Source organism: Ascidiella aspersa, chromosome 2, assembly GCF_963924565.1.
Source record: "Ascidiella aspersa chromosome 2, kaAscAspe10.2, whole genome shotgun sequence".
Classification (NCBI taxonomy): domain Eukaryota; kingdom Metazoa; phylum Chordata; class Ascidiacea; order Phlebobranchia; family Ascidiidae; genus Ascidiella; species Ascidiella aspersa.
Window position 1 is genome coordinate 34,460,561 of NC_139448.1, and position 144,179 is coordinate 34,604,739.

Genomic DNA, 144,179 nt, shown 5'->3' on the forward strand with positions numbered 1-144,179 from the left:
GATAACTTTAGCTTAACTAGCAGAGATTTTTAATCGATAGAGATGTGCAACTTTTAGCGAAAAACTACCTGATAAGATTTTACGTTGTTTCTTGAAAGGTAAAACTTTGATGAAAGGCCCCAAACAGTTACGGTTAATTTTGTTAAATTAGCAGAGTTATGTAACCCGGAGAGTTGTGAGTGAAGTTAAAAGAGGGACTGAAGTTAAAATTGACTAATTAAGTTTTCTATTCTGTTTGGTAAAGTTATCGACCTAATAAAATGACCGATAACTTCTTTGATTCGTTTTGGAAAATTAGCAGGGGTTTTCAACCGCCCGAGATGCACAATTTTTACACTTATGACGCGTGTATTGAATGGAATTAAAACTAAAAGCTGATGAAGTTTTGCAGGTCTCTTGGGGAAATTTAAGGCTTAGGGATAACAGTCGAAAAGTTTTTAATGAAAAATTCTAAATCAGCTTAAATGTGGAATCGGAGTTATTTTCAAACCACATTTAACAGCGAGGTTTTAGGTCGGTCGCGATTTGTAGCAGAACTTAAAACAGCGAAGTTTTCCGACAAACAAGCGATTTCAGAGAAAAAGCAAACGCTGTTTCTTCGGATTTTTTTGTTAACGTCTGAATAGGTTCTAGTCAACCCTACCTTAAGCTTTTTTTAAGATGTATGGAACATAAACAAGTTTTACAAAATCATGGCTTGTTATGCAGTTCAACTGGTTGTGACTGGTTAAGTCTTTTTAGCAAAGTTATATGAAGAAGTTAAGGTAACGAATCGCTGTCTGCAAATAACTACATTTTTGTAGGAAAAAATCGATATCCAAAGTTTGCTGTTTAGTCCTGGAGTCATTTATGGGCTAAAGACTTATACAATGAGAAATGGAAAAATATAAGTGTTGGCTTTGACTTGACTGTGAGTCTTCGAGTGTCAACGAAAAAAAGCTTTTGTACCCTAAAGTAAGCATAATAAATACAGAAGCACTTGTGATCTTTTCTAATGTAGACTAACTGAATTATTTGCTTCTGGTGTACATGTTACGTGAACCGTTATCGTTTGTCTAAAAGCAACTTTAAGGGCCAGACACAGTTGAACACGTGCGTGCGTGTGTGCATCTTTAATTATTTTTCTTTCATATTTATTACTTTTTCTACCTTATAATTTTCGTAAACCTATACTTTAAGTGATCTTGTAACCGCAAATCAAAGGCTAGAATATTTGCCTGGCGCAATTTGACCAAACGTCTACAGAAAAATAAAGCCCTTATGCAATTGCAACGTAAAGTGGCAGTTTTGCATTAGGTAGGAGTAATCATTTCCAAACGTGCAAGCCTTATCATCAACATTTTCACAATTCGGAGCATTCCACCAGTTTAAAGAAAACCGTTGCCCCTGACCGCACCTACCAGTCGAATTGCATTTTCCAAGTACAACGAAATCCGATTCCAATTAAACCGCAGCAAAACGCAATTTTAATCCGCTTACAAGAAGAAGTTGAAGTGAACTTCGATACGTCGGTGAGAAAGTTGGGCGCGAATCTAAACTTGGCGAAACATCGGGTCACGAAAATCGGATTAGAAGAGTTAAACGCTCTTTGGTGAAAATAAACAGCGATCATTTTGCAGTGGACGACTGGACTTGTCGGTCTAACTGCTCGGCGTTCATAGAAATGTGCAAACCTTTTGTTTTTCGGTAGCTCAGCGTTTTAATGTTTTAGGTTAGGTCATAAAAACCGCGGCATTATCGTATTTCCCAAAAAGCATATTTATATTTTTTTATATTTTTATTTTTTATCAGTTTTTTTAACCAATAAAATGTAATATTGAAACGCCATTGGAAATTACATTTCGGTTTACCGGACAATTATTCAAAACACCTTTCAAAGAAAAGTTCATGCGATTTATTAGAATACATAGAATCCAAATATGTGGACTAAACTATAGGACACAATTTAACAGAATAAGAAGTAGCAAGTCGCATTTCATTTACGAAACGTTAACGTTAAAAGTATATGTAAACTAGATTTCGAAATGACAAATGTCTTATTTTTAAATATTTGATTAACATATATTTTTATTAAATGTGTTTTCGTCAAATTAAAAAATTGACAAATTATATTTTTAAATCCAGTTTGTTAAGCCGTTATTACATAAAATTTAAAAATATGTCTTTTAATAATATACATGTTTGTTCATCTATATTAGGCATTAAAATAATTGATTGACCCTTTACAACTGAAAAAAATTTAAGTATATGGGCTATAATCCTATTTTTAGGGTTATAAAAACACAATTTTGTACACACTGGATTTTGTGTTACGTAACGCAGTAGAAAATGGCGAATTTCATATACAAGCACAAAATGCAATTACAAAACAATTACAAATACCAGAGGAGAATCTGTTTTTGTTTAATATTCAAGCACGCTTAAGAAAATTTTCCGAAAGCAATGTTCTCCTTGACAGCAAACCAGACTTGGCGCAATTGTAACGAGCCGATCACGGCACTGGAATATACCGTAATTACAGCAAGCAGCAGTTAGAGACGTTTCAGCGCTCGTTAAACAATCTAATCGCCTTGTCGCACTTAGCGGGAAATTTCAAAGTATCTAAGCTTGTCAGGCAAGATTTAATCCCTCTGACAAAAACAAGTTACCGTGCTTTTCGCTATAATCGGACATGGACGCCATTTTTCCTTCTTCTTACTTAATTTAGAACTTCTATTTAGTCTTTTTGAATCGTATAGTACAATTAATGCCAAGGCTTACATATAAGTAGAGTGCACTGCAGAAACATTTTTTTATTTTTTTATTTTCGAAGCAATTTGTTTAGCTTTTCAAAAACATAGTCTTTTGTGGCTTTTAAATCCAAGTTTAAACACCCAAAGTAGAGTGTCATTTGTTTTTTTCTGAATGACTCATTCGAATTAATATATATGCCTACTGTGGATGCCTTTGCCGGCGAAATGCATTTATTTATTTTTTTCAAAATCTTTATAAAGTGTCTGACTTTATAACTAGCAAAACCAGACCATTCTGATGTGATCTATCAGTAGTTTAGGTCACCATATGTTTTGCAAGGGTCAAGGTGATTTTTAGATATCACACATTTTCCAAAATAATATTGGAATTTTTTAAACGTCATGTTCAAAAAATCACCTGTAGGTTATTTGGACATTTATGCTTAATCCCGAGGCCACCCCAGCGTTTATTTCGAATGTCTTAAAAGCACAGAAGAGATTTAAGTAACAGGGCTCACGTTTTGCCAACCGCATCCTGACTGGAGCAATAAACGTTTCTCCCGGGATATGTCGAGTTAGAGACATCGTTGCCGACCGCTTTTTGCGACCATAAACCGGTTTTGAAGCTTAAGAGTCGACATTCTCTCGCCGCCTATTGTGATGCATGGGATTGTTTATGGCTTCGCGCTGCAAACTTAACGAGCAGCGAAAGTTCCGGAATTTTGTGGTCGTTTATACTTTGGCGAAAATTGCAGGTCATTAGTGGGAAATTGGCCAAATGTGGGTTGTGCCGAAATCGCATTGCGGTCAGCTATCGGGAAGTTTAGGAAATTGGCAGGTTCAAAATTCGCAAACGGACAGGTGCTATAAAGCCACGTTTCAACATAAACACTTCTTTTTACTTTTATTTTATAGAACTTCTTGATGGTTTTAGTTAGACGGAATAGGAATATTAAAGCTCTTATGGAAGTTGGTAACATTTTGAACGTTTCGAATATCTCTTTACTCATTTTCAACAATCATAAAACTTTTCGTTATTTAAAAGTTGTTTGCATGTCTTTGTTTAAAACTGATACTGTATCAAGTGTATATGTCGGATATCGGAATTGGCTAATTATTAGCAATTTTATTAGGCTAACGGTAGCATCAGTTACCTTGTTACGTAAGCCAATGTATAGGCCTATACGGCGAAAATAAACGCCGTTCGCATCGTTGACAAAACGTTTTGGAAAACTATTTAATGGTATTCAGTTTATTATTTTTTTATAATTTCTTATCGGTTTTCTAGCACTTTTAATTTTTTTTATCTTTTTTTGTTTTATTTTTCAGGGTAGATTCCCACTATTCAGCATTTTAATGTTTTAAAACCAACATGAACAACCCAATAGTAAACCTGTTGTGCCTTCTGTGTCTCTTAAGTTTCACGTCAATTTCTTCAAGCACAAGATCCTTACTATCTCCTCCATGTGAGTGTCCTTCTAGTCTAGTTATTCAACTAAACGTATTTGTCGATTGTATTTCTTTCCTTATATTTTAAACTGGAGTTGAAATCTAAACCCACCTTAGGAAAGGTTAAAAGCTTGCCAAATGCCCTTTTATTTTTATTTGTTTTTCATTTTTAAGTAATCGGCAATGCTAAAATTGGCGTAATTTGTTTTAGTAACTTATTATTTACCTGATTTTGATAAATGAATTTACGGAGGTAATAATGTGTGTATTACGATAAAAAAGACTGTTAAAGCATCTAGCGCTAAACTGCGTAGAAATTGAACAGATGTAGTGCGATTATCTCATATCAAATCAAATTGAAACAATAATTACAGGTGTATCTGTAATATGCACTAAATTTATCGTCAAATTACATGCGTATGAAACGTAGCCTATATTTTTGTCGCTTTACCTTTACTCAATTATCGCTTCAGTTTTCTTGCTTACACTTAATGATCTTTTAGCCAGCAAGCTTCGTATAAGCAACTCAGTTTCACTTTAACATAGTAAAAGATTCGGCGCTCTTTCACTATTGTACGTAAAAATTAATAAAATTTTTTTTTTTCAAATGCCGCATACCACAACACATATTGTTTGGGTTAGGGTGCAGGTTAGCGTATTGTTGAGGGTGGGTCAAGTTATTATTAATAATAAACATAATATTACTTGACCCACCCCCACCCAAACGCTTAACCCGCACCCTAACCCAAACAATATGCGTTGTGGTATGCGGTATTATTATTTTTTTTTTTTGCATAACTTTTCACGTACAATAGTGAAAGAGCGCCAAAGATTCATTGATTTCAAAAAGGATCTATAACAAATAGACATGTTTTTCAGGGAAGCACTGCGTCCAACGGATTTTCGCTCTACCGACTCGGTGGTTTGAAATTGAAAGTGACAACTACCCGAACGGCATTACAAAGCAGACTCAATGCAGCTGGATGTAAGCGATTACACCATTTTGTTTTCTTACAACATTCGTGTAAAAACGCAAATAACCTTGGCTTTTGTTCACATTTTTTCCAGAGCTGTAGAATAGCGAGAGATTCTTTTCAGTTAGAGACTTCTGCGAGCTTTATACGTCCGTCTTACGCACATTAAGTCATCATTAGCTTTAGAAGTTTAAATGATTTGCAATAATGGTTAATATTGACTATGTCAATATATTTAAATGTTCAAATATTTTAACATCCCACGTAAAGGCTGCCATACGGCATCTTGCATCTAAACGATTCTGAAAATACATTCTTTAAATTGCAGTACCCAAGTAACAGAACATACTTAAAATTGTCCTTCAAGACAAACTAAAATCGTCTTTAAATACTCTTTGGAAACAAAAAATGTTTTCACGCCTCTTCTATAAACATTGTTAGCATTTTTTTAATTTGAATTTCCAATTAAATTACCGAGCTTTATTTTTAACTTTCGGCAGAATCCAGGTAAATCCATCACAGAAGGTTCTTCTCTCCTTTATCAACTTGAACTTGACTGGGTCGATGGGAGGTTGCTTCACACAGTATCTCGAAATTTACGAGGTCGACACAGGCCAAAAACTGGTTAGTATTACAATACCGTTTTGTTCTATAGTGTACAGAATATTCTATTAAAATAAGCTTTTTACAAGGGTATTGTATTAGTTTTTTTATAAAATGGTTGCGTATTTTGCACAAATTAGACATTGTTTAACGTCGGCCTTCAATGATTTATGCCAGTAAATTTTTATTTCTTTTTTTAGAAATTTTATTAAAATTAAAAACTCTAGCCTCTTTTTTATTTGTTGTGAAAATCTAAGCGCAACTTTGTTTACTGTGCTAATAACCTTACGCAATTAGAACAGCTAAATGCTTTTTGACAATCCAGAAAAAAGACACATCTAACTAATGATGATGGAAGTGCGTATCGAAACGTCTATGTCGATTTAGTCGAACTTTTGGGTTTGACATTCATTATAAAGAAAACAACGAGTTTTCCTAACCCTGTTATGTAAAAAAAAATATGTAAAAATCACTCCTTAAAATGCAATTTATATAGTGTTAAACAGGACTCTATTTTTATATATAAATAAACTATCCACGTATATTTTTACCCAAATCCAGTCATAGCGATAAATATTTGTCCAAATTGGATTCAAGTACGTTGCAGTAAAGCTTTAGTCATTACGTATTGAAGGCGTCTTGCATTGATTGATGGCGCCCGGCCCTTGAATGTTTACGACTGTTTGTTTTTGCTTTCAGCAAAGATTTTGCGGCAACAGGAGACCAGGAGACTACGTTTCGCACGGTGAGTGTTAAAGTGTCATGTCGGAAATTTAAATGACCACTGAATAACAATAAAATAGGACCTATCTTTATGGAATTTGAACATATTGGCGCAGCAGGAGGTAATGGTCTACAGACGCGTTTATGAAAAAATGAACTCAAAGTTGCTGAATTCTACATGAGTTTTAACTAGAGTATCAGTTGGTGACTAGATATCAATACCGTAGGGGGTAGGGCTGCGGACTGGGTTAAAAACCGGGTGGTTTTACATGATCTTACTCGAGTCCGAGTTCGGCTCCAGCAAAACAAACCGACTCCATTGAGTCCCGGGTCATTTCAAATAGATATAAGTCTAAGTCAAGTCATTTATCCAAAAAAATAAGCCATCTGAAGCAATTTTACCAAAACGACTTAAGTCAAGTCAAGTAATTTCAAAACGGTAACTATAAGTGCCCTTAAATCAAGTCAAGGTTACGGCCTGTAATCAAAATCAGGTTTTAAACTGGACAGGGGACACTGTCGATTTCCTTAAGCGACGCGTAGCAGCGGTGGAAGCCAATTAGCGCGCATATTAGTCGGGCTATCGGACGTCGTTATTCGCTCATAAACTAAACGTTACGTTCGCACGTTGTTTGAACAACGTCGCGACTGCCCTCCGGCTATCAGCACACGTGCACGACACGCCACTGGTAATATTTCTGCTGCTGCTGCTGATAATGCTGCTGCCCTTTGCATGTGACATCTGTGCGCAAATGTCTCTCTGTTTTCAATTGGTTTACATGTGGTGGTAACTACAAAGGTTAACCCCGCCCTGAGTCGAGGCTTGGTCTCAGCCAAACAATAACTAGTAAAGGCCAAAACCGCCGAGTCAAAACTTTACAGCTGCTGTTACCATTTTGATGATTTACGTGGCGTGATTCACAAAGCTTTACACTGTTCTTAAACTGTGGTTCTTCAATTTTTAACCTGGTCGGAGCCCATTTTGTTCCCTTAAGTAATTACAAGGAAAATACAAAATAACGGTGCAATCATTTCTTCAGACGTAACATGAATATCATAGCCAATGCTGAAGTATAATTAGCATATTTGAAAGTTTCGTAACTATATTTGCAATTCATTTTAAGCATGCTCACTACGGTGCAAACTAAATCTTGGCGGACTATAACACGTTTTATAATTGTGTGGTGTTAATTCACAAATTTGCACGATTCAATTCAAGGCAAAAGCGCAGTGTTCCTAAAATCAGATAATTAAAAAAAATAGTTAAAATATTTCCAACTGAAAACACGCCATCGGCTATTCGCCCTATAAGTTGGATTCTCAAATATCTCGAAAAGTTTATTTGCTAAACCTCGAAGTTTATTTAAGGGATTCAAAATTCTTCACAACTTACTTGTCAGAGATTTAACTTTGTTTCAGCAAACAGCTTTGCGGTAATTTCTTCGTATTGTAGAGGCGCAGCGAAGTAAAATATAGCAGCCCTTGGGCAACACTTCTAAATTCACAGCAAAGCGATTTTTTTTCTACTTACGTCAACAATTTTAATTAGTTGAAAAAACATCTGTTGACCATTAATGGCATTATCAGATGTTTGGCAAGGACACTTGGTTTTTCACTATAACCTTTTAGTTTGGGTCTAACCCTTTGCTTTTTCTTAAAAGTTTATTATAATTATTACCACAATAATAGACTGTAGCATAATTTTCTGCAAGTAATACATAAAAATGGCAGTAAAATAGCAAAATTAGATAGAAAATATAACCAAAATTATGTAATCGGTAAAGCAATTATTGCCATATACGCGTTACGTAAGTTTAGCGTCAGTAATGTAAAAACATTATGACTAAAAATGGTTTCGCATTTTTTTTAAATAAACCAAAACTTTGATATTAGTAAAGTAAGCCATACAGACGCTGCGTACGTTGTGCTTTTTGGATCAGAACTGTGTTTACTAAACATTCGAAAACTCGGAAACCTCCTAAATTCATAAGATTAACTCGAACATGACAAATTGGTATAAGCAATGAAGATGAACATGGGCCCCCGGGGTAACATTTCGTTAAACGTAGCATTTTCTTTGCTTAGCTGTGCATTTTTGGTTGATGAATGTCTTAGCTATAATTAATCTGGCTCAAGTAGCATTTTCAGTCGTGCTTATACAAAATAAATATAAAAACAGGCGACGCATTTTCGAAGCATGAAACTCGAATCGGCGAATAGACCAGCTTTGCCAAAATACTTTATTTTTAAAATTACAACGTAATTAAACTAAGATAAAAAAAAACTTACCTAATGGACTCATCCGAATTAAATTTGTTTACCAAAACTGGAATTCAGTTTTCTGTTTTTTAAACAAAGTTGTTTTCAATCTTTTAAAAAGCTTTGGGTTACTTTCGGGTCATAAAAAAAGAGAAAAAACAACATTTGCCGTAGCGTTAGTTGCAGTAAAATAAATGAGCATTGAAATAAAGCTGTAGCCGTTTATAGAACATTAGCGATGTGTGTACAGGCGGAAAAGAGTTGACATGGTTTACCGTAAGTGAGTCATCTCAAGGTGTAAAAATACACCCTTACAATCGAGTCTGCATTTTTTACAAGATCTCCGGTGTGCAGCGTAAACTTTTGAGTTGTTGCAGTTCCATGGAAATACAACATTGCTAACCACCTAATACAGCTAATATTTACTTTCAGGTAAGACTGTGCGAGTTGATCTTTTGGCCGACACAGTTGCCGAACCCCACGAAGGATTTAAGATGATGGTGCGAGCCACCAAAAGGTCTTCTGGATTTAAAAGTAACTATTATATGTTATTACATAAACTTTTATATGTTTTTCTATTTATATAAACTAATATGTGTGTTTTCCTCTATTTAGAATTAGACAAATACGGCATTTACAAAAATTAATATATGTTCGACAAATTTTTTTATATATATATATTTTTTTTTTCTTAAATTTTTTTTAATATTTGTTTGCAATAAAATTTGGTCCAACCATTTAATAAACTTGTATATCGTTTATATATGTTGTTATCAGGGGCAGATCCAGGATTTTTGTTAAGTAAGGTCAAATTTTTTTATGGGGCATTAAAAAAATTGTTTCGAGATGACGTCACAAACTGATGTCATAACGTGACGTCATTAAGAATTTAATCTGAAAAACATTTGCAGTTCTCGAACTAACTGGTGACCGAATATGAAATTAAAATGCAGTATAATTTTGCACAGCGCGACAAAATGCGTTTTGGGATTATATTTTTAAAACTGTCGCTTTATGAGGGTTGGTGATCCAATAAATACATAAATAAGATTCACACATAACTCGATATAATAAAATTTATAGTTAATTTGATTTGGATCTTGTAGAGGTTTTAAGTTTACGCAACGGCTGGATAGAATTCCTTAAAACAAGCGATCCGGTACTCGGGACGGTTATGTATATTTTGCATAAAGTGCCAAAAATTTAAAAATATTGTACAACCTTTAAATTGTTTTGTCTTATATAGTTTTACGATTTAAATGTAAGATAACGTAGTCGTTCGTATAAACAATGCGTTTCATTAAGCGTCGCAGTTTACAAATAGTTTTGCTTTCAAACTTTTTTCGCTATTTTAAATCTTTTAAAAAAACATTATATTAAAATCCAAGGTATAACAGTGTGGTTGGGCTTTTTAGTTCATAACATTAGCGTTACTTAAAATACAAAACGCAACAATTTCTCTAAAATTTAAAACCAAAACAAATGTTGCTTCTCTCTCATCTTCGACAACCAAACAACAAAATTATTGATAAGAAATTGGATAAAGCTAAATAATCTGATAAAAGTGTTTGATACTGCAAACGAAGACAGGGCAGCGTTACTCAGGCTAAATGAGCTATAGGATATAAAAAATTGTAATAAAACATTGACCTTGTTTTGTATTGAACAGTGTTTTAACTTTAAGAATGAAACAACCTCAACAAATCATAAAGACAAATTGTATTGGATCGACAAGCTTTCGCAAAATTTTTTACTTTTTTTATGTATGAAATTTTATACTTTGACCTGATGAAGCACGGTTGTGAAAAAAAAAACAAAAAAAAAACGAAAGCTTGTCGAGAATCCAATACGATTTGTCGTTATATAGTGCCACCTGATTCCTCTATTTAGAGTTAGACGAAAATGACCATATACAAAGATTAACAAATTATGTGCGCTTTCCTAGAAACCTTTTCGTTCCCGGCCGCCAAACCGAAGAAGAAGCCAGGTCGGAAAAGGCCCGCGAAGAAGGGAACCGGGAAGAGTAAACTTGGAGGAGGAGCAAAGGGAGTAAGAGGAGGACCTGCTCCTTCCAAGGCTCCCGGGAGCGAAGAGAGTCCTCTTCCACCTCTTAAGAACGGAGGAAAAGTGGATTTGAAGCTGAGACAGAAGCTTCGCAATGAAGCGGCAAGGTTGGATTTGTTGATTAAGGTCCAATTTGAACGTTTTAAATATTTATTTAAGAATAAATTAAGAAATATTTGAACTTTCAAAATATTACCTACACTTCTGAGCTATGGTCTTTCTATTATTGGTGGTTTTGTCACGTAGAATAAATATCAAAGCTCATACAAATAAAGGTAGGAATTTTTTTGTTGATTCCATATAGAAGAAGGTGCAATTTTAAACGTTTTGAAAATTTCTTTAAATGAATTAGGAAATATTCGAACGTTCAAAATGTTATCTATACTTCTATATGGGCTTTGATCTTTCTAATATTGGTAGTTATGTTTCGTAGAATAAATCTGTTCATAAGTTTAATGGTGAAAATAACGGCCCAAATAGACGTAAAAAGCGACATGCTTTATTGTTGAAACGTTTCGGCAAATGCTCATGCCATCATCAGTGATATCAATTTATTTTTAACATTTTGTGAACTTGTCGAATATGTTTGTATTAATTGTTAACCTTTTTTGAAAATCTTATATATGTTTTTGTTGTTGATTATATTCGTGTTTTGGAGCAGAATGGTTGGAGGTTTAGTTTATGAAGTTTAGATTAGAATATCTTAGCCTAGCCTACTATTTTTTAAACTTTTTTACGAAATCGCATATAAAGCGAATGGTGAATCATTTTTTGGGGGTTCAAGGTTCTTCATTTACCTAGTCTGCTGATTTATTTACATTTACTGCTAGACGTATATTGTTATAACTCTCTAATGTAAATACCTGCGATAAGTTCTATTAATCTGAACCGCCGGCAAAAGGTAGGGACTTTCAAAGTGAAAGACTACATAGCGCCATGAGAACTTATGGTAAAATCATTGTTAACTGTTATAAAAGTTTTCTATTTTTTTTTTATTTTAAACAAAGCTTTTCAAATCAGCCCTTTTTACTTTTCAGAAACGCTTCCAAGAGATTAGCAACCGGAAAACCTTTGCGCCCTCAGTACAACCCTTACCCGCTGAGACCAGTCGTGCCTTCCAAGTCCAACAATAACAAAATAGGTGAGTTTTTTGGAGTAATGATAAAAAAAAATGTTCCAGTTTATTTTAAAAAATCCTTAAGGCGAGGGGCAGGTAGTTGCCGAAAATATCGTATCATAACCGATGCCCAATGTTCAAAAAATAAATTAAATCAATCAATTTAAATTAAATATTTTTTTAAAACGCTTTTTAACCCAAGTCATTTTGGTCAAATGATCTAGGTCAAGTTAAGTTATTTAAAAACAGTGAAGTTCACTTTAGTTAAGTCATGAACTTAAGCCATGCTAATATAGGCTACTTGCAGTCGTGCAATATGCCGCTAATTAAGTCTTGTGTTTTTTACCTATGCTAAGCAAGACTTTCCGGCAACGGTTTTTCAACCTTTCAAATGTCTTATTTGATTTTCATGTTTAAAATCAAGATCGAAAAATTGCGTAGTTTGGGAAAGGGAAATGCTTCGGGCAATTTAAAGACAGCCACAAAAGCGGTAAACGCGTACAGCGGAGCTCCAATACGCAACTTAACGGGTTATTACTTTTTTGAAGTGATAAAGCTGGCAGACGACGAAAACGACGACCCTGAGTTGAATCTCTACCTGATCATTGGGGTGCCAGCCGGCGGTTTGCTGCTACTTGCGATTATCTGCATCATGATCAAAAAGTAAGCTCAACTCTTGCTTGAATAAATAAACGTGATTTTGTCTTAACTGATCGTGAATCATATTTAAGTACGACCTTTGTAGTAAGCACACCTGCAGGCTAAATAAATAAACATACAACTAATAATGTATAGGCCTAGACCAAGGCTGGTGAGTCGGAGTCGGACTCGGGACTCGACGGAGTCGGTTTATTTAGCTGGAGTCGGAGTTCGGACTCGAGTAAGACCACGTAAGACTACCCGAGTCCCAAGTCCGACGTGGGCAGTACGAAATTTCGAAACTGATAATGCCGCGATCTGTAAATTGTAAAGGTGGAATAGAATATATGGTTGAATATATTTAACCATATATTGTGGGTGGATATATCATATGGCTAGCCTACCTTATAAGTAGATTGCTGTATATCTATATTAACTAACTTACGTAAATGGGAAAAATCAGACTGTAGAGTCGGACTCGATAAAATAGCACATTTGGCCTCGGATTATTTTTAACCGACTCCGCAGCCCTGGCCTACACTTGCAGTGGCGATACAATGGCCATTAAAAATGGAAAATAATATAAAAGTTTTGTGTAGATTTGAAAACAGCCACCTTCACTTTAGGAAATCCTTTCTTCTAATGTTTGTTTTGCGTTTTTGGAGCTTGTAGGTGGGATCTTTTATAGTTCGACGTAGAATAAATATTTAAAACTGTATACAAAATAGGTGGCATTTTGTGGACTCTTAAAACACATGTTAAGGTAATGGCTGGGGGTTATAGTTAGACGTGAAACGAATACAAAGCCCATACAGAACTATAAGCAGCGTTTTGTAAAGATTTCGAATAAATCGTAATATAATGGCTGGAGGTTGTAGTTAGACGTAAACGAATTTTAAATCCCAAAGATTTGTGTTGATTGTTTCAAATAACTTTTTATTTGTTTTTAATATCATTTCCCTTTTTTCAATGTTAAGCAAGCTGGGTTGTTTACTGCGCAGTTTGGGTGCCTTAAACACGAATCATGTCGATCTTTATCGAAAAATCTCAACATTTACTGAGCGGATGTAGCTCAAATGCCAAATTGCGATCACGGTTCGCGATAAAGAATTCAGGAACGCACCGAATACACATAAGGCACTGTTCAGTGACGTACAAAGTAACCACGCTAAACCTACCCTGGCAGGTGCAATAAGTTTATGACAAGGTAGCACATACATTAGCCGAACACGAACGATTTTTAAACATTAAATTACCTTGCACCAAGGCGGATTATGAAACCGCTAAGTACTCTATAGCAGTGATTCCCGCACTGTTTTGCCCCTATATAGCATTTTCCAAACATAATTTGTCGTGTGTTGAGGGCGATTATAAAATTACTCTATTGTTTTGGAGCATAATGGTTGGAGGTTGTAGTAAGACGTAATAAGAATGTCAAAGCCCATACAGAAGTAGGTATCATTTTGGACGTTTCGAATAACTCTGTTGAAAATGAATAAAGAGTTATTCGAAACGTACAGAATGATACCTACTCTATTGTTGTTCTGTTAAAAGTTTGCCGTGAAATAGATAAGATTTTGTTTTGTGGACCGCGAGCCAAAAAGTTCGGGAACGACTGCTCTATAGAGACGAGTTCGTATCGAAAGGTCTTGGTCAAGATGATGTCGAGTTACTCGAACTTTTGGCTTTGCAATTGATTATATCAAACCTGCTAATTTCACAATGATTCTTTTTGTTAAGGTTTGTATGCGACGCAAGGAAAAAACACAAGTTTGTGGACGCTAATCAAAACGCGACAACCCAATCTCCCCTACAGACATACGTAAGTGATTAAATGAGCCTGCATTGCTCAGTTGGTAGAGCGACGGTCCCCGGCTTGACCGGAGGTCGTGAGTTCGAACCTCAGTGCAGGCCAGTTGTTTTTCTGGCTTGCTCTGCTTGCATCATAGATCGACAGATTCGGCGAGTCTGCGATGGCTTTTCGGTGTACTATTGATACGGAAGCCGTAATCGTTGGTCATAAAGCAACTTCCGAGGGGCTAGATCACAGATGTTATTAAACACATATGTTTGTGCGTGTCTTTCATTGATTGATACGGACTGATCCCCCAGTGTGAAGTTGCTTGTACTAACAAAATGTGCAAGTATTGGCGCATGGTTGTTTCTCGACTCGCTCCTCTCTGAGCCTGCATAGCTCAGTTGGTAGAGCGACAGTCCCGGCTTGACCGGAGGTCGTGAGTTCGAACCTCACTGCAGGCCAGTTGTTTTTCTAGCCTGCTCTGCTTGCATGATTGATTGACAGATTCGGCGAGTCTGCAATGGCTTTTCGGTGTACTATTGATACGGAAGCCGTAATCGTTGGTCATAAAGCAACTTCCGAGGGGCTAGATCACAGATGTTATTAAACACATATGTTTGTGTGTGTCTTTCATTAAGTGATTAAACTACTTCTTTTTTGGATATATTGATTAATTAGGGTTTTAGTTAGGCGTAGTAAGAAGGTCGAATCCCGCATGGAAGTATAGGGTTTACTTTTTTGGACGTTTCGAATTTATATTCATTCATTTTCAACATGCTAAGAAAGCACTGATTGACTATATATTTTGTTGGGAGATGGCGGACTACAAATTGATTCAAGTTAGAAGATAGCTCTTTTTGCTAGTTAGGTTACGGAGTGGGAAAGTAGAATATTCTGTGATTCTTAAATCGCTGGATTACAAATTCATAACAGTTTAAGAATCACTGCTATATCTTGCCATGGATTTGTTAAATGATTGCAAGTCATAATTTATTACTATTTCATATGGAGTTAGAAATAAAATTATTTTCTAGAATCACCCGATCCAGCGCTTGCACGACCTTAGAACAATAGCTCTCTTTTTGACGATTATGGCACGAAGTGGGAACGTAAAATATTCTGTGATTATTTGAATCACTGTAGAGCTTATCCTTAAAGGCACAACTTTATGCACAGTATCAGTGCGTATTCGTGGCTACTTTGCCTTGCCTTGTTTTTTTTAGTCAATGATTGCAAGTCGTTGATTACTATTTCATATGTAGTAAAAAATAATAATATTTTCAGAATCACCCGATCCAGCGCTTGCACGACCTCCCAGGCATGATGACGTCACAACCAGTTGCCCCCCAACTCATGCACCCCCAACAACGCCAACAGCAACACCCCCAACAGCAGCAACACCAACACCCCCAACAGCAGCAGCAGATGCACTACGCAGGGGGAAACCTCCCTCACCCTCACCCGTCATCTCACAGCAGCGGTGACGCGCCCCCTCGACGCGCCAACAACGTCACTAAGAGCACGCTTGACGTCATCAACGATGACGTCATCACCAGCACGAACTGCGGGATGCAGGGCACTATGATGCCGGTCAACGGCGGCTACATGTTCTACTCTCCCGGAGGGGGCGAATTGACGTCACAGGGTAAATTGATGACGTTGGGCAGGCAGGGCGAAGTGACGTCACCGTTTGATGACGAAGGCTACGGTACGTCACGGACTCTGGGCAAGAGGACGAGGTCCGGGAAGAGCGCGAAGAGTAAGAAGAAGGTTCCGACCTTAAAGAGGAAGTTGAGCGAATGGGAGAAACAGCAGATCAGGAGAAATAGCAGGAAGATGTGATCCTAATCGTCTTCCTTTTTCTCCTCATTTTAAAGTATTCCTGCTCCTGCTATTTTTATTTTTGTGGCTGGACGTTGAGGCGATGATATCTTGCCGGAAAACGATGATATCTTTGCCAGAATTTGCTCCTGCCGTGCGATTCGTGAAGACGAACGATCTTGGTTTGAATTGCAATTGAAACAAATCAGAGAAATCTGTTTTCTATTTTCGTTTTTCATAATCATCATGCCTTACTCAGCTTTTTGTTTTATTTTTATGCTAAGAAGATTATAGGCTGTCCATAGTTGTTTTTTCATTCATTGTTTGCCATTCGACAGTGCGTTTTTACATGGAAAGGGTAAGATCATTGTATTTAATAATAATAATCGAATGTTGAATAACTTTCTAAATACTTTGCTGAAAAAAACAATCTGATGATTTTAGGACAAAACAAACTTGGCTAACTTGTAACAGGCCAAAAGAATCAGTTGGAAAACAAATTTATTTTTTCCTCCACCACGTCATTTTCTCTTCCTGGTTTTGAATTTTTTGTTTTGGGGGTGGGGGTATATCTTACCAGAATACGAATCTGCAGCGCTTATTTGCTGATTAAATGGCTTATTGTGATCAGTTGGTGTTCCGATTATTTCAATTTACTTACTAAAATATTGCCACCTAATTTTGTTTTAACGAAAGTTATAGATTTTTCTCCGTTTGATAACTGAAAATTGTTCTTCGGCTTTTTTGCTCATAAATGTCCATATTTACAAAGTTGTAAATCACTCAAGAGCCGGTAAAATGACGTTATCCGAAGGTTTTATTTCATATTAAAATGTTCCTTTTAATGAAACAGGGTAAGTTTCCTTAAACACATGCCGCTTTTAAGAGTTAAATTTAATCTTTTTAAAAATAAAAAAAATGTTGCCAATTTTAAAAACATACGTGTTTTTTAGTAAGAATAAGTGCAATTGTTTGTTTGAACCGAATCTAAACCAGGGGGTAGATGATGTAATGAACTTTACGGTCTTTCGCAGCACCCTGCTAGCGTCAAATATTGCAAAACGTTTCCATTTAGTCGGTTTGGTTTTAATGTTCAGAATAAAGTCATATCTACATATGACGAAATGTTTTTTTTCAATGAATTCAAGGAAATTTTTAGCTGAACAGCTGAATAGTAGCCTGAAACAAAATAGAACTTTAGTTCTGTTGGTGCAAGATAAGCTTTGATCTGCTGATATGAGTAAACTGCTGACTTTCCGTGCCGCTTTTCCTATATTTGTTATGTAAATTTGCACAATAAAAAAGAGCACTTTTCCGAGCCTCGACAAAGTCGTTTTGTTTCATTTTTTGGCCTGTAACGGATACATTATAAATTTAGCTAGTTCAAAAGGCAGTTTAGTATAGCAGACTTCAACCAGTCAGCCTACTAATTTGAATGCAAGCAAGGTAAAACTATATAACTTGCTCGGAGATTCAAACTCACGACCTAGTAAATGACGTTTGACAGGTTTTAGCCAGTACGACTTCATACGAGGTAAGACCACACACATTTTAACTAACAATAAGAGCAGGGCGTATACAAGGGGGCCGCCTGGCCTCGACTTTATGGGATTTTTTTTAAATTATTTTTTTTAGTCTACCTTATTTCAAGCGGTAGAACGATAACCCTTTTTACAAGTATAAATACAAATTTTTCATAATTCCCAACTGTTTTATCTAGCACACAACAGAATGGTCTTGCAACGCTCGTATTAATGTCAGCACTTTAGTAGACATGTTTTACCGCTAAGACTTAATTTTTACCGCTAAAGAATTTTTTACCGCTAAGACTTCGTCAGATGGTCTGATGTTAAATATCACACGTTTACAGCAACACTTATGTTGAAAATTAAAACATTTGAGTCATTCGAAACGTTCAAAATGCTACCCACTTCTGTGTGGGTTTAATGTTCTTACTACAACCTTCAACCATTATGCTCCAAAAAACAGCAACGCTGTTTTATCCAGATTCTAAAATACAATTCTCTGGATTTCTTTGGAAACTGAAATCAAAACCGCCGCGAGTTCGTTCACCAAGTCTCTCGGCTGTAAGTTTTAATCGGAAACTCGGAACCACGAAGATAAGGAAAAAGTGGGGGAGGGAATAACACAGGCCTTTGTGTGTTACGTCACAAAGGTAGCGAAGGAGCAGAAAGAAAAAAAAAGGCGACGATAGAAAAAAAAGAACGAAACAAAAAGATGGCGGCCGGCGACTAGAACACCCGCGTCGAGTCGTTTTTTAGCCTAGTTTTCAAATCTTCACACTTATTTTGAGGCATTTGTCAAATAGGTACAACAACAACAACATTGACATAATAGCAACCCCGCACTCACGCTCGCACGCAAACACGCACGTCGTTCTTACGTTGGGACGCAAAAATATGACGTTTGACGCCGTTTCAATGATCGCGGTGTCGCAAATCGTGACGTCATTTCATGACGTATAGATTGAGGAAAGCGATATTTCATTGTTGGCGTGGTAGCGGGTCGACGCTAGTGGGCGTCGTTGTGGTTGGTTGAAAATCAATGATTTGTCGACTTTTCCGCTCTTGGGTTGTTTTATTTAAAAATAAACTTGATTTTTATAAGTTTCTCACCAACTTAATTTTCTATTGAGCCCAGAAATTAAATAAAATTATTAAAATTTGGATGCAGCTATTTGCTGAGATTATAGTTACAATTTAGGAAAATCTAAAACTAGTATAATAATCGCGAAAAAATGTTTTCGCTTAGCATATTAAACATAATTTTTTTTTCAAATTAAAATATTTCCAAATTCCAATCCGATTAGTGAGAAGTTACGTATGATTCAGGCACATTTATCGCAATTACGTCATCAATCTGTTCCAAACGACGTCATCTTTTCCTAAAAAATCAACTTTCGCGAAACACAATTCCCAACATTTAAAGCCGTAGACGGGGAATCACCATTATTTACGCCGTTAGCGTTTATTGCGTTCGGGATGACGTCATCGTATTGTTCCCGGTTTGGTGGTGACGTCATCGTCCAACAACATGCGAGGAGTTGCGTCATTTTTTCACGATGACAGCATCAGCTTCGACGCTCGTGCGACGACTTGTTAATGACGTCACTCCCGACTTGCTCGACGACGATCTATTGCGCTCAATGACGTCATCATTTTCTTTCGTGTTAAGATGGTAGACGTGACGTCATCACTTTCGCAAATCAAGAACGCAAACCTGGCGAAGGTTACAAAGTGAAAATGTTAATGATCATGGCAGAAAGATTTTGGGACTCGATCCTTTGGTGAGGACTTGTTACGTCACAGAGACACCAGTGTTACGTTCCAGATGCAAAAAAAAAATCGGACAAAAACAGCACAATTTTTTTAGGGAGGGGGCACATAATAATGGTACGCTCCAAATAATTGCATGAATCGGTTTAAACTTAGAACCACAGGCGATGGATTTTTTTAGGAAATACTTGATCAAACTGCAGCAAAAATTATATTTTAGTTCAGCTTATAATTGAAACGATGTTAATTTAAACCGTAACACTAAGCTAGCTACTATAAACTTTCGAAACTTGTTTTAGAAAAAGAACAGATAGCCTATTTTCTTTCCCGTTTTGGCCATCGCTTCCAAACTTTTTTCCTAATTTTTTTTCTCACCGTGCCATCGGACGCACTTGCACCAACTTTGTTTCCGGCAGAATTCCAGCAAACCTCGAATATTCCGCCCGTTCCCTCGTAACTGTGAACCAACTGACCCGTCTGCAACATTTACAAAAGCGGGGTTATACTGACGTCTAGCGGTGGAGACGGGTTACGGTTTCACGCCACTAGTAGGACGGACAACAGTGTTTTTTTAAAGCAACTAAAACATTGGATTGGACTTCCAGTTAAAAGAATAAAAATAACGGAAAGGTTCAATTAAAACAAAATCCTTGAGATCGTTAAAACGCCAAAAAAAAACTGTGTAGAAATATTTAGATTAAAATTACATAATAATTAATATGTAGCAAAAAAAATTTAACACTAATTTTACTTTTTTGTCTGCTTCTGAATTAAAAAGCGATTTTTCTGCTTCTGAATTAAAATATGAAAAATCCTAAAAATGTTACTTCTGAAAACTATTTTTTAAACGTTTTCAGTTGGTCCAAACAATTCCACTCACATCTGTACAATAAGCTCTTAATCAAAAAAAGTTTTTATCCCCAAAAATAGGACTCATTTTTCATAAGTGAATAAGAACTAAAGAATAACATGTATATAAAAATACAATACTTTGAATCTAAATCAAATATCTGCAATTATTTTTCTTGCAATTGAAAAAATCCTGTAGATATACAATTCTGAAAACTACTTTTAAAAAATTTCAGTTCCTCCAAACAATACCAGTCCCACGTATGCAACGTTGCCACGCTTTTAATAAAAAAAACTTCCAAAATCATACATCCACAAAGTTTCAGTAAATGATCGAGTCAAAACGTTTCAAAACTTAAATAATTTACCTGCGTGCTCCAAATGTGAACGCATTTGTCGAAGGACCCACTTGCCAGTAGTCTACCATCTGGACTGAAGGCGACAGAGTAAACTGGCTCGTGGTGCTTTGTTAGAGTGTGAAGGCAAGCTCCCTTCTCCAACTCCCAAAGTCGAACCGTCGAATCGAACGAAGCGCTGAATGCGACAGAAAGGATTATTATACGTTCGTTTGAGACTAGTTTTTTTTAAATACGTGTTTAGTGATTTTAAACTTTAAATTCGTGTATTTACTGTTTTTCGGCTTTCGTGATGCTTCCTACATTTTTGGCTTCAATCTCAGTAAACAGTTCAACAAAAAAGCTCTTTGGTTAGTATTTGAAATTATTTTTTAGAGAAATGTGTGGTAACCCTATAGAAATACTCGGGATTCTTTACCAAGACAGTCAACATAGTTGTTAAGTTGAAACACTAGGTTGTCAAAAGTTTGCGAAAACGAACAAGTTCTTAAAAATGCACTGACAAATATATGTGGCGACGATGTAAAAAGCATGAGCAAACATAACATCGGGTATTTATAGATAGAAAAAAACGCTCTTCTGGTGTACAACAAGAAACGTCGGTCTATAACTTGGTTTACACCAGAGAGCGACTTTCCATCTATTGGTATAGTGTACCTTATGGAACTAATTCTATCGGGTATTCATGTTGAAATAAACTAGAAAAAAACGAGATATGTCCCGAAAATAAATTTTCGGCCCATATAATTAGTAGCCAGTATATGGTTGCTAAAAATGTTCTAAGTGATTGAAAGTGACCATTTTAGCATAATGTTACCTTGCCAGCATGAGGTTGCTGTTTGGGTTGTTTGAGCCAGGACCGGCCGGACTCCACTTTATCGTGTATATCTCCTTGTTATGAGCTCGCAAATCGTGGACGAAAGTGTCGTGTTTCATCGACCAAACCTGGAACAATATAGCAGGTTCTTTTTACTTTGAATTCAATTTGAAAACAAAAATGTGCCGAATTAAAAAAGTGTTTTCTGCCAGGTCTGAAGGATTAGCGTTTGTTGAGTGTAAGAATATTGCTTTATGTGAATTTGCATTTTCTTACTGGTCTTAGTTTGAAAATGTTGCTATAAGTTACAGACCTAAAACGAAAAAGTAGTAAAAGATTTGTCACATTTTCAACACTTTATAGTCGTATTACAACGAAAAAAATTGTTATTCCCAATTTTTGTGTTTATTCATTATAATATCGCTTCGTCGCTTCATTGCATTCTAGTCTTTCAAACGAGAAAAGAAATGTCGAACAAAGGTAAGGGGGGAATCACCTACCTTTAGCGTCATGTCGTCTGAGCAGGAAGCCAGTAAAGAACCCGAAGGATCCCACTTAATTGCGTTCACCTCGTTCTGGTAATATGAAAAGTTAAGGGTTCAAGGTAAAATTTGTTACAGTTTAATGTTGAGAAAATATGGAAACATTTTAGAAATATATCCATAAAAAAATATGGAGGTTTATGTAAAACCATTCTTAAATTTGTAAAAAATATACCAAAACAAAAAAAAAAGTTTACAATTGTATAAAATCCAACTTAAACTTTTAATTTCCTATAGCCAGCCAACAGTGTAAAATTATATTTAGAAATAGATGCAAAACAAAAAACTACAAATGTTCCCTTCCAATTAAAACTATTTAATTTACTCCTAAAATCGTTATCTCACCTGAAAATGCCCGTTATTCTTATTTCGCAATTCTTTAATGAAGAAAAATTTTAATAAAAACTGAAACTGTTATTTTAACTGCATTTTGCTAAAAAAATACAATTTTTTTAAGAAAAAAAGGAAGTCACATTGCATTATGCTTACCGAGTGTCCGTCAAATGTCTTTACAGGTCGGTCATGCCCTAACTGACAGACGTGGATGCTCATATCGGTCGAACAAGAAGCAAAGCACGTGTTGTTCTGCCAGTCGACATCTAGCGCCGGGGCTGAGAGAAAAAAAGCAATCGCTAGATGGTGCGCACGAGCAAAACTGTGTTTCGCGAATAAAGTTATACAGGGAAAGCCATATGTATTGAAAGGCTGGGTCGTCTGTAGGATGGTTAATTCAAATTGCATATGCTAGAAGTAGAACTGAGATTACCTATTGAACTGGTAAAGGTTTGAACAGTTTTTAACTGTTGTGAACAAGGCAATTAGAAGTCATTTGCAAAAATAACAAGTCAAGTCCCAGACCAATGCCTCAATTGCCCAAGGCAAGTTATTATTAGAGCAAGTCAACTAGAAGTCAAGTCAATGACATAAAAAAACAAATATTAAACTATTAAAATTGGTGAACATGTTCAGTTAAGAGTAATATCTCAACAAAAAACTAACAAAAACGCAGCATACAGCAAGCAAGTGGTTTTATGTGCAAAACAACAAAATACCAATTGTCCATAAACCTTGGTCAAGTCATTAAATAAACTATTAGTCAAAATAGTGACTTGAATAAGGTTATTGACTAAAGTCATTAACAATAATGGTTTGTTGTTGCACATACTTTACTTGCTTTAACGCAAAGCGTTTCAAACGAATCTTGCCCAGTCATAGCGTGCGCTTTTTTTCCAATGTACAATATCGCATGTCTAGGGTAAACCCATTTTATTTGAGCTTCTAACAATGGATAGGCCTCAAACAGCGCACACAAATACTGGACTTGAAAGTTACGTCATCCAGCATTAACTCAAATACACAAAGGGCCAGTTTACAATAAATAGAGAGGAGCCGGGATATTTTTATTGCCTTTACAGCGTCAGAAAGAACAGTTTGTAAAAAGGGACACTTTAGGTAACCTTTTAAACCGGCTAATGGATGTAAAGAAACCTCAAAAAGGGTGATAAATTTTTAAGATATCCTTAAAACAGCGGAAAACAGGAACTACAAAGTACTTCACTTGGGGCAAAACTAATTTAACTCAAACCTTTGTGGCGCAAAAAGAATACAATAAAACAAAAACAGGCCTAATTATAAAGCGGCTTGAATCCCTTTTTTACTAGTTCAGCATTGTTTTACAGTGCACAAAAGGACACTGCAGAAAAAGTATTGGCTGTTTGACAGACAGTTTTTTAATCCGCCTAATGTGCGTAAAAACATGAAGTAAGAATGGTAAAAAGCCTTTAAAATGGCCACAAAAACAGCTGGATATCTTGCTGTAATTTAAAACCAATAAAACACACAAAGTTCATTCAGTTCATTTCCGCATTCTGCCAGATCAGCAAAACAGCCCGCCCGCATTTACGATGAACGGAAACTCATTATCAAGTCGAGACGAGACCCATTTTGGCCGTTGGGTGGCGCGCCAGAGCGCAAAAACGACTTTTACTTTTGACTCGGGGGATTTCGCCTACGTGTTTCGCCTTCAGTTTAAGTTCCGGACGAGTTGACACAACTATGCGGCTGCTATTGATTTTTCTGGCCTGAACGCTTCGCTAGTTGGTGTATCGTCACGGCGGCGTTTCGAAAGGTCAAAAAATATGCCTGTGGTGACTCACCAACGTGTTTAATTCCTCCTTCAAAATATTGTTTTTTGCACGTCAGACGTTTCATAACAAGTCGTAAGTTATTAGTCTTAAAATGCCACTCTTTGCAAAGGCTTCCATATTTGGACTGAAAGTTCGTTTGCTTTAAATAGAAAGAAAATGACATTTGCCAGTTGATCAGGAAATAAATTGATCCACTTTACCATTTAACGACCGACGTTTCAAACGTTTAAACCTGGTTAACAGAACAACAAGGAATTTACTTTACCCCCCTTTGAATATTTCAAGACGTAAATCCATAAAGGAGGTTATATTTTTGGAGCATAATGGTTGGGGGTTTCAGTTTGACGAACTAAGAATAGCAAAGCCCATAGAGAAGTAGGCAAGATTTTTTATTGTTGAAAATAAATAGAGAGATAACCGAAGCCTAAAAATTTACCTACTTCTATATGGGCTTTGTTATTTCTATTAGATCAAGGTTGTAACCAGTTTAACACTAAAGCAGTAGAATTTTTTTCAAAACGCAGTCAAATTTATACACCACGAAAATAGACCAAGCCACAAAGCAAACAGCATTTGAAAAACTGATTGTAGAAAATCCGTGGCTAAAAAGCCTTAGGTATCCAAAGCATATGAGCAATAGAGACAAATCGCTGTACAACAAGCAACAGGCCAAGTAAGTGGGTGACAGGCTTAAGCATCCGGGCTACCTCCGACAACAGAAACAGTTTCCCAGAACCAGGTCGACCGACAGAATCGCTCAAGCGTGAACAGAGTGGCTGCTCGTCGCCTGATTGGTCGGCTTGACTTTGGTTGCGCCAGTCAGACAAGTTAATAGGGCTGGTTTAAAAGGTCTCGTTTTTCATGTTTTTTGTCTTTCAATCGGTTGCAATTTTCTACCTTGTTTTGTGTTTTAATCCTGTCCATTTGAAAGCTTGCAAGTATATTGGTACTTACAGTAGGTACACTTAACCAATTTTACCAGTTTAACGTTTTATTTTTATGACAAAGACTTGATGACTTGACTGAGGCTTGACTTGGGCAAGTGATGACTTGTTATTCACCCAAAACTGACTTGGACTTCATTCATTTATTTTTTTTCGAAAACGCTTTTGCATCTTTTTCTCTTTTAGCCATTTTAAGCATTTTGTATTTTTTCTTTGGCACAAAAATGGCAGAAGACCAGACTGTTGCACGTTGGGCAAAATGCTTTTCAAACAACCATGAAAAATAAAAAAAAGTCCAAAACAAAAAGCAGACTGCATTTAAAATTAATTAAGGGCCGAACCTAACGCATAAGTTTGTAGAAAAAAACAGGCCAAGTGACGTTAAACCGGCTATGAACAATAAGATGAAGGCACCAAACAGGCGATTTCCGAAGCGGAAATGTAACTGACGTGTTTTTAAGTATTTTTCCGCTTTGTCAGTCAATCAAGCGTTTTTCATAAGCTTTGAAGTTTCATATTGTCGTGTGTTTTATTTTTGCCTCATATTTTGAGCGGATCCAATTTGTCCAACTTACGTTGACTGATTTGTCTCGATAGCACGGTGTCTGATCATACCGACGCGAGCAGAAAAGCACGATTGGAAGACTTTTCTGGTAAATTAGTCGAAAAAATCTCAGTAAAAAAACACAAAAATAAGTCAAAAACGATTGAACAAGACCCCAAATAAGAATAGACCAAAGCATAATAAAGCCTATTAAATCTTTGTAGCATAATGGTTACAGGTTGTACTAAGACGTAATAAGAATATCAAAGCCCATACAGAAGTAGGTATCATTTTGAACGTTTCGAATATCTCTTGTTTAAAATGATGTTGAAAGTTATTCGAAAAGTACAAAATAACACCTACTTCTGTATAGGCTTTGATATTCTTACTACATCCTATTAAATCCTTAAGAAAAAAAGGGCAATTTGAAAGGCCAAAGCGTGAAGTGAAATTTGAGCTTACTCGAATACCCACTTAGTGACGTATACAAGTACACACGTCATACATAGACACCCGCTGCAATTTTCAAAGCCAGGGCCAAGAGCTACAGTGAAACGTAAGCTTATCAGCCGCATACAATTTCTTTGTTTAGCAGGTGCCAAAGCTGATTGGAGCGTGCGGGTTTAGTTGCTGGTAAATAGACGAACGTCATTTGAGACGTGCTTGAAATTTTTTGTGCGAGTATTACTGTTCAAGGCCAACTATGAAAACGCTAACCGTTTACTAACTGTATACAAGCGCAACGCTTAAATACTTTCTCAATTTTAAAGCTGTTTTTTACGACTGTCACTGAAGGTGTTTAAAAAATGAAATCGTAAATAAATATATTTCAAAGCACGGTGAACTTAATTTAAACTAGTATATTTTAACTGTGGTGCTTTACAAAAAAAATAATAGGGATGTCACTCCGAATGAGAAAGCACAAAAACAACACACAAGGTAAAAATTTAAAAATTGTTGCTTTCATACAATGATTTCCAATACATCGTATTCTATTCCTACACCGATACGCGATATTTTTAGGAAAAGTATCGCGATACGATCCAAATAACGGAGCCCAATATAAACCCTTCTACTGCTTTGAAAATATTTCCATTCCAACCGTTTTCTTAATCGTGCGTCATATGTTCATGACCTCTTTAAAATCAATCGTCCTTAACGGCCATGTTACAAACCCGGCCGAGTTTATCAGAGTTCTTTGAGCGTCGCAAATCAAATCGTAAAACGAAGCGACGTCGCTTAATGGTTTGTTTACCAGTGCAGGGCGCTTTACTGGGCAACGCAAACAGCAAAGGGCGAACACCATGGCGTTATAGGCAAGGGGAAGTAGTGGCTAATGTGGTGTTGTATCGTGCGTAATGCAGCTGCTAAATAAGGCACAGCGTTGGCCGCCTAACGCCAGTTATAAGCTTCTGTCTACCCGCGCTTTCCGACCACGGTTATGTAACGCGTTCTAAGTGTTAGGTTGGATTCATTTTTGTTCGGTAAGATGAAAATAGCTTGTAGGGTTGCCACCAAATGTTTTGGAAAACAAATTCAAAAATTTTTGAATAAAATTTGACGGCTTACTAAACATCTAAAATTCGATTGCTTGAAGTTTTTTGACAATATCTCCTAAACGAAACAGTATATTGCTATGGTCAACACAAAAAAAGTCTTTTTTTAATGTTAGTGACAGCACTTTCTAAGAACATAACCACGAGCTAGAATAAAATAAATTTAAAGACTCTTAAAAAAGTCATAGTCTTCTCAATATGTAAATCATAACCAGTAGGGCACAACTTGAGATTACGTGACAACAAAGGCAGATGGTTTGAACTTTTTAAAGGTTGTTTTAAAGGGTTTATGCAAAGGACGTCGCAATACAAACAACAGCATTCGCCACTTAGTATGATACCACTCATGGGTAATTCGTTTTTCATGCCTAGTTTAAAGTTTGTGGAAAAATTAACACCAGAAGCAGAAACGCATTGAGATACAGTTGGAAAGGATATCTTCCTATCAGACTGTATGTTTATTAAAATTGCAAAACCGCAACTAGCTTTAGATTACGTCACAACATAAGCGGTATATTTGAATGCTGATAAAAATGTTGAACGATCCGGAAAAATAAAAAACTAGTCCATCGCAAAGAAATCATTGTATTAGAAGCTCTTATCAAAAAATAAAAAAATAAACTGGCAACAAATCTAACAACTATAGGTAAAGTCTCAAGAAAGAATAGTTGTTGAACACACAACACTTTTAAGACAACATAGACAACCTTGTTATTAGTGGCCTGTTAGATGATAGGGGTCAGTTTTCACTAGGCTGTTTGAATCAACTATACAAGGCAATACAAAGAAGCTATAGAGGGTTTATTGTCGGAACAAGCTACACTATCGGCTGAGAACCCTAAGGTTAATTTGCATCACAATGGGGTCTTCGGGATAATGGAACAACAAACCCATTTGGGAAAAGCCATTTTTGTGGAATCAGTTAAGAAATGGCGGAAAAACAACAATTCAACCTTGCTTTGAAAAGTGTTGAATCTGTCTTAACCGAAAAAGTTGCGGAGCCGCTGACAGATGGAAAAGGAAATGTGTAGAGTTTAAAATGCCCATTCAACACAAGCGCCCATAAATGGAGAACGTGGCCTGCGTGGGTTAAAGCAATTGTTCTCAAAACTTTTTTTTTTTTGCGACGCCTTTGGAAACGTTTGTTGTATTTGCGACGCACCAAGCGATATGAAAGTTTACTAGCGTTTTATTGTATATGTTGATAAAGAATATTTCAAAGCCTATACAGAAGTAGGTATCATTTTGAACGTTTCGAATAACTCTTCATTTACAACACGATTTTGATACCTACTTCTGTATGTGCTTTGATATTGTTACCACGTCCTACTACAACCTCCAACCATTGTGCTGCAAAGTTGATCGACGCCCTTAGTAAATTAAAGCGATGCACCAGAGCGTCGCAACGCACATTTTAAAAACCACTGGGTTAAACGATGCTTCAACGCTAACGCACAAAATGACAGTCTGTCTGTGCTGTGTGGTTAAGGCATTTGTCTCGGTTTTTGACAGTTTGGCTTTGGACAACGCTAAACAATTTTAAAATACCTAAACACAAAAAACTGCCAATTGTCTACTGTAGTTATAGATGTAGGGTACACTTTTAAACGACGGTTACTAGTTATTAAAACACATTAACAAACCAGTGTTTAAGTTTAAAAGTAGTGAGAATATCAACGCCCATATAGAAGTTGGTACCATTTTGAACGTTTCAAATATATTTTGATTCATTTTCAACATGGTGAGAAGGCACTGATTCTATGTGTTTAGTGTATAGTACTGAGGCAGAGTGCAGAAAAGAAGGACACAGGGGGAAATCTAACAAGAGATGTTTCAAACGTTTAAAATGCTACCTACCTCTGTATGGGCTTTGATATTTCTCCTACGCCTAACTATAACATACAAACATTATGCTCCAATGTGTAGTTTTAGTTTGAGCAAGTTTATAGATACGCTGCGTGTTTCGAAACCGAAAAACAACATAATGCATTCAACAACAAATCGCAGTTTGTTTCCTCCCAGACAACAACTGTGGGATCTAAAACGCGCTCCCAGAGTTAAACACGAGCACACACGCGCACACACGCGCACACACTCACACACACACACGCGCGAGGCAAATTCCACAGCACTATGCAAACAGCATTTTGGCAAGTAAAAGACCAAAGGCCCGACTAGAAGCGTGTTGGTATTTACCCTGATGGAAAGGAAATTGTTGCTTAGCGTCTCCTGTGTTGGCGTCCCATATTATGGTAGTCTTGTCAACGCCAGCGCTCAGGATGTAGTTGCCCTTTTTGTTCCATTTCAAGGCGAAAATAGGCCCTTTGTGCTGGCCGAGGACGTTTTCGAGACGGCCTGAAAAAATGACATAAAAATATTTTTTTCTTAGACGGATTTTTTTATAACATCACAAAGGTTTAGATTAAAAACTTAAAAAAAAAACTTTTTTGGTTTAAAATTATTTGAAATTGTAATTGCATTGGATGAGTAATTTTGGAAAAGTCCATTAAAATTGCAAGTTATACACTTGAATTCCAGCTTTTAGCAGATTTCAATAGTGGGTTTACTTTAATTAGGGTGTTTTAAATAAAGCAATGAGTATTTTTAATAAATTTCACCATAGGTGACAAAAATTAATTGAGACTTACAATTATAACAAAACATCATGCCACAAAACCTCCAAGTTAGTTTTAAAAAACAACCATAAAATCATGCAGTTGTATAACCACAACATAGATTTTTTCAGAATGGTTGATCAATTAAAAAATGGTTGTAAAGCTAACAGGCCAACACACAAAATAATGCTGATTGCTTGTAATGTGTAAGTGTGATTTGCAATTTTGTTGGGTACTTGATGACATTATTCTACTTGCTTATATTCTGATGTATAGCATCCTAATTTAATATTCAAAATCTTCTGGCTATGAATCATAGTATTAATCAATAAATAATAATCTATATTTAAAATTCAGTCTAACGTTCATTATTTTTTTCAGAAATATAGCACAAACATATTTATTATTTTGTTCTATAAACCTATATTATAAATGTACAATTAACAGGAGAATTCCACAAACAAATAACTTACCATTGGTGCCCCAAAGTCTTGCATAACCATCGTAAGAGCCGGTAGCAAGAAGGGTTCCATTGCACTAAATACAAATATGAATAGAATCAATCATGTATGAAGGGCTTTCATGGGTAAATTTGGTTTGGGAATTGACGATACCAATACAAGATGCTGATGATGAAATGCCCTTTATTCAATATTTAACCCTTATAATCAAAAACTAATATATTCCAGGCAAAAAGTGACAGTCTGATATAAATTCTGGCATATAAAAATAATAATTGATAGATTAAGCATGGGGTATGTTGCATAAAACAATCACAATTAATCATATTTTTTTTATGGATTTCAGTGAGTTTATGGCCTAAAATGTCTACAAATAAATTGCTTTAAATCAAAATTAAAACCAAGCAATTTTAAACAAGTCATATGTCGGAAAATATATGTCTTTTTTTTCTTACTTATTCGCAAATTAATTTCTATAGCAGTTAATTGTCGGTGGTAGTACTGCGTAAGTGGCACGTGCCACTTTTGCCAAGGCCTTGTAAATTAAACCATCAAACGATGAACAAAGGACTTGTATTTATCAAGTGCTAATCTAGCTCGAGAGTTTAAGAGCAAGTACATAGGTTGCCAGTCCAGATCATCGGCCGGAGCCGGAAAACAGCCCCAGGCAAAGACAGCTGACTCTTTCAAGTCTCTGAGCATCATTTCAGGTTAATCTTTAACTGGCCAAGTAAGGTTCTAGTCAGAATTCCAAACTTGGGCGTCTACATGGCACGACTAAGATCTCAATACTTACCTAAACCAGTACGTAAAATAAACAAAGCTTCATCTATTTTTTGGCTTAAAAAAATTACAATTTCCATACCTAAAGAAAGCTGCTTTGGCTAACAATAACAACAAAGTTTTATTAGCACAACAAAATTTTGCTCAAATGCACATGGGTAAAAATGGACTAAATTTGATTATTTATTTGAATGATGGGGTGTATAACAGTGTTGTAAATGTTTTTATAGAAATTGACTTGCCTCAATGGATAAAATAGCTTGACTATACTAAATTGTTTTGACTCACTTTTTAGAAAAATTCAAGTAATTTTAAAATAACTTGTTACAACAGTGACACACACTAAGTTAATGGAAAAAACTTCTCAAAATCTTGCTAAAAAAGTCCTTTGAGAAGGTTTGACAAACACAGACTAACTTGTTACAACAGTGACACACACTAAGTTAATGGAAAAAACTTCTCAAAATCTTGCTAAAAAAGTCCTTTGAGAAGGTTTGACAAACACAGACAGTCAACAAACTCACGTTCCAGTCGAGTGAGGTTACGTCTTTGTTGCTGGGCACTTCTTGATTCCCGTCCTTGATGCAATGCCTTAGCACAAGTTGCTGGGGGGTCGAGGAGGGGGTTGAGGTCGACGTTACCGTGTCCTCTTTGAGGTTCCAAATGCGGGCCGTTGAATCACCCGACCTGATTTAATAAAAAAAATTGAAAATCGTTTTTTTTTATAAATTATGCATTTTTAAGTGGAATACACTTATAAAAATTGGATAATTTATTTTTTTTAAATGCAAGCCGTCAAATCATCCGACCTTATTTTAAAAAAATATTTAAATAAGTTTTTACAATGATAAATATGCAGCATTTATCAGTGACACATTGCATGTAAAATTTTGATGTGATTTTAAGAGATTTTTGCCCCCAACCCTGATGATATTTAACAAACACATTATTAATGTTAAAGTTAGAACAATGTAACTGGATTTTATGTTAGGATAACCACTTCTAACCTCAACGAAAAAAATTGTGTGAGTATTTTTCAATTCGTTTTTTTCTTATTCAGTACTAACAAAAAAAACTAAAAATAAGAATAAAAACCTTCTTTGGCATCTTGCTGGTGTATTGCACATTTTTTTTTAGCTTTTTCAAACATATTAGGATTAAAATTAACAATTTACTGAATATATATAGAAATAAACTAAAATCTCAACCAGAATTCCTTTCAAAAAATGTCACAAAAATGTGTAAACTACATATCTGCTACCAATCTAGGGCATTTTTACCCAGAAGCCAGAAGGTCTTGCGTTGGGTTCCAGGCACAAATAAACACCTCGGAATCATGTCCTCGGAGAACGGTTGCGTTGTTAAAAGACACTTTAACATCACTGTTCGTTGTGTCCACTTCCATTGGCTCGTTAACGTCGACCCGTGAATTGGGGACACCGCCTACACCTAAATGTAACAGTGAGAATTACTTTACAAGATAGAAATTAATTGCAGGCTGGCAGAATCTTGCCAGCCTTCTGGTGACAAGCATTTTTGGCGAAAATTCTTCGGTTTTTGGTCGCCCCCTAAACTTAAATGATGTGTTCACCTGAGGATCTATGAACCTTGCCATGTTTTGGCGATAAACAAAGTTATTAACAAGTAAATTAGACAACAAAACGTAGCGCCGAAGGCGCAAACATTTTTGTGACATTAAGTCATTAACAAGTACATAAAAAAAAATAAGGGACATGTAAAGGTACAACCATGGGCCTGGGTATGTACGTACATGTCTAGCCTGGTAGATCCTTAATATGCTGATGCGAAGGTTATACCTGTACATTTAACAGGGATGGGGAATTCAACTGAATAAACAGGAAATCAACTCAATATAGAAGTACTTGCCAATTTAAAGTAAAACTGCCAACACGTCACAATTGTATGATAAAAAGCGTGTACTTTTCAAATAACAAACAGTCTATATGCCTTACACTGGCTTTTTCTCACCAAACAATGTGCTTCACACTACCGTAACTTTTTTCAAAATGACACAACAAAATTAATTTCTGCCAATTGTAGTGTGTAATGTTATTACATATTTCCAGTGTTAAAAAATGGATGTAATTAAATTTTTGTGGAAACAACCACAGTGTATTTTGTAAATTGGATGTTGGAAAAAAAATTTAAAACATTTTTTTTTATTTTTTTTTTTACTTGAATTTTTTTTTTGCACCAATTTCTTCGGTTTTCTGGCTGATTCTTCGGCCGACATAGTCGCCAAGTCGCCAGCATTCTGCCATACTGATTAATTGATATCATTTTTTATGGTTTCTGTCGCAAACTAGGTCGGGACACAATCCCCAAAATAGCAGCTAAGGATAAGGATTGACTTTACGTTCTCGAGCTTAACAGTTGTTGGACATTATAAGGTCTACCATCATTAAATATGTGACAATTTCCTAAGTTTTTTGTTTTGTGTTTGTACAGCTGAGGTAATTTTTTTAAGTTCTTATGTTTAAAATATAACAAAGTGTAGGTTTTAGTGGACGATAAAAGCCATAGTTTTCAAAATTAGAAGGGCGATCATCTGATTTCATCCACAGACATTGATAACAACAATTTTTCTTTTAGCCACACTAAAGATAAAGCATAAAGGCACTACCGTGCAACGTATGATCACCGCCGTTGGTCTGGGGTTCCTGTTTAAGGTTGGTTGTGGATGTGGCAGCGGTAACAACTGTGGTTATCGCCGCGCTGATGCCAGTGTTTGGCGCCGTACAAACGACAGTGGGTGCCACCGACACCATCGGCACTGGCGTGTTATTGGTGGCGGGAACGTTTGTGGCGGCACTGTCACCATTGTTTTGCGTCGCGTTATCTTCGTTGATTTGTTGCTGCTTCTCAGCTTGCTCTTTTTTGATGGTCGCCATTTTTTCACGAAGTTGTTGCTGCTTGGCAAGGACAACGTCCGGCATGACAGCGTCGACCAGAGACAGGCTTTCACTGAATCTACCCTCGAACATCATTCCGTCCTAGTAAAATTTGAAAAAATAAAATAAACTGTGGAGCACAACGGTTGGATGTTGTAGTAAGACGTAATAAGAATAACAAAGCCCATAAAGAAGTAGGTAGCATTTTAAAATTTCAAATATCTCTTTATTTATTTACAACATCTAAAGAGTTATTTGAAACGTTCAAAATGATACCTACTTTTGTATGGGCTTTAATATTCCTATTCTAAAATAAATTGTATTAAAAAAATATTAAAATTATTTTAAATAATCAGATGTGCCACTAAAATCAAAATTGTAGTATAACTCAATATGAAAACTGTTTTCAAGCAAACCAAACATCAAAAAAATAACAATATCCAAAAATATTTTTCAGTACATCGTGAACCTTCAGAGGGGCTAACCGAAATCAGTTTATCAATCAATTAATGTGTTCAGTTTAGAAAAAGTTTGAGAGTAATATGTTACAGCATACCTAATTTCCATAGCAAGGTGTACTACTTTTCCAAAAAATATTGTGTCACTTCACTTAAGAGCACTGTACATAAGCACGCCATAAATGATAATAAAAACATGTTTTATGAAAAGTGAAACTCCAGTTTAATATATTCGGGTTATCTATATTTCCATTTTTACAAAGAGCTCTACAACTGGCAGCAAAAAGTACAGTGTCATGTTCATTTAAGACCGCTGTATAAGGCTAGCCATAAATGTAGCAACAAAATTTAAGTGCAGAGAACAATGTGATGTTGATTGCATTTTCTAATGTCAGGTAAGCCCCTAGCAATACTACATCCATGCATTATGTCCTATCGATTAAAATTTGCATGCAAGAAATATTATCCATCTAAATGTCATAGTGGTCTCCCTAGTGTCTGGTATGGGGAGTCTGTGGTCTACATTAAGCTTGAGGCAGCAGTTTTTCACTGAATTAACAGCAAAACAAATTTAACATCTGGCATTACTTGAATCATATATAAAGAGATACAGAAAGGCAGATTAATAGTTGAATTTCAGGTTTTTTTAACAAAGCTGGGAAACGGTGCACTTTTAAACCTGTTTACCTCGTTTATGCTAATTTCAGCCTCCACGTATTGCAGGCCTTTTTGAATGATGGAAATGAGGGCAGCTGGTGGCACCAGGGCTCCATTGATGTTCGATTGGCTGATGTGGGATTCCAAACCAAACACAAAGGCACTATGCTGAAAACCTGAAGAAAAAATGGTTCTTAAAACGAAACCAACTTTAAATGGCAAACAATTCATACTTTTTTTTAGTACACTATTCATCAATCTTTAATGTAGCTTGATAATGAATCAAAAAGCCAAAAAGGTCGAGTAGATCGACATCATCTAAATGAATAAAACGCTTCATTCAAATTTGTATCATCTTTAGAAATTACTTCTCAGTCGCATTAACTAAAGATGACACAAGTTCGTATCGAAACGTCTTTATCAAGTAGATGTCAATCTACTCAACCTTTTTGGCTTTGCAATTCATTATCTTATTGTTTTTTTTTAAATATGATATTTCAGATATTAAATTGATATGTTGTCTGGTGAGAATAACTTAGTTTTAAAGCATATGAGCCCAACAAGTGAAAGTCATGTAAGGTCAATTTGGCAACTCAATGGGTAGGATGTGGAATATTTGACTTTGAAATGATGTAGCCTGTTCAAGTGTATTAATTGAAATGGCAAGATTGGGTTCCCATTTAGAACATGTGTTTTCTAATCCAGACATAAGAGGATCTTTGTTAACTTTAAAGTTATAAGCTGTGAAGTTCCAAATATAGTTTAACTTTACCCATCCTGCGCTAGATTGAAAGGCACACACAAATCTTTCACACTGGTGCCATGCAAACAGAGTGCCTAAGAGGTATTGGAAAATCAATGTACGTTCAATATTTTATTTGTCATTTAGGTTTGCATTTGCCCACATCGTATTTCACAGAATTTTACAAAATATAATATGTCTCGATTTCAAATCACAAATAAAATCAGATTTCTTTGAAGATGGTTTCTGTTATGGTGTTGCTTAAATAGTTCTATAAAATGTGGTGTAAAACGGTTAATTTAGGCTAGAGTTAAAAAAACAACAAAGAAAGAAAAAATATAACTTACCAGATTCCTGAAGGTAGCGGTACACCAGAAAGTTGACTTCATCTGATGTTATACTCATTGTTTTGTGGAAATACAAACAGCATTTATTGAGTCCTTTACAGTAGGTTAAAAGTTACATCCACTAATATGTCCACTTCATCCGACTTTTCTGACTGTATGTAACATATCCTGTGAAGCTTATGAAAAAATTTTCGGGATAAATCCAAGAAAACAGATTGTTGAAAACCAGCCTATTCACAAATTTACCAGCTAAACATGTGAAAAAGCTTTGAACTATAAAAGAATGATTATTTTAAACATAAGATCAAACAGTAAACAGATGTCTGAAGTCTAGACATCTCTGGGAATTAGTTTTTGAAAAGTATCATAGAATAAATCAGCATGACCAGCCAAAATGCAGTGCAAAGCTTACGTGAAATAGTTGCCATGAGAGTTACATAATTCTAAAAGCAGCGAAATATATATAATAAAAAGCACTGGACTACCAGTATTATTAATTCAAAGACAGTTAGCGATTGTGAAAAGAATAAGTCCATTGTGGTCTATGATGGAGTTGGTAATTATATTTCATAAAAATACAATGCCCAGCAATTTACCCACTGTTATTAATTAAACAAAATTAAAGGGTAAGCATTGTTAGTTGTAAAAAGGAAATTGCACCCCGCACTACAACCAGGTATTTATACAATCGATATTCTGAATGTGCACAGGAAGTTACGGGCTTAAAACCGCGGCAGGCTTTCGCCGAAAAGATTTGTTGACACAAGTTCGGCGGTTTTTTGTGCCATTTCCATATTAGAAGTTTTGGGCCCGGGCGAAAAAGCAGCCTCAAAAAATCTTAGGCGGGCCCCGGAATTCGGCTGCAAGGTCACATGGTACACGGGAATCGTCCAAAAAGCAATTGTGTGTGCCCGCACGGCGCGAGGCGAGCGTGTGTGCTTTTAACTTGTGCGCAACGCCGCTGAAGAAACACTCATGTACGCAACTATACCATTATGACCTCCGAAGCGTCAATATTTCCTTCGCTAGGCGAGCGGCGGGCGCGACCATTCGACCCAAGCGGGGTGCCGCCGAAGCGCGCTCGCACACCCGCGTTTTTAAATCAAAACAAAAGCGCCGCATGCCAACCGGGTCCGACCATTTTTCCTACCCGCCAATGAATCTACTTATTCCACTCGGCGCGCCCGTTGTCTCTTTGTAGGCGCTTTTCGCACGGGTTACAACATGAGCACATGCCTCCCCGCTTTTTTTTACTTCTTTCTTCGCGTCTTGGCCACCGCCTCGGCAGTCTAGGGCCTGAATATCCTGTCTCTTTCATACTCCCAAACAGCTGGTACAGGCTGGATTTGTCTGCTGCCCTCAACCACCAAACAACCTAGTCCCCCTATTAACCATTATATTTATAATGAAAAAAGGTATACACCCTATAGACCTGCCCGTGTTGGCCAACAACGTATTCAATCAAAAATAACACAGCGAAACTACGTTTGGGGTGTTTAACTTCAAACGTTTTCCTGGTAGATTAATGGTGCAACATGTCAGTCGACAGCCATTATATCAATGCAAATTAACTGCTATTCCCACAACGGTACAATTTGACATTGAAACAGCATTAAAAGCGTAAGTGATTACCTTTAATATGCAGCAAAGTGTTTGAAAAACAGCATGCTCACATCGATAACATTACGTAGTCTAATTTTCCGCAAATTTACCTAAAGTTGCTAAATATGTTACCCTATTTGCAAAATTGTAAACAACACGCAAAACTTAATTCGTCATAGTGGTATGATTGTAGTCTACTATTATCACAACATACAAGCACTCTTAGCACTGCTTTATGCTCAGTAAAGGATCAATTAGTACATTATCTCTAAAAGGCAGCCATCGTATAGTGAACCGTTTCGAAACGGGAAAGAAAACGACCTTCCAAAACCAACGTAATACAGCACATACATTCATACAATCATACATTACCTTGCACAACACAACACATCTTGTTGTTCAGTCTATTATGTTAGCCACTTCTTGCTTCTACAGCACAACCACAAATAATAACCTGTCAAACTATTGCAAGCAACTACCAATGCCAGATCTTTGTAAGATGGGACAGAAGGGGTGCCTTCCGTGGAACGTACTCCACTCCTAATAACTGCTCAACGACCGACCAACCATTACGATCCCATTGAAACGATGAGAAAGCTATCGAGTGACTGCTACGGGCTTCAATGCTAAATTTTACTGCAGTTTTCTACAAGTTACAGTCGACATTTTCCACAGCAGAATTCAAAAAGTACGTTTAGCGCCTGAAATTGCTAGGTTGAATTATAAAGTCACCGAAAAGGCAATGTGGACAACTGCTCCTGCCATTTAAAATAAAGAGAATAAAAAGAGGAGCTCTCCTTAACTCTGTAAAGAGTCGGCTGTAAGATGGAGATAAACACAGCGGCGGACACGGCGCGCGCGCACATACACGGGTGGGATTGCATTCAAACGTGGCGCGGCATGCACACGCAAACGCACACGCGCAAAAGCACTATTGCGTCACTGCGTTTTTCAGGCCTTTTTCACTACGAAGAACGAGCCAGGGCGTCCCGGCTTTGTCCATGTAAAAGCGGGCGCGACCATTGGCGCACGATTGCGGGGTGTCGCGGCAAACAAGCAAAGAAAACAAATACGAGCGCTGCCGGCACCCTGCCGCCCTCAGTAGTAGTCGGGCCCGTTTCACAACAGCTTTTGCGACTGACGTGTTACAGACGGCTGGCTTCTGGCTACGGGGCCTGACAGCGCACTTTTTCCTTAGCCTTCTGAAACGACTGAATTACCTCGCAGCTCTCCGGCCTATGCGAACGAATTCCGGTGCTGAATAGTCTTTGTTTTCGTCGAATTGAAATCTATGACCTTGCATAAGTTTATTCCCCTGCTATTGGTGCATTTATTTAAGGGAGGCATATCTCTTAGTGTATTGGGCTGCAATAACACAGTGCCATGTTATTGGAAAGAGGGCATGGTCTAACAATCTTGGCGTACCTCAGTGTCCACCTATTTTATTTCCTAAGCACAGAAAACGAAAAAAACGTTGTTAACTAACACAAAACGACCCAACTTTGAACTGTAAATTACCCGAAATATACATTTGAATAGCAACCAGAGAACATGGTGTCACCAAGATTCAATCTATTTTGTGCAACTTCAAAACGTCAAAAAGCACAAAAAACACAGCACAAATATATAAATACAACATACAAATTTGGAGGCACATAACTATGAAGGTTTTCATTACAACGACTACAGTATGTACATTGTACAGAAATTGTATTGCTCGTTCAGAACTGGATTTCCTGATAAGTAAAGTATCTCATTTCGTACCCTCTAATGACAAAAAAACACTTAAGACAGTTTCTGGCACGCACTGATTAGCTTGGCCTATGGCTAAATGCAGCCATGTGCTCCACAAAAAAATGAAATTTTGCCTGGCTTTTTTTGATTTAAAATAACCAAGAGACGGCCATTATTTTCGTCAGCGCTATCCGGCATTGTCTTGGATTGTCGGTGTTCTGTTTCTCAATCACAAAAGCCACCCATACACACAAATCAATGGAATGGTGCAATAGAATACGTTGGCGAAAATTCTTCGAAAAACAGTTGTTTACCTGGATGTGATAAATGGGACATTTTTCACATCTATAAATGGGACAGCCTTCTACTGTGAGATACTGTATGTAGTTAAAAACGTTATGTTTGTTTATCACACGTCCATATAATTAAGTTAAAAGCAAAAACTTCACCACCAAGGAATTGAGAGGCAGTCGAAATTCTTATAAAGGTAAAATCTCATTTTTTTAACTATGGTAGACTATGCACAGATCTGTAATGTATCTTGATAATGAACTTCAAATCCAAAAAGATTGAGTCGTTATCAGTAGGAGGTTTCGATACGAACTTGAATCCTTTTTCAGTTGATGTTTTTTAAACTAGTTTTACAGCTAGAGAGTAGGTCCGGTCGCCTACAAGTTGTGTGAAAATTTGTGTTTATTTTGTCAAATTCAGCAAAGCTTCGTCCAAAAATAGCAACCCGGACAAAGTAGCTTCAGCAGGACTCAAAGAGCCGAGCTGACAAAACCGCTTCAGCTCAGCACTGTATTGTGTGTTGCCAGCAGTTGGTCTATTGCCACGTTGGAACGCGTGTTTCTCGCGCGCAAACGTGCATGTGCGCGCACACGGCAGTTCAATTCGATAAAGTACAACGCGCCAAAGGTGCGGCTCGCACACACGCGTGCGCTCGTCTGCCACAATTGGAACCGTAACAAAGAGTGGGTGCTGTTTACTCTTCGAACGTTTCGCCTTTTGTTAAGTACTCATCCCCAAAACACCATAAAAAACAGTGTGTTGGCGTTTTTTTGCGTTTTGTGGGTAACCTAGACACTTAGACAGCAACAGGAGACCTGACAGCCTTTCGCAGTGCTTTTTTTATGCAAAATTGCGAGTTTACAACTCGTCTTCTTGCATCTTCACAAAACTTGTTTCTTGAGCAAAACCACTGGACGCGTATATTCTAGAACTCTGCATTGACTACCTACAGTTTTAAGTCGTGTGTTTCAGTTGGCGCGGGTGCTTTTTGCTCTGATAACAAAATCGTTACCGGAATTCACCCTCTTAAGCGGCTGGCGAATTGGCTTGCTGACTGTACTGTGTATGAGCATGTTCATAAGCAAACCGTGTTTTAATACATTTTTCATCAGCAAATGATTTTAACCCATACAAACAGCCATATGGGACAACAAACCATAAAAAGCAGGTATTTTTAAGAAAAATTTAGTGTTAAAATTTGGGTAAAAATTGTCAAAAACTTGTTTGCCTGTTTTTTATATGGTGTGAAATGAATGTTTTGACAACCAAACTCAGTCATTTCTGCTGCAAAAACAGTGCAATTAGGGCGGTAAACAACTTGTAAAAGTCCCGGTGTCAGCGACAGCACGTTCTGTGTGATTTAGTCGTGTCAAGGGCCTCGTGGCTAGCAAATTTAATTTAGTACATTCGGAAGTCTGTCACTTCAGCATGACAACTAGTAATATAAAAGCGCTTCGTCACCAAACCGCATTGATAGGTCTTGTGACTTTAACATAACAATTTGACACAGTGCTGTGGCATTCGGTGAAGCGTAAAGTACCAAGCCGCGAAACTGCACAGAAATCAAGCGAAACTTTTAATTGAAATCCTAAACCGTTTTAAGGAGTAGCTTTTAGCGCTTTGTGGTGTTTGTAGTGACTAACGCACAGCCCGAGGCCACGTCTGTTTTTGACGGGCGCTGTACACTTGCTGTACAGTCAGAGGAAACTAGCTTCTGAATCCTGAAGCTTGAAAAACAAACTAACAGTTTATTCACCATTTAGGCAAGCAGGGTGTGTTGGTTGACATTGAATGTTGAAGCATTGAAAACAAGGGTTTGGGAAAATAAGTCAAAACTACACATACTTATGAATCCTGTATCCTGAAAAACACAAACCAACAGTTTTATCCCCCATTTTTAGCAATCAGGAAATATTCATTGAATTTTTTTTTTAATCTAACAACAAGCTATGAAAACAAGGGTTTGGGAAAATAAGTTACTAAGCAACCTTCCGAATCCTTTTTACTTAGACAAATGAACAACCAGTTTTATTCGCCCCTTTAAACAAGCAGTCACTGTGTAATGAATTAGCAGTTTTAAAGTTTAACCATTGCAACAGAAAACTGTGATAAATAAGTTTGGGAAAATAATTGTTTTTAAGCAGGAGTAAAAACTGAACAGGGGTCACAAGACGTCAGAAAAACAATTTTTAATGGATTTGGGCCTCACGACAACCATGCAGCCTGAGCGCAAAATGTAGCATGCTGTGGCGTGAATTTGGTGCGAGCTGAACTTGTTCTGTTCAACTTTGTCATACAGGCAGGAAGCGGGCAGAAACCTCGTTACACGACACAAAACGATTCGAAAAAAGCAAACCAGGGGCAAAAATCACTGTGTTTTGTCGCGATTCAAAACCGAAGCGTGAGATCTCAAGTTTAGCCCGCGTTTCTGGCCTTTGTAGGTAAATATGTAACACAGTGTGAACGCCCCGCACCGCTGAGCATTCAGTTCCTTCCTGCCTCAAAGTCCAAAGCAGCGTTGCTGAGCGCGCAAACCTATTATCTCCAGTCCTCCCGGTTTCTCTTTCATTCTCCTTTCTTTCTCTCTATCGTTCTAATCCCGACCGCTGTTTGCCTTTTTCTTTCGCTTTTCGACTGCGGCGCAGTTGTACCAGTCGGGAGTCACGCCACAGCCTGTCGATATGGGCTGCTCGACTGTTTGATGGCCGAGTCTATAAATAAACGGCTGCTGCTGGGTTGGTGGTGGAATGCCACCGTCCGCCCTCGCCCCCTTTTTGCTGTGTAGGTTACAACACAACACGACACTTTTTTGATGTTATGTAATGTTTTGCGTTGCCGTAAAATGCTTTTTGGTGTGATGCAGTAAAAAAAAACGATGCAAAGTAGCCAATCCAACACTATAAAACACTGTTCTGACTTGTTTTTTGTTTAATAATACATTTTTAACATTGGGCATTAAAATATATTTAGCAACACTATTCGGTGCAGATACATTTACATTAGATAGAGTTACTCTCGCCATTGAGACCGGCTTTCAATTTGAGTAAGTTGCCTTTTGGGCTCTCAAACTGTTTGCCTGCGGCACCAGCACACCTCTTCCAGATTTACGCATTTGTAAAAAATAACCTGTTTGTATCACAAATAGACTTGCAGGTAAGCCTGCAGAAAAGCACACCAGTTAACAGATATCTGATGTTATTATGGTAGGCGTATTTTGCATTGTCGTGAAGTAAGGTTTATAGCCAAGTCGTAATTGTGTTGGGTTATGTTTAATGTGTGGCGCATTTCATGTAACATTGTTAGATCTCCGCAAGCTAAAAAAAGTTTGAGAACTAACCGTGTTCAACTGAACATGTTTTTCCCCTATACAAGTTCCCTTAGTGATTCCATTGCAGTGTAAAAAATATATAAAGAAAGAAGTAAAGGTCTTAGTATTTATTTTTTTGGTCAAAGTAAATCCCTTTCCGTAATATTTCAGCAGCACGTGATTTCCCAAATGGCGGCAGCATTCAAAAGTCGAGCCTATATTGATTTTTGTGGCTTGGCTGCCCCTATTAATACTTCTGATGTTGTTATAAGCTTTACGTGTAACTGTAAGGCATGCTTTCTTTAGTTGTTTGAGCATAGTAATGACGTTGATTGATATCACATCGCTATCGAACTTCGGTTTTTAAACATCCACTTGCATTGGATTTTTGTTGTTGATTTGTTTCCCAAATCTAGTAAGGCGTTCATTTTCTCCAGGGCGGCTTTCGGGCTGTACAGTTATCGGATATCAAACGTGTCCGTTTTGACGACTCTTGTCGACTCAATAGCGGATGGTGTCCTATGGCAGGCGTACACAAAAGCGACGCTTCTCTTATCGCGCAGTAAACAACGGATTCTTGCCCTGTTAAGCCACACAACTATGGCAACTCGCTAAAAGGCTAAACGACTGCTACTTCCGCTCAGGAAGCGTAGTAAAATCACGTGTTTTAGCAGCAAAAATCAAACGGCGGAACAGCTGTATAGGCCTACTGCTGATAACTGTATTTTTGCCACAACAATATTGCAACAACTGCAAACTGGGTATTGTAATAAGAAAATTGCTGTAAGGCAGTTTAGATCACATTTTTTAACTCGGGATCTGTACGGAAATTGAGATAGTTTTGTCCTATGATTATACCAAGTTTTGATGGATTTCGCGAAACGGCAAAGTTAAAATTTTGCTAGCTGTTTAAAGAGGATTTATCGCTGATCCAATGTGAGTTCAATGGAATCTATTTTTACACGTTGCCGTGACATACCCTTAAATTTTGTACGAAAAATGATTGTCTCGGTCGCCTTTTCGTGCAACAATAAAATACAACATTTTGTCAATCAACAATCCTTGGAATTTGCAAATACGGATCAAAACCTATGTTCCTGGTAATATTTTGGCATAAAATATGCCTATTAACGTTTATCAAACCAAGCATCCGACTGAAGGTTGCATATCTTGTCTCACACTATTTCTTGACGACTATCTCCTGAATTTCGTTCTAATCGATTAAAATTTTGACACTGAGTGTTGTACCAGGGGAATATAGCCGTCAGGTCAAACCCAATTGCGGTAAGTTTCAATGTTTTATGCAACGAATTAGATAAAGGTAGGGAACTCTTGACGACGAGGGCATTGCCGCCAACCAAAGTGGCTTGAACGATAAGCAATGTTATAGCGACACCTGACGGAACACATTTGTTCAATGTTTGACCACTATGTGGCATTCAAGAAAAACGTAACTACCCAAGTAAACTGTCTACAAAATAGGTTTGAAATAGCAGTGTTGGTGTAAACCAGTGTTTTTGAAATGACTTACGTCCAATTCAAGTCATTTGTAAAAAAAAATTAGTCCAAATTAAATCATTTGTGAATAACTTAAGTCCAAGTCAAGTCATTTTGAATAAATAACAAGTAACAAAGTCAATTTCAATACAGCAAGAAAATTGTTTTGTGCAAATCTTAAGATGAATAACTCAAATTTGTAATGAAAACAATTGATTTCAACCCAAGTCATATGTACCAAAGACTTAAGTCAAGTCAAGTCATAATGTCCAAGAGCCGCTAAAGTGAAGTCGTTTGAAAACAGTGACTTAAGTCAAGTCATTAACTTAAGTCATTACAACAATGTGAAATACCCTTGAATCTTTTAAAAATGCCGTTCAGTGGCGTTAAAAACCATCTGCTGTTTTTAAGAATCAAAACTATGGATGGACCCAAATTTTGCAAACATGTAATTTCGCAAAGACACATTCCAAGCCTCGTGTTCGCAAAAAACTGAATTCCAAGTCATTGTCAACAAAAACAAAGAAATTTTCATTCCGAGTCAGCGGCATCAAAAATGTTAAATAGATAAATTGGTTAACACTTTCGATTTGAAGTATTATTTTACGTAATGCCAATACCAAAAAAAAAATAATAACTAGAAAGCAAACTGAACTATTTTTTTAAATTGAGGCAAACCTATTTCTAACAAAAATAGCATTTACACAGAATAGTTAAAGTAAAGCCAGAGAAAAGTTGCACTGAAGTCAAGTCGTTAAATGATTTTTTTGACACGATTGGGAGTCAGAAGTTTTTCAACAAATAAAATGTCAAGTACTAATTTATTCCGTAGTAAAAAATTCTTTGTCATCCGTCAAACGTTTAGTAAACTTGGTCGATTTTCTAGTGCGTTATTGGTTAATATTAGTTTATAAATTTACATAAAGTGTAGCTATAGTAGCGATTGTGGCTCAAACAATTTATCGTAACCGACACCCCAGCAAAGTTAATTGTGATAAATTTACTTGAAAATGCCGTTATGTCAAACAATTTTGTGGTTAGCCCAGGCAGTGGCGTAGCCAGCCGAAAAATTTGGAGGGGATCAAAAAGTTTGGATTTTTTTGTTTAGCTTTGGCATATTAACTCCTGTAACGAACAGAATAACAATGCTAGCAAACCTTTTCTAGCAGCAACTGACTGGGTGTTAAACGCAATACCCAAAACCATTAAAAGAGCAAAAACTGTCAAAAAGTAGTAAAACTACATTAATGTATAGCAAACGTAATATTAACTATATCGTTTGTTACGTAACAATGCATGACAATTAAAGGTGTTGTATGTGTGTGATCGAATGTTGCAGTACTGCTCATAAATGCTAAAAAAACAAATTATTAAGAATAAATTTTTTGGGGGGGCTATGGCCCCTTAGCCCTCCCCCCCTGGCTACGCCTATGAGCCCAGGGGTTGTTTTTCTACCGCGTACCCCTAAAAATTTGTACTGATTCGCGTGGACCACGTTAGGCAAGACGTTTTTTTGAATGACGTCATAAACTTACGTCACTATCAAATATACTTCAGAAATATGCTGATATATTCATAAATTTAGTTTAAGAAACCCTTGATTAGCCTAACCAACTTATTGACTCCCAGTACGCCAAACTATAAATAAAGTAATCCCAGTAGTAGCACAGCGCCTGGCCACAACTGTCACCAATGTGAAAGCAAGCTAAAGCGAATTAGAGCAATATGCACAAGATAGAATGATAAGAGTTACGTTTATTGGATAATATTGAACAAGATATACTGACGATGCCTTGCCGGCGAAATAAATGTATATCTTAGTAAACAACTGAAGTTTCTGACCTTATTACTGGATTGCTAGAATATTTTGCAGTGACTTATGATAAGTTAAGGCCGACATTTGTTTTGCAAGGGTCAAGGTGATTTTAAATATCACACATTCAGCACAACATCGAAATTAAAGGTTGTATTTTTATTGTATCTCGCTCAGTTGATCTGCTAGAGTTTTGATACGTAAGTATTTACTCGAAACGATTTTTTGATGATAAAATTATGTTGACATAAATTTAATAAATTCGGATTGTACGACCTGAATAGAGCCAACATTTTTATTTGACTTACGACACTGGTTTTATCCATTGTGAGCGAATAGAGAGCAAAGTCACGCTTCAATGGACGTAACTATGCCTGATTCTTTCTTTGCGACATGCACGAATGACTGTAGCGAGAAAAATAGGCTTAAACACTTCGGACTGAGGGAAGTTGTTATTACAGCAGAGACGCAGCGGGCAGTGTAGTACCTTTGTGCTGCTAAGTTTGTAAAACTTAAAAATAATGCTAAAAAGTTAGAAAGGTTTGCGTTTATCTTACATTTGGCTTTGTAAGATAAAAGTTTGAAACCCTTTCTAACAATTTTTAATGAGCTTTGTAGTTGTATTGTTGTTTTAGTCACATTTGTTCGATGTAATAATAGGCCTTTATCGAATTAGAAATAAGTAAATCTTTTTTTGACAGGATATTTTCAATTGGTGTGGCGCAGTTTTATCTTGTTTTAGTTATGTATTCTCCGTATTTTCAGCGACATTATTTTGCAAAAAATGACTAAATTAAAAAAAGGGGACCTTGGTCTTCATTCATATCACATTTTCGTCCGGGGGTTTATATTGCTAACATTATTTGGATTATGGTGCCAGTTAGCCTTTAGATTCGGGTGGGTCAAGCAATATTAATATATTTATTAATAATACTCCCGTATTTAGTTATTTCTAATTTCAATTTTGACAACTCGTTTTTTTACAGTGTAAAAAAATTGTAGGATTCTAGATCATCGCCAAAAAAAGGCATTAACGCTTTTGCTTTTCAGATGAAAGTACAAAGTGATACCAGTGGTTTTGCAAGTGCAGAAAAAAGCAGTCACTCTTATTCAGCAGTCACGTATATGTTTAAACTTTAGCATGATCGTTTGTCAATCAAAATATCTTTCGTGTCTGACTTGACGCAATAACGTCACAGGAAGTGTCAGAACTTAAAAGCAAGATCGCTTTATTGAGCAACAAATATGTGACGCAGTTGCGTAGGAAATGACCAAACAAACGGTTGTTGTAGAGTCTACGCAGTTAAGCCTGTACTGTGTGCTTCTGCCATACGCAGTACAGGCTTAACTGCGTAGACTCTACAACAACCGTTTTACTTACAAAATTCCCTTCAATTTTTGGACGTCAGAGTATTACGACATGGAAAAGTTTTAGCCAGAATTTGACCGGTCTATAACTTACAAGCAGCAGAGTTGAGGCGAAAGCCAGATATCGTTGTATTTGTCAGTAATTGAAAATAAAATTCGACAACTATACAAAAATACAGTAGAAGTTAACGTAAAATAAATATTTCGAGTATAATGCCAGGATGCTATGGTTAGACGTATAATGAGCATCATAGCGCATACAGAAGTAGATAGCGTTTCTTGAACGTTTTTATAAGAATCCTATGTAACTTTCACGAATACCTACCTACTTCTGTAAGTGGTTTTATACTTATTGTGTGTCTTAAAGATGGTTAACTCTATTTGAATTGAGTCATTGTATATTCAAAAGGTTTCGTGGTAACTTTATTGTTGATTCGCACTGTATACCCTTTGGGTATGACGTCAGTTATTACGTCATGGTAAATTAACCCAGTAAGGTCAAGACAAAAAAGAAGCATAGCTAAATACCTTTTAAAATGTAGCTGGAAGTACAACTATGTTTTTCACATGCTTAAGGTGTAAGCTGCGGTCACTTATAATACTTCAACAGTCGCCAAAGGCAAATCGTAAAAACAACTGGGCTTGTTTGGTAATGGCTTCGGTATAATTTACGTTTTTTTTTTATTTTTATCTAAGTGATTAACTAACTTGGTATTTAGCTATTCCTCTTTAAGGAACGGTTGGAGAAATTTGCAAAACCGTTTCGGTTCTTAAAAACACTTTAAAAACTGAAAATTAATGTTTGAAAAACGTTTCTACCCTATTGATTTTGTTTTCATTAGACTTTCGTTACAGTGTTATTGTTGTTTTTCACCATGGTAACAATCATTTAATATCAGTTAAAACACGTTTCACTTTAAACATGTAATAGGTTAGAGAGCACGCTGTTTTGCAACGTCATAAATGCCAAATGCCTGTTGTAAAATGTGGTGAACGTTGATTGATTTTACAATTCTCTGGAAAACGTCAACTGTGATCAAACAGTTACCCAAAATATCTGCGTACAGTGTACACTGTAAAGCTCTAGCCTTAACCACAAAATAACCTCGCAGTCGGTGTCAGTCGGATATGTTCGTTGTAGCATTAATCACAATCACGTGATGGAACCTAAATCAGTCACGCGTCGACGTCATAAACGTTTGGGCGTTCATCAAGGCTCGCTTGCTAACCAAGGTAACCGGAGACAATAAGCAGCTTTTTTTTTTTGAGTTGTAAAGATTCGTTGTGTTTGGACAATGCACTCCCTCGAATGAACGTTCTATTGCTCAGTGTTTTTCTGGACAGCATTTCTCGTTGAGGCAGTCAATTCAGTATGCTTTTTAGAGTTTAGACAAAATTTGCAACTTGTGAATACAGAAATATAGCTTGAATTACTGGCGCTCTTTCACTTTTGTACGTAAAAATTAATAAAAAATTTTTTTTCTTAAAATGCCGCTTACCACAACACATATTGTTTGGGTTAGGGTGCGGGTTAGCATTTGGTTGAGGGTGGGTCAAGTTATTATTATTAATAAACATAATATTACTTGACCCAAGTAATAAAAAAAAATTTTTTCTTTTGACTAATTTTGTGCGTTGGTGTATAATGTTTACGTTTTGTGATGGCAGTAGCAACGGATATATTATGTTTATTCTACGTAGCTGCTGAACTGTCAGTTGTTTTAGGGCTGTGCCTTTTCATAGTATGGTTTACTTTAGAAAAATGCTTGATGGCTTACAAGTTCATTTGAAACAGGGTTACTTTGAATTTCTTGTAAAACAGTGTTTCTCATCGTTTTAGCTGCGATATTAATACTAAGCGTAACTATAAGAGCGAAACTTTTGCGACCTAATTCCGTTCGCATAACTTTTGTAAGCTGAAAGTGAACGAAATACAAATACGACAAGAGCATTAATGAATTCGAATTTAATGAAGATAAGCCATCTCTTTGTATTGCTTAATCATTATGCTGCTGTGCGTAGGGTAACGCCTTAATTTGCAGTTTATGAATTAAGTGCACGTTTAGTGAGTCATAGAGATAACGTTTAAATCGTTTACCGCTTACGCTTATTAGTTTTAGAAAGCCTCAAAAGTTTAAGTAACGTCATAAATTAGCGTCGCAAAATAAGTAGACTTAAAAAACCTCTGTTTTCAGGCGAACCCATGAGAAAAAAAAATAAAATCGTATCTACATAAACAGAAGACGCAAAAGCCTTCTGTTTTCTTGTGAAAAATTCCTTTAATTCGTTTAAAAATTACAGAAATATTTCAACTATGCCTCCATGGACCCCTTAAAATAATTAACGTACCACCAAAGGGCCCAAGGACCACAGTGAGCCCCTGATCTAAAGTCAATTGTCTTAAGACGTTTACTTTTCAGCAAACTCATTTATATTGGCATGTTTTAATAGCGACATAGTGCCAAAAGCATCTTTCCAAATGCTGGCTGTTTAAATTCTAAGACTGAGGCATAATATTTTTGTCGCACAATGGTTATATTAAGTGAGCGAGTTTTCTTATCATATTCCACCTAAATACTTATGTATAATGTATGAGCTGTATAGGCAGTGCATGAAAAGGGTACAAATGAGATGGTGTATAACAGTCCTGAATAAAGTGAAACCTTTATGCAGAACAAAACAGTCAAGTGTTTCGCAATCGGGTTACCATAACACTTGTGACGTCATTGTGCTCGTTTTAACATCATAACGACTGTGAGTACGGAGAAAAGTTACCGCACTTATGTGACGTGATAAGAAGGACTTTTAAAGGATCATCTCTACAGACCCAAAATGTATTTACTTTATTGAGGTCGTTTACCTGAAACCTGTAGCGCTGTTTTTGGTACGTTATTAGCTTAATGTATTTCAACTTTAACTTCGACAGCTAAAGGCTTGTAAATTATTAACACACACCTATTCATATCGCTTATTGTGGAAAGGCTACTTTGTTTGTATTGCAAACTGCGTCAATGATGTTTTTGCCCCGTCAATATTTTTCAGCACGCAAATGCGTAACAATGGTGCTTGGATCACAGAGACTAAAACGCGTAGAAGTACAAAGAAATGATATCTTATAACTCTTTGAATTTATGATCGTTACGAAGTGGCTTATTGCAGTGCTTCGTAAACATTTTTAGTTTCGTTCACCCCTATGATATGATAAAACTATCTCGTATATATATATATATATATATAACAACACAAAATGTCTTATTTTACCCGCGTAATGCAATACTTTCTGTATTATGTTTCTAGAATGCTTAAGTCCATTTTGTAAATTGGTGTTAGCCCAAAGGCGTGGTGCGTCTCATCGCACTGTCGAAAATGAAAGTTTTGGCAAGGTTTTTGCTTTGCGCGATTTGATTTTTTATAGTGTACAAAGTAACATTTTGTTTGTATTTTGGTGGCAGATACTTAGAAAACAAGAACAAGTTAAACTAAAAAGTAAAACAATGTCAAAACCGCCGCCACCCCCCGCCTACGAACAGCAGCAGCCTGCAGTCCAGTACAGTAGCCAGGCTCAGTACAGCACCCAGGCTGACTTTGGAATGCAAGGGGCCAACAACCCCCCTCCCCCTCCCCCCGTAACAGGGGGTTATGTTGGTGGCGGTTACGTGCAGCCTGGACCTTACGTGCAACAGCAGCCAGGTGGTGGAGTAGTTGTGGTTCAGCAGCCGATCAAGCTTCATAGCAGGTTGGTTATATCTACCTTTATAGTATGGTTGGTTATATAGGCCTTTATAGCAGGGTTCATGGCAGGTTGGTTCTAATTTAACAGCAATTGGACTTTTATAGATTGTGTTAAAAACGCGGCGCAACATGCTATAATACAGTTCTCCTTAAACTGTTTTAGTTTTGTTCACCCCTAGCATCTATCTCCAGATTTCATTCACCCTTGACTCATGATATGATAAAACTATCTCGTCTATATATAACAGCACAAAATGACTTAGGTAGTTTCGCAAGCTATCATCGATTTCTGAAGGTTTACCCTTATTCACCCCTTTTGGTTGGTTCACCCCTGCAAAAATTGTATTCACCTGATTAAGAAACACTGCTATAATATACATAGCGCCTTGATAAGAACGGATTTACTTTAACGGACTAAAACACTAAAGAAAGATAGCGCGAAGCGCGAAAAAAATGTATTTTTATAATAGAATTGACGAAAATACATTTTAGACCTGTTTCAAAGTTCTGATTTGCGAATTAGTTCGACACAGGTTCGTATGAACGTACTGCCGCCAACACTTATTTCCTAAAAGAGCACGAGGTATTTTCGTAAACAGCACATGCAGTCGTGCTCGACCTCTAAAGTTTTAGTAAACGGCCGCAGGTTATGCGCCTTTGCCTTTATGGAACAGTAATGTAAAACTGTATAGGGGATATGGGACGGTTGGGGATTGGGGAACACCTGTATGGCATCGGTCCCTTTGCTATCGACTTTTGGCATCTTATGTTTGCACCCTGTTTTGACAACAGACTGTTTGTCCTTGTTTGGGGTAAGGGGCGGGTAATGGGTGGGGTTGGGTTAGGGTTAGAACTATTAGAGAAGTTAGTGATTGAGTTAGGGGTTGTGCTCGGGGTTAGGTAAAATGTTGTATTGGTCTTATTATGGCCTGCTAGTTTTGTTATTCTTATTCCGATGGGTTTGGAACTTATCCTGATTTAGACGTTATTACGACTATTAGGTATTAGTCCGTTTTTGGTATTAACCTGAACTGTGTTTTCTCCCGACGTTTTTGTTGTTTTCATTTCGCTCTTATGACAGCGTCCATCTCATCACATCTTGTTTTCTTACCACCAGGCATCCGGCTGTGGTCACGTGTCAGCACTGTCACCAGACCGTGACGACGTCCACACGTTCTGAGATCGGCACAGTCACATGGTTGGCTTGTGGAGCCATGATCGTATTTGGGCTCTGGTTAGGGTGCTGCCTTATTCCCTTCTGTATTCCTGATCTTCAAAACACCTTCCACGAATGCCCTAATTGTCATAAGACCATCGACGTCTACAAGCCCATGTAGAAGTTCTACTATCGACGCGATGTACTGTACAGTATTGGATAATGTTTAACATGCAGCAGTGCTTTTAGAACTTTTAAAACTGGTGTAGAACGTAGTGTTTATACCCAAAAAAACGTATTAACTTTTCTTTTTCTTTGTTTTTTATAGCCTTCGAATGCAAACTATTATGTCATCCCTCCGGGTTTTTTTTATTGCGTTTGGTGAAATTGAAATCCATTAATTGCTTTTTTTATGGGAAATATTACTGACTAGTTTTAAAAAGTAATTGCTTAAATCGTTTTCTGACAACTTTTGAGGTATCGCAGACTCCGCCTTTTTATCGCAAATGGTGTAGTTTGACGATTTAGTAAGCAGTTTTAACAATGTTAAAAAGAAAAAAAATGAAACTTTTTAGTTTTTAAATTCTTGCACTTACTATGTAACACCCAATCAGGTCGTAATTTGTTAGGTTTGAAAACGGGCTTTTGAAAAATGATTTATTTCGAATATTTAACAACCGTTGGTTATTTTTTTCAACTCAAAACTTGCTTTAGTCGAATTTATCAGACTGATATATTTTAATTTTAACGTTTTTTTAGCCTAGCAACAAGTTATACCGCTCAGTATTGCATATTAGTAAAAATTCAAAAGTATTTAGTAATTACGTATATAATTTTCCTCAATGAGCAGGTAAAAACGCTAACCTTGTAAATACGTAGCAATAATTACTACAGTCGATCTCAATTTATGTCTATCCAAATCTGAAACTGTTGCAGCACTTATTTGGTTAACTAGCGGTTAGATCAGGGGTTCTTGAACTTTTTTCACCACGGACCCCTAAAATTATTTTTTGCTTTGCGTGGACCCCTGTAGGCAAGAAATTATTAAAAATGATCTCGTCACAATCAAATAGCTTGTCAGAAAAATGCTGATGGTTGAAGTAAGAAGGAGCCTAACATTCAGTGTTAAAACGTTTTATTTTTAATTAAAATTTTTTTAATTTGATTACTTTTTAAACGTACTCTACTATTTCAATTTGGCCTTCATGGACCCCCTGAAATTAGTTCACGGACCCCCAAGGGTTCCATGGACCCCAGTTTAAGAACCCCTGGATTAAAGTCTCGTATCGGTTTTAAATTTTTTAACATTATTGTATGTGGGTTGTTGTAGCTATACTTTTGTATTAAACTTTAAACGTTGTTCTATATATTTCGTATTCATTTTAATTGCACTAACAACTGTTTTCCATTCAATTTTAGTATGTTGCAACAAATATGTGTATCGTCGATTAATAGTGTGCCTGAAATTGATTTTTTTAACAACAACAATTGTTCCATTTTGTACCTGTTTCTAAACTACAACTGATTTATTTTAATTAGTCTGTCAGTGTCCTATTGTCGTATGAAGGAGATTTGATAAAAATCCCTGAAACAATTTTAAACTAATAAATAATGCTGATAAACAACGTTAATGTCGCACTAATGTCTAATCTAATCTATTGCGAAAATACAATGTATTATGTTTTGACCTCTATAGTTGAAATTTATACACACTTCGTATTATTCGAGTTATGCATTCTAATAAAAACTTATACCTGTGGACTGACCATCGGACAGATTATGTTTTGACAGTTTTATTTTGATAAGGAATAATATTAAAAAAATGTAGCAGTACCACGACAGTGAAAGTAGAAAGAATATTTGTACAAAACTTTTTGCAAGGCAAACTATTTAAAATGGATATAAGAGTTAGAGAATGACAGTAAATTTAAATATTCGCTCATTTATTTTACAAAGGAATTACAATATTGCTTCGCCGATATAAAAGCGTTTTTCGTTTTGCGCGATGTAGCTTTGGTGTTGACCACTACAACCTAAAACTCTTACCAAACAAAACAATTGTGTGGTGTTCTTAAAAAAGGTTGTTTCTTTATGAAGGCACGTTTTGACGTACTTTATCAAGCCCGAAAAAAATCATGCCACCAAAACAAAAATCCTGGATTCGCGCCTAGATAGTTGGGAATAGTCAAACAGTTGAATAATAGCCACTGTTTGTTTTGTTGGTAGGCGGATATAATAAGATTGATTTCCAAAGCCAACGAAACGGTCACAGGACGGTTGCCATACCTTCGGTAATTCTATGCCAATGTTTACCCTATTGCCAGAAACTTAAGTTGGCCCGTTGGTTTTGCTGTTGATGTTCAGAAAAGAACTGAAGAAATAAAATGGCTAAAAATATCCGGGATTGAATTTGGTGAGAGCAAGGTTAAAAATACAACAATGTTTTAAATAGAAAAGGCAAAATTCCAATGTTTTATTGTATGTGCAAAATACAACCAGTGTCGTAATGACTTGTCGTATATGCACTGAAGTAACTGCTTGTTTTTGTTCTTTTTTTTATTTGCATTTTACGCAAATGACTGACTCTTTTTTAAGATTCTTTAATTGAATACCATTTGGTAATTTTGATTAAAAAGTCCATTAAATGTAATGAATTTTAATTCGTAATTGGTTTCGGTTTTTGGTGTCTGCTATTCGAAATATTGCTCAGAAGTGATGGTTGTTACCAATTTCATAAGTTTGAAATTTATTTTTTATGCCAATAAGGTAACCTGGATTTTTTCTAGCTTTACAAATAACTAGGACCTGACTTGCTATTTGGTAAAAAATGACTTAACTTAAATTTGCGCAATTAGAAAATGACGTTACTGTGACTAAAGTCATTTAATATAGACTTGTTTACAACACTACATATACATCATATTTGAGAAGTTTAAAAAACGAAAAAACACTAGTCAACAGTATAAAGAGAAAGCCAATCAAACAAGATAAATCATTTGTCGTCATCTGCAGTTTCGCTCCTAATAATCGTAAAAAGGACCGAGTAAAAATATTCCGATCGCTTTACGGAAAAATACAGAACTTTTACAACTTAACAGCATTGTGACGTCATTCTTTGTTGTTGACTTTTCAGAGATCCCAACAGCAGAGAGTTTAGTGTTGTGCTGAGAAAAATAACAAATGGGTGACGTTTCGAGCCACTCGAATTACCGATGTTGAAAGCAGCGATATGAACTATGTTTTGTGCTCACATCAACAACAAAAAAATACAAAAATGTGTTTAAAGTTTAACTCTTGTTTTTTCGTCTTAATTTAACCTAATGTTTTCTTTAAATATTTCCATCAAAATCGAAACAAACAAAAAACTAAAATAATGGATAGGCCTACTTAGTTTTAACTAAACTTCGTTAAATACTAACTATTTCTTCGCATTGAACTATGTCAGTGGTTTTCAAAGATATTCAACTCTGAAGCATATTTAGCGAACATACCACAGCAGTTCAAGAGAAATACCGGTATACTTAAAAAAATTCTTCGCTACTCCACGTTTAAAATGTCTCTAGGTTCGCCCTGAAGTAAAAAGGTTTAAGAAACGCTGCTCCAACTAAACAATATTTCGATGTTATATGGCTTGGTTTAAATCATTAGCATTGAGCTTCATTTTTTATTTTTTGTGCATTTATAATAAAGAGCACCTTAAGCTTTCACAAATATTTGTTAAATTAACCAATAACATAATAAGTGATAAAAAGAAGAAATATTGAATGTATTCCAAGGTTAATTATAATGTTGTACATTAAATTTACAATTGAAGCTCGTCCTCAAAGCTGGAATTACATTTTCTACACCATAAGCACGTAACCTGAAACGCACAGAATTATTTTCGAAGCAAAGTGGAAAGCTAAAAACACTGAAGTGAATAACTCAGTAGCGCCACTAGTGTAAAACAAAATACATGAGAATAAATTAAAGTCTAACTCAAGTTTTTTCTCGATCAGTAGCATGTTTATCTAAATTAAGTTAACTTAAATAAATATTATCATTATAAACCTGTTTTATTTACAGAAACACTCAATAGACAAATATACTTTTCTTTCACTATTTCTGCAAAACCTTTCTTTGTGATAGGACATATTTCACGATGACTGCGGAAAAGCACAAAATTGGTGATCTTGTTACTGAAAAAGTAAATATCTCATGTCATGTCTTTTACCGACATCCTGCATATAAAAACTAAAAGAAATATCCAAACGGAGTTGGTTACTAAACTTTTAAAACATTGGTCATTTGCCCACCAGTTTATTAACTGATACTTATATCAGTGTTTAAACTTTTTTAGTTTCGTTCACCCCTAGCATCCATCTCCAGATTTATTCACTCTTGTCTAATGATGTGATAAAACTATCTCGTCTATATATAACAGCACAAATGACTTAGGTTGTTTCGATTTTTGTTAAGATCAACTCAAGCCAAGTTTTACCATTAAAATTCTACAATTTTTCGCGTCCAGAAATGTGAAGCTATAAAAGCAAAAAACACAGTCACCAACTTTTTGTACTTAAACAATCAGTGCAAACCAACTTCACTATTACAATAAGCAAAAAAACACCAGTTCAGTAGTCGATTTACTGCAGAGATATCATACAATTCTGACGGTTCACCCCTTTTGATTGGTTCACCCCTGCAAAACTTTCGTTCACCCTGGGGTGAACCATTCACCAGTTTAAGAAACACTGGTTTATATAAGCTAATATACACTGAAGGTGTTGTACAAAAATGCTTTGGAAAAAGTAGAAAGCATTTAAAACAAAGTATAATTTACCCAACGACATAAAAGCAGTTTATAATGAGGTAGTTGGTATAAGGTTGGATTGTGGCGTAATAATGCAAATGAGTAAATATATGCGGTGGATTTTTGTGCACGTGAAGCAATCAAAGTAAAACGACTATAATCAGTTCTTCAATTTTAAGCCTTGGCTTTTTCGTCAATTTTAAGCCTTGATTGACTTTCAGGTAAGCTGTTTATTATTTTTAGGCCGTAAAGTAACCAAAGTTAAGATTTATTGTATTTACGTTATGTGCATAACTGTATAGCGGCTATAGCCAAACTAAAAATTCCGGAATATGAAAACTGTTAAGTGCTGCATATACACAATAAACGCTAGAACTTTTGTTTTTGCGTTTCCCCCACTAAGCGTCGTACGTTTGTTCCAACTTAATAGATATAAGGCAAAAAAATTTAGTCTGTAATAACTAGCCAAGATTGGTTCAAAAGTGCAAAAACAGATAGCGAAGAAAGTGAGCTGAATTCTTTAAAAGCCTTAAACAGTATTGGTTACCCATCTTAGAACAGTTTGTGAATGTCTATAACAGGGGTGTCCAACTCAAACATGCCGGCGTGCCAATTTTTATCTTCTAACTTCTTCCCGTGCCAAAGTTTAGCAACTGTTTTTGTTGTTTTATATCCCGTTAGTTAATTTATGTCTGAATTATACCAAAACATCTCGATACTTTAAAATAATCCAGAATGGCATCTATGGCTAGAGAATTAACCAGGCGATACGGGACTGAGAGATTAAGATTAGTACACAGGTGGAACCATAGTATTTGTGACATCACAATCGATCCAGTTTTAAAGCAAAGCATTGGCGGGAAATCAGACATTTAAAAAGAATAAGGCCTTTAGCAGACGAACCGGTTGTAATTGTTAGCTGGAAGAACCGCGTGTTGGCCACCCCTGTGAATGGTCCGCGACTAAAAAAGTTTGAAAAACATTGGTTTAGATTAAAAATTATCCAGAATGGAAACTATGACTAAAAATAGCCGACCGATCCGCTTAAAACCGGCCCAAAATTTCACTTCATCTGCCTTGAAGCCGTTCATTGGATGGCCAGTAATCCAGAGCTGGATGTGAGTACCGCTTCATGCGGCTAGGTTATTCCAACCGCCTGAAACCATCACGAATCTTCGTGAAAGTGATTAACTGGCGAACGGCGATACGGGCCGTGGCGTTTTGGCGCGGTCGCTGTTTCGCCGATTCGTCGCCTCGCCACGCATGACTGCACATGCGTCAACAAAGCTTACGTCGCCTTTGTAGCGTTGAACACCTCCGAGGCCTGTAACCGTTTTGGAAGCTCCTTTTTCTCTTCTTTGGCGCTTTTATAATTGCCAGGCCTAGACCTAACGTTTCGCCGCTGCGATTTTCGGCGGCTGGATAATCACGCCAGGGTTCTGGTTTCGTGTCTGGTTCAGTATTGTTCGGCGGGTTATGTGTTGAAAGGATCGCTACTAAAGTCGTGATGTTTTTTGTTCAAGTGTGTTTGGTTTGGTTTGGTGCGCTTTCTTAAAGGCGTCACTTTTCAAACGCGGTTATTAAATGTTACATAAACTGTTTAGTTTCGTTATAGGAACATTTATATTTCAACCGTTTTAAACTTACAAACTAGATTTCTGAAGTTAAAACGACTTTGTCGTTGTCAAACTTTTAGTGCTTTTTTACTAGGTTTTAAGCAATTGTTTAGTTAGAATATATAATTAGTAAAAAAATATAATTTTTGTCCAATTAAAGTGTTTATACTTACTTATAGCCAACAGCAAAGACCATTACACAGCAAATTTCAAAGGGTTATTTCGTTTATGGTGGGCAAAAACGTATTTGTAACTAGCGAAGTTTATTCCTAACGTCAAATTATTTTTGACTTGCTTTATTTGGCTCCAAAGTTATTATTCAGCTTACGTTTTAGGTTAAACATTTACCACGAATTTACTAGATTTAATCAAACCAATATTCGCAGTTTTATTTTTTGTTATCCAGTTTAAAACAGTTAGTTTAAAAACGTCAGATTTTTTTTCAGTTTAAAAATTACGTATGCGTCACAAAACAAAATGTTTAACTGCATTCACGCCTGCCTATATTGTGTTGTCAGTATTTCTAAACACTAAACCTTTCTATTTACCATATTTTAGATGACGTTTTTGCTAGAGCACCAAAGTTCAACAGCTATTAGGCCCATTAGATTCGCCAACCCGTGAATCAAAGCCAAAAAAGGGCTTTTTGTGGTCGCTCGTGCGACCAATTGGCTTACAGAACATATGTACCAGTCGTGCTTTGGCGCTTAATAAATAATTCATGCAGATTGTATCAGATTTTGGTTTCGCGCCGCATTTCAAGCCGGTCTTAACCCTTTGGTGCCAGTTTATTGCGGTCAGAAGAGGTTGAAAAGTCGATTTTTAAATTGCCAGAAAAAGTGAGCGTTCTAAGAACGAAACCAACTGATGTCGTAGTAGCTATAACGTCGTTTACTGTCAAGCTAGGAATACAGTAGGCAAACTTAACTCGTCTCTAGGCATAGGCTTGAGGATGTGAATTATTAACATGGTTTATTTAGGCTGAAAACCTTTTTAAGGCCTGTCCCCAACACTCGAGTAATAGCAAGTGTTTTTAGTCAACTATATTTTATTACTTAAAGCGACCTAATTAAGCGTCAATCGGACAATTATCGAAACTTATATTGAAACATAAATTTTAACACTCATGAATATTAATATGCAGCCATATTCGGCTTTAAAACGAAAGCGAACATTGTGTACTGTTACATCGTTGCCACAATGAATGTTTTTATTTAAATTTTTTTTTTTGTTTTTTTCAACTTTCAATTTTTTTAAGCGTCAAAATGGAGTGGATGTGGTACGAGTAGGTTTTTTTACCGGTCTATATGTTAAAACCCGGTATGGCATACGGTTAGAGCAGCGGTTCCCAAACTGGGGTCCGCGGACCAAATGGGGTCCGCAAAGCATTTTCAAAGGGTCCGCGAGGAGAGTTAGTCTTTAAGTTGCTCTACATTATAGGCTTTATCGAATGTTTTTAAACATTAGTCCAAGTTTTAAACATTATCTGTCATCATGATTGTCTTTAGTTATGCTTAATTATTCGATCATATAGCGTATTTTATGATGTCTCTTGTGACATCATAAAGCATCTATTATGCTGTACTACCTGTTATCAGCGAAATCGTTCACATTATAAAGTTGTTACATTAGAATGAATAGTATTGCACTAGTGTACTACAAGAAACATGGGTCAACTGACCCTTGAATTTTTATAGGGCCGCGAAATTTCAAAATGATTGCAACGGGTCCGCCAAGCAAAATGTTTAGAAAAGTTTGGGAACCGCTGGGTTAGAGCAAGACGCAGATTTAAATACAAAACTGTCACAACGTTCAATCTTTACGAGCACATTTTTTTGTTTTTCTACGTACAATTTTTTAAGCTGCACTACCTTGGTCCTATGCTACTAATATTGGCCTTGAATTTTTAATACGCAATTATGGTCGACAACTCGCAAATATGTCATCTCACACAAACGCAATTGCCGCGATACTATGTATTGTTGTTCTGCATGAAAATATGGCTTACTTTGTCATCTGTTTAATTGTGCACTGTTGTTATTTTTACTGGCGACGATTCTCCTAGATAAATAACAGGCCACGGTATTTTTATACTGAAATAAGTCGAAATTTCTAAAAACGTGCACCCGATAAAATCTTTGATACGCTGCCAGTCAGGAGCGCTATCATTGGTTAATCTTTGTGCTGTATTGCCAACACCTGCTGCTCTGTTTACTTAATAAAGTAGACCCAATGAGTACTTGCATGGTTACGACCTTTATAAATAACGCCACAACATTAACCGACGTGATTTGAACAAAAATAGAGTACCATAAAAAATTAGTATTTTCCACTTTAAAAGGCATTTTATTGTTATAAAGATAACTAATAAAGATAACTAATTTTTTATCGGTAAAGCATTTTTTGCTTAACAACCCGAAAATTATTTTGCTAGTAGGCTTGTCATTTTATTATTATTTGACCAAAGTTATGACGGCATTTAGTATCTTTTTGCCTAAATTAAACGTCTTTATTTGAAGGAACGCTTAGTGGCGGAAACAAGTTAGTTTGACAATACGTAAGTCTCAGCCAAGTCACAAGTCAAGTCATTTGCGAAAAAACAGCAAGTCAAGTCATTGTCGTAGCAAGTCAAGTCCAAGTCAGGTCATTTTCATTAAGATAAACCGTTAAGTTATTGAAATTACTAAACTCGTCCGAAATTATGAGTGATGTTTTATTAGCAAATAACAAAAACGTAACACATAGCGAGCAAGTTGTTTTGCAAGCTAAATTCGGAATAAAAAAACAAATTTTACTAAAGCTTGGCTAATTAAACCACTGAAGTACCAAATTAAGTCTTTTGTCCGAAAGACTTTAAGTCAAGTCAAGTCATTCATAACAATGCTCATTGCATTAAGTCATTACAACACTGGCGTGCCCTATTTTGAGGAGCTATTACCTAACTATAAATGGTCAATAGCTAAACAGAATATCATGCCTTTGTAAGCAAAGAGTTCGAAAATTAATCGACTGGCACCTTCCCTTATCTAGTTCGTTCGCAATCTGGCTTCCAGCTTGTTTTAGGACTTGGCAAGTTAACACGCCCCTAGCAGTTCGGGCGTTTATTGGATAAACTGGGATCAATAGGGTTTGCATGCGGCGATACTCAGGAAGTTGTGCTGCCACCTGATACATCACCGCGGGCCCTAGAGCGATTAGAAACCACCACTTTTTTCCTGCAGTATTTACCATTACGTAACTGTTTGGAATTTGTTTTGAAAATAAGGTGTTAGCTGCTGGTGGGATTTTCGGTAGCGTAAGGGTTTTTGCTTAAAACGACTTTTGTGAGCTTGTGTGCAAAATACGCTTGTAATTAAACCGGACCGCTATGGAATGTAGAAGTACTATATTAGTTTATTTCATTCAATACTCGTAACAGGACAACTTTTGTTATGTTGCAAGTGTTGTAACGTTGAAACGACTTTCGTGATTTTGAGTGCAGATATACGCTTGCAATTAAATCCGGTAAAGATTATATACGTACTGTATCAGTTAGATTTTATTCAAGACTGGTAGCAGCAGAACTGTTGCTATGTTGCCGAAGTATTGTAACGTTAAATGACCTTTATGATTTCAAGTACAGAAATATGCCTTGGACATTACACCGGGCCGCCTAAGATTGTAGAAGTAATGTATTAGTTATATTTTATTCAAGACTATTAACACTAAAACTCATGCTATGTTTCTTGTCACGTTGAAACGACTTGATTTTGAGTTCAGAAATACGCGGGCCGCGTGGCATTAAACCGGGGCCTTCAATGATCAGCTTTCTCTTGGCTAGATATCACGGCAGAATTATCGTACATTTATATCGTCGAGTGTTTATGCCGTGTCCGGTACATTCCAAGAAAGGCTCGTAACACTAGAACTGTTGCGAACTCTGGTAGCACAGTGGCTTAGTTTGACAACACGGACCAGCTTGTATTTTCTACTTTAGGGTAGACTACACTGTGTACATTGCACTGAACAGTTAAAGGTCAGTTATGGCAGGTGCCACTACAGTGTAAAGCATGATTAAACTAATCAAACGTAAATTCCAATTTTACAAACATAAAAAGTTGACGGAATTACAGTTAATGTCCATACGACGTAAATCAATGCGGACACATGTCAAGACGTTGGCTTATCAAACTTAGTTAGAACTATAAGACCAGGCGGCGTCGCCAAACAATCAATATTGGACCTACACGACAGCTTGTAGTAGGGAGTGAGTGTTGTTTGCATTTAACGAAGGAGTATAAAAGCAGGCGGTCTAATTCCAAGCTTAGAACCAGCATGTTCGATCGATTCTGAACTGTAGTTGTTTGTAAAGTTTCGCTCGCGGAGTATTAAGGATAGTTCGCTTTCGCAGCATATGTTAGATTAAATACCAGTGTTGTAAACAAATCATTATGAAATGACTTAAGTCCACGACAAGTTATTTGTAAAACAAATTGGTAAACTAGTCTGATTATTATGAGCAGTAACTCAAGTGAATAATAACACAAAACGCAACATATAGCAAGAAAAGATAACTAATAATTCATCCGTGTTTATTATAAAAAAAGCTTAATGAAAACACTTCATTTCAACCGAAGTGCTTTGCCAAAAAGACTTAAGTCAAGTTAAATCATTTGTCCATAAGACTTAAGTCAAGTCAAGTCATTTGAAAACAGTGACTCAAGTTCACTTAAGTCATTACAACACTGGTTGTCGCGATAGCAAACGTTTGGATACATCATTCTATAGGAAGTCATGATATTGCAATTCTAATGCTAATCGAGCAGGAAATTTGTCATTGAAATTCGCCGCATTCGCCTGCGTTAAGCATATGCGTTTGTCGGTAACGTTACGGCGACGTTTTGTATCGTTACGAAAAATAGCAGATGTTCGGCCGACTGCCGATTCAAGTTTGCCCTGATTTGTGCTGTGATATGAGAGTAGCGTGAGATGTAGCCGAAATATTGCGCGCATATAAGACCTGAAGGTGTATTTCAACTTCAAAGCTTTGATAGCAGATAAGTTTCGTTTCAGGGTTCATCGTATCGCTATTTTTCGAGTAGTCGTATAGAGCAGTGCTTTTCAACCCGTGGGATGGTACGCACTTGTGCGGATGAAAAACATTGTAATGCGGATAACAAACGTTGTGCGGATGAAAATGGTGCATATTATTGTTTTTCATTATGTGTAATACAGTAATCAAATAAACTGGTGCGCCCACTTATGCGTTACACTTTACAGGTACAGTAATATAGTCTCTCAGTGGTTCATTGCATCTTAAGCTATCTGTTTTATATCGGTCAAGGCTTAGGCACAAGGTTTCAATACACAAACCCTTTCATTGTTATTTCACAATTAAAACTAAAGTTTGAAAACTTATTGAGCTTGTTTCGTGCTGATGGAAATTTTCTGAAATAAAAAAGTGATGAAATAACTAAAATATTTACGACTTTACCCACTATTTAGCACACAAGAAAGGATATTACGCTATCCGTAACACTATTTAGCAACATGATGAATTTTACTTTTTCAAATCATCGGCAATAACACGCGGCTCCAGAAATTGACGCAGAGTACAACATAATATGTAATAGTTTTAAGAGGCCAGCTTGATGGAACCTTACATGTTGTTTAACTTATGCTTGAGAATGATTTGTTCCGGGAAATACGAATTTGTTATGGACACAGCGCTTTTGCCAATATGCACGGCCTAATATTGTTGCTGCTTTCACAAGGGCCGCATCCTACTTTAACTGTGAGAAATTTTAAAGGTTGGAAAGCACTAGTATGGTGGATTAACTATTCCAGTAAAAACTGTGTGCCGTAAATAAACATATTTAGTCAAAACTATCAACATTGGTAATGTTAGGAGCAGCTACGCGGTATGGGCATTTGGGCAAACACACAGCGAGATAAAAAAGTCAAATAAATGGAAAACAAGCAGAAGGTCACGTCTTTATTTAAATCATTTTTACGTGGAGATTCCGAGATTAACAGCTTCTGGTTGCTGGTCAAATCCAGAATAACTGAACAGAAAAATTATTTTATTAACGTTTTGTGAACGACAGCTTATTCAACTTTATTCACTTCCGTCTAAATTCGCCAGCATGGCACTGTGTGTTGCTAGTTTGCGGTGTCTTGTGTATCTTTTTACTTCGGCAAAACGCGGTTAGCGTAAAGTGCTGTCGAGCAGTTCATTTCAAAGCAGAGCGTTCTCTTATTGCCCGGATACCCCTCTCGATTTTCAATCGATACCAGGCGTGTTTTTGCGCTGAACAAATAAAGCCACGCGACCGCACGATTTGCCAGCTGTGTATTTGGACAGCAATCCATACTGCGCACTCAAAGCACAGGCTTATTATAGGAATTGAAGGCAGCAAAATGTGACGCAGGAAACGCATAGAAAATGCGAAGGCGTTATTAAACATTTTAACGCGATCTAAATTGTACAACGAAGTATCCAACTTAAAAGAGACTAACCGTTATCGTTGATCTAGGGAAGACTTCTGAGCTATTGATCACAGTCATTTTACAGTGACGTATATGTATGTAGGTTTAATATATAATTATAATATATTTTTTTGCTTTCCATTTATTGTACGAGCGTTCAGTGTCATTCACCCTGACGAAGGCAGCTTGTATAGGTTGCCGAAACGTTGGTTAACAATTACAATTACCAGAGGAGCTGTTTTTGATTTATATGTATGTAGTTTCTTTATTTTTGCAATATTATGATTATAAAATGTATGTTTCTACTCTGAACTAAAACTCATTAATGAATAAATACAAAGTTTTCCAAAAACAAATTAAAACGAAACAAGAATATTTGGTGCGTACAATTTTTTTAGGCTTTCGTTCAAAAACGGTAGGTGCTCACTTAAGTTACGATAGTATGAAGAACGTTTGAATCTTGTACTGTTGTGAATAGCTATGTTTTAAGAGTTTACTAACCTCCTGATTTTAATGCGGTGTCAATAAACTGTAAGTAGATCTACAAAAATAAACTGTAGAGTTATATAAAAACTATTCTACTGTTATAGTGATGGAAAGTAAACAAAAGCAAACCGTTCAAAAGCTTTTGCAAGTTGAATTATTTTGTTGTTCAAGAGGCAGTGAAATAGCCGCAGGGCATGCTTTGATCTCATAACTTAAATCCGCAAATGATTTAAAACGCACTTAAAACACTGGATTATAAGACTATTTTTTGTGTGCCTTTAGGGCAAAAATTAGTTTTTTTGTTCTACGAGCAATATTGCGTGAATTGGTTAAGTTTTGTTGTCCAATTTTAAACCTATATGTTAGCGTATTGTATGCAAAAAAGTTTGCGGATCTTAATTATACCGGCGACGTAAATAGGTATTGTAAGTTAAGGCCGACGCCTCCTTTAAGTAAACGAATTTCGAGGTATCATGTTTTATTCACGGTCAACTTATGCATTATTGAACAGCAAGTAATGGCACGCCTGCTGCACTGTCATACTGTGGTCGTTTTAATTAACGTTTGGGGTCAAGGTATTGGTAACCGCCACGCAAACTTATATCAATTTTCTGCAAGATATTATATGGGCATCCAATGGAAATAATGTTTAGTTTTTAATTAAAGCAATCTTACAAACGTATGCCGCTTGTAACAAACGTATGCCGCTTTGTCTCTTAAACGATTTTTGTGAAATATTTGTTCATTTAAAACAGGGAATAATCAGTTTTGGTTTATTTCCCTTTAAAGAGGTTATTTCAAGATTTTTTTTAGAAGAAACTGTACCATTTTTAATTGCTTTTAAAATTGTTGTTGCCATTTGAATGTAAATAAATACGAGATTTTTGTGCAGTTTTGTCAAAACTTCTAGTAATTGGTGCAAAATTGGTTGATATACTGTAAATATTTTTCTTTGCCACTAGTAAAAAGATTTACGAGCAATTAATTTAGAATTAACACTTCACGATTTATCTAACAGGTTTTGCAAAGTACTAAAACCTATTTTCAAAAACTTCCTGCTTGCAAAAAAACACCGAATAACGCAAGAAAAAAATGGACAACAAAGAACAACCAGTTCCCCCACCTTACCCGCCCCAACAGCAGGGGTACGTGGCCCCCGTCCAGTACGGCATGAACCCCCCGGCGCCCCCATCCTACTCAGCCGTGGTGGGGCAACAGCCCCAATACGCCCCAGTACCCACTCAACCCCACCAAGTAGTCGGAATCCAGCAGCAGCAGCAGCCTGCTATGGTCGGTGTACAGCAGCCTGTTTATGTCGTCACAAACCAACCTGTGCGCATTCACTCGCGCCACCCTACCGCCCTCACGTGTCCGCACTGCATGGGCGCCGTCGTAACCTCGACACGGTCTGAAATTGGGGCAGCCGCCTGGCTTAGCTGCTGTTTCATCGCGCTCTTTGGCTTCTGGCTAGGGTGCTGCCTTATTCCCTTCTGCATTCCTGACCTCCAAGACACCTTCCACGAATGCCCCAACTGCCATAAGGTTATCGACGTCTACAAGCCTCTCTAGGGACAAAGGAACGCTGTTTTTTCAGGTTTATTTTTAAGAAACGCCGGCCTGATACTGTTCATCGGACATTTTTAGCTGTATATGTAAAGGCTGATTTAGCAGTTGGCCTAGATTTTTATCTCTCCGTGATTTACCGCGATTTAAGCTTGCTAGTTGAGTTTCACAGAGCCCTGGAGCCCTGAGAATTCGTCTTGTTAATCTGGCTAAAATGGCCGTTACCAAGACTAGTTTAAGTCAATTTTATGCAAGTTAATTACATAAAAAATGGGTTAACTCTTAAAATCGCTATTTCCATTGGGTGTCAAAACGTGTTTTGCATAGAAAACACGCTTAACTTGCCAAACACTTTTACCTACCCAGATAAACTAAAAATGCCCCGAAAATTTGATTTCTGCTTTTACAAAAGTGGGTTTAACCAGTGGTGAAAGTAATCCGGAACGCTTCGGCTGCTGTTTCGCTAAAATAATTATTGCCGGTACGACGTTCCGCTAAAAACATGTCCTTTTTTTCACTAGGCCATATCCTAAATCTATTATTGCATCTTTTAGTTGTATATTTGTGCACGACATAGAACGTTTAACATATAGGATTTTTAGGGTTACATGCTTTATGAGGTCCATTTATGACGTAACTTTGTGACTTTATTCTCAAAAATTCCATGCGTTTCGTTAAGTAATTTATTTAACTTTCACGTCTGGTTTAAGCATTTACCACAGCCAAATTAAAGATGATGTCATCATATGTATAAAAGGTGAAATATTAAATTTGCCAAACAAAAAACTGATCATTTAGTAAGCTCGCTTTTTTACGTGAAGGCCTACAAGTAAATCTAATTAGCCACTTTCGACAAAAACAAACTGGGCTAACAGAGAACTATTATCTGAGCATCGCCATGCTATTCTGCGATACTAACTACAAAAACACGTTTTTCGCTTTGCCTTTACTATATATAAGCAAAGTACCCATGACCAAATTTCGACGATAACAATCTTGCTGTATTTGCTGAGCTTTGGCATTTTATAAGTGCTTTTAAATGCTTTAACTGCAAGTGTATGCAACTAAATAACAAGGTACGCTTGTACATAGCATACATACTTACCTTGAAATTCAGTGACTCGTATAAACATACAAAACCCGCATGATTCACAATTTACAACACTTTTTATCAACAGGATTTCGAAAGAGAAATATTGCATTTTTTAGCAAGTAGTATAACGTTGCTTTGCCGTTAGGTTTTGTATTTGATATTGAGTGTATGTTTACCTTTATTTTCCCCTTTAGTAAAGACATTCTTGGTGTACTTTAATCGACGACCTATTTTAACGGCGTCGACTTATTCGTGCCAACATTTTTTCCCGTTTTTCCTCGGATTCGTTACGTTACCCACGAAGCGCTGACAGTTGTAAATAAAAAGAAATATTATGAACACACGCTATGATATATGTCAAACTGCATCTGAGTTAACTTGGTTTAAAATAAAGTATTTGTTTATAGTTAAAGCATCAAACTACAGTACGGTACCAAACATGCAAGTGGCAGTATATTCACTTTTTCATCCATGTTTGTTCTATTTCAATCTATGGGCCCGAAGCATATTTCCGTGGGGAAGACAAAATACAGTTAAAAGCTTGTCGGGTGCCTAAACTAAATTTTGATAAATTTGTTACCCGAAAGAAAATGAACAGTGTTGTAATGACTTAAGTTAATGACTTGACTTAAGTGCACTTAAATCATTGTTTTGAAATGACTTGACTTGACTTAAGTCATTTGGGCAAAATGACTTGACTTGACTTAAGTCTTTCGGACAAATGACTTGACTTGACTTAAGTCTTTTGGGCAAAATGACTTGACTTGACTTAAGTCTTTCGGACAAATGACTTGACTTGAATTAAGTCTTTTGAACAAATGACTTGGGTTGAAATAAGGCATTTCTTTAGGTATTTTTATAAAATTGAGCTATTTGTCCAAATTTTTGCACAAAAAACAAATTGCTTGCTATATGTTCCGTTTTCGTTGGTTTTTAGTTTCAGTTATTGTTCATAATCATAGTTTATTGATTTATTTTTATGACCAGGACATGACTTGAAGTATACTTGATTATGACTTGACTGGGACTTGACTTGTTATTTATTCGAAAAGACTTGATTGGACTTGGGCTATTTTACAAATAACTTAACTGGGACTTGAGTCATTTAAAAATTACTTGTTTACAACACTGAAAATGAACGACACTTTCATAAAGCTCTCTAAAGTAAAGATCAGTTATATTTCGTCTAACGAAAGAACCGATCTATTAAAGTTGGACAGAAACACAAAATGTTATCCAGTTATTTTAAACAACTATTTTAAGAGTTTCCAATATTCTTACCCGAGAGTTTAACTCGTATTTGCGCGTTTGCGTTTAAATAGCAGGCTACGGAACTAGCGCCTGACACAAAAATGCACAAATCAAAATTGGATTATCACAGCAAAAATAACGGCGTTGATTGAAAAACAGCACTGAAGCATATGAAGCAACATGTTTAACCGGCATTGCTATGTAGTTTATGAAATAAGGGCAATGTAGGCTAACTAACGCCTCTATTGTCTTTGATTTGAAATAATATTGTAACCTATTAAAAAGGGATATGACAAAGTTTTTGAAAGTATTCAGACTCTGTATTATTGCTACTAATTTTACGACTTATGTGGTTTGATTTTGAACACACTTTGCAGAATTGTTAAAATTACACGTCATTAGGTCTATCGTTAGTTTATGTTATCCTTTTTTAGGTAGGCTACTTGGTTAGCATTTTTATGTTAACAAACCTAAAGTACTACCGGTACGTGCTAACTTAAGCAGTAGCCTAACTGCTGTCTTTTTTAGAAAAAAACTACACTTCAAAATTTCACCGTTTTAAAACAGTTTTACAAAAACTGAAAACGAAAACGCAAATTTAGTTTAGTGCTATAAAGTTAAAATCGTTGTGGCTACCCTGTAGTCACAAGTGTTCAGCTTTGTACGACAAACTATTTGATTTTGGGTTACAAAAAGACAAAAGCGAAGTATCTCGCCTCCATAATATGAAAAGCAATGGTAACTAAGGTTTTTCTGTACAAAATAATCACTAAAAATTAAAAGACGTCGATTTATTACCATTTTTCCTTTAAAAGAACAGCAACATTTTACTAGTTTTTAAGTTTTTGAAGTTATCTTAGTGGCTGTTACTGCCAATACAGTTTTAGAACATTTCGCGATTGAAATATCGTTTATCCACAAAATGTTGTCCATTGCAATTTCGCCAATCATCAAAAATTCCCTCTTATCCGTCGGTGAGAGGTCTGTAAACGGTAATGGTCGACTTGCAGTTCGGGCACACGTGGTAGGTGTCCTTAAGCCCACCGATGCAGAACGGCAAAAGGCAGCAGCCAAAAACGAGACCCATAAGACACATAAAGACGCACAAAAGCCAGACTGCAGCCCCAATTTCATGCCTAGTCTGTGTCATGACCGATTGCCCACAGAAGGGACAGGCAACCATTGCAGACTGGCTTGAGCGTATCATAGCAGCCTGTGGGTTCACTGCCATCATTGGGGGTGGCGGCGGCGGGGCATAGACGGTTTGAACGTATGTTGGCGGCGGCGACTGCGAATAAACTGGTGGATTGCTTGAAAAACCTCCTGATAAAGCCATTGTGTTGATTTTTGAAAGTTTCTTTTAACTCTACTGCTGTTTTAGTTTTGAAATGAACTGTAACAAAACTGGGTGCTGGTCTAGAATCCTACCACAGTTATAAAATAAACGCACAATATTTGGGTTAGGGTGCGAGTTAGCATTTGGGTGTGGGTGGGTCAAGTGTTATTATATTCTTTATTTAATAATAATACTTGACCCACCCTAACCCAAACGCTAACCCGCACCCTAACCCTAATAATGTGCGTTGTGGTAGGATTCTAGACCAGCGCCCAAAACTGTTAGCCAACACTATATATTTAGTTTTAGAATATAAACCTGCATTTGCCTGTGAGTTTTAAACTGTTTATTTTTTAAACCAGTGAGTTTTAAACTGTTTTGCTTCCGGTATATAAAAACAAAGTGCACCACACACTTTCTATGAAGTGAAGCTGCTTTTTTTAACTACAAGGCAAAAAACTAAGTTATCAGTTAATTAAACGAAACTTATGCATTTAATCTTGCATGCTTTTAAAAACAAATAACATATTTTGCAGCACAGTTAAATGACCGCTGGTTTAAACATTTCTAAATTATACAAATCTTTTAGTTTGCTCTAACCTAAAATGCCTATCGTTATTTTCTTAACTTTAAAAACCTGTCAAAAATGTTTCAATTAACTGAAAAATATGCAAAAGATTTCCCTTTGTGTGTCACAATATCCTTTGTTAGGTTTAGCTAATTAAAATTGTAATGGGTAAGATATTAATAAAAAATGGATGACTTTAAAGTAATACCGCCATATTTAGGTCGCACTATCTAGCGAACTATATGTCTTATTAAATATTTTTTTATAACTGCTACTTATGGCTTTCCGTTAAAAGCTATTAAATCTTTACACAAACGGCTGCAATACATGTGAAAAAGATAGATTTTGTTGAAATATAAAATCTTATCTATTTTGGATAAAAATTTAAAACTTTTTTATTATTTAAGCCACACTGAAACACAAACCACTACAGCTTGATTAGTGTTTTGAAACAGATAACTACAGATTTATTAGGCGTTAAAACAACCAAAACTTAAATTCAGTTAAAAAGTCAAATCTCTCGGTTCAGTTGAGTGGGCTGTACTCGTCGAGAACATTGTTGCAGTTCGGGCAAGTGTGTACGGTGTCCTTCAGCTGATCAATGCAGAAAGGAATAAGACAACAGCCAAGCCAGCAGCCAAATATGAGCAACATGCCGGCTGACATGAAAGTGATGAGACCTGCCTTTGTATGGGTGCTGGTTATTACGTCTTTGTGGCAGAAATGACAGTTCGTAGGGGTCGGAACGGCCGTCTTAATCCGTGGCGGCTGGGTAATCATCACAGGTGGGGGTGGTGGCGCTATGTAGCTAGCCATTTTCTTTCAATTTTTTTTATTTATTACAACCTTTTGGAACTGGAAAATTAAATGAATTAGTGGAGTTGCTGTTCGAATCATAGCCTAGAGAAAACATCTAGGGCAGTAGTTCTCAACCTTTTCATGCTTCGTGGGCCCCCTTTGAAAGGCTCTCGACCCTCGTGGCACCCCTGCTTATAAAAATACCAAGCATGTGTTTAACGTTTTTTACTTGTTTTACTTCTTCACGTTAATAACCAATCAGCCATTAATCAACGAATAAATGCACTTACTTTCTAAAATTGAACAAATAAGTCATTTTAATTTAAACTAACTTAGTTGTCAGTACAAATTTTGTTCTTCGACGCCACCAAGGAATTTTTTATATTCATCTCTGTTTTGTACTGAGCCAAGCGATTTTCAACTTTATATCGTCACAACTTTTGGAGATATTGCCCAAAACCAGTTCCAGCGCGCCAAGTTCGCCCAGGTCAGTCAAAGCAGGTGTCAGAAAAATGTGTTACAAAACGTTACAAGAAAGGTCATAATATAAACACAAATTAAGTTAACTGGTAAATTTTGAAAATAGTGACACTTTGGTTTTCGCAATATCTAGATGGAGAGTTATGCCGGTGGCCCCCCAATGACCGCACTGTGGCCCCCCAGGGGGGCCGAGGGCCACTGTTGAGAAAGAAACCCTGATCTAGGGTCTAAAAAATTATTCAAGCCAGCGGCAGCTTTACGAAGAATCTTATTTATGTACAGTCTGCATACAGACAATAAAAACGCTAATCAAATGGATAATTTACAAGTCGAACGAAAATAATCGACAGGCCGAAAATGTTACCCACTTCTATATGAGATTGAATATTCGTCTACCTAAGTCCTCCAACATTATACTCAAAAGTTTTTCAATAAAATATTGTTCTTAATTTCATATAGGCCTAGGCTTATTTTGAGAAATAGGGCTACAATAATACTTTTGAAAGCAAACCAACTTTTCTAACCAGCTGGTCAAAGCAATGCTTTACACAGCTTTCTCTAAAAAATCGTACTTCATTATATGGGTGGGCTATTTGTGGTTCTATTTTTGGTACCTCCAAAATATTTTCTTATTCTCATGCGGCCAAAAATAATTGCTAATCCTCCGGGTTATAGTATTGCTTCAAGCTTACATTTTAACCTTGAAAAATAAGCTTCACTGTAAATTGAAAAAACAAATCAGAATTTATTAGTTAAATTTTTTGTCCACTCATGGCTCGCTACCAGATGGGCGCATCATTGAGTCTTGGCGCACTCTCAGATTTCTGTTGTTTCTCGCGTGTCTCTTTATTATCAGTTAACCCGGGAAAAGTACGAAGGAATGTTTTGGTGTCGGGTTGCAAATGGAACAACGCTTCAACTGTTTTATTGTTCTGTAAAGTTTACAAAAAACTAGCTCATATGTGATCGACCGTATACCGTTTTAAAAATGCATATAAATCGACCATAAATTCACATAATTTTACTTTGTTTAGAAGCTTTTCTAGGGTTGATGCACTTTTATCGAAAAAGTTCAACGGACGTAACTCTTATATTTCCGTGGTAGATTGCTAAGCTACTTGTACACATTACAGCAAATTTTTTTTATAAACCTTATCTTGTACACTGAAGATATGTATTTTGCCTGGTTTAAAACTGGTAATTCTTGGAAGATAGCTGATTCTGCTAGGGAGCGTAATACAGATTTTTGCTTGCAAGTGCTATGATCAACTTAAAAAAAACGTGGCAGGACTCGCTTTAAAATAACTTGAGTTTAACTCCAGTCAAAAATGAGTGCAGTACCTAGACTATGAATCTAAAATCGTCTGAATGAGTTACGCAGTTGGGAAACCAGGGCAAAGGAGTCGAAAACATAAACTCGGGTCCGACTCAGACTCAGACTTCATAACCATCCCTGTACTCAACTAATGAAGTGTCATGTAACTTACCCAACCACCACAATACGTGGGTAAAAAAACCCATCCTAAATGTAAAACTTTACGATTTACATTGTCCCTATCGGTTGGTAGCTTGGTACTGGTCATGCGCACGTCAGACTCGGGGCTCGGGTAATCCTGTGTACTCTACTCGAATCCCGAGTCCGGCTCTAGCAAAACAAACCGACTTCATTACGCCCCGAGTCCGACTCTGCAGCCTGTAGTTCTTCACCCATTTAGGCAGCTAAAATGAACTGCTTTTGAGCAAGCCACTCATAGGGGTGTCAAATAACTCATCCACCCACAATACATGGTTGGAAAAGATTCAACTGTATGCTACACCGACTCCACAATTTACAGTTTGCCGCCTTTTTCCTTTCGAGATTTCGTACTGCGCATGCGCACGTAGGACTCGTGATTCGGGTATAGTCTTACGTAATGTTAATTGAGCCAGTCAGGCATAGCCTTAGAATAAACACTGACTGATTTCTACTGTACGTTTTCAAACGAAACAAAGAAAATTACTACAAAGATAGTTTAGAACAAGGGTTCTTAATCTTTTTTACCGCGGACCCCGTAAACCAGGGATGTCCAACCTGTGGCCAGCGGGTCGCATTGCGGCCCATCTGATGTTTACGTGCGGCCCACTACTTATTCTCAGTTACGGTAGGCTTTTTTTAAAACAATTGTTTCGACTATCACCAAAACGTGTAGAACGCGCAGTATTTGATGTCGGCCTCTTATATTTTTTCTGAAACTAGAATCGAGTCTCTTATTTTCAACATCCATCAAACGCTTGTGCACACATCATTGTTAAGCAAGATGTGTGTTTTTCTCATTGTGCGATTTTGCGGACCGTTTTAAGGAAATTTATCCGCCCAAAGGTGCGTACCGTGGCATGATACGGCACGTAAACTTAATTTTTCGCGCTTCGCCAAAACAAATGGGACCGAGATTTAGGCCACTTGCACATAAGGCCGAGATTAACTTGCATATTTGCGCGCGAGTGAACTCTCGAAGAGCGGGTGTTCGTAAGTTAAGTTGTTTTATGACGTCACGATATGGCGTAAATTATGACGTCACCCCTTTAATTCGACAGGTTTTGCGGCCCATCGACATTTTTAAAGTGGCAATGCGGCCCATTCTGCTGAAAGGTTGGACGTCCCTGCCGTAAACTGTTGCTTATAGACTTCAGAAATATGCAGAAATTTTCATAAGTTCACGTCGCAATACAAATAGACTTTCACAAATATTCTTATGAATTTAGTAAAATAAAGTCTAAATACAGACAGTGCTAAAACGATTTATTTTAATTAAACTCTTTTCTTTGATAAATTAATTACTTCTTAAATATACACGAATATTTTTAATTTGGCCTTTCTGGACCACTAAAACTAGCTCACGGACTCCAAGGGCACCATGAACCCCTGGTTTAGAAGTATAGCTACAACGAAATTCCGTCGGATTCGTTGCCCGTCTATAATTTGCAAAAAAAACAACACAGTCACAGTTCAATTGAGTGGGCTGTACGTGTTGATGACATTGTTGCAGTTAGGGCAAGTATGCACGGTGTCTTTCAACCGGTACAAGCAGATAGGAATAAAACAGCAGCCGAGCCAGCAGCCGACCATTAACAAGGCCCAGACTGAGAGGAACGTTAAAAGTCCCGCTTGTTTATGGGCGTTAGTGACGACCTGCTTGTCACAGTAATCGCATAGGGTCGGGGTCGGGTCGTTCATCATGTTTTGCTGCTGTTGCTGTGACGCAATTGCGCTTGCCGAAGGTGAATGAATGAATCCATCGTTATAGGTGATATATGACATCGGCGAAGATCAACGTTAAATAAAGAAAGATGTAGCCTACACCTTGATTTATCAAAAGGAACAAGTACAGTAAAATTGTTTTAAGCGTATACAGAAGCAACTATAGCAATTTTGAAAGCTTTTGAAACTTCTTCAGGCAGGCCTTATGGCTAGAGGTTGTTGTTAAACGTCTAATAAATACCAATACAGATGTAATAAGCATTTTTTAAGGTTTCTAATAAATCTTAGGAAATGACTAGAAGTTTATTCTGACGAAGAATGAATATCAAAGCCCGTACAGAAGTAGTTAGGGCAAAGCTGGGCAAAACGGACCCTTCACTTATCTCGTCTTTGAAAATAGTTACCGTCAATATGTGTTTGCTGAACAGTGACTATAGTGGAAAAAACGTCTGTGGCGAAAAATGAAGCAACCAGGGAGGGGAGAAAATGTAGCCTAGATGATATGAAGATATTAAAAAATAATTATAAGTAAAATTATAAAGTTCATGTAAAGGCGAAGTTATTTTTGATAAATAATTTGTATATAAGGGCCTCTTTATTAATCCGAGACAGTTAGACGTTTTAAGTTTAAAGATTTTAAGAAAATTGGGGCTTAATGCGATGCGTATTGCTGGGGCAAAACGGTCCCCTCACAAGGTAATTCGTTATTACGAGTGTAACTCAACTTAAAACTTTACCGTTTGTGTTTTGATTGGCCTTTCAGTAGAGAATTTTGGAATAAAATTATTTCTCATTATTTTGTGTTTAGATCGGTTTTAAGGAAAGGCTAGACAATCAGAAGTTTGAACAACATCTCGTGTAAAAAAGATTGATTAATATTTGTTTTAATACTGATAAGTTGGTATAGCATAACAGGAATATAAGGTAGTTTATATACGGCCTATTTATAAACATATAACTTATATTGATGAAATGCTACTATGCATAGTGCTATTTTGTTTTCTATGATGTTTTGGCCATTTTAGCCCCGTGCAAAAATCAGCAAAAAATCATTAATTTATTCAGAAGGTTTGCTTCGGTAAGTTGTTCTTTTTAGGATTGAAGTAACCTGCAGTAAGATTTTTCGGTTGCCAACATACCCATCAAAAATAAATATATCGCACAACTCAAAAAGTAGGCTTTTTATTTAAGGGGTCCGTTTTGCGTAGGGTCTAAAAGGCCAGTGCTTTTCAACTCATGGGATGGTACGCACTTGTGCGGATGAAAAAAAATTGTAATGTGGATGACTAACGTCTTGCGGATAAATGTGCGGATTAAAATGGTGCATCTTATAATTCATTATTATGTGTAGGCCTAATACAGAAATCAAATAAGCTGGTGCGCCCACTTTTGCGTTACAGGTACAGTAATATAGTATCTCAGTGGTTCATTGCAGCTTAAGCTATCTATTTAATATCGGCCAAGACCTAGTTACACGGTTTTAATACACAAACCCTTTTATTGTTATTTCACAAATAAACCTAATGGTTGCAAACTAACTGTGCTTGTTTCGTGCGGATGGAAATTTTCCGAAATAAAAAAGTGCGGATGGATATTTTAAAGGTTGGAAAGCACTGGCCTAGGCTATATAGGACAAGATATGTCTGTAAGATACCCTCTTGCATATAAAAGTGCAAACAAAAAGATTTAAGACACCCTTCCATCTTAGAGTGAAAACAAAACTGTTTTTTTTATTAAAATCATCAAGAAAGAAAATAAAAACACCACAAAAAAAAAGTAAAAAGACGTCATTAAATTAACCCGAAGTATATGATTTTCACTTTTGTAAGTAAGAAACAAACTTTTCTTGTATAAACCTGTTAAAACTACCGGGGCTCTTTCTATTTGGTTGGTAGAAAGTAGAGCAAAAAAGCGATCTACAAATACCGCATATATCGCACCGAACTTTATTTGATTTAGGGTGTCGGTTAGCGTTTGGGTGTGGGTGGGTCAAGCATTATTCTATTCATTATACTTAAAAATGCTTGACTCACCCAAACCCAAACGCCAACCCGCAACCTAACCCGAATAATGTGTGATGCGGTATTAGCAGATTTTTTGTAGACCTTTTTTCGCGTTACTTTCTACGTACCAAATTGATGGAGAGCCAAACTACCGCACTTGGTGCAGAACTGGTCTAAACCTAATTTATACATCCTAACTTACGCGTTTAAAAGTAAATCGTGTCTGGCTTGAAATGGCCTGCTAAGGGTCAGTCAACTTAACACAGGTAACTGAACAATGGACAGAGAACTTGTCAAAGCCTCACGTTTGGCGGCTGTACAGTGACTGTGAACGGATCGAGTTTCCATTGTTTTATCACAGACTTAGTTTCAGGTTTAGCGATCTTTTAAAGCGGGATGACATAGGATTATAAATATTTAGGTGAAAGTTCACAGAAATTTAGGTGACGACGTTGTTTCTTGCTTGAAACGTCTTTACCCGATTATATGTAACAAAGAAAAAACATTACTTTAATTACTCGCAAAATTTTTTGAGTAAAGGCATAAGATAAACAAGCCTTAGAAAAACGCAAGAAAGGCGTATTAGTTTATAGTATATAATAGTGTTAAAATGACACGAGTCAAGGTTTTTTAAACACAGAATTATTCAGTTTTGTAAACAAGGTCATTTTGTCCAAGTCAAGTCAAGGTCACTTCAGTCCAAGTCAAGTCATTTTTTAAATAACTTAAGTCCAAGTCATCTTCAAGTCAAACCACTAATATATATATATATAAAACCATTTTTGCATAAAAATGATAAGTAAAAACACATAATTCCAACCAAAGTCATTTGACTCGATGACTTTAGTCCAAGTCAAGTCATTTTAAAACGGCGACCTACATGCAAGTCATTACAACACTGCAACCAATTACCACCTTCAGCAATATCATTTTCTAAAATTTGTATTTTCACGATCGTACAGTTACGGGCGCGGGTAAGAAAAACAATTGCCACTCTGAAACGAGGACCTGCGCGTTTTCCAAACTCGCACGTGAATCGTGAGCGACGCGCGAGAAAATAAAAACAGTCCACGTTCGAAAAAAGTTAAAAAAACGGGGCGCAGGCAAAAATTCAGGAAAAAAGATTTTTTTTCGCGAATTCGGCTCTTTTTATAAGAAAAACACGATTTTTAAAATCGAATCGCAATATGTTGCATTTTTTATGTGGCTGGGCAAAACAAGCAATACTTAGTACCCCGAATTCCCTCGACGATTAGTAATAGCCCGAAACGCGATTGTAAAGACGAGAAAATCACTTGATAATGAATAGCGAGGATATGACCTCTAAAGAGTCGCTGGCGATAAAATGTTTTTCATCGAAAAGATGAAAACGAGATTGATTGATTTCGTCGCAAGCATCAAGAAGAAAAGATAGAAACGATTAAAAACAGTTTTGTCGACAAAAGAAAATACAATATATTCGTTCGACAAATCAATGAGTTACAGTAAAAATTAAAAATCCGACGGCGAACCGTCAATTTGTCAAAAAGTTTCTCGAAGGCTGTCACAGAGGTATTTGGGATATTTACCCCTTTTTCGAGTTTATTTGGATAAAGCCCACAAGGAGATTTTTCAAATGTCCTGTTGGCAACCGACATTTGTTTTAAAAATGGCACATTTGAAAATAAACTAATGTTTTTCCACAGTACAAAATTTACTTAATTAATATTCCCCAAAACAAAAATATAAATTTCAATGTTTAAAAAAATGTTTTTTACAGGCAAATTTGCGCCAGCAAGGACGTCTGTTCCAATTGAAAAACAGAAATTACTTTGTTTGGTTTAATTTGGTGACTATTTCGGCCGTAAAAATGCAAATGACGTAAGGTCTACAAAACGAGAAAAACATACTATTCTGCTTTAGTTTACTTGTTAAACACCTGTGACTAGAAATGTTCAATAATATCGGATCAGGGCCGATACCCGGTTTCAAGTGGTAGTCGCCCTAGCAACCTAAAAAATGCATTTTAGAGCGGTTTAACTGCGCCGGTTAGACAATAATGACGTCATTCAATATCGGATCGCAATAGTTTTCGTCCGATATGTTGGTATCGAAAAAAATGTATCGGACATTCCTGCGTGTTACATGCTTTCATTTCCGATTTTAATCGGACGGAAATAAGACAACGGACAGGCTAAAAACAAGTATTGCCTAAAAACAGCGCATTTACAGTTCGGGAGTTTGTTCAAAATGCGACTCGTTATCTGCTGAAAATCACCTACACAGAAATAAACCAAAAAATCGGTTTACACAATCGGATAATATTCGTAAATGCAATCGTATAAGCAAGGTAGCGTTCATTTATAAACCTTTTTCTAACATTTTTTAAAGCATTATTTCTAAAGAGGGTAAAAAATCGCACCGTCGCGTTTGTCAATGATTAAAAAAAACTCTTTATAGAGTTCAAATATCCGAGTATTTGCTAGAGAAAAGAGAAAACGCAATTTCTAGTCTGGAATTTGACCTAGAAAAGAATTTAGTTCAAATACTCGTTTGTTAGTCGACCTAGTAATGGTTGAAGTTTAGTTACTCAATGAGTACAGTTCTAAGCAACAAGAAACTTCAACAACTCGCTGAGTACCCATCAACCGTCGAGTACTTGTCCTAGTAACAAACGGAATCTAATTACTCTTTTACTATTCGACTTGGTAATGCTTAAAGTTCAGCTACTCGGTGTGTACGCTTCTAAGCAATAGCAAAAATTAACTACTCGTTAAACACTCATCTGAGTAGCGAGTAGAGTACAAAGGCTTGCCGAAAACTAGGTACGTTCGTACAAACAGTTCAAGTGTGATTTAAGCAATTGGAAAACGGCCCACCTTTACGAGTTAAAAATCCAGCAAAAATCGCGACAAACAAGTGACGTCATAAATTGACGACAAAAGTGACGTCACGCACGGGTCGGTTGACTTTGCATTAGGGACGCTTTAGAACTTAAGATCGAACGGTGCACGGAAAACTGTGAAAAGTCTTGGTGTTTTCAAAATGGCGACGGAGCGAAATGCTTGTTTTGGAAGAGGAAAAGTATTGAGATATTTTTGACATTGCAAGTAGTTCTGACGTCATTAGTTTTATCCCAACATTGGACTTCGGAAGCATTTCATTTTAAAAGGGAGCACGGTTAATAATTTTTCACTATTATATGTTTAAAAGCGTTTTTATTTTTTTACTATATGTTTTAAAGCTTTTTTTTAACAAAAAAGCATACTGCTTTTAAATGGGCCACGCACATTGGCCAAAGAGTAAAACGTAAAAAAATGCTTAAAAAGAAAGCTTTAGGATTTTCGAGAGATTTTTAAGATTTTTCGAAGACCGAATTTCAATAACCATTTACTTTAAGTTGTAAGCATAGAAGCCAATACCGCCAATCGTAATGTTAAATGGGTGAGATGACTTACAAAGCCATTTCATCTAGAAGTTGCGCGAAAAAAAACATTGGCTACGTCATTAATGACGTAACAGCGGTAACAAAGGTCAACGCGACGGTAAAGCGAACCTATATCGAGAATAATAGTAATAATATTAATAGTAATAAGCTAATCTTCGAAGCGAAAAGAGAAAAAGCAAAAACAAAACAAAAGAGAGATGTTTTTTTCCGAAAACAGCGGAAATAAAATGTCAGAGTTCTTTCGCCACGAGTTCATATGGAAAATTTACGAGTCATCCAAGTTAAACTCCATTACTTGGCGGTTACTCCGTAATTTCAGCGACCATTTGAGTTTTGGTAAATGTAAACCTTTTGTCATTTCCATCCGAATTCTGCATATTTTGAATTAAAACATTTCGCAAACTATCTAGGCAGGTAAGAAAAAGCGATTAACCATAACTTAAACATTTTTAACGCATGTGAGTTTTTACGAAGACGATTTAAAACGATATAGGTTTTGCACGTACAATGTTCGACACTGTAACCAAAGATACTTACTTTAAAATAAGAATCTAGACGTTAGGAGCACAACTATAGCTTAGCAAACTGGTGAAAAATCTTTAGGGTCACGGAATATCTACTAGCACTTAAATCATAGGAATATTTAATGATAAAATGACAACAAAATGTGATCGCCAACTTACGTCGATCGATGATTTATCCTGATTCAAATGTTAACAAAAATTTGGCATAGTGCGTTGTGTATACAACATTAATTTCCTACATAAACATGTATCATGTAATAAACTTCGCTAATTTCTTTCTCAAAGACGCATTTACATATAGTAATCTATTCTTAGGAAAATCGAAAAAGTTTGAGAAGATATTCAAGGGTTTTAAGCGACGAAACTTTGAATTTGGGATTTCTCAGTAAGAGCCAGGATAAAAAGAATGTATGGAGGCTGCTTTGAAAATTTGGAAGATATTAAATGAACTCGTTTGGCAATCTGGTTTGGAAACGACTGAAACAAAATTTGTGTTTTTTGTGGATTTTCGACATGATATGTAGAACTGTAACAAGTTGGAAGATGGGCACAAAGTCGTCTTAAAAATTTGTTAAAAACTGTTATAAAAAATTTACAGAGAATAAGGCTGTGATGGACACACAACAGAGAGGCTTGTGTTTTTTCCTTGATTTTGATTATTACTGCGTTTGAAAACCTAAGGCATAATTGGGATCGTAAGCCTCATTTTTTTCTTTCGTTTATCGAAAAATTAAAATTTTCTAAATTTTAACCGAAAAAATATAGGGCTATAACCGAGAGGCCGAAAGATTTCTTCGTTCTGTCATTTTGAAAACGGGTTCAAATTCAAACGCAATAAACCTTAAATTGTCACCGCGATTTGCAAAAAAAAATCAAGTTATAGAAGAAATAAACGTATGCTTCAGCAAGTCGACGCCATGACGTCACAAAGGCAAAACCACCAAAGCGTGACGACGATCAAAAGCGTCGCTCTCGCCTGCCACCCAGCGGCGGCCGTTCGGCGTCCGTCATTAGCTGCGCAAAGGGGGGCGGGACAACGGGAAAAAGGGGGCGTGGTCGTCTCACTCGAGTATGAGGCTTATAAAGGATGAGATCTGTCGCTTGTCCTCGTGCAAATGGGATTGGACGAAGGCGTGGTCTTCCAGGTCTCGGTATGTGGGGCGCTGGGCTGGGTCCTTGTTGAGACAACAGCGGCAGAATGCGTGGAGCTCGTCGGAGAAGGAGTGGTCGGGGAGGGAGGGGGAAGGGTCCTCAACCACCTGGAGATTAGGTTGAGAACAAATTTTGAAAAAAATTAAAAAAAAAGGATCTTGTGGGTGATTTCAACCATCGACTGTTGGTTATAAACGGTCTTTTTACTTTTCTAGGTTAACGATGCCCGACAGTTTTATATATAACCCAGTTTAATTTATCAGCCACAATAAAAACAAAGCAAACTTAAAATGAAAAAAATTGACAAATTATATTAGGCAGTATCTCTGTTTTTAGGTGATATTACCTGTCGACTGTAGGTCATTAACAACCATAAAGGGACTTTTAGGGAGCTAATATTCCACGTGAATGTTAAGGCAGATATAGTGTTTGGCCGCATTATGGCAGTCGTTCTTGTGGGACGTATTAATCATGGACCATTTTAACAGTTGTTTTATAGCATGCCAGTTATAAAATGTGTAAATAATTAGCAATTTTAACAAAAATGTTCAAAATTGTTTCATTAATGTTTAAAAATCTATACATAGCAACCCCAGAAATCCCGGATTTCTGATAATATCCGCTCGGGGCCGATACCCGATACCAAGTGTTAGTATCGGTACTCGGACGATACTAGGGTGGTATCGGTGCCGATCCGATACCGAATTGACAGCAATTTCAGCAAAAATATGCGATCTAACGCAGTGATTTCTGCCTTGAACGTAAAGTTCGCAGAAAACAGTAAGTTAATAGCTTAATGCAGGGGTTCTTAAACTGGGGTCCATGGACCCCTTGGGGGTCCGTGAACTAGCTTTAGGGGGTCCATGAAGATCTAATTGAAATATTAGTGTATATTTAAGAAGTAATCTGATCATTAAAGAAAACAATTTAATCAAAATAAAACGGTTTTGCACTGAATGTATTTAGACTCCATTTCACTTTCGCATTTTTGGACCAAAATCAGCAAATTTAGGAAGTATATTTCTATTGTGACGTCTATTTATGACGTCATTTTTTAATTTTTTTTGCCTACAGTGGTCCACGCGAGATAAAAGAAAATTTTAGGGGTCCGCGGTAAGAACAGTTCAAGAACCCCTGGCTTAATGGGAAAATGACTAAACTTTTCAAATTTGTGCCTTTGAAAAATGACTTTGAACGTTTCAATTAAGTCTATATTGGTTGTTTAGGCATGGCAATGACGTCATTCGTTATCGGATCGCGATAGTTTTACACGGAGAAAGAATGCTTTGTACTGTTGTCTACTGGTACTTAGCCTAAAACAACTTCCTTCGCATCTAAATAACGAGCCATTTGATCGGCGTAAGTAAACACAAGGTCTGAAGATATTGTTATTGTTGCGAAGTTGATGGGTTTGGTAAACGTGGACACGCCTTTGTAATAACAAGAAAAGAACCGCAATATATATCAAACACAAGTTGTTTTGAGACGGAAAACACACGAATCTGAAATCCGGATATTTGGAATTTATTACACATTTTATTATTATTTTATCAAGAGGTTCACGAGGAAAGGCTGTAAGTTCATAAAAATTTTTTATTGTATTACTTTATCTCATAGACGACAAATCAAAATTGCTACTGGCCGAGAAACGTAAATATAACAAAATAACACTTTTTTACATAAAAACAAATATTTTTTTACCTTACATTGTTTACTGACAAAAATGTTTATTTTCGAAACCAAATGTTTGTTTTTCTTAAAAAATATTTTTATATTTTGACCATTGCGTTGGGGATACATGAAATAGTTTTAAGGGGTCCATGAGAACTAATTGAAATAATTGTGAATTATTCAAAGAATGGTGAATTTTTCAAACGAAAAATAATTGAATTAAAAAAAACGTTTTAGCACTAAAATGTATATTTAGAGTTTAGACTCATTTTAGACCAAAAACAGTAGGTTACCCAGGTCTACTTGTTTTATAACATCAATTTATGACGTCAGCTGTAAAAAAATCATGCCTACCCTGTTATGCGGCTATTTATGAAAAAAGTTTAGCGTTCCCTGATCAAGAACCTTCGCACAAACAAAAAACTATATGTTAGCAGCCGGAGTTTAAAAAATTTAAGAACCCCAAGTGTTAGAATAAGAAAAACAAAAAGTAATAACATTTTCCCCGAACCTGTTTGAGCTGCTGAAAGGGATTCTTCCACGTGTCGTAGGGGAAATCCCCTGTGGCCACTTCGATCATGGTGATACCGAGGCTCCATACGTCACTCTTGACGTCATAGCCCTGCTTGTTCTTGGCAGGGTCGATACGTTCTGGCGCCATGTAAGGCTTGCATCCGGCGTCGATCGTTTTTGCCAGCGAGTCGACCAATTGACCGCTGATGCCAAAATCGCATAGCTTCACTTGACCTACAAAGTGAAATAAAAATTACTTCATTGCTTTGAATAAAATAAGAACCTTTCCAGATTTAGCAAATAAAAACGTGCAGTTAACTTGCCTAAACTAAGTTTTTTTGCCAAAAACGAGCCATTTTATCATAAAATAAAACTTACTGCTTTAATGATGTAAAAAAGTTGACGAAATAAAAACGTACAGCTTGGCCTAAAAGAAGTTTTTTTTTACAGAAAATGCAGAGAAATTTTGCCGTAAAATAAAAATTTTGTCTGACTCAGAGTTGCCGAAAAAAATTATGAAAAAATTCAAGAATTTTTTAGGAGTGTAAAGACCTAAAATTGAAACGTTCGACATTTTTCATAATATAATTCGAAAGTAAAACAGTATATATGGCATGGTCAACACATATAATTTTTTAATTGATTTCGAAACGGCACTTTCTGAACACATACTTCAATGAAATAAACTACAAGACTATACTTTGCAGTGCGCAAATCAATTTAAAGACATTCCGAAAACTTTTAAAGATCAAAAACTTTGTGGCAACCGTGATTAACCATAAAATAAAACTAAAAAAGTTCAGGAACTCCTGCCCCAAGGGTACAAAACACCAATTGAAAGCACCTCGAGTGTTTGCTTTAGCAAAGACCAAGTAACGAAACAGACACTAACGTACGGCGAACAGCGATTCGAGGAAATATGACAGGACCGAAGCTAAAATAATCGCATGCTTGATTCTCGTGTAGAGCAGTGGTATCCCACCTTTTTATTACCCGACCCCAATTCAATTTAACTGAAATCAGCATCTCCATTAGACCCATTTTTTTTAAGATAAGTAATGCTTGAATAAATAACAAAGCGATTGAGTTCATGCTTACTTATACACAAGTCGAGATTCTCTTTTATTTATTTTAACACTCTTGTTACACTCATTACGCTCGTTTAAGCCACGACCGCAATGAAATCACGCAAACTGCATGTATTGGTGTTGGCGATCCCATAAAAGGTTTAGGCCAGTTTTTCTTAAACTGGTGAATGGTTCACCCCAGGGTGAATACATTTTTTGCAGGGGTGAACCAATCAAAAGGGATGAATAAGGGTGAACCGTCAGAAATGGATGATAGCTCTGCAGTAAATCGACTACTGAACTGGTGTTTTTTAGTGTTTTTTTGCTTATTGTAATAGTGAAGTTGGTTTGCACTGAGTATATATAAGTACAAATATTTAATTACTGTGTTTTGTGTTATTGTAGCTTTATATCTCTGGACTCGAGAAATTGTGGATTTGCAATGGTAAAACTTAGCTTGAGTTAATCTTAACAAAAATCGAAACAACCTAAATCATTTTGTGCTGTTATATATAGACGAGATATTTTATAATATCATTAGACAAGGGTTAATGAAATCTGGAGATAGATGCTAGGGGTGAACAAAATTAAAAAAGTTAAAGAAACACTGGTTTAGGCGACCCCACGCGCCCCATAGGTTGTACACCATTGGTGTAGAGTACATTACACAAAACTACATTCATTGCTGCCATACATTCATGAAATTCCTGCCCTTCTTCCAATGAACTGTATTGATGGACACAAAGTAAACATCACATTTACATTGGAATGTTGACTTGGTGTTCGATCAATCAAGATCAGTGAGTTACAAAAAGGCCCGGTGTTCAAAACTATTTAAACAACAGTGATTCTGTTTTCTAATTTTAAAGGCGAAACATATACATCCGGAAAACCTTTTAAAATGACTCAGTTTGGTTAAACCCAACCACAAGTCAACTTTTGAACAAAGAACAATAAACAAAAAAGCCAAGTCGTTACGGGAATGAAACCCAAATAATTGTAAACATTTCTATTTTAACACTGAGGAAATACGAGATAAAAACAAGTGTTTTCATTGAATCTTTTTCAATGAAATTGGGTTGTTTGTCCCCATTTTTGCACATAAATCAATTTGCTGGCTTTTTTACATTTTTTTTTGTTCGAGTTATTACTCATAGTCGGACGATTTTAGCAATTTCAATTGTTTAACTTTTAATGACTTGATTTGGAGTAATAATGACTCGACTGGGAGGACCTGGGCAACTGACGCAAAAGTCCTATTAAAATAACTCTGCTTTCGGTTCGACTAACGGTCAAATCACGTTTTTCAACTTCGTTTGCAATTTTGAACAATAACAAAAAAAGCAACAATGGCTTTCGGGCGGGATTTTCGAAAGTGCCGATTGGGCAACACGAAACGCGGGTAAGAACCGCTTTCGGATTGGTCGAGGCAATTAGGCGGTAACTTGTTACTTGATACTGGGGAGCGTTAAAACAATGGAGATAATAAGTGGGCGAAACTAGAAGGAAAGCTAGTCTAGTTGTTCAGTGGAAAGTGGAATATTTTAGCGTGATTTAATATATCATAAGGTAACTATAAATAAATAACGGGTGTTTCCCCATTTCGCAAACTGTGTCCGAATAGTGATGGGAAAAAATCCTATAACAAAAAATATTTAAAACATAATGTCGTCGAATTCACATCATAGGCCAATGTTTCTCCAAAGATTGTAATTATCAATTGTTTCTGCTGATTACCTTTACAAAATTTTACATTCGCTTTCTTAGTAAATTGAAATCACAAGTTCTCCATAACACTCTTTCTTGCTGATAACTATAATAATAATTCAATGTAATTATGCAATTCTAAATTTATATCACAAACAAAACAATTAGGATTATAAAAACATGGTTTCTGTGGAAATTAATAGACGAGTTCTTAAGCAAGATCACATGTTGCAAACGAAACTTGAACAATAAAGGGCTTAAAGTTTCGCCTTATTAAAGCCGTTACTGTTAGGTCATAAAGCGAAACTGCAATCATATACTAAAAAGCAACTGACTTTCAACCTTCCAAAGAAACAAATGTTTAAATATCGCCTATTTAGAGTTGATTGAAGCAACAAAGAAAATTCAAGTTTTCAAAAAGCCGAGAGTATTGTACATCGACCTTAAAGACAAATTTACATACAACAGCTGCAATTACACAACAATGACAATAACAACAACTAGGTATGTACGATAATATCAAATTGGAGCCGTTAAAGTGGTAGTATGGCTACTGGTCCGATACTAGGGTGGTATATCTTCCTATCCGACACCAAATTAATATTACAAATTTCAGCCAAGATTTTTGTCCAACGCACTGAATTCTACCTTAAAATATTAATTTTCCAGAAAATATTAATCACCTAATGAAAACTAAACTTTATCACGCTAAAACAAATTGTGGCCTAAAAACCTTGAAATGCATTCAGATGTTTTAATTACGTCTATATTGCTTTTTCGATCGTAGTAATGACGTCATTCGGTATCGGATCGCGATAATTATCGTCCAAAATATATTAATACTGAGCAAGAACTTCAGACTATTTCTCGAAGCATCGTTTGACGACAAGAGCGACTTTCATCTGAACAATACCGGAGCCAGATTGATTGTTCGCTTGTAGACAGTACAATTAATTACTATTAGTACTTTTAAAAGTCGAAAGAAACCTGAGGTCACACGACACACGAAGATTAATTGTGCGAGATTCACCATGACCAGGGGATCTTAGTCAAATATGGCGCGTCATTTAATAGTCATTTGGGTCGAAAATATCAGTGCATCGGTATCAGAATAAAAAATCAAGTATCAGACATACCTATTCAAATTAATTAAAGAACAACAGCAATAACCCTTCACAAGAACTCAGACTATTCCTCGAAGCATCGTTTGACGACAAGAGCGACTTTCATCTGAACAATACCGGAGCCAGTTTAATTGTTTGGCGAAAGCAGAGTGAAGAAATACAAGGCGAAAGGTCGGAAAAGAACAACGACAACAAAGACAAACAGACACACGTGTGTGTAGGGGTGCAGATACCCCCTCAAAATGAACGCGTGAGTCACAACAATCAAACGACCGAGCCGCTCTAAAATCGAAAGTAACGTGTGCGAAAAAAATAGCGCAGAATCGGACAAACGAAGCGATTGAAGATTGATTCGAAATGGCTTAAAGGACAATTCGCTTTTTAGGGCGTTTTTTTCACCAAAGGTCGGCTGCGACGAAATAACTGGCCTTATTGTGCCGGAAAATTTTAAGTCGAACAATCCGGCGCCTATTTTCAAACATTTATCTCTCTCGCGCGCCGGAACCTTAAAAATAGACCGCTAACAATCGCGTCCATTCAAGCCGAACAATGGGCCGCACAATGCCGACTGTGACGTCACACATGAGAGCGCGTGCGAAGAAGCTAGGTCAAGGCCGTGTTTCGGAAGTGTACAGGAACCTTTCGGGCCCCCGGGGCATGATTTACGAGGCCAATTTGCACAGCCGCGTTTTTTGGGCCCAGCTCTTCGTGTTTTCCTACTAAAGATGGGCTAAATAGACACAAATTGGACTTAAAAAAAATCGGCCTGACTTGAAAGCACTTAAATTTGTTGCGAGGGTCAAAAATGACCAAAACTTTTTGGCTTGCGGAGTCAACAGAGCTGATAATTAGATTGAGACACCCTTACTAGTATTTAAGTGGTTTGTTGAAATATTTTAATAAACAAAACTGAAATAAGACATAAATTTTGCACTATGTTGAAAAACATTATGGAACCTAATAAGAATATCAAAGCCACGGTTGAAAATGATTAAAGAGTTATTCGAAACGTACAAAATGATACCTACTTCTGTATGGGCTTTGATATTCTTATTACGTCTTACTACAACCTCCAACCATTATGCTCCAAAGATTATTGAACTTGTTTTCAAGAAACTTACTTTGAAATCAAAAATTTAATTCCTAAAGTATGAACAACGATTGGATTATCAAAATCGAAATCAAAAATTATAATTCTACGGAACCTTGGGCCTTATAGTAGGCACGACAGTTAAGAAGACTAGACTTAAATAGAGTGTGAGGCAAAAAATTAAGCCGGGTTCTTTTTCGAGTGGCCAGAAAAACGGCCCTAAAGGCACGTGATCGTATAACGAGGTCAATTCGAAAACAGCATCGTTGTTGAGTTAAGCTTGTTGCTCTAGTTAATCCGGTGGAGAAATTTGGGTTAAACTTTTCGGAGAACTTGCCTTTCCGATGCCTTAATGCTGCGGTGCGTAAAAAACACAAGTTCGGCTCGAAAGAGTGAAAGGACCCAAAACGTTTGAAAACGGCCTCAAATTCCACGATATACGCGTGATATTGCGTAAGTTGCTTGGGTAAAACGGAATATCGCGTCAAAATAGTGCAGCTTAAGCACTAGTTACGCCAAAAACATTGGAAAAAGACATCCATCAGTAAATCCGGCAAAGTGCGTATTGCGTAAGTCGCTTATGTGTAAAAAGTAAAAACTGTAATTTCAGTTCTGAATAGTAACTAAAACTAAATCACTAATTTCGATATGCTGGGATCCATGAAGCTTATTAGGGTTTATATATGTCAACACGACAAACGTTTGAATTTCTATTACGTTGGTTGCTTAAAGGTTTCATTCGAAAAACAAAATCTGCCTCCATCCGAATAGTGAAAACAAAAGATTCTAGTTGCACATCAAAGATTAGACTAAGTACAGAACTTAGTAAACCGAAAATCAGTGCATCGTCATTTAGCTGCAGCAGTTGCGGCTTGCGTAGTGCACCACTTGCCTAGAAATGTTGGTTTAGGTTTTTATTTTGCGTATTCTTGACTTATGTTGTGTTATGTTTTTAGATACTGAAGATGCTTTTATAGCGAAATACATTTATCTTTTTATAACATCCAAACAAACTGATTTTCGGTTTACTAAGTTCTGTACTTAGTCTAATCTTTAACGTTGGTTGCTTATGAGTAAAAAAAAACAAAGTTCGGTTTTAAATAGTGCAACTTAGGTACAGGTCGGATCTATGACATTTAAAAATCGCAACCATCTGTAATTACGGTAGAAAGTGTATGTTATGTGCGTTGGGTAAAAACAGAGATCTTGGCTTTAAATAGCGAAGTACTGGTTACGATTCGGCCCGATTTGCGCCCAAAACGTTGGAAACGGGTGCAACTGTAAACGTGTAGCTTACGTGTTTGGACGAGTTTGAGAAATCCCCTCCACCAAGTTTGATTTGCCTTTCTCCTGATTTTCTCCTAATTATACATTTTTTATACAAAGCTTAACCTTTGGTGGTATTTTCGTGATCAAACTGGAATTTTGTGTAGCGGCTTTTCGCAAAAAAACAACGCACAGTTTGGGTGCAACATTACAACATCATAACAAAAAGGATACTAAAATACAATGCTCTTTAAAAGCTATATTTGGTCATAAACAATGTGAACAAATCACAGCAATTAAAAAGTACACTTGTGCAACGTTTTACAGGTTTTTAGTCAAAAAAGAGAATTTCAATAGGGTTTACGTTTTAATAGTAAAACCACCACCAGTCACCACACACCACTATGTAACCTTTTTTTTAAAACAAAAATAAAATTGATGTGCTATAAAGGGACTTTTTAGTAATGCCATACATAGGCGAATAATCATCTCTTAATATTTGTCATCTACGTGAGTGCTGTAATTCGATCGTTGACGAGCTTCAACTAATTCGATGGTTTTCCATTTGCAGCGATGACCGAGCGTTTGTGAAACAACATAGGCCCGTCTTACGTAAGCATAAGACGTCGACCCAAACCACAAAATACGACCACCACTAACGCTTACAAGAGGAGAGATTATGACGCGATTTGCATATCCGCTTCGCTGAGAGCTTTCTACTTGGACCAGTCGTACGCAGAGATCGAATTGTTTGTTGGATTTGCGCTAGGCGAAAACGCAGGATCGAAATTAGGATTACGGATACTTGACATTTTGTTCCGGTTCCGATTCCCTTCAATTATAGGGGGAAAAATACTAAAATGACCAAAATTGCAGTCGAGTAAACATTAAAAATTTAAATTATAAAGAAGGCAAGCTAAAACAGCATTTCACAAAATTGTCAATGTTAACAAACACTGGCCTAGGACATATTTGGAAATATTTAAAACCCTGTGATTCACACATAAAATGATACAAACTTTAAACCCTACTATCCAATTTTTGTTCAAATATTAATATTTGTTATATCACAAAAGAACATTTCGTAGGCTACATGTACAATAAATCATTTCTGACACTGTAATAGAGTCATGCAAATAAAATAATCCATTTCAAATCCTGCTATCAAGAATTATAGATAAAGAAAAAAATTGAAAAACATGTAAAGGAATTATTTTTAACCCTGCTATTCAGCTTTACACATAAAAGGGAAATAAATTTTGATCCCGCTATTAAGAATTAGAGTAAAAAGAATTGAAACATTTTAAGAAATATTATTAGGCCTTGCAAATAAAATGTCAATTCCAACCCGGCTATACGCCTTTGCACATAAACGAAAACAAATTTCGAACCCTGCTATCGAGAATTATATACATTACAAAACTAAAATCTTAAGAGTAAAAAAAACAAAATTTTATCATTTCCAACCCTGTATTTAGGCTTTGTACAAAAAAGGAAATAAATCTAAAGCCCGAAGGCAGATGGCTCAACTAAGCGGGTATAAACATGACACGTGAGTCATGTTTGGCTTTTCGGCGCCGATTTTGTCCGAGCGCCCCGCATCGCAAGACGCTACACAATGAGGTACACAGAAAAGACAATAGCGCTATAATCAGTCGAAAGTGCGGCTTTTACGCTTCGCTGTTTGCCAGCAAAAACAATGAGGGAGGGGATAATGCGTCACTGTGCTGTGCTTGTCTTGTTACCATAAGCTAAAATAAAACTGCCCTGTTAAAAAATATCTTATCAACACAAGGTATCGCCAAATTTGCACGGCAAAACACAAACGAAACAATTTTATTTGTCTTAAGTAGGGCGATTATTTTTTGACTTTTCAATAAAAGTAAAAGTTTTGTCAAAATTTACACGTTAAGTCAAAATTTGTCAAAGTTTTTTCAAGTCAAAATCGAATTTAAATCAATGTGTTTCTAGCAGTTCAAAATTTTGTCAAAATAAATCATTTTCAGGTCAAAATTTTAATTTTTCAGGTCAAAAAATAATCGCCCTAGTCATAACCAAAATTTAATTTAAAAAAAAACGGGAAATGCCCCGAATAAAATGTTTAGGTCCACACACTAAATTTTGTCACGCCTTTAAAGCTGATCCAACTAATTTATTCGTTTCAATCAGTTTTTATTAACCGTAACGGGGAGACTTACGCTTATTGAAAAAAAAAATCGGGGTTTAAACGGCAGAACTGTGCTGTGATGTGTTTAATGTACATCTAAATGATACTGCTACGTTGTAAACAAAAACAGTATCAGAACTGATTCCAACAAAGAGCATTGATAAACTTGTGAGGCAAAAACACCAAAAACAAATTATTTTACATATTTGCAGAAATTGTTGCAACCAAGCAATCCGTTTGGTTAAGTTCAGTTTTTAACTGTATTGAGAAGTAGACATGCACATTGATGTCGCTTTATGGCAAATATTATCAAACCGGGAAATTGCGGTTTAAAACGCATAAATACCAAGTCAGTACTTTAAATAATTCCTGGATTAATAAACGAGAAGAATATAAAAAGTAGCATCTATTTGAGTCGCGAGTTCGACTCCTAAATTATGACTGCATACAAAGCAGGTATCGGTTCCTGTGCGCGTTTCATAACCGAGAGATGTTTTCGTTTGAGTAATAATGGTGCAACTTTCAGTAGGCCCGCAAAAAACCACGCACAACAAAACCACGCATTGCGCCACACACCTACAGACAGAACCTGGCTCCAACATTGCACGCGTGCAATTTCGCGGCGCCACCGTTAGACCAAAGGCTAGTCTTCCGAAACTTTGTGGCAAATAATTTTGACGTTAAAATCAACATATTTACGTAACATTTAAAAAAAAAATGTAACCAGCGTCTTTAGACCAGTCTATATTTTCAAATTGAAAATTTTGGGTGGTATTTCACGGATGTTCAGCCGAAAAATTCTGGCAGATAATTTTAACGCCAAAATAAACATATTTACGTAGATTTTTTTTTTGCAAACAAAAGTTTACCAGTGCCTTAAGACCGGTCTATACTTTCCAAATTTCGAAAAATAAATTAAATTTGAAAAATATTAATCCAATATTAATATTAGCCATAAAAATCAAATCTGCTATTGCACCCCAAGTTAAAACTAGACTTTGGGGATAGCGCAGGAATAAACCTTTTAAACGATGCCTCGTTTGGTACAATTTTTTGGGAGAGAAGGGTTTAATCTGGCAAAAGCGATATCGTTATTAATACCATTTTTCGAAACATTTTCGAAGTCCCTAGTATGCTCAATATGATTCAGAATCGAACGAAACTAAACAATAAAAAATTAAAAAAAGTTTAAATTAAAAAAATTCATATTTATTTAATAAGCCAAATATCGCGATTTTTTATCCAAAAACTTCGACCAACAAGGGTACAAATAATTTAATTTCCAAGTTGAAACCAAAAACATGCATATAGGCAACGATCCCACTTTTCCAACGATGCTTCGCTAGGTATAAAAATCCGTTATCCCTCTACCTTGGTTCTACCGCCGCTTTGACGAGGTTTGTGACTCATCTAATGAGAAAAAACGAGTCGAGAGAGTGCCAAGTTTTACCAGTGGCGCCGACCGTCGATATTTCACACGGCCGAGCCCAGTAACGTGATAGCTTGTTTTGCATTCGGTTATCTCCGCTCGCCGTTTATGTTTACGTTAGTGAGGTGCTCAGCCAAGCGCAGGGCTGTCTTCTGGCTGGTTTATGGGACTTTATTTTAACGAGACTGGAGCCTAATTCGCACTGCTTTACGTTATTAAGGCTTGCGACACATTTTTCTGAAGTAAATTCATGGAAAATCTGGGATTTTAAAGATCTAAAATTGGATCGTTCAAATTGTTTTTTTAAATAATTCTAAGGCAAAACGGTATCAATGCCTTGGTCCAGAAAATGACAAATATTTTTTGTAAACAAGTGACTGTACATTAGAAGCAGTTTTATGGGTTTTTTTTAAACGTGGCGGCGCCTAATTCGCACTGCTTTGCATTATGGACATTTTTGCATGTTGGGGTGAAGACTCCAGCTTTATGATTAATCCCTCATACAATATATAGGTTTTTAAAGATCTAACATTGAACCACTCAAAGCGTTTTTAAGATAATTCTAAAACACAAAACAGTATGATGTCATGTCCACAAAATAACAATTAAAAAACAGTTTTAACATGGCATTTTTCTGAACAACCAACTGTTCAACAAATCAACTCAAACAAAAACACAAAAAAATGTACATAAAATCAGATAAAATGTTTTTAAGACTTTATTCCAAGGCGACTTAAAGACTATTGCAAAACGAAGGGTTTTCAACGACTCTTCACAAAGTAATGAAGAACAAACCCGATTGTTTGACAAAAAAGATGTCAACAATCGGGTTGTAAAATTGGCAACAAAGGCGGATCTTTGTTAGTAAAGGGGCTTAGCCGTGTAATATATACTTTAGTTAAAACATAATACCTGTTTTGGGGCGCTGGCTCCATTTGTCGCTTCACATTTAGCCAAGAGGGGAAACTGCATTTGTACAGTTAAACGTGAGACAAACGCATGGTAAATGTTTTTGTTTTTTAAAGAAAAAAACTTTTTGACACAGCCGGACAGAAAGACGCGCTAATTCATTTATAAGAACGAATTCAAGGCGAATTCTTTTGAAAGGTTTTTTGAGAAAAATTTAAGGTTTCGAGGACAAATTCCCAGCGGAGATAACCGAAACTTTTGAAGGTTTTTAGGAACAAATGCTTACTTTGATTGCCATTTGAAACAGAAAAAACGGTATTTTTAACAGTTATGAACAAAAGAAACATATAACCGGTAAAAAAGGTTTAAATTGGCCGTCATTTGATGATAAATAGCGCCGAAAAAAGGCCCGGCCCGGCTTTACCATGGCCATAAAAAACGACCAGCTACTTGTCTCCATCAGACATCGCAATGCTGCTCTTTAAAACGTGAAGGCGGTCATTCGCGGGGATTTGGCTCGCACCTAGAGGCCGTTATTCCGAGCAATTTGCGTCTTTAGCGGCGCATCAACGAAAACAGACGGCGGCGCATTTCGAAGGGATAAAGTCCGCATTATTTTTAGGTTTTACAGCCGGCTGTGGCTGTCTTTTGAAAGTGAACGCTAACAACAACAAGGCTACGGATCATAGGGCGGCAAATTGAAGGTGTATCGCGTCGGGTTGACTAAATTGTTGGTGTGACGCGTTAAAATGTGATGTTGAGCGCTTGTCTGTTGATCCCTGGGTAAACACTAGGGCTGAGGGGAGTTTTTTAACTTTTCTTTGGTGTCTTTTGTTCTGTGGTGTAATGTTTTGCTGACTCTGTAAAGCTGGTATGTGATATGTATGTGGGGGCGGCGAAATAACTCTCTGCGGTTAATAACAGGTAAATTTTGGCTTTTTTGACATTACTTTCTCGTATTATGGCATTATTTTTTTGTAAATATAAGCCTTAATGATTAATTGTTTGATTTTCCACCGAGTACTATTTTACACTTACTGCATTTTTTTCCCATTTGCACTAACATGTAATGAACTATGAGGGGGCGGGAAAATATATTAACACAAGATCAACAATTTTTTTAGATCATTATTGAATAATTTTACATTTGTGTGTCATGTTTAAAACACATAAACTTTGTTGATTGAATCGTTGAACCGAGGACCCAACCTCCAAGTAGCTCTGAAGGGGTCTTTCACGTTTCTTTGGTGGCTTTTGTTCTGTGGTGTGGTATTTTGCTGACTCGGTAAAGCTGGCATGTGATATGTATGTGGGGGCGGTTAAATAACTCTTTGCGGTGACACCTGTCCAATTTAGGCTTTTCGGGCATTATTTTTTTTTACTGGTGTGATATTTAGAAAATGTATAAACCTGATTTACTGATTGATAAGTTGATATTGTTGGTAAACCTAATATGCAAGGAAAACACGTTCTATGGTTATTTCAACCCTTCTACTGGAATGTAAAAAAAATAAAAAAATATGAAGGAACGGCAAAATACAGTTACTTTATTTAATACCTGATCAATTTTGATATTTATGAATTACTTGAATAAAATACAAATACTTGAATCATTGAACCCAGTACCTAGTAAAACTCCAACAAAATAACTAAAAAGATTTTTAGTAAAGCCATCAAATATCAACCCAAAATTGTTCGTATGAGAGCCAGCCTTTAAGATAAATAAAACAAACCAGATAAACAATAAACAAAAAGCAAACAGCCTAATAAAAAACAGGCTTGTTGTCCCAGTGTGCCCGCCGGTAGAGATTAAATAATGTTTGCTTTCAATCAATGTTAAAGTTTCAATTATTGCACATGGTGTTGATCAAAAAGGTCGAATGCTTGCCTTATAAACCCTTTCCCAAGTTTAACTGTAAAAAATTAATTCCACAAGGTTCAAAATGCAATTGAATAATGATCTTTTACCAGTCGGGCTCAAAATGAAGCTGAGAAAAATACCAGGCCGTTAAACCGTATAGCCAGCCATAATACAGTACTCTAAAATGTAGGACAAACATCTTACATTGCACACATGGAAAAGACGCTGCATTGTTACGCTGCAAATACCGCAGCTTTTACGGTACTGCATAAAATCCCAACGGATGAACATCACATCCGCCTTAGCTGGACGCAACAATAACTGAGTCAGCGAGCAGAAAGCAGCACTTAGGAACCTCGCCAAGATACTTATTTCTTCCTCCACTCCAATATGCTGCAGCCATACAGGTCCAGTATACCTGGTCTTTTTGGGAAAGCTTTTAAAACAAATCAACCTGCGGTGAGATTCGAACTCACGCCCTGGTCATATCATTCTATCCACTGACGATATATCAGCGGTAAAAGCAGTTTTAGGGTCTGCGTTGTTGTTTCGGCCAAAAAAAAAATTGTGGATATGGCATCCCCAGGAATTATAAATAGATCGCTGCAATGTAACGAAAAACGAAAGTGGCACAACACAAATCAACTGTACACAACGCAAGGAGAGATAATTTTGTCCATCGAAAATTTAATTCTAAAGATTCGCACATATCTGACGACGCCCTTGATCATTATAAATGGCACCACAGTGTACCGCTGCAGCCCGAATTAGAAACACGGAATTAGACGAAATGGTATCAGGAGGCCTACCTATAGCCATATGTATGCTGTTAACATTGGACAGTAGCCAACACGACTTTAGATAGATTCCCGCTAAACACATGTGTACCAATGGTTTCTCAAATGCTTTTGTATTCCATGAAGTCTTTTTGCAGGATCCAAAAATAGAAGAAAATAAAATAAAATTTATCAGACAGCAAACATTTCGAGCTCTGCGGTCGTCTGGTCTGACATATTTTTCATCGGTCATCATCGTTTTATTATACTATAAAAACGAGAAAAATTCCACCGTGCAATCCCAAGCCGTAATTTAAATACCATTTCTGGCCAAAACAAAGAAATACCAGACAATATTTGCTTTAAAATTCTGATTGAAACCTTCTCAGAAAAGAACAATAAACGGTTACGAATTTCGAAATAATTTAGGTTGTAGCGTAATGGTTGGAGGTTTCTAATAAGACGTAGTAAAAATATCAAAGCCCATTATAAACAAAATTATGGTTGTGGTTCTTCAAATCGTTCATCGCCCTAGCCATGACTCAGCTCATTTTAATTTTTCAGTTTATTCAGGGGTTTTTGCTTTTGTGATAGCGACCGTTCGCAGACGAGCTAGGATATTGCGAAATGACTGGCGCAATATTTGTCGTACAAAAACAGCGATTCCAGACGGCAGACTAAGACCGTTAGTATTTCATCAGGAATTTCGGCGCAAATTTATAGCGAAATGTCCCGTCTGAGACCTTTATGCCAAGCTGATTATCATTTCGACAAAATTTATTGCCCGTTGCCACTTTTTGTTCGCCGGTTATGAATAGGCTCGCTATGCTATATGGCACAGGAGTAACAATGCGGAAGAATTTTTTTGCTGAGTAATCGAATAGTTATATCGCAACTTTAGCGTCTGTTTTGTCGGCCTATAAAGAAACAATGTTAACGCTTTTTGGGGGGCGAAAAAGACAAAAGCACAGACCCGAAAGGTTTGCTGTAGCCCGTTTTTTTGGTGAGTTACAAGTGAAAACTTGACTTCGTTTAAGCTTTTAAAGAAACTAAGCCACTTTTAGGGCGAAAAGGGGACCAAAGGGCAACTTTGGGGTAAAAATGAACAAAATAACAATGGAGAGGGCCAGTTTTAATTGCAATGAGCTAATTTTATTTGTTTTTCATCCCCTAACTGTTGCTTTTTTAGCCCCTAAAGAAATCATGTAAATCTGTAACCTCATGGTTAAAAATTGCCATAGAATGCAAAATAGGCATTACACACGATTTCACACCACCTTGGCCGGCATACCGCATCGGGAAAAAAATAAGTAAGTCGCGAGCAAGGCTTTAAAGCTGTGGTTCTTAACCGTTTTCCTTGCTGCACACCTTCCAAATCACCAAACAATTCTCGCACTCCCTTCCAAAATTGCTTAAATAACAAAAACATTGTAATTTTGTATTTATACAACGAACTGACCAAAGAAGTAAATTGCAGTAATACATTTACTGCGTCTGATTCAGCATCCCCACACCCCCTTGGAACATTTCTCGCACCCTTCAGGGTGCAAGCATCCCTGGTTAAGAAATCCTGCTTTAAACCATAGAGAGGCCACGAAAATCATCTTAGGGTAAATTGGACAAAATACACGTAAAGTCGCAAAAGAAGGGGCAGTATTAAGATTCTTTTAATTTTAGCTTTTTATTTCCCCAATTGTCATTTTCAGCCTCCAACATAAAGCATGTAAGTGTGCAACCCAACGTAGAACAAAATGCAAATCCGTTGTTTTTCAAGATTTCGCAATCGCATCACCTTGGCCAGTATGTCGTCGCGAACGAGGCTTTAAACTAGCGAGGCTAGGCGAGGTCGTGCGTGCTTTGTGCGACACGAGAGAGCGAGAACACATTCCGCGCATTCCGCGAGTAGTTTTGGGCGTTCCGGGCGCTACAGACAACACCGTCTGGCCGCCAACGAGCGAACGACACGACATAAACTTGCTGAATGGCTGGCTGGCTGGCCGCAAGGACCATGCTGCTGCTGTGAGCATAGGCGCCAAACGTGGGTGTGAAAGACTTTCCTGAATAACCATATAGGTACGAGGCAATCGAACCCTCAAACTATGTTTTTTATGTTTTCGTGTAATTTTTTTTAATTATTGTTACGTTTTGCCCATTTCAATGGAGTCTTTTTTAACCTTCGGCTGCTATTGTGGGTCGACTTGAAACAGCGGCCGGGCGACGACCACGTGTAAGGGCGAAATCCTTGCAAAGTTTGCGTCGGGAGCTTTTGCATATATCGCTAATAGCTGATTTTTTAATTGTAAAATTGAATTTCCATCATGTTTTTTCTAATGAATGTACCAACGTTTCGATAACCTATACAGAATTTTCTTTATCAGACAATGCCCTATGTCTTCATTACAATTAATGCAATGCCTGGTAGCAACAGTATATTCAGCTATTCCTTTGCATAAGTTCTGTTTAAAAAGGGTTTCTAGCGCTATTGTCCAGCCTTTCTTTCAGTAATAGCAAAACGTAATTACAATTGTTATGATTGATTGATTACAACAATTTAGCAAATCAGTAATCTAATTTTAATATAAACTACACAGCAAATGACTAATCAAACACTGTAACAACAACACGAACTAGGTATGTTCGATAATATCGACACGGAACCGTTTCCAAGTGCAAGTATCGGTGGCCGTTCGATACTAGGGCTGAGGTTTTTCTTAATTATTGTAAACAACTGAATTTTTGCGTGACACTGTTCAAAAAGGGACCCATTGTCCTGCCTTTCAATAATAGCAAGAAACCGGAATAACAATTGTTATTATTGATTGGTTTCAACGAATTTAGCAAATCAGTTATTTAGCTCTATAATATACCAAATAAACGTAAATACAAAGATTCCGGTAATTTACACTTTCGTTCTAGCAAGCCAGCGAATATTCAACGCTAAACTTTAGAAATACTGTTTATACTGTTTAATAAAACCCTCAAGCAATATCTGTGTTTCTTAAACACGATTCATTTTTCATTTTTAGTGTTCTTGACGTCCGGTCCGTCAAGCATGTTTTTTACCCTTTTATTTATTATTTTTATTTCGCAACCTTATAATAATCGCATATAACGTTGAAAACTTTGCAATGTGTCCCTCGGCTACAATCTAGCTAGAACACAAAACAAAAAAATTGCATTTTGGCATTTTAGCACGCACGGTTTAGCTTTTGTGAAGTGGGCTTTGTTATCGAGGCGATGATTTTGAATCGTTTAAGATTTTATCGAAGCTTGTTGAATTATAGCGTTATATAACTTTCCCAATTGCATTATTTAGACTTTGGTGCTCTGGTCGGACAAATCCTACGTCCTATTGGGCAAGTTATTTACATTGCGTCAATAACTCGGCTGAATGGCATTTTGTCACTTTGCGTGTTTAAAGTAGCGTCATTTAATAAACTTAACTGCCAAGCAAACAGACACTGAGCGCATGGCAAATTTAGGTAATTAATAAGAAAACAAGACAATTTTTTTTAATTACGCACCTGTCATTTTTGATGGTGCAATGGTAAGAAATGTCGATTTAAAGGATATTAAAAAAAGACCTGAAGGTTGATAATAAAGACACGAACAAGGTTAAAAACAGAGTTGCTCTCGTTTGAAGGCAGTTAACGAGCTTAAAGGGTGAAAAAATCAATCTTTGAAAATTTCCATTTAAACCAGGGGTCACTAAACTACGGCCCGCGGCATATTTTAGAAATGAAGCACAAATGAAATGTTTTAGGATGCCATTCCACACCAAATTTTAATTAACGACCATTCTTTAAGATCATTGCAGTTTTTGTTGCGTATCAAGTTAATAAAGTTCGACAAAAACTTTTAAAATCGGGACGCGATGGTCAGGCCACACAATTATCCGTCCTTCTACAAAAAAAGTTGGGCAACTTTATATGCCCAGCCCCTGATTACCAGGTAGAAACGTACCAACGAAACACGTGTAAATTGTTTAAAGAGTCGGTTAAGTCCAGCTCAGCCCAGTCGATGGTATCTAACCGCTGTTACAAGAAAATACATGCATAGGTAAGTGATTTGCATGCAACCCTAGACTAGTACAGACGCCAGTAGCATTCTGCAGGTGAATCAAGGTCGCTTGCAACAGGAGTCGATTGAAAAGCGAAAAAATGCGGTCGCGATTGGAGTGCGGCGAAATAATACGAGGACCATAGGCATAGAAGAGACTGAAACATCATGTTTTTTTTTTCGACGCGGCAAAATCAAATTCAACCGCGTTTTAAAACTAGACTAGGCCAAAAAACTTTTTTAGTCAGTTTTCCTATCTGTATGTCTAGGTCAGGGGTAACTAAACTGCGGCCCGCGGGCCAAACCTGGTCACCCAGTTCAATTCTACCAGCCCGGGGCATGTATTCTTAGTGATATTTAAATACTGTCTTTAATATTTTTTTAACGGAAAAGTTTACATTACCTGTGCAGTTCGCCAAGAAAGTATCTAACTTTAAAATATATTTTTTGGCAAATTTGCGCAGAATAAACGACTAAAATTTGGTTGCATTAAATACGCTAAAAACAGGAACTGCAAAATATGCCGTGAGAAAAAATCAAATCAACGGCTCCGTTTAATTGCGCATCGTAACGCTCACCCTTTCTTTATTCTCGCAATTGATTTCGGAAGTGCAGAAAAAAAGTAAGAAAAAAACATGTTTAATATGAAATTCTCTCGGAAAATCGTATACCGATCTAAACTAACGCAAAATAATGAAACAGCTAAAAAGAGTAGCGCTGGTGTAGAGTGCAAACGCAGTCCTCGAAAAAAAGACACCCAATTTACAAGTATGTGCTTCAACCCACGCGAATTTGGCTAGAACGTTAGGGAAAAAATTGGGCAAAATAGAGAAGCACACAAACCGATCTAACTGTGCCAAAGGTCAATCAACCAAGAAGCGAACTGACTGCGAAACCGAACTAAACAAAGGCGCTATAAACAGGAAAAAAAGCGTTGTCTGCCCACACAGAAAAACAAATAGTGCCAGCAGAGCTCCAGTAAATAAGAGACTATTCTAAGCATTTCTCAAACTTACTCGACAGATCAAAGACAAAACTCGGGCAATTTTCGATAAAGACTTCCTTGACGAACATTTTTCCGATTCCTAAGCGGCCCTGAGCTGGTAGAAAAACATTTTTGCTTCACGCTATGAGCCTAAACAACCGCTTGGGCCGTGTCTGTTTGTTTGTTTGTGAGTCTTTCCAATTATAGCCGCGTGCGCACCTTTTGTTGCCAACACTCCACATTTCTTCGGTAAACAAGGCCTAGTGCTTATATACACACTTACACAGTCGCACACATGAAAACAGTGGCTGACGTGCATACGATCATGGCAGTTTCTGGCAACAATTTAAACATGTTTATGTTGTTTTGAGCTTTATAGGGAAATCAAGTTATGCATGACAGAAGAAAGTGGACCAGTAAAGCCATTGTCATTGTGTTAATACATCGTAAAATTTGATCAGTCGCCGAAAATTCTAGTGGTGAACTAGTTTACTTGGTATATGTTACGATATAGTTAGAGCAATTTTTCTTTTGGTGCAAATTACTTCTATTGAGACTTGCTTTTTTTGACTGAACTTAGACTTGAGTCAGTTGAAAATGACTTGTTTATAACAATGGACTGGACAGAATACATTTTTAAATTATCCCTATATGTATATTTGCTAAGAATCAGCATTGGGCTATTAATCAAATTAATTTAGCAAACACTTTCTGAACATACAACCAAGATAGGAGCAACTCCAGAATGTGGATCACTTTCCAAGAATTGACATACAAAAAGTCCAATCTGAAGTGCACAGTAAACAACATATTGCACATACTTGATTCTGCATCTGCATGGTATAGGTATAACACTAACTGCATTGCAGTTGTGCTCATAACATTAAATTAGTTAGAAGTAACACAGAAAAATTACAAAAATAAACTCTCTTTTATTCTAACAATTAATATAAACATAATATGAAATCTGCAAAATATATTTTACTGTCAAAAATTGCATAAGAGATGTCAACACTTGACATTTATTACAGTGCTGATACTGATACCGATACCCGATATTTTAGACAAAAAGCCGGATCTGATTCCAAATGACTCCGCTATTATGCTCAAACAAGCAAATTAGATAAATTTGAAATGTTATAAAGCATTTTTTCCTTGTTATCAAGCCTAAAGTTGCTTTGGTGTTACAAAGTGTAGTTACCTCCAGCTGTTAAGCCAATATTTTGGATAAATTAATTCTGGGAAATTCACTGAATGCCATCTCAAATCACAGCTGTGATGTCAATATTAGTTTGGTATCGGATCGGCACCGATCTCACTAAAGTATTGGACATATACCGATACTACCACTTTGCATTGGGTATCTGCTAATTGATATTGTCGGATATCAAATTACACTGTCCTGGCTTCAAATTTGTCATCTAAACAAGTCAACTCAATGTGTACCTTCTCTATAATTCATAATATTTGTTAAACGTCTTCCAACACAACATTTCTGATGAACATAAAATCACTTCAATATATAAGCTATTGCTGCCAGGCATAATATCAAGTTTGTAGAGCTCTTCTGGCAAATGTAATATCACATTACATTTGGTAGAAGATTACATTTGCCAGAAGAGCTCTACAAACTTGATAAAATCACTGCAATACATATTTTTCTGGCCTCAGATCAACCACTATGAGGTTTCAGAGGTAAGAGGATTTGATAACTTACCTTCTTTATTGAGCAGGACATTGGAAGGCTTCACGTCTCTGTGAATAACATGTAACGACTCCTGTAGGTAGCGGAGGGCTTTTACAATCGATACGGCGATAATTCCAAGGACATCTTCGCCGATATTAAGACCTCTGTCTTTAACCTGTACAAAAAGAAAACGTATATAAAACTTTTTGGAAAAACTGTTCTGCTTTCCAATGACTGTTTTTTTTTCCGGTGCAATTTTAAATAGACAAATTTAGTGGAAAGTACACTTTTCTTAAAAAAAAAACCAAAAGTATAAATTCAACTTTAATCTATAAAAAGGACAAATTACAATAGAAATAGTTTTTTTTTTTTTAAGAAACAATTAAATTATTTCATATAAAATAGTAAGCTTCTTATAAAGATAATATTGCATGATAGAGCTATCTCTGTAAGAAAGACAGGAATAAAATACCATGCAGGTAAAAATATTAATGAAGAGTTTGTTTGTATGTAAACTTGGGACTTTGGTTGCGAATAGATGTCTTACTTTTTTGTAAAATTGATCTAATGAAGTGTCCATGACCTCCATGCAAATCCAAACATCTCCTTGACGAAAAAGCGCACCATAAAAAGTTACCTGCAAAGAACAATTAATGGGTACACTATGCACGGATCTGTAATGTAGCTTGATAATAAATTGCAAAGCCAAAAAAGTTGAGTAAATCAACAGCATCTTGATTAATACGTTTCGATACGAGCTTGTATCATCTTCAGTTAATGTGACTGAGAAATAATTCAAGCATCACTTATAAGAGATGGGACGCAATTGTTATCAGTCTGAGTTTCGAAAGTAGGTGCATAGATGCTGTCGATTTACTCGACCTTTTTGGCTTTGCAATTTATTATCAAGAACAATTAATGTTTTAGACATTAAAACTATTTCTATCAAAATCACGCAAACAATGCAAAAAAAAGTTTTAGAGTTTGAACAAAATGTCAAGTTATTTGTTTTAGAAAGCATTGGTATCTTGGTTGTTTCTTAACTTGCCACCCTCTGAGCCTATGTAGCTCAGTTAGAAAAGCGACGAATGCCTTTAGTGTGGGCCAAAAAGTATAGAAAATTAAAAGCATTTTCAGCATTGATCAATTCAGCTGGTATACCAAGGAACAATAAACTTACTGTGTATTCGCAATCGACAGATTTCATGGCGACTTCCAAATCCATGAGAAGTCTTTTCTGTTCTTGTGTGTTTAAGGTGGCTCGAATACGCTTCACTGCAATCACGTTGTTGGAAGTTTTGTGCTTCATCTGTTTAACAAAACAATGCCAATCATTCTTGAGGGTGAAAACAATCACGTCGTCTGAAAAATTAGACTAAAAAGTAAAAAGGTCAGGTGTGTATTGCTAAATTGTTTTTAAACTGTATGTTTTATGTAAGTTTAATTAACCTTTAATTAGGAAGATTACTTTTTGACTTGGCATAAAACTCAAAATGTTGTCAAACTCTACGCCTTAGGTTAAAATTTGTCAAAATCATTTAGAAAATGCACAAAATTGTTTACATTAACAAAACTCTAGTGGGCATTTTGAAATTGTCGTTGATTTAGGCCTATGAATTAAAACAGTATATATTTGATGCAATTATCAGCTTCCTTTTTTGATAATATGATAGGTCTGTGTTATTTTAGAAATTCTTTTTACCTTGAATGTCAAACAGGCTAAACCGTTTACACGACAATTTTCTAAAATAACCTTGTTTGTTAGTTTTTTTTGCATTTTTTACCTGATTATTGAATATTTTTGATACAACCCCAAAAGTATACCAATTAAGCATTTTTAAGTGTTTTGCGTTAATAAAAAAAACCTGATTTGTGTTCACCCATTCAAAGTAGAATATCGAATCCAATTCTGCCGTTTATTTCCGGTAATTGGAACCGATATAATTTAATGTTTTACCGCCGATGGTTGCGCCTAATTGTACATACGGGAGTGGCAAGTTTCGATAAAGGCCTGTCGCTTCAGCAACACATTTATAATGCTTGCTTAAAATGTAGACCACTTTCTACATTTGTAGACCACTTTCATCACTTTTTTACTGTAAAATAGGTTTATTTATAGCTATTCAATTCCAAAGCAATGCAAAAAATGTAGAAAAAATTTTTTTCAGGGAAGGATAATTTAGTTTTTTCACAAATTTTAGACTAAATCTGAATTTTTAACTTGACGCAACACGGTGAATACTGAACCAAACATGCTCAGATTTGTTTTGTGGGGTTTTTAGACGCAACGCAACATTTCCAGGGGAGGGCCACTAAAATTTGACAAAAGCCAACTGAAATTTGACAAAAAAGTTTTTTTGAACAACCCTACTGGACATGTATTACGGTTTACACAACTGCTTCAAGTGAGTATATATATTGAGATTAATCCCTTAGCCCCCAAAGAAAGAGTAGGCTATATTAAGATTAATCCCTTTCCAAAGAAAACCAAGGTTAAATAATTTAATAAAAATATGCTAGGATTCGCTATTCTGGATTCATTATTCTAGATTTGAAACCTATTATTCTAGAATACCTTGGGATTCTACTTTGAACATCCCTATTCACCTGTCATCAGTGAAGCACCAAAAAGAAGTGGCTGACCATGCCAAGAAAATAATGCAGTACTTTATAGAAAAATGTGCTGTTTAAATTAAAGTTTTCCTAGTAAGTCCAAATTGCGTAACATTATTTTTATATTTATACAAAATATTTTTTAAAAACACTATTTTTAGGTCAAAATTTTAATTTTATAGGTCATGATTTATGTCAAAAATAATCTCCCACATATAACAACAACTGTTTAAATATAGGAAAAACAGTTTATATATTGATCAAAAATTTATCCTACTTTACATTTGATCAAAAATTTATCCTACTTTACCGGTTTGTTTCAGTTTATCAATCGATTATTTTTTTTGCCTAGCTAAATTAACCAACCAACTAAAAATGCTAGAATGTCAAACTTTATAAGCAGAATTTTCTTTCGAATAGCAGAATCTGCCTGAATCCGAATGGTGAAAACAAACGAAAGTACAGAACTTGATGACAACTGATCTTTTAATGTCAAACTTTTACTGAATTGTTTTATTACCTTTTCAACAACTCCATAGGCTCCCCTTCCGAGTTCTTCAATTACAGTGAGGTCGTCAGCACAAATATCGACATCGTTACCACCGATTGACATGCGAGAGCGGGGTTTGTGTGGGACACGCGACGATTGCTGTTGCACCTGAGTTTTTAAAATGATAAAAAAATAAAAAAGTTGGATCTGTGAATCAAGCTTGTCATACTTGCATTCCAAAATTTCATGCTGTCACACTTGCAATTTTACATAACATCCAATATATTAAAGCTAGATATATGAATTATATATACTAGAAAGTTCTTTTAATAGACAAAATTATCTTTGTATTATTTAAGAACTAAGCAACATTTTTCATGTAGTACATGACATAATTATGGCAGAAAAAAAATTTGAAAATTAAGTTTTGTTTTATTTACAGTCAAAGAAAAATATTGTTTTAAAATTCACTGTTCTTGTTTATCCTTATCTTTTAAAAGCAAATTTAATAAAACAAAACAAGTAATTTATTTTGGAAAGAAATAATTCGACTTACTGGTGCAGGTTCTGGCATTTCAATTCTAAATCCTGTTCGTTTTCTTCTTCGACCTTTAATTTATAATTAAACATTTTAATTGGATGTTTGCAATAATCTCAAAATTTCTTCAAACCGTTTTAAAAAATATGCAAAAAACAATAAACTTAATACGTGACAAGAATATTAAAGCCCATACTGCAGTAGGTATAGTATTGAACGCTTCGAATAACTCTTTATTTATTTTCAACATAGTTCTGTATGGCTTTGATATTCTTATTAAGTCTGTCAAAAACAGCACATCTATAATGTGAACTGTGTGTGGTGGTTGGTTCACAGGTGAAATTGGACGCTTTGGTAAGCGATGTCGCTAAAAGGTTATTAAAGATTTTTCATGACAAGGGCATAGGACACCAAAAGGCTTGAAATAGCAACACATTTGAAAATACACAATTGATAAACATTTTAAATGACTTGAAATGCTACAAGTCTTCCTACCTTTAACCATTATGCTCTAAAATAAATATAATGATACCCATCTAAAGCTTTAATAACATAATAAATAAATAGTAATTTTAAAGGGTTTATATTTCTTTACTACTTTAGCAAAGGCAATATTTTTGTAGTGGATTGTTGAAAATTTATCTCTAACTAAACAGTAAACACACAATAAGTTTTTACTAATTTTTTTTTACAGTTATAATATTTGTTTTGTTATTATCCTAAACAAAAAAGAGACAGTACATGCTTAAAAGTAGGCCTACCACATTTTTATCACCCAAAAAGAGGACAATTTCTCCCAAAAAGAAGACAAAAGTACAATGCAAATGGAGTTTTACATTCAAAGAATTGACCACCTCTTTTTGGATAATTTATACACATCTTTAGAAGATGAGCGGCAAAAAAGACACAAAAACATGGCAAATTTATTTGCCAATCCACACAATTAACATTTGGTGTTTTTCTAATCTTTTTTTAAAAGAAATGATAATAAAAATGACTCAATAGCCTCTTTCTAAAGGAGGACATAAGGTAGGCACATTTAAACACCTTTCAAAAACCCTACTGTAGAAAAAAATGTTACCATGACCTCCAGAACTTGGTCGTCCCGGACCACCTTGGCTTGAATTCGACATGTTCAGCATATATCCCAGTGGCAGTAAGTAAACTGCTATCCGCAGTCAAAATCTCAAGTCTTTCTTCCCGTCCACAGTTTGCTTGCCTAGTGTATTTAACCTGAACATAAGCTTGGGAAAACCAGTGACATACCTAAAAAATGATAACAAAGCTTATTAAACATACTAAGATTGTAGAAACAAAAGCAGTCAGTTGTTAAACTTGGTTAAGTTAGATGGTAAATTAGACAAGTTTGGTTTATTTTTGACTATAAAAAAGTTAGGTGAATGTTTTTTTTATATTTTCCCAGGAACGCAAAAATCGTTAGTCATAATCATGTAACGTGCAACTGTGGAAAGTATGCCAAGCGAGGTTTTTCCAACTAACCCAACCTGTTACCTAAAATTCAAATATGGAACCCCATTTTCTATATGTTAAACTAGCAGGGTGCACTTTTGATCTTTGGTGCACCCTATAAACCAAAACTTGTTTTGGCTATGCACCCACAAGGTCTCGTTGAGATCTGACATAATTTCCAGATGGGGTAACAAGAACAATTTTAATTGATAAATAGGGGGTAACAGTATTTTAAACGATTAATTGTTTTTGCCTCCAGTCGGATAATAAAATTAAATAAATAATTTCAAACTTAGTAAAAACCAAAAAAAATTATTGTTTGTTGCAATGTTTTCATACTTGCGTATAAAATAATAAAATCATTCACAGAACCCCAGCAATAAAACGAAAACTTTCCTTAAAGCTAGTTCAATAAAATCTTACATTCTTAAGTACATTTTTCCATTAATAACCGAACCAAAACATTTTTCATAAAGCTTACAGGGGCTCTAAAGTTTTTTAAACCGAGTCTAAACACATTATTTTGACTGCAAGTATAGCTTTCAATAAAGGCTGAGCTACAAAAAATACGTCATAAAAAACTGACGCTTATACCTCTTACTACTGCTGTACATTAATAGTAATTAATTGTCAAAATTACTTCTTGGTAAATATTTTTGATAATAGCGTTAAATACCTCAGACAGTTACAACATGATTGTGTGAAAAATTTAAGCTATGTAGAGTTGCGGATTAATTCCTGCAAAATATAACACTCTGAACGTTTCTTTGCGTTAACTTAGCCCTTACATTATTACCACTTCATACTGAACTGCTTTCGTACTAAGGAACGAAAAAAGAAGAGTAAGTCTTCCAAACAGACGCTAATTATATACAAGGGCAATAAAAAAATGCCGGACAACAAGTTCATTTCACAACAAATAAAATAAAAACTTTCCAAATTTATTTCTCCAATCCAGTGCAGGACAGTGTTCCTGTTTTTGTTTTTCGCCGACGCCGGTTTTTCGATTTTGATTTCTATGGACAAAAACAAATTCCTAAAGAAACACAGAACATTGTTGCCAAAATTGATGATCAGTTGAATTAAGTGGTTGATGGAAAAATTGAACGAACGCAACTGCGAATTTTAAGTTTTCCGATGTATGTGTAACACCCGGGGCCCAGGTGTTGAGGATGTAGCGAAGCAGCGTCTGTATTTGTTATTTACAGTACTGTGTTTGTTGTGTAGTGCTAAAAGTCTGCTAAAGTCTTTCTGGCGTATCTCCTTATCCCTGCATCCTGCTCGTTAACTGGCCAGTTTTAATCCTCAACGCATTCGGTTTTACCGCAATATTAGTCGTATCCTTTCTACTGCAAAACAGTCAACAATGCACGTCCTACTGGCAACACGTGTTTTTACTGCGCTGTAAGCTCTTTTATTGAAAGCGAAATATGCTAAATTATGTGAATGTACAATAAATCTATAAGCGACCTGACAGTATGCACTTTGAAATGCTATGACAGTTTGTTTAGTTTCGATTTAGTGGAGTTCAGATAGCACGGTGGTCATGTCTCACCTGTTGAAATATACATTGGAGACCCCGACTGAGATATGAACACGCAATTAAACCCTTCTGATTTAAATTTTATGCATACTGTCAGGTTGCTTAGAAAGTATGAATTAATTTGGTTTGCTAGCGCAGTTTCTCGTTTGTAATTATTTTTAAGCTACGCCGATCAGTTGTGATTTGTTAAAACGTTTGTCAACAAGTTTATGCCAGCGTTATTGCTCGTTAATTTGATGTTTAAATTAGATGTAATGCAGAGAAAAATCGTTTGACGCTTTAAATTGTTAGTTACGCAAGACTGTTATAGTTATTGTTGCAAAATTGTGGCCCTTTTTGGTAAAGTTTTTAAGGTGAAAGTATTACGATCGAGGTTGAACACTTCTCGTGATATCTTATCTCAAAACCTATAAACGGATAGATTCTATCTCAACCAGCACTTACAGAAGTCGTTACTTCAAAAGTGTCAAAGCCACTGCGGCCAGTGTCTCTATGGTCCTGTGTTATGGTGATTGATGCTTTATATCTCACCCAAAATACCCTGACCACTTTGTGTGAAATCCCTGCGTCACTTAACCGTTATGTTTCAATATAAAAGGAAAACACAGCAGAAGGCCAAACCTTGTTGCCAATTCCCTACATAACGCGAGATTTATCTCATTTGTGACTGCAAGCGAGCATGCTCTGGGTATTATAAACCCATGATTTCTAAGGCCTTTGATGCCTCATTTACCTTTCAGACGGTGTGAGATAACCGTCATGTAGTCCACATGAAGTTACTAGCATGCAGAGAGTAACTTTCTAGAATAACCTTTTGCGCCAAGGTTATTATGTCTGCTATTTAGGAAACCCATATAATGTGGACTAGGCAATTAAATTTGTTTTCGCGTTTCTGAGATTAGCACCTTGACCCCTTTTAATTGGTATTCTAGAGCAAATGACTCTAAGCAACTAACTTCAGTTATGCGATTTGAACTTCAAACTGCGTTTTGAGACGATCATTTTCTGAATTATAGGCTATTCAAAAGTGTTTTGCATTGTTTGTTTATTGTGCCTTTTAAGTACCATTTTAGACGTTACATCGTGTCGGACAACCAGCTACCCCTGGAGTTGTTCGTTGGCCGCCAAGACAAGGAATTCATGAAATCTCTACGCTCTAGTGAACACCACGATCCCCAACACGTGCTGTTTCATGTTGCACAAATGTCCGACGTTCTGTGTTTGCTGGTCGACTTGTGATCGGATCCTGATAAGATTTTAAAGAAGAAGCGCGGCTCAACGAACTGCTAGGAACTTTTTTCGTGTTCCTGGGGGAAGGGGGATGGTGTAGCGAAGCGGCGTCTGTATTTGTTATTTACAGTACTGTGTTTGTTGTGTAGTGCTAAAAGTCTGCTAAAGTCTTTCTGGCGTATCTCTTTATCCCTGCATCCTGCTCGTTAACTGGCCAGTTTTAATCCTCAACGCATTCGTTTTTACCGCAATATTAGTCGTACCCTTTCTACTGCAAAACAGTCAACAATGCACACCCTACTGGCAACACGTGTTTTTTTGCTGTAAACTCTTTTATTGAAAGCGAAATATGCCAAATTATGTGAATGTACAATAAATCTATAAGCGACCTGACAGTATGCACTTTGAAATGCTATGGCAGTTTGTTTAGTTTCGATTTAGTGGAGTTCAGATAGCACGGTGGTGCCTAAAAAAACTATTTTATATTTATAAGCCTAAAAAAACTATTTGTAGTGAGGGACTCGATTTACAAAAGGTTCTATTTTTTATTTTTTTTATTTGCAATTTAAACTTTTTTTGTCCAAATAAATGAAAAATACAAAACTGGCATCAAAAATATTTGACTTTATAATGTGGTACGCAGATAGGCTTAACTATTTAAAAGATTTGTGGCTTTAACCAACAGGATAGTTAAATGTATTGCAGACTTGTAGCCCACATCTTTATTGCCCACCAGTGTTAATCAGATTAAAGAGGTTCATTTGAATAACCTGACTTACTTAATTAAGTCAAAAGTGTTTTCGTTCAACAATTTTTAAAATTTATTTACCAAAAAAGTAGTTTTGAAATGTCGCAGCAGGTTTAGAATAGACCATTTGAAATATAACGTCCAAGTCTCAATTTCTGCCAAATCATTCTAGTTTTTTTCCCAATTGAGCAAATCAATAACGCTGGTAATTTAATAATTGTTTCGTCCACAACTCTCCTGAAGGAAAACGGAAATGTATTGCGCTTTGTGCAAACTTTGTACGTGATTTCTGTGCGAAAATATTGAATTGACTTATACATCGGCCGGATGTGCCTACAAATATCCGTTGTTAGTATTAAGGCTGGTTCACACTAGACGCGTCTAGCGTTAACGTAAAGCGTTTTCAAAAACGCTTTCGGTTGCGGAAAAGTTGAAATATTTCAACTTTGACGCTTTCGGTTAGAAGCGAGGAAATTTGCCTTTAACGATGGCAACGCGTTATGTGTGAACTGGACGACGTTAGCCGTTACACGCTAGACGCTAACGCAAGACGTTACACGTCTAGTGTGAACCAGCCTTTAGAATAGAGTAATTGAAGTTTACTACGTATCTTATTTTACATATTATGTGGCTATACTCTGATGTTGTGCCTTTCCACCTGCCTATCACCATGTTCGTTAAAAAGATCACCATGTTTCTTTTTTTTTGTAATTTGTTTACAGCCTATGAGCAAGGATGTCCGTTAAAATCGGGGCGGAGCCGACATCCGATCTTAAGTGCTAGTGTCGGTATTTATTCGATACTAGCGTAGTAGGCTATGAATGCCGATCCGGTACCAAATTAAATTAGGAATTTTAGACATGATTTTCGATACAAATGAGCAATTATACCTCAAAATTTGGGTTTTATTTTTATTTTTTCCCAAACAGTTGGCCAACAACTGGAGGTAACTGAACTTCTGAGCAATAAAGCGAACTTTGACAAAAAAACCTAAAAAAATAACTTTAGCATTTTAATTTCATTTATATTACTTATTTGAGCATGGTAATGACGTAATTTAGTATTGGATCGTATCGCGATACTTGTTGTCCAAAATATCTGGATTCTGAATGAAACGTCAAGTACCGGGCATCCTTGCAAGACGTGTCCGGTAATATCGAGTCGCAGTGTTGTAATGACTTAAGTCAATGGCTTGCCTTAAGTGCACTTAAGTCACTGTTTTTAAATGACTTGACTTGACTTAAGTCCTTTGGGAAAATGACTTGACTTGACTTAAGTGCACTTAAGTCACTGTTTTTAAATGACTTGACTTGACTTAAGTCTTTTGGACAAAAAGGCTTGACTTGACTTAAGTCTTTTGGGCAAAAGACTTGACTTGACTTAAGTCTTTTGGGCAAATGACTTGACTTGACTTAAGTGCACTTAAGTCACTGTTTTTAAATGACTTGACTTGACTTAAGTCTTTTGGACAAAAAGACTTGACTTGACTTAAGTCTTTTGGGCAAATGACTTGACTTAAGTCATTTGGTCAAATGACTTGGGTTGAAATAAACTGTTTTAATTAGGCAATTAATTATAAAATTGCGTTATTTAGCCCAATCTTTGCACATAAAAGAATTTGCTTGTTATATTGTGCTTTTATGTTATTTTTGACTTGAGTTGCTTATAATAATCGGAGGAGTTTGCCGGTTTTCATAATTTAAAGTTTTATTTTTTTGACAAGGGCTGGACTTGAAGTTGACTTGCTCTAATTATGACTTGACTGGGACTTGACTTGGGCAACCGATGACTTGGACTGGGACTTGACTTGTTATTTATTCAAAACGACTTGACTTGTACTTAAGTTGTTACGAATGACTTGACTGGGACTTATTTCAAAATGACTTGTTTACAACACTGTTGAGTCGGACTCGAATTGGTCGATACGCGATTCCAAATGGTATTGAGTAGCATCAATACTAGTGTGGTAACGACCTGATTGAAAAAAAAAAAAATTCTAAACGCCAAAGTAATTTTTGGCTTAAAAAACTGGAAAAATGCGTTTAACATCCCAACTTCTTTAGTTTGCTTATGTAAGTATAGCAATACCGTTATTTGGTTTCAGGTCGAATCGCGATACTTTTTTTCTAAAATATCGGGTATCGGTATCGGATTTAGTTAGTACCGAATCCCCAACATGTGGCTAACTATAAGTTGTTTTATATTTATACCGTGAAAATCTTTGCCTCAAATATAAAACATAACTAAAGTGACCTGAAATGTTTTATAGTCCAGAGAATTGACATTTGTTGTAAAATTAAGGCTAGTGTTTCGAACGGGAGTTTACACAACATAAACTTGTTGATGAACAAAAACCTATCAAAGCACCCCAGTTCACTGTAATAAATTATTTTCAATTTTAAGCGGGTTAGTGACCGGGCATTTTTCAAGGAGCGCCATGACAGGTCACTTTATAAAGAAGGGAAAAAACCTTGTTGACCTTATATTGTGCGATATATCACGCAGTTTCTCTTTGGGTCACATGTGCCCCTGCTGGAATTTATGTAGGCTACCAATATATCATAATAATGTTTTCATTGATTTAGTGTTTCGCTAAAAATTCAAGTTATAGCTAAAAAGCGAAAATAGATCATTAAAGTTATTCTGCTTACAAATATATTCCGTAAATCAGAGCAGTATATGTTCATGTCAAATAAATTTTTCGTGATTCAGGCCCTTTTTAAGCATTGTTTGACCAAACCGGTAGCTGTTTAATCATTCACTTTAATACTTCACTCGTGGCCTTAACCTTAGTTCTGAGGAATTTTACGTCAAGTAAAAATGGGAAGATGTTATTTGCAAAAGGCAAATAACGTTTCTTTACGATCGTATACGAGAGAGAATCCGTTTAAAATACGACTTTAAACTAGGCGATAAAATTTTGCAATCGGGAACAACCCAACCGTGACGCTTACATGGAAAAAAATGAAAAAAGCAACTTTTTCTGCTCTGATTGCTTTGCAAGCTTGAAAAGCGTTTTTACAAAGAGCCGACAAACTTAACCGCAAACCCGTCAAAATAAAACAATTCCGCATATTTTTTAGGTTTTTATAAGCGCATTTTGGTCGAGTTTTGTCAGAGAAAGCGCGAATAAATAATTACGGCGTGCTAAGTCGTTATTTATGGAGCGCCGCCGCGCCGCCCTATATAAGTTTCGGCTGAATGAGTACGCGCCGCTAGCGGTTCCCCAGCCATCGTCGTTGAAGGAACTCACTTTGGGTGTGCCACTGCTTTTCAACAGTCCCATGACAGTTGCCGTAAAGCAGCTACATGCAAGGCCTCTCTGATTTCGGGCTATTTATAGCATTATGGCGCCGCTGACCTCGTTTTTTTCCCATTTTCTGTCGCAGTGTTGTTCTAGGTGTGCTATCTTACGAGAATTTGTCGCTTTTTAATGGTGGTTTTAGTTTTTAGTTGTGAAAGGTTGTTGAGGTAAAGGCGGCTCCCATAAGTTGGTGCTGCTATAGGTTACCTGATGTATTGTGTTTCCGAATGATATATTAATCGTGTTTAAATGTTAAATTGTTGTATCAGAATGAGTAAAATGATAAAAGTTTAAAATTAAGTCAGTATTTAAGCTTTAAAAGTCTTTTCAGTAGTGTTAAAAAAGGTAATCAATCAGTTTGTATTTTCACACAGTTCAGTATTGATACACAGAAAAAATATTGGTTAAATTATGCAAAATATATTTTAAACAGGAATGTAGCAATATTCAAGAATTAAAAAAAACAGAATAATTAAATTCTTAGGCAAAAGCATGATATATAACTTTTTTGTTGGTTTAACAATTTGTGGCCTATTTGTATTTTAAAAGGTTAATATTCTTTGTTGCTGGTCTAGAATCCAATCACTTTTTACAGTAACGAACGACTCATGAAACGAATTGTCAAAATTGAAATTGCAAGAAAGAAATAAATATATAAAATAATACTTGACCCAACCGAACCCAAATGCCAACTCGCACCCTAACACAAATAATATAGGCAATATAAACCACCAGACGAAAATGTAATAGGATTCTAGACCAGTGCCAACATTTTTTTTGCATAAAAGCATCATCTTTAAAATCAAAAAAGACTATTTATTGTTGTATTCTAATTACATTTGCATTTACTGTTTCAAAGTGATCAACTTAAAAGCTGTTTAATTTTATTGATACTTATTCTAAATCAAGAATAGCTCGTAACTGAGGGCTGAAAAAATCCACCGGAAACCCTACAAACGAGCACTTCAACTGATATCTGTCTGCTTCGCACATGTAGCACACAGGAGTGGACAAGTCGACCATAAAATAATTTCCTCGGGCGGCGCGGACACAATTCTCGCAAAATGGCTTCGGTGCCAAATCAGAACGAGAATTTAATGACTTATAAACTGGTGGTTGTCGGTGATGGTGGCGTGGGTAAAAGTGCGCTGACGATTCAGTTTTTCCAGAAGATGTTTGTCGAAGAGTACGACCCGACAATAGAAGACTCGTACATTCAACACACCGATATTGACGGCCAATGGTGTATCCTCGATGGTAAGTGGACATGACATTGCTAAAAGTTTGAGAGACATTACATCTTTTTTGTTCAATATTCACTTCTTGGATTAATATGTTAATTATCAATTTTCAATTTTCAAATAAAACTTTTTTGTCAACTAAACTGTTTCTTATTTTATTTGTGTAACTGTAATCTAGCCCTTTTGTCTCCCTTGTCCATTTAGTACAGATTTACAACTTTTTGGCTTTTTTTAGGACTTTGTTTAAAAAATGTAGATATGCCTAGCCGCAATAACTGATTCCTAAGTTTTAGTTTTACTTTGCCCATGGTTTTGGTGTGATATGTATAAAAACTACAAGAAATAAAACATTGAAAAGAAATAAATCTGCATTCTAATGTTGGTTTGCACTGTCATTTAATTTCCTTTTCAATAGTCAGCAGTTTTTTCCATGAAGTTCCACCTTGTTAATTAAAGTTACATTATTTTTGTGAATTATTTTAGTCTTGGACACGGCAGGCCAAGAGGAGTTTAGTACGATGAGAGAACAGTACATGCGGACTGGTAAGTGGCCAAAATAGTTATTTTACTTACAAGTACGTTTATCTGCAAGTGTGTACAACTGTTATCATTAGTGGCCATTCTGACCAACGATAACGGTAGACATTTATAATACAGTGTTTTTCAACATTTTTGAGCCACAGATTACTTTATGCATTAAAATAATTTTGCCGAACACTAAACAAATGTTTATAAATAATAATGCATAAAAACAAACAACCCAACAAAAATTATTCACTTTCAGTTTTTTTTTAGTGTGAGAAACAAATGTAATAAGGCTGATAACAAAAGCGCCACTTATGTTCATTGTGTTTAACTTGCGATTTCCACCTTTGTTCTGTGGAATATTAGTCCAATAAATAGAAATTTATTGCGGAACACACATTTCACGGAATGCTAGTGTTTTGCAGAGCAGCGGCCGAAATCACTGTCATATACATTGAGAGCCTTCAAAATTGTAATTAGTTGATTAACTAAATTTTTTATTCATTTTCATCAACGCATTTCATTTAGCCCCCAAGCTCCCGGTGTGTAGAACCTAGGGATATTCCTAAAATTAAATCCTAATATAATATTTTTCATATATTTAAAAACAAAGAAAACATACAAATCACTTAGTATTGGTATTTTAGTGGATAACTGGTGTTGTCTTTTTTGTTCAAAGCATTTTCTATATAATTATTTGGATTATATTCATTTAAAAAAAAAAATTGCTATCTCCAAGCAATCCTAAAACTGTCAGCCAACAGACCCATAGACAAATAAACATATCTAAACATGTTTTAAATTAGCTTTTTTATTGCCAACTATTTACATTCTCTTCAAATACAGTAACCTTGTTATGATATGACCAAAGGCTTGTGCAAATATTAAATACTTTTTACTGCCCAAGGTTGTTAAGGCCAACTATAAATATTGACAGTTATGATTGATCTGGGATCACTATCAACATTTTAGTGGAATGTAAAAGGATTTTTAGCCTACTAAAGCCATACATCTATATTTTTTATACATCTGTATTTTTTTATATAATATTTTTTTTCTTCTTGTCAGCAATAAAATTTTGCTGTTTTATAGAGATATTTTTGTACATAATCTAGAAATCATATCACAATATAAAATTATCTTTTGAGTATATTGGTTGGAGGTTGTGGTAATAATGTCAAAGCCCATACAGAAGTAGGTAGCATTTTTAACAGTATTAGTTATGTCATTTCACTTTGTACAATGTACATAGGTATGAAATACATAAAAGTTAAATTTTAAAAACTGTGTGACAGTAAGGTTTTTATATTTTTGTATTTCATGTGGCAAGTTAAATCTATATTTCTGGACTGTTTTACAAAAGCAAAAGTAAATATATACATACTTTTTAACTGGTTGAATAACAAGGATTTATTTTTCTGTTTCATGAAATGTTTAGTTTAATTTTTTCTTATTTATTTTTTATGTTTAGTGAAATATAAGGCATGTGCTTGAACATTTTTTTACACATGTGTCTACTGTCTATTACTGTGAACTTCTCACGTTTTTAGTAGGAACAATATCTTAACACATGAAATTTAAGCAAGCATAAGATCATTGTAATTGTAACTTTATGTATCAATGGTTCACCATGAGCGAAAAAGAAGTTCCAACTGAGCGCATATGGATGTTGTAATATGAACTTCAAATAAAAATATGATTTTCTCACACCCAAACAAAAAGTCACATAAATGTGGTGTGACTGCATGTTAAAAGGGGGATGGGAAGTTAATGTAGCATTTGTTGAAACACTGCACACTAATCATTCTTCAACTTCCTGAACGTTTTTGTGCGTTGTGTGTTTCAGGTGACGGCTTTCTTATTGTGTACAGCGTTACGGACCGGGCCAGCTACGACCATGTACCAGAGTTTCACGAGCTCATTTTAAAAGTAAAAGACAAGTAAGTTGTAATGAAAAAACATAATTGTGTCTCTTTACCAGAATGACAATTTTCTTTCCAATAAAAGACATTGTTTTCTTGTCCGCAGGATATTGGCTGCTAAGTGTCACACATGCTACAATTTGCAACCAAAATTTTTATATGAAATAGGTTGCGAGTTAAAATATAATTTTATATTGTTATCACTGTGATCTTACTGCCGCAACTATTTTATCTAAATACTAATTGCTAATTTTCTGGTGTAGTTACACAAAGAAGCTATATTTCAAAAGACTATTGTATAAATACTCACAAACTGTTCCCTCAAAGAAACTGTGTTTTCGCTAAAAAAATTCCACAACAAGAACTTTGTCTTTGTGGTTGCATATTGACTGCTACAAGTTATATTCTACATTTAATATATATTATACAGTTTGTTGTTTTCAACCAAAATTATGATTCATTGAAAAGGTTAATACAAGCTTGGCATTAATAAGAATATACGAATGCCAAGCTGCTCAGGTTTTAAGTATGAGCCATAAACTCGTTAGTAATGTTGCATGAGTCAGCTTTGATTTCGTTCTTTTAAATTTGAAATTAATGCACTCTGTTCTCTTTACTGTACAACTGAAAATCATGTTGCACTGTTCAATGTTTTTAAACATTTTTCAGGCATTTTTTCCTACTTTTTCCTGATAAAGCACTGTTCCATAAAAGCATGTCAAGATTTTTAATACAGTTCGTGATTCAACAGTGCCACCTGATTTCCAGATTTAGAATTAGACAAATACGGCCACCGCCAAAGGCAAAAAATAAAACTGCCAGATCTACGATGAAAACAGCCCATTAAACCGTTTTTACTCAACAAAAATTGCTCTTTAAAAATCAAGGAAAACTAAAAAAAAAAATTATTAGTAAAAATAAAGCATCCTATTCTACTGCAAGATTATTGCAGTATAATATGCCCCATAAAGTTTTATCTTGTTTTGACTTCATTGGCCCAGGGTTTAATGGCCTAGGCGCTGTAAAAGGTATATATTTTGTGCAGAATTATTTAAATGCCAAGAATCATTACAATAAATGGCAAATAAGCTCTGTAAAAGGTATACTTTTTGTGCAGAATTATTTAAATGCCAAGAATCATTACAGTGAATGGCAAATAAGCTCTGTAAAAGGTATACTTTTTGTGCAGAATTATTTAAATGCCAAGAATCATTTCAATAAATGGCAAATAAGCTTGTTGTTTTATACTTATGGCATTGTTAGAGATTGGCTTATATTACGTTTTTACCAAAACTGATAACCAATTTTTTCGTTGGGTTTGCCGACCAATACCGATTTTTGTTTTTATAGATCTGGGATATGGTAATAATTTAATAATTTAAAATGAAATTGACCTATTTTAAAAATGAAACTTAGTTATTTAATGATGCATCTCTTATTTTTCAAATTAAACTTTGTTAAATTAGTCAGCCATGAAAATGAAATCAAAATGATGTTTTGTAAGTTCAAAACTTAGAAATTTTGTTCATTTATTGTAAAACACCAAATAATATATTCGTAGTGAAATATGGGCAAGATGACGTACCAAATTTAGCGATATCGATATATAATTGTAGAAGCTGAAAATCGGAGATATGTGCAGTAAACGAATATATTGGTCTATGACAAATTTGGAAGTTCAAAACATGGGAATTTTTTCAGTTTTATTAAAACACTAAAAATGTATTCATAGTAAAATATTGGCAAAGATCGTCTCAAATTTAGTAATAATGATAATGTATTGTAAAAGCTGAAAATTTGCTGATATTAGCAGTAAATCAATATATTTGTCTATCTTTAAAATAATTATGTTAATCATTGTGTCGCAGGTCTTCATTCCCTGCACTCCTAGTGGCCAACAAAGTAGACTTGGTTCATCAGCGAGTTGTACGGGAGGATGAGGGACAAGAGATGGCCAAACGATTTGGGGTAAGACAAACTGTTGAATTCGGCCATTTTACCTTAGACGTGATTAAAGTAGCTATTTTTTTCTGTAACAGCATCCTTTTTTTTATATTTATTGTATGACTGGGAATCATTGTGTTAAATCAGTGTTTCGCAACCTTTTTTGGCTAGCGGCACCCTACAGAAATTTTAAATAGTTCGCGCGGCATCCTTGCTTCTATTTTCGCTGAGTGGTTAACTTCAATTAACTGTACAACAAGGTAGAAAAAGCCTTTTTAATTTTTAAAACTTTTATGTTACACAACAAATTGTATGAAGAAGCTTACCAATAGAACAAAAATTGGAATCCTAAGAAATTTGAAATATCTCTTGGCACCCTTGAGCATTAAAAATAGCACCCTGGAGTGCCGCGGCACCCCGGTTGAGAACCATTGTGTTAAATCAATGGTTCCCAGCCTATGGGTTGTGACCAAAAATTAGGTTGTTTGTGAATTGGTTTGTTTGATGACTGCAGTCTGCAGTTTTTAACTTGGTATGATTATTATTGAGTTTAGAGCAGTGGTTCTCAACCTTTTTCATCTTACGGATCGGTAAAATTTCAAAACAAATTTTGCGGACCGGTGGACCTTCAAAAATCAAAATCAACCCAAAATGCAAATATCACTAGAGTATGCAACTTAAAAGCAAAGAATGGAAACTTAAATTCAATGAGCAATTTGCTGCTGTCTCTTTGATATCATACGTGTTGTTATACGTGGTTCTATCAAAGTTTTTCATATACAACTGGTCCTAAAATTTAAGACTTAAACAAGTTGTAGCCTACTTTTAAACAGTTGGCCACAATACTTGCATTGTGTCGTACGATAAATTCCAAAGTAGACCATTAACTCTATGTTACGTCACAATGTTGCAAATTACGAAGCTGGCGAAGTTCTAAATTTGATGGACAAGCCTTGAGCATCTTGCATTTTGTAGTTGAGATTTAAGATTGCAATATATTTGGCGGACCGGCAGGAAAGTTGATGTGGACCTGCACCGGTCCGCGGACTGGGGGTTGAGAACCACTGGTTTAGAGCAATATTTTTTTTATTTAATAATAAGTCTAGTCCTTGACTTTTAAGTCATTACAACGCTGGGTTTTGGTTCTGAAAAAACGAATACAGGATTTGGTTGTCCCCTATAGTGGTATAATAGGTCAAAATGCCAATTAGGTGTTGAAAGATCGTTTTTAATTGGTTGCCCTTTTTCCTTGCAGATTCCCTACATAGAAACGAGTGCTAAAGATCCCCCGCAGAATGTAGACAAAGCATTTCAAAATGTGGTGAGACTTATCAGGTGGGTTGGCCCTTTTATTTTATTTATTATGAAGGTTTACACAACTTTGAACTTCTATAGCAGTCTGGCACAAACCCTTTGAATCTTTAAAAGTTTTTGGATGTTTCTGAATTGATTTTATGGCCAGTTTAAGTTCTTTATTTAGCGAGTTTGAAAATAGAACAATTTTTTTATGTTGTTGTTATTTATGTTTGTTGTGAACAATTTTTTTATGTTGTTGTTACCATTTTTTTTATGTTGTTGTTATTGTATTTAGTTTTAAAGTACATTAAAAAACACATTAAAAACATAAAAAAAGTCCTAAAAACCTGTCATTTTTTTCAAAAAGTATTTTCATAAAAGTGTGTGGCACCCCAGGTAGCTTTTAGGGGAACATACTTGTTGAAAAAAAAAACTAATTCAAACGTTGACAAAATAAAATGCTACCTAGTTCTGTATGGACTTTGATATTCATTCTAGATCGAAATACAACCTCTGTCCTCCGTCCGTTATCTTAAAAAAAAATTTCGAAACGTTTACAAACGTTTACAAACACCACCAACTTCTGTATGGCCTGAACTTATTATCTTAAGCATTTTTTTTAAATACGTTTAAAAAAATATGTTAACTTCTGTATGGGCTTTGATATCAATTCTATGCCTAACTACAACGTCAAGCCAATGTCTTTATTCGAAACGTTCAAAAACGCCACCTAGTTCTGTATGGGCTTTGATGTACTTAATAAACATAACTTAATATAAAAAATATAATACCCTCTTCTGTACCTAAAAACAAATTATCCGACACAACTAAAAACTCTAACCGTTATATTAGGATTTATTCAAAACGTTCGCAAAACGCAGTATGATCTTAATTTAACCATAGCTTATGATTGCATGTTATGAGACTTGTTTAAAAACGTTAAAAATATACCTTCTTGCAGGCAAGAGATTCCCGCAAACCGTGACAGCACGCACTCCGGCGAAAGCACAAAATGTTGCTGTACAATCCAGTAAGCGCCCTGAGCAGCAAGCGAACACCAGGATGGGTCGACAACACAACGGCAGCCCTGGCCCAGCCCGCGCCCCACTCGCCCCAACTTCTTTATTACCCCAAGAAGATAACACACCTTTTCTCGGAGACAGAGTTGTAACCTTCAAGGACATTTTGCCTTGGAGTAGATGATATTTAAAGCTTGTAGATTTCAACCTGGATAACTGCACCTTGACCCACTGACCTTTAATCTTTACTGTTGAGTTTGACCTTGATGGTTTGATTTGACGTTGAAGGTCAAATTGTCAGCGTTGTTGTTTTTGTAACATTGGCAACTGAACAAAATCCACGTGGTTGGTTGTTTGACCTTTACTGCTGAATTTGACCTTGAAGAAGATATTTAACCAAGGGATATGATCGTCAAAGTTGCATATTTGACCTTGGGAGAAAAAGTACTAATCGCTTCTGTTAAACAGACAAGTAAAATACCACGTGGTCGTTTTTTGACCTTGACGGTCGACCTTCAACGTCGTCAGATCAGAAAAAAATCCCAAAACCAAGTCAACCTTGACCTTTTGGGTGCGCGCGGGCTTTGTTTTCTCTTTTGTTCTGTTTGAAGAAAAAGACTAACAACTAATACGAAGTTCATCCTTGTCGCCCTCTGCTGCCCCCCTGTCCGCATGGGGACGCCCACGAGTCAGCCAAACCTGTTGTTCCGCTTGAGTGAGTTACTGGACGCTGATGCTGCTCGGCGAAAAAAGCGACGCGAAAACTTGACGTTTGTTTTGGAAAACCTTCAATTTCAAATGAAATAAACGCGGTCGGCCATTTTTGCGTCGGATTTTCGACGCTCGCTTTAACGATTGAAAATCGAACGGGTAATTTAAATAGCTTTTTGCCAATTGATGGGACCCTCGTTTTGTTTTAGCTCTTTTGCAGTACCTTAAAACGCATTTTTTTTTTCAATTAGTAGTAGAAAATCGGACAGTATTGACTTTTCCGCAGGCGTTTTCGAGAAAAAGTACAGTTAAAATAAGACTTGCTGATGCGCGTTTTCCCAGCCAAGCCATGCTTTTAGGTAATGACCGAAAAATACGCTCGCTCTATCTTTCCTGTCCCGAAAAATCACCTAGTTTTTGTGTTGGAATGGTAAACAATGCACTTCTGGTCAATTTTATTCCGTTTCAATCAACTTGAGTCGTCGACTAAACGCTTTATATCTCGTTCTTTTAATGGTGGGACTTTTTCTTACAAGAATATCAAATTTCCAGACCACCCCTTAACATATCTGATACTTAGTTTATTGCAATACTTCGGATCGGCACCGATACCTCTAGAAGTATCGTTGGAGTAACGATACTACCACTTAAAGATCGGACATCTCTTATCCCTTTGAAACAATCTCTATCGTTCGTTAAAATTCGCTGTTTAAAGTGTTTTTTGATGAAATCTTTGCGGGTCAAACCTACAAATAGGTCACTACACCCAACAGTCTGTTTATTTTGGGCAAATTCGCGAGGTTGTGAGTTCCAATCCCGTCGGCGACCATCCCCTTATCCACAACTCGGGTGCCAACCGATTAAATAACTCAACATGCTTCTATCTACCGACAAAATACAAACGTGCTCGTCTGTCTTTATACTTATTTCCCTAACGCTCTGTTATGACTTATATGTGTGTGTGTCTTTGTTTCAAATCGTCTACCGAAAAAGCCGCCAACCATGGCATTTAAGAATCAATTTACCAGGGGTTATGCTTTTTTTTCGATGGGGGAGGTTTCGCCCCTCCCTCCTCTTAAATAGTGCGCCATATTGGTCAAATTTGAAACACTCTCTTTGGGGCTAACTTAAAATAACGGCTTTCCGTTTAAAAAAAAAACCTGAAGAAAAAACGATAAAATATCACTTTAGAAGTATTTTTATAGTTTGAAAATATCGCGTAATACCTAAGCAGTGGTTCTCAAACCTTTTTTATTCGTTTTTTTCGCATAAATGTGTGGCGCAACCCCTTTTCGACATACTATACGTCTATCCTAAAATAGGTTTCTATATAATTTTCCTAGACGCTCGCCAAACAGCTATACCTTTTCCGCCGCTCTAGAGGGAGAGACTAGATTGTAATGTGCTTATCTATTTTGAAAATGAAATCGTCGTATATATTTATTTACCACTCGCAACACTTTTTCCCGGCCCGCACATTAACCGACTTTCAAAGTTCTGCTGCGACGTTTTTCAAGCCTGTTTGCATTTTAACGCGCGAGGTGCGAAGTTGCAATTATTTTCGGCCGCCATTTTTTGTCCCAACGCCTCTTTCGATGGTTTCGTGCGATTTTTGTTGCTGCTCTTGCTTGAAACCTAATTGGCGACCCGAAGTGTTTCACCTTGAAAATTGCGGGGTATGGAATAACACGGGGCACCTATCTTTATCGCATCAATTAAATAATGCCTTAGGTATATAGCGTCGTGTTAATTTCGCTGCGTTGCATGTTTTAGGATGGGGGTTCACACAAAAGCCGGTATTTCCAAATTTGCAACTCTTTTCAGGCTAAAGTTTCTTTGGAACAAAAACACGGCAAAAGCTGTTAAATTTACGTTTTTGAAAATATAGTATATTTAAGCGTTGCGTATTTTACATGGATCACTAAAAGACGCAGATTTATTTGAAATTTTTTTTACAAAAGCAGAATAAAAACAGTTTTTTAGCCTTTCGCCATATTAAGGTTTAAAGCCCCTCATTATACCCGTTTCTCAGTACCTACTTGTTTAAAAAATTAATAAATACCATTCTAAAACATTATAATAGATTTATTCTCCACTTCACATTTGCTCACACGTGTTCAACTAATTTAACGTCTCATATGATTTTTTTGAAAAAGGTAACTACGGAAAAGCCTTAAACTTTTTAGAATAATGATTTTTTGTCCTTTTTCAGACATTTTAACCAAATCTGTGGCAAAAAATAAAGCCTATAAAATTCGATATTTTTTGAAAGATCCAGTAAATTAGCTAAAGGGTGAAAGATGGCACGAAGTAGATTTTTTAAAGAAGCCTGGCAATTTAAAAAAATGTCATAAAACCACTTAAACTCAGTTTTAAAACGAATTAAATCCCTGAAACGCGTTCAGTTCACAACACACAACGCCCCTCGGCATCTGATCAGCACGAAAAGTTACTTGGAGCGCAGCTCTTTCTACGTTACTGACAGCGCAGTGTGAAGTACCTTGATCTGTTCCGTACAACTCGAACCCGCGTCGTTCTGCTGATGCCGCCATCTTCGTTTTACCCCTGGGTGTGTTTGTCTTTTTTTGGCGCCGTGTTTTTCCCCTCTTTTGGGCTGCGCGTGGCTTTTTCCCTTTTTGAGCAAATCGTGGTTTTTGTCCCAATTCAATTAATGAAATTCTAGTATAATACATGATATAAAACTTACCTGCTTGTGTTTTCTCATATCTAGGGCGAATATTTTTTGACTTGTCGAAAATTTTGTCAAAATTTGTCAATATTTTTGTCAGTTAAAATCGAATAAAATTGCACATAAATCGCTTACAAAATTAAAACAAAACTAAAGTCGCCTTTTTGAAATTGGTCGTTCGGTTATTTTGAAATTTATCTTTCATTTTATCAACAAAAAAAATTAGTTTTGATATAAGTTCAAAGTCATTTTACCCGTATTATATCTTTATTAGAGCAATATACAGTGTAAAAAACGCGTGATTAACGACGCCTAGGTTATTTAACTCTAATGTATTTCTAACAGGTCAAAATTTTGTCAAAATAAATTATTTTCAGGTCAAAATTTTAATTTTTCAGGTTCCCTACTCCTATCTTAAACAGTCTTGGTTAAATATTCGTGGAACAAACAAAATGAGACTTACACGAGAGGCATCGAAATTAGGGGTTCTTTAAACTATGTTTTGGCACAGTAAGCTTTAATTAGGCTTTCGTGGACCCCCAAGAGGTCCATGGACTAAGTTTAACAAACGCTGATCTAAATAAATCTTGGATCTCTGAATAATTATTATGAAGTTTTAGCCATTGTTAACAAATCACCAAAGGACTTTTACCTTGAAAGATATTTTGTCTCAACATAATTAACAAACGTAGATAGCGTGCTTCTGTATAAACTGATTTTTTTCTAAAATTTGGTTAATAATGTAGTTCGATGTCTCTGAGCCCTGTATACATATGTCATGTAGAGGAAGGTGCTAGGAAGTAAGATTACCCTAATTTAGGCTTGTTCGCATGGACTGTTTTGGATTTTTCAGTTTTTAATCTAAAATTGTTTAGCACTAAGTTTAGCCATCAAGAAGAATTAACTTTTTGTCAGATTTAAATAAGTCATCATATAGTGTCAGGTTTGGGGGTTTGTAACCTAAGATTTTTGGCCATTGTGCGATTTTTTTAATCAACTTACAAATATAGATAGAAATGTTCGACATGTGGTTTGATGCATTATAGCCTACAATGAAACATATGTACACACATACGAGTGTTAACAACTGAGATCTAGTCCTTCTGAAGCTGCTTTTTGACCAACGACAGTTTTGCTTAATTGAGAATATAGTTATAAATATAGGGATGTTCGATAATACCGGACGGAGTCCATACTGGATCCCAAGTATAGTAGATTATCGGTACTCGTCCGATACTAGGTTGGTATCGGTGCCGATCCGAGTGAACCGCTTTTGTTCCGGTTCAGCTCCGGTTCGCCTAAATTTGTTTTCAAAACCGGTTTATAAAGTTCCGGTTCGGATGCAATATGAGATGAAAATGTGGGTCAATAAATGCAGAGTTACGCGGCGTAAACAAGCTGCTCGTTATTGAAATATCTGAAAAATAAAAAAACTAACGTTTTATGCAATTACTATTCATTATCTTTCATAAAATTTTGAACATGACATAGATTAACTCTGTAAAATACATGTTGTTACGTCATTCTGGAGTGAACCGCTTTTGTTGACAGGTTCGGTTAAGGTTCTGGTTTATTCAAAATATTGGGTTCAGTTCCGGTTCGGCTCATTAGAATCTTACATAAAACGGTTCAGGTTCGGTTACGGTTCGGGAAAAATTGGACCAAAACCGGTTCATAAAGTTCCGGTTCGACTCCCTGGATTCGTGGTACTTCTTGCTCAAAAATATTGGGTATCGGAATACGATGTCAGGCAACCCTGTAGCCTACATATATTTATAAGCGTATTTACTTTAAAGGTTGTAACACAGAAACCAAAATTCTGGCTTTTCAGCTAGTGCCATTCTGATTCAGAATTTCGCTTAGCTCATATTACAACGCGAATTTTTAACGTAAAACAAATCTAAAAAACACCACACCGCAAGTAAATTAGAAGTGTATTAATAATTGTAAGTAAAGAACGGAATGCTACCGATGCTAATTAATTATAAAGCATCCTCTACAAGAACAAAAAAAACATAGAAAAAAGCAAAAACTTCAGTCGCACGAGCCATCTTTCCAACCGTCCCTCCATCGCTCGAGAACTTTGGAGCAATCGAACTCTTTCTTGCCCAACTTTCGGTTTACGATGTTGTGCTGCTGGCAAAACCAGTCCGACAGTGTGTAGCGGTTTTTCACATCTGGGGGACTGGTTTTCTTGCTTTAAAAGAGTAAATGAATTTTTTTTTTCAGGTAAAAAACATGAAAAACATTTTTTTGGTCAAAAATGAAGAAAAAGAAGAAGAACGAACTTGTTTTGTTTGTAAAAAAAGGTTGATATTTATTACATTGCTAAAGTTTTCTTCGACAAATAAAACTTGTGTAATAGTTTAATAATGTGAAACCTAAGATAAGCCCAGTTAGTTATGTTATATTCACAACAAATTATTACGCGAAGTGATGTCCAATATAAAGAAACAGAGTTAATTCATAAATTGTAAAATTACCTGAATTATCACAACAAATACTGGCAAAAATTAAACTAAAGACCTTTTACTTGTTTTTTTTAAAGCATATTTAAATTAAATTGCGACAGTATTCAGAACAGAACATTAAGTTCGCAGAGAGACATTGTATCTACACCTAATATTTTTTAAACCTTATAATACCATACCGGATTATGTTGCTGCCTTTTCTAAAACAAAAAATTTAGAAACATTTTTGTATTATACTTTTTGAAATTTTTGCTGACAATTTACCTTTCTTGAAAATCGCTAGCACAATGCTCACAGGGGTAGAACTTCGCAAAAAGATCAATGAATTTTGTCATGTTGGTCTGTTGGATTGGCTTCGGGGTTTCAGGGTAGTATGCCGCCATCGTGTGGAGAAATGACCAGGTATTTCTTCCGAGTTCTTCAACGTCAGCAGGACAGTCATGCCGTGAAGCGATGGGATTTTCGTTTGTTGGGGCATTTGTGTTTGATTTTGACTAAAAGAAGTTTTACGAACTTTATTTGCTTGAAGAAAAACAACAATTTTATTACACTTTTAAACTCCATTGTAGGTATTATAAAGAAAGTCCAAGTCAAGGTAATAGTCCAAAAGACTTAAGTCAAGTCAAATCATTGACTTAAATCATATCAGTACTGGTAAATATGCCTTTTATAAAGTTCAGACCAGGGCTGGGGAGCCAACGTAAAATAGTATTAGCTCCGGCTCCAGCTCCGGAGCCATCAGGCAATTATTAAATGGCTCCGGCTCCAGATCCGGAGTTGTAAAACTCAATCCTTTGGCTCCGGCTCCAGCTCCGGAGTAGTAAAACTCATATCCTTTGGCTCCGGCTCCAGCTCCGGAGCCATCAAACACACACCCAACGACTCCGGCTCCAGCTCCGGTGCCACCAGTCACTTATTCAATCGCAAGTTTTAAAAATTGCTTTTGGCTAACTAACGTTGGAGATGGAACAAAATATAATTTCTTAGCTTTAGCACCACAAATTAAAAAATGGCTTCAGCTTCACAAAAATAATAAAAAGGGCTCCAGCTCCGGCTCCGGCTCCACAAAAATAATAAAAATGGCTCCGGCTCCGGCTCCAGCTCCACAAAAATAATATAAATGGCTCCGGCTCCGGCTCCAGCTCCACAAAAATAATAACAATGGCTCCGGCTCCGGCTCTGGCTCCAGAGAAAATGCTTAGCTCCGGGCTCCAGCTCCGGCTCCCCAGCCCTGGTTCAGACACCATTAAAAAATAAAAAATGCAAACATTTGTAGTTTTCATGTAAACTTGAGACCATTTAAAATCCAATTAATGCTAGTAATCATATTAGTATCATACAGCCCATAATTGCAAAATAAAACATCCTTTAAAACAACACTTTTGGAGTTTTAAAGCACACAAAACAAAATGATTCCAAAAAAAAAATATTTTAAACAGTTGAGCAATGTTTACTGGAAGAGAGCACGTTTGTGTTGTAGTTACTTTAAATTTCACATCAGCACAACCTACTTACAGGTTAAAAAAGATTTTTATTATTGTGTTGTTATAAGTTGAAGAGTTGCTCAAGCCAAATGTTTACTAGAGAACAATAATTGTGGATTAGCCTTCTGAATATTTTAACCACACATCATTTCACATACCAGTGTTGTCAATTGCATAGAATTCACTGCTTTTAATTGACTTTGCTAAACCGGGCATGAATTTAAATTTACTCTCAAAAAATACTATATTATTTCCCCCAAATCACAGAATTGTTTCAGACAAAACACTTGACCTGACTTAGATCATCGAGGCAAAAAATAAACTTTGACTTAAGCCATTGTTGCAAGTGACCTGGCCTTAGGCTGAAAAGTTAGGCCTGCACAGTTATGGAAAGTATGGCAAGTGCAACCCATGATTTTTTTCAACAGACTGGGCCTGCACCCCTAGGAAATAAGCACCCAGTTTTCCCATATTTTATCATGGCAGGGTGCACTTTTAACCTTTGTTGCACCTGGTTACCCCATTTTTTCGGCTGTGCACCCACAAGATTCACTGTGGAAAGTATGGCAGATCTTGTGAGTATATTTGGGGTGCAGTTTAGATATTTTTTTCGGGGTTCACTTTTGAAACGTTGAAAAAATCTCATGCATGTACTTGCCATACTTTCCACAGTGGCCCAAGATCTGCCATACTTTCCACACAGGGGCCAGCAGGAGGAATAAATCCTTGTCCTTGGCCAGGGTTTTGGCACTGGTCTAGAATCCTTCACACATTTTGATTCAGGCGTTTGTATTGTTAACATTATTTAGGTTGTGGTGCGGTTTGACAGTTGGGTTTGTTTAGGTTAAGTGTTAATATAATATTTATTCTCACATATTTATTTCTTTCTTGCAATTTCAAGTGTTACAACTCGTTTTGTTACTACAAAAAAGTGATATGATTCTAAACCAGCGCCAGGGTTTTGAACATATGACTTGAACTAAATTCACTTCAAAAAGGGTTTACAAAACTACCACATGTCTACCACTCAGGCTCTTACCTGCTGCTGATCATTAGAAGTCTTCGTCTTTCTCCAAGACTTGAAATCGTCACAAACACGGCACGCGCGGCGCCCTTTGTAGTCAAGGGAATCCTCCTTTGTCCCGCCTGGCGCTGAAAACTTGCTTTCGTGTCTTTCCATTGCAGCAAAACCGCTCGAACATGTTACTGTCAGTCCATTATTTTACCCCAACTTCGTTTCATGACTTGCGCTTTTTCTAAGACATGATGAAAGTTAAGTGAAATAGGAACGACCCACATGTCTAAATGTTTGACGCCATTTTTGATCATTTGTTTTGTTAGCATTTTAAAATGTGTTATAGGCCAAGTTGTAGGCTAAATTGTAACTTGATTTAAGTATACTCAAGTCACGGTTGTCAAACAACTGAAATATTTTGCAAAACTTGACTTGACTTAGTCTTTTGGATAAATGACTTGGGTTGTCATGAAGCGTTTTCAATAAGCATTTTTGCGTACAGAATAACTTGCTTGCCACAGGTTGCGTTTTTGTTGTTTTTTAGTGAAGTATTGCTCATCATCTGGCACGTTAACTAATTTGAATAGTTTAATTTGTACGACAAGAAATTGACTTCCTTTAATTATGACATGATTGGGACAACTAATGATTAGGACTGGCACTTGTTATTAACTCAAAAATACTTAAATTGGACTTCAGTTTATTTACACCCTGTTAAAGAAGTTCTTTAGTTGATTGATGCTGACAAGTTACTTTTAAAAATATTCAGAACTTAGGCTATTTACTTTCTTAGGAGGTCTCAGCCTTACTAGTTTTTCATTGGTAACAGGTTAGATATCTGGGTGAATCTATAAAACGTTTTTACTGCAATTTGCCTTGTTATCATATCTTTATATTTATCTTACCGTACATAAGCATGTAACTTACAACATACACAGATACGAACAAACTCTTCTTCTTTCGATATAAGTTATTAGTTTTTAAACTAGTTTGAATAAATCTTCGAAAATCACGGGCTATCGAATACAATATATATTACTCAAATTTCGTTTTTTAAGAAAATGGAATTTTTGAAAACTTATAAACACAACACTCTCCTAATAGTGCAGAAAATCGACATTTAAGTAAAATTATAACAAAGAACATAATGTCACAGTTGAAGTCTAGGCAGTTTTCCGAAAGAACAAGTCCCCTCTTTTGCGAAACGTGTATGTTTTGGTCAAGTCACTAGATGCCTCTTTCTCCAATGTAAAAAATCCACACAACATCACGCATTTGGACTAGTTTATTTGTTAAAAAATACCAAGTTAAAAAATAGTTTAATGCGAAGCCGAAACACGCGAAAGGTCCACCAGGTGTCGCATGGTGGGGCGACCGTGGGGACAGTTCCATGGTTGGTTGATGTCGGACATGTGATCCAGTATACGACGCATTTCACGCATATTCAACGCTGTGCCTGGAAATAACAGATATTACATTAGATCAACGCTTGCGACATCATTTCAAATGTGTCTTGTTTTCCAACAAACAATTTCTGCTAAAAATTGGCACATTTTTAGGGAATCTTAATTGTTGCTCTTCAACCGCACAAGTTTTGACAAAATTTGCTTTTAGTGTGCTATACACAAGAGGTATGAACTGTAGTTTTTTTAATTACCCATATAGAATCAAGACTACATATCGTCATTTGCACTATAGATCTTTACGAACATGAATTATTCAGGTGTTTGGTTTAATCATTTGAAATAATTTAAGTCGCAGTCCGGTCATTTGCAAACAACCTATGTCCAGGAAAAGTCTTTTTTACTAAATAACATGTCAAGTCTCAGTCAAGCATTATTGGAAATTAAACGAAAAACTATTAAAATGAGCAAAATCTTCAAGCAATACATCCAAATGAGGGAAACAGGTGGAACTGTATATAGTATGAGATACTTTGGCCTGATAAAGCACGGTTGTGCGAAAGCCTGTCGAGGATTTAATACAAATTATCCTTATATAGTGCCACCTGATTCCTCAATTTAGAATTAGACAAATACGGTCAAATACAAAGACATCTTAATGAAAATACTTCATTTCAACCAAAGTCATTTGTCCAAAAGACTTAAGTCAAGCCAAGTCACAAAAACAGTGACTTAAATGAACTTAAGCGTCAAGTAACTAACTTAAGTGACTACAACAGTGCCACCTACCGATCATGACCGACTTGCGACACGCGCGTGACGCGAACATGTTTCTGACGCGCGACGGGCGACATGCGACACCCGGCGCATCACTCAGCATGAAAATAAGCTCCTCGACGTCGGAAGAGCCGAAATCCCAGTTCTTGCTCATCGGAACACGCGTCAGAGATATGACGTCATCTTGCTCCGCTCCTGGGTGAAATGATGTCATGGTAAAAACTGATGACGTATAGGTGCTTCTAACAGTTGTTACTTGTGGGAAATCTTGTAGAAGTTAGAGAACTGATATTTTGCTTTTAACTATACCGTATTCGATGTTTTAAATTAAAAACAATGTTTAAAAAAAAAGAGAAACAAAATATTATTTTGGCCCAAAAAGTATTTTAGGCCAAAATATTGCATCTTGAACCGAATTTCACATTTTATTTCTATTATGAGATATTTTTAATAAAAAATGAATTAGCATATTTCAAGAATATCGAAAAAATATATGTGTAAAATTTAAGATAGAGCAGGTGGCTTTGCGGAATCATTTTTATATTAAGGAATGGCAACATGGTTGGTTGGTTTATAGATATGTTTGTAAAACCTACTTTGGTCAAAAGGGGTAAACAAATTGCCAATTTAGCGTTCGGCATACCGAATAGCACGCAAAAAAAAATTAGTATTCCAAACTGCAATAAACACAGAACGAGACAAATTGTGTATCGGAAACGTACCTGAGTCACTCCCAACGTCGAAATCGAATCCGTTCCTCTTGAAGATGTGGATGTTCTCCACCAGGATGAGTTTATCGGACGCGGTGAGCTGTAAGCGCTGAGGAACAACCAGCTGTTGAGTGTGCATCTCCGTGCTGCGCTGGAGCGTCTCAAAGTTGTAGATCTCGTCAGAAGCGTGCTGCAAAAATCAAAGATAAACTATAACTGCTATTATTTTATCATTTTACGATCGACTTTGATAAAAAAGCTTCCCATTAGAGATTAGGGATATTAAATTGCAATACCATTATCAGATGTTTTGGGACCAAAGCTACTTTGTCTGATCAAAACTCTTTCCCTTACTAAAACAATCATACACAAGAGTGTAGAACTGCGATCTGGCCCTTCAGAAGTCGTACCGGTAAAATATAACGGCACACTATAATACACTGGATGCCTTCGTAAGGCTTATCGTATTTAATCAGCCTAATCAGGACATCAGCAGGCCAGGCTAGGAAAACAACTAGCCTGCAGTGAGGTTTGAACTCGCGACCTCCGGTCATACCGGGACCGTCGTTCTACCAACTGAGCTACACAGGCTCAGAGGGGAGCAAGTCGATAAACAACAATATGCCAATGCTTGTTACATTCTCATACTACAAGTAACTTCACATTGAAGGGGAAGGGGACCAACAGTGCGTTTTAGCAACTAAAACGTTCATACACAATATTTAAAACAGGTTCGTCTGGCAATATATATATTTTCTACCAACGTTTCGGCTTACTATCCGGCAAGCCTTCGTCAGGGACTGACACACAAAGCCAACAAGACACAAAGTGAAATCACAATAAGAAAAAAGGAGATAAAAATGCGCGAGACGCGTTCAAAATTCACAGCGATAAAACAACGTTCAAAATATAAAGCGATAAGACAACGCGCAATTTAGAGGTTATCTTTTAGCACCTGTCGGTACGGCGCTGGAAACAAAACGTCCGTTTTGATATTCAATCACGCGTTGTTTTATCGCCGTGAATTTTGTGGTAGCAACAGCATATTTGTTCATACACAATGTATCTAATTTTTTATTAAGCCCCTCTAACGTCGTACGACAACGGCATTTTTTAATGCTCTACCTGGTCTACAATGAAGAGGTCGCTTTCGTGTTTCGCTATAACGAAACCGAGATTGAACTGGCCGAGCGGAACCATCCGCTTGAAGGCGCTCTTGTCCAGGTTCCGGGTCAGTTCCTTCTCGGCGTGGGAATTCTGACCCGGAAGTATCTTGGCCTGGAACGACGAGGTGCGACATCTGGCGGTGAGGCGGATATCTGTGAATATCAACACAGGTTTATTGTGTTAGGAGACAAATGTTGTTTTTTGGCAAAATTTTATTAAAGTGCAAACGTTTGGACCACCTATTCTGGCAATTTTTTCAGGGCAATATTGTTGCAACTATATAGGCGAAAAAAGATATAATTTATACAGGTGGTCGAAACGTTGATGTTTAATAAAAATGTTTTTTTGCCGGAAGAACAAGGAAACAACAGTATATTCATAAAATGGAATGTTGTCTTTACTTGATCAAAAACGAACCACAATGTTTTAAAACAAAATGTAAAATAACTTATTTTCTTGCGATACGGATGAATGATCGCCAACCGCTGGTCTTGCTACAGAAATGGATCTTAAAATAAAACGATGATAATAAATATTTTTTTACCATCATTGTCTTGATTTGGTCATGACATTTTTTTCAGATACCACACTCGGCCGCGAAACTTGGTTATCAAATATTGTTTTTTCTATGATGTCGCCAGTTTTGTCAATCGCTGCTTTTTCGTGAGGTTAATTTTCATAAAAGAATAAGCACTCGTCCAGGTCCAGTTTATCTATATCTACAGGGCACAATTTTCAGGGTTTTTTTACCAAAAAGGTGCAAATTAGAAAACGTTTTTTTTTCAAATAGGATTCTACTCTGTAGTAATATTTTGGAGAATTACTCAAATACGTCAAAAAATTAAAAAAAGTTCTCGCATAATATATTAAAACAAATATAAGATATATTTATAAATAGGGCTAGTTAGACATTTTAGCTACCTAAAAAACCCTATGCCCTATATAAGATTGTGACAAAGTACACGTTTTCAAGTATTTATATCCCCTTTTCCAATAAATCGATTCTGGAAAGAATTTGGTTGGAAAAACTTCATCAAAATTTTAATTTACAAACCTCTCATTTTCAAATGTCGTAACCTCAAAGAATCCATCGAAAAACTGACGCAAGTAGTCTGCGTATTTCGCAAATCGTCGTTATTTGGTTCAGGTTCGTCCAAAATCACGATAGGTTCATCTTCGCAATTTAAAACCTCTGTTTTTTCAAAATCCAAAGGTGGAGCATTTTCACCCTTTAAACTGAATACGTTGGGTGAGTCCGACTTGACTAAGTCACTGTGCTTTTCCAACGTTCTATGTATTGGACTTGACATCACACAGTCGTCAATGCACTCCACAGCAATTACGGGTGAAGAATTAAGACTCGACGGCGAATTTTCGTTTATAGAGTGCGAATCCAAACGTTTGGTGGCGCCAGGCGAAAGGAAGGACTCCATTTTTGGCAGTTTGGTGGCGCTGTTGAGTTTTCTTGATGACGATGAGGTTCGTTTTCGGCTTAAGGGAGGTGTGATTTGAAGAGGAGTGCCTGAAATTACATCACGTTTTAGCTGTACATTGTATATGCTGTTGGGTAAATTTTGAACTTGAAGGTTTAGTTTTATATGTTAAAGAACATTCGATTTTAGAAAAGGAAAGGAAGCCACGAACACAAGAAGAAATAGGCGTACACGCTCTGCTAACAAATTAAACAGAATTAAAGTTTCAAAGAGGTGTGATTTGAAGAGGGGTACCTGAAATTACATCACTTTTTAACCGTAATTTGTATCTGCTGTTGGTTATTTTTTTACAAAAGGGTTCAGTGTTATTGGTGGGATAAAATTTGATTTTAGGGACAGTAATTAAGCATAAGACCTTAAAAGAAAAAAAAAATCAGGAACACAATAACAAATTGGCGTAAAAGTTTAGGGTCTGTAAACAAATCAAAACAATGGGGGATTCACCTCTTTGATTTTAAAGAAAAATTAAAACTTTATAGTTTCAAAAAAATAACCCTTGAGCTAGTTGAAAGAGAGATTTTCAGTACTTTAGGTGTGATTACCTTAAGTCACTTTTATGCTGCTGTTTTTTTTATAAACGCCATTAATAAAAAAAAGGATTTTACCTTTCCTGCGGAACTTTGATAGAAGGCTGAGGGAAGGACTGAGTTCGTTCGATGAACAGTTGAGTGTGGATTCTTGCTGGTGTTTGGGTGAAGGGGCTACTGGTACACATGGCGATTGCGTTATATCCAAGCCGTTCTTCTTTTTGGCACCTAGAGTGGAAACATTTTTAAGTTCAATTACAATACCGGATAGCTTAGTCGAAAAAAATGGCGGTACGGAAGCCAAGTCCAAAATTTGCGGATAAAATGATCTGTGACAGACCGACAGTTACAACATTTACGGATTTAAAACAAAAAAATAAATCAGCAAGTTTTTCATGCCTTTAGTTTGCCATTGGGATTTGACATAATTCAACAAGATTTTCAAGGCAGTAATGCCATTTGCAAATAAGTTTCTAAACTACAGAAAAATAATTCCAACAATGTTTTTAAAGTCACCACTTAACTTCGATTGCTAACAATATTCCTATACGGTTTACCATCCTGTTTTAACGTATTGTCGTTTTTCTAACAATTTAAAAACTAGTTTTTTAAAAGATTAGTAAGGCTAAAATAAGAGTACTAGTATCAGTGTAGTTATGAATTGACTTAAGTGCACCTACAAAATAAAATTATATTCGAAAATTGAGTTACTTATTTAAGTTTTGCACGTAAAACGATTAGAATGCTGATGTTTTTTTTGTTATTTTTAAAACGTAATTTATCTCAAGTTTTGTACGTAAAAAAATTTGCTCGCCTGCTGCATTTTTTGTATATCTTTAGTCGAATTATTGCTTATAATTTGCAAGTTCAACATTTTCAACACTTAAACGTTTTAGGCTTTTGACAAGGGCTTGACTTGGAGTTAAGTTGTTCTATGAATAACTTGACTGGAGCTTGACTTGGGCAACAGATGTCTTGGACTTGACTTCAGATTTATTGAAAATGATTTGACCTGGTATGTAGTTATTCTGCAAATGACCTGACTTGGACTTTAGTTATTTTATAAAAGACTTGACTGGGATTTATGTCATTTCAAAAAGACAAAAAAAGTTACTTTACAAACAATTTGACTATAGGACTTGAGTCATTTTAAAATAACCTTACCTGTCCATAAGTTTTTTTTGAAACAACTTGACTTGGACTTAAGTCATTTTAATATAACTTGACTTGGACTAAAGCTGTTTTACAAACACGACTTAAGTGATTTTCAAAATTACTCGTTTAGAACACTAAGGCATTACGTGCTGATCTGATTCCTACAATGTACCATCAACTTTGGGGGAAGCGGTGGCCAGGGTTCCGACCGCGTGCACCCCTCCCCTGGTAAACATGGCCAGCAGGGAAGACTTGACCGTCGCGAGAAGGGGTTTCTCCCCTTGCAGAAACACTTGTCTCTTGTCGGGAGTCACATTGACGTCGACGGTGTCACGTGACATTTCGATGTTAAGCACAACGAAGGGGTACTGGTGCCTGGAGAAAAAAGTAGTTTACATGTTAAAGACTAATTATTATGATTGATGCATCTTAATGCCACTCTGCGAACGGTCATTCTATTTATTTTTCGTTTGCCATATTTTCAGAAATTGAAAAGCGAAATGCAAAAATTAAAAAAAACGCACGATATCTTTGTGAGTCAGAAGACAAGCATTTAAAAAAATAAAGGCGTCGTCATTTCCACCTTTAAATTTTGCAGTTAGACTTGAAACTGTTTAAAAAAATTAAATTTACTGAAATTTTGTGCAAAACATGTAACCTAGGTTTCGTGAATTCTTAAGATTTATCCTAAAGATACTTTCGTTTTATCCTAACGTTTCTTGCGATCCATACGCTTCTGCATAGATTCAATGACGAGGTAGGATTAACATTTTGCACATTTTTACACGATGGGGTTGAATTAACATTTTGCACATCTAACCGTTAGTCCAACAGGGATCTGCTAGGTCATTATTAGAGATGCCCTGAACTTCGTATTTTATTGTTTTAGGAAAAACCTACAACCGTCCGATAAGGCATTGAATGACGTTAGTACTGTTATAAACAAGCTACATTTATAAAATAAAAATGGATAGAGTTATTGCTCTCGGGAGATTACGCCAAAATTTGCTTTAGCCTCTTTGTTACATTCGATCGTTTTTTTTTTATTATTTAAAAGAGTTTTCTATTCAAGGCAGAATTGGCTGAAATTCCTATATCGATTTGGCATCGCATCGGCACAGATACCACGTATCGTACAAGTACGTTTTTTCAATACATAAATCAATTCAAAGACATTCATTGACCTTGAAAGATTTAAAAACTTCGTGACTTCTACATTCTACACTCACCGGTTAAACGTGTGATAAACTTCGTTTACGAGTTTGGAGAGGCGGGAAATATCGACTGGACGTGAGTTGATGAAGTAGAACTGGCGATCTGGGGATGAACGACCGCTGCCATGGATGATACTGGACAACCAGCCGCTTATACGAAAGCCTAGCACTTCCTGGCTTGCGTCTGAAGAACGCAGGCTGTATTCCTCGCATACCTGACAATATTGGTGGAAACTTAAACAAAATATAAACACTTTGAATCTGGTAAATAGTTTCGCCGCGGACATCCATTGACTTATGTATATTAACTCACAAAGGAAAAGTTAAAACACAAATCAAAAATTGTTTAAAATATTAGATGCAGACTACTAAACTAAGAGTCCTATTATCAGTGTTGCATAATTGTAATGACTTGACTTAAGTGTACTTAAGTCCGTGTTTTTAAATGACTTGACTTAAGTGTACTTAAGTCCGTGCTTTTAGTCCGTGGCAAAGGACCCGACTTGTACGTAAGTCATTGAGTCGTATAACCTAGGTTGAAATTAAGTACTTTAATCAAAAGGTTATTTATCACAAATTTTTCACGTAAAACAATAAATTAAAAGGCAAAATACGTTTTACTGTTGAATAATTGCACTTATACAGCTAGGTCGACAGTGCTAAATAAAATACAACAGCTTGCAAAATCCATAACCAGAAGTGCTGTTTAAGTTACCTCAGCATTTGGTAATTCCTGCTCAAACTTGATCAAAGTGTCAAACTGTTTCGATCCGAACACAGTAACAATGTTTTGTTTGACATCAGAAGCACCTTGGGTCGCCAAAAGATTTACCTTTCTCCCTTTAGTCTAGAATTGGTACAAACATGAAGACGATATCATAGTTTAAGCCGACTTTTGGGTTGATTATAAAATATAATAATTTTAATTTAATTTAATTACAAAGTATTTTTCTTCTAAATCAAATCAAGTGAACCAAGTCCCACCATTTTTTATTTAATTTTATGTAAATAATAAGTGGAAATGATAGCACAAACCTGATTGCAGCAGGATAACCTTACGTTGGTGGAGATGACACAATATGCGTTCATTAGCGTAAGCAGCTTTGCATATTCCTGGGTAAACAAAAACAAACAAATGTAACTCAGAATAAACAAATAATGGCATAAAACTAACTTCAAAGTTAAGAGAGTAAAATTTTACAAACTAAAATTGAGCACCATAACATATAAAAAAAATTAGATGAAATTTAGAGTCAGCAATTAGGTAGGTACACTAAGGTTTTAGTTTTGATTTCCTTTATAAATATTTGTCTTCTTCTGATTGGTCTTTATATAAAAGCAGAACAAATGTTTTGTTAACCAACTACTCACATTAAATTATTATAGCTATTACAATTTATTCCTAAAGTTCCAGTAAACCTTTTTAATATTTCTGTGATACTCTTTGTGCCGAACTGGCAAAGTGTAAAAAATATTGTTCAGATAAACAGTTGTTCCAGCCTGTCTTGCAATCTGACTTTTCTTGACAATTTTCCCATTGGTGTCGTATTCAAGTTTGCAGCCTATGCTGAAAATACAAAAAGTATCAAACTGTTACAAATTACAAAAAAACTATTACAGCTAAAATTAAAATATTTAATAGATGATGAACAAAAGCATTTATTTAGAA

At 36.2% G+C, this 144,179-nt stretch overlaps 9 protein-coding genes and 1 non-coding gene across 14 annotated transcripts in view; 5 read left to right on the top strand and 5 right to left on the bottom strand.

The window, feature by feature from the left end:
• Window positions 1-4,059: 4,059 nt before the first annotated feature.
• On the top strand, window positions 4,060-17,497 carry LOC146165455 (uncharacterized). The gene is made up of 10 exons (XM_083381950.1): window positions 4,060-4,198; window positions 5,061-5,166; window positions 5,656-5,779; window positions 6,458-6,503; window positions 9,173-9,274; window positions 10,686-10,911; window positions 11,842-11,945; window positions 12,470-12,584; window positions 14,301-14,382; window positions 15,643-17,497. Exons 1-10 carry the CDS (start codon window positions 4,105-4,107, stop codon window positions 16,198-16,200), a joined length of 1,557 nt encoding a protein of 518 aa, XP_083238076.1. The 5' UTR covers window positions 4,060-4,104; the 3' UTR covers window positions 16,201-17,497.
• Trnaq-uug (transfer RNA glutamine (anticodon UUG)) lies at window positions 14,745-14,819 on the top strand. The gene has a single exon. It is a non-coding gene; the product is annotated as a tRNA-Gln (tRNA).
• A 746-nt stretch (window positions 17,498-18,243) lies between the features above and the next one.
• Window positions 18,244-38,354, bottom strand: LOC146165457 (F-box-like/WD repeat-containing protein TBL1XR1). 5 transcript variants are annotated; one of them, XM_083382720.1, is made up of 14 exons: window positions 36,206-38,354; window positions 35,147-35,292; window positions 33,970-34,103; window positions 33,731-33,825; window positions 32,370-32,538; window positions 31,614-31,776; window positions 30,319-30,382; window positions 29,427-29,585; window positions 22,529-22,650; window positions 21,998-22,072; window positions 21,498-21,625; window positions 20,693-20,858; window positions 19,851-19,952; window positions 18,244-19,419 (listed from the first exon to the last, which is right to left on the bottom strand). In XM_083382720.1, exons 1-14 carry the CDS (start codon window positions 36,261-36,263, stop codon window positions 19,393-19,395), a joined length of 1,608 nt encoding a protein of 535 aa, XP_083238846.1. In that variant the 5' UTR covers window positions 36,264-38,354; the 3' UTR covers window positions 18,244-19,392. The 5 variants fall into 5 exon arrangements, with proteins under 5 accessions (XP_083238846.1, XP_083238845.1, XP_083238847.1 ...); XM_083382719.1 differs by having other exon boundaries at window positions 33,734-33,825; window positions 33,883-34,103; XM_083382721.1 differs by lacking the exon at window positions 33,731-33,825 and having other exon boundaries at window positions 32,370-32,497; window positions 33,885-34,103.
• A 9,558-nt stretch (window positions 38,355-47,912) lies between these two features.
• On the top strand, window positions 47,913-54,473 carry LOC146165458 (uncharacterized). The gene is made up of 2 exons (XM_083382067.1): window positions 47,913-51,553; window positions 52,667-54,473. Exons 1-2 carry the CDS (start codon window positions 51,105-51,107, stop codon window positions 52,884-52,886), a joined length of 669 nt encoding a protein of 222 aa, XP_083238193.1. The 5' UTR covers window positions 47,913-51,104; the 3' UTR covers window positions 52,887-54,473.
• A 12,356-nt stretch (window positions 54,474-66,829) lies between these two features.
• LOC146165459 (uncharacterized) lies at window positions 66,830-69,056 on the top strand. Its single transcript, XM_083381911.1, has one exon. It carries the CDS (start codon window positions 67,160-67,162, stop codon window positions 67,634-67,636), a length of 477 nt encoding a protein of 158 aa, XP_083238037.1. The 5' UTR covers window positions 66,830-67,159; the 3' UTR covers window positions 67,637-69,056.
• A 1,882-nt stretch (window positions 69,057-70,938) lies between these two features.
• LOC146165460 (LITAF domain-containing protein-like) lies at window positions 70,939-71,310 on the bottom strand. The gene has a single exon (XM_083380931.1). The coding sequence runs from the start codon at window positions 71,308-71,310 to the stop codon at window positions 70,939-70,941; it is 372 nt and encodes a 123-aa protein (XP_083237057.1).
• Window positions 71,311-79,331: 8,021 nt separating this feature from the next.
• On the bottom strand, window positions 79,332-110,710 carry LOC146165461 (dual specificity mitogen-activated protein kinase kinase 6-like). Its single transcript, XM_083382008.1, has 8 exons — window positions 110,540-110,710; window positions 109,471-109,523; window positions 108,945-109,082; window positions 106,992-107,120; window positions 106,359-106,448; window positions 105,842-105,986; window positions 85,683-85,918; window positions 79,332-83,607 (listed from the first exon to the last, which is right to left on the bottom strand). The coding sequence occupies exons 1-8, from the start codon at window positions 110,592-110,594 to the stop codon at window positions 83,410-83,412; spliced, it is 1,044 nt and encodes a 347-aa protein (XP_083238134.1). The 5' UTR covers window positions 110,595-110,710; the 3' UTR covers window positions 79,332-83,409.
• A 7,901-nt stretch (window positions 110,711-118,611) lies between these two features.
• LOC146165462 (ras-related protein M-Ras-like) lies at window positions 118,612-128,682 on the top strand. The gene is made up of 6 exons (XM_083380409.1): window positions 118,612-119,004; window positions 119,472-119,531; window positions 121,360-121,453; window positions 123,304-123,403; window positions 124,635-124,714; window positions 125,637-128,682. The coding sequence occupies exons 1-6, from the start codon at window positions 118,812-118,814 to the stop codon at window positions 125,707-125,709; spliced, it is 600 nt and encodes a 199-aa protein (XP_083236535.1). The 5' UTR covers window positions 118,612-118,811; the 3' UTR covers window positions 125,710-128,682.
• Window positions 128,683-131,022: 2,340 nt separating this feature from the next.
• LOC146165463 (FAD-linked sulfhydryl oxidase ALR-like) lies at window positions 131,023-134,293 on the bottom strand. The gene is made up of 3 exons (XM_083382389.1): window positions 134,089-134,293; window positions 131,830-132,059; window positions 131,023-131,291 (listed from the first exon to the last, which is right to left on the bottom strand). Exons 1-3 carry the CDS (start codon window positions 134,227-134,229, stop codon window positions 131,129-131,131), a joined length of 534 nt encoding a protein of 177 aa, XP_083238515.1. The 5' UTR covers window positions 134,230-134,293; the 3' UTR covers window positions 131,023-131,128.
• Window positions 134,294-135,383: 1,090 nt separating this feature from the next.
• The window catches only part of LOC146165464 (mismatch repair endonuclease PMS2-like), a 10,298-nt gene continuing 1,502 nt past the window's right edge, over window positions 135,384-144,179 (bottom strand). Inside the window, exons 4-14 of the mRNA XM_083380932.1 lie at window positions 143,930-144,077; window positions 143,546-143,623; window positions 143,226-143,357; window positions 142,526-142,725; window positions 141,469-141,671; window positions 140,220-140,369; window positions 139,176-139,643; window positions 138,080-138,273; window positions 136,967-137,144; window positions 136,257-136,439; window positions 135,384-135,520 (exon numbers count right to left, since the gene is read on the bottom strand). Of these exons, the coding sequence (XP_083237058.1) occupies window positions 135,384-135,520; window positions 136,257-136,439; window positions 136,967-137,144; window positions 138,080-138,273; window positions 139,176-139,643; window positions 140,220-140,369; window positions 141,469-141,671; window positions 142,526-142,725; window positions 143,226-143,357; window positions 143,546-143,623; window positions 143,930-144,077 (2,071 nt within the window). The remainder of the gene's footprint in view (window positions 135,521-136,256; window positions 136,440-136,966; window positions 137,145-138,079; window positions 138,274-139,175; window positions 139,644-140,219; window positions 140,370-141,468; window positions 141,672-142,525; window positions 142,726-143,225; window positions 143,358-143,545; window positions 143,624-143,929; window positions 144,078-144,179) is intronic.

What these genes read in the sequence shown, in the direction of transcription:
- LOC146165462 (XM_083380409.1), top strand. Translation starts at nt 118,812, where the DNA reads ATGGCTTCGGTGCCAAATCAGAACGAGAATTTAATGACTTATAAACTG. An exon ending in ATTTTAAAAGTAAAAGACAA is followed by an intron (nt 121,454 to 123,303) that starts GTAAGTTGTAAT and finishes ATTGTGTCGCAG; the next exon opens with GTCTTCATTCCCTGCACTCC. An exon ending in AGATGGCCAAACGATTTGGG is followed by an intron (nt 123,404 to 124,634) that starts GTAAGACAAACT and finishes TTTTCCTTGCAG; the next exon opens with ATTCCCTACATAGAAACGAG.
- LOC146165455 (XM_083381950.1), top strand. Translation starts at nt 4,105, where the DNA reads ATGAACAACCCAATAGTAAACCTGTTGTGCCTTCTGTGTCTCTTAAGT. An exon ending in CAGACTCAATGCAGCTGGAT is followed by an intron (nt 5,167 to 5,655) that starts GTAAGCGATTAC and finishes AACTTTCGGCAG; the next exon opens with AATCCAGGTAAATCCATCAC. An exon ending in AGGAGACTACGTTTCGCACG is followed by an intron (nt 6,504 to 9,172) that starts GTGAGTGTTAAA and finishes ATTTACTTTCAG; the next exon opens with GTAAGACTGTGCGAGTTGAT.
- LOC146165460 (XM_083380931.1), bottom strand. Translation starts at nt 71,310, where the DNA reads ATGGCTTTATCAGGAGGTTTTTCAAGCAATCCACCAGTTTATTCGCAG.
- LOC146165458 (XM_083382067.1), top strand. Translation starts at nt 51,105, where the DNA reads ATGTTTCTAGAATGCTTAAGTCCATTTTGTAAATTGGTGTTAGCCCAA. An exon ending in CCGATCAAGCTTCATAGCAG is followed by an intron (nt 51,554 to 52,666) that starts GTTGGTTATATC and finishes TCTTACCACCAG; the next exon opens with GCATCCGGCTGTGGTCACGT.
- LOC146165461 (XM_083382008.1), bottom strand. Translation starts at nt 110,594, where the DNA reads ATGCTGAACATGTCGAATTCAAGCCAAGGTGGTCCGGGACGACCAAGT. An exon ending in CCTATGGAGTTGTTGAAAAG is followed by an intron (nt 107,121 to 108,944) that starts GTAATAAAACAA and finishes TTTGTTAAACAG; the next exon opens with ATGAAGCACAAAACTTCCAA. An exon ending in TAGATCAATTTTACAAAAAA is followed by an intron (nt 105,987 to 106,358) that starts GTAAGACATCTA and finishes CTTTTTGTACAG; the next exon opens with GTTAAAGACAGAGGTCTTAA.
- LOC146165457 (XM_083382717.1), bottom strand. Translation starts at nt 36,263, where the DNA reads ATGAGTATAACATCAGATGAAGTCAACTTTCTGGTGTACCGCTACCTT. An exon ending in CAAGACCTTCTGGCTTCTGG is followed by an intron (nt 31,777 to 32,369) that starts GTAAAAATGCCC and finishes TTATTAAATCAG; the next exon opens with GTCGGGTGATTCAACGGCCC. An exon ending in AGACATTTGACGGACACTCG is followed by an intron (nt 22,073 to 22,528) that starts GTAAGCATAATG and finishes TCATATTACCAG; the next exon opens with AACGAGGTGAACGCAATTAA.
- LOC146165459 (XM_083381911.1), top strand. Translation starts at nt 67,160, where the DNA reads ATGGACAACAAAGAACAACCAGTTCCCCCACCTTACCCGCCCCAACAG.
- LOC146165463 (XM_083382389.1), bottom strand. Translation starts at nt 134,229, where the DNA reads ATGGAAAGACACGAAAGCAAGTTTTCAGCGCCAGGCGGGACAAAGGAG. An exon ending in CTTCTAATGATCAGCAGCAG is followed by an intron (nt 132,060 to 134,088) that starts GTAAGAGCCTGA and finishes AACTTCTTTTAG; the next exon opens with TCAAAATCAAACACAAATGC. An exon ending in GCTAGCGATTTTCAAGAAAG is followed by an intron (nt 131,292 to 131,829) that starts GTAAATTGTCAG and finishes ACTCTTTTAAAG; the next exon opens with CAAGAAAACCAGTCCCCCAG.